The sequence below is a fragment of the Patagioenas fasciata genome, chromosome 2 (genome assembly GCF_037038585.1).
Source record: "Patagioenas fasciata isolate bPatFas1 chromosome 2, bPatFas1.hap1, whole genome shotgun sequence".
Taxonomy (NCBI): domain Eukaryota; kingdom Metazoa; phylum Chordata; class Aves; order Columbiformes; family Columbidae; genus Patagioenas; species Patagioenas fasciata.
The window spans coordinates 169,634,495-169,756,390 of NC_092521.1; the positions used below are offsets into that span (position 1 = coordinate 169,634,495).

At 61.6% G+C, this 121,896-nt stretch overlaps 6 protein-coding genes and 1 long non-coding RNA gene across 11 annotated transcripts in view; 2 read left to right on the forward strand and 5 right to left on the reverse strand.

Moving 5' to 3' along the window:
- Positions 1 to 46,536, forward strand: part of AGAP3 (ArfGAP with GTPase domain, ankyrin repeat and PH domain 3) — a 149,542-nt gene extending 103,006 nt beyond the window's left edge. For both annotated transcript variants that reach the window (XM_065831359.2, XM_065831358.2), the window contains exons 12-18: positions 20,328 to 20,501; positions 26,078 to 26,239; positions 42,433 to 42,587; positions 43,069 to 43,159; positions 43,455 to 43,677; positions 44,749 to 45,004; positions 45,296 to 46,536. In XM_065831359.2, coding sequence (XP_065687431.1) covers positions 20,328 to 20,501; positions 26,078 to 26,239; positions 42,433 to 42,587; positions 43,069 to 43,159; positions 43,455 to 43,677; positions 44,749 to 45,004; positions 45,296 to 45,523 — 1,289 coding nt within the window. In that variant the 3' untranslated portion in view covers positions 45,524 to 46,536. The remainder of the gene's footprint in view (positions 1 to 20,327; positions 20,502 to 26,077; positions 26,240 to 42,432; positions 42,588 to 43,068; positions 43,160 to 43,454; positions 43,678 to 44,748; positions 45,005 to 45,295) is intronic.
- A 6,940-nt stretch (positions 46,537 to 53,476) lies between these two features.
- GBX1 (gastrulation brain homeobox 1) lies at positions 53,477 to 60,269 on the reverse strand. The gene is made up of 2 exons (XM_065831367.2): positions 59,689 to 60,269; positions 53,477 to 54,263 (listed from the first exon to the last, which is right to left on the reverse strand). The coding sequence occupies exons 1-2, from the start codon at positions 60,146 to 60,148 to the stop codon at positions 53,743 to 53,745; spliced, it is 981 nt and encodes a 326-aa protein (XP_065687439.1). The 5' UTR covers positions 60,149 to 60,269; the 3' UTR covers positions 53,477 to 53,742.
- Positions 60,270 to 68,575: 8,306 nt separating this feature from the next.
- On the reverse strand, positions 68,576 to 80,584 carry ASB10 (ankyrin repeat and SOCS box containing 10). 2 transcript variants are annotated; one of them, XM_065832822.2, is made up of 5 exons: positions 80,133 to 80,584; positions 74,683 to 74,950; positions 73,651 to 74,155; positions 72,169 to 72,282; positions 68,576 to 71,950 (listed from the first exon to the last, which is right to left on the reverse strand). In XM_065832822.2, the coding sequence occupies exons 1-5, from the start codon at positions 80,443 to 80,445 to the stop codon at positions 71,765 to 71,767; spliced, it is 1,386 nt and encodes a 461-aa protein (XP_065688894.1). In that variant the 5' UTR covers positions 80,446 to 80,584; the 3' UTR covers positions 68,576 to 71,764. The 2 variants fall into 2 exon arrangements, with proteins under 2 accessions (XP_065688894.1, XP_065688896.1); XM_065832824.2 differs by lacking the exon at positions 80,133 to 80,584 and adding an exon at positions 76,968 to 77,328.
- A 4,685-nt stretch (positions 80,585 to 85,269) lies between these two features.
- LOC139827459 (uncharacterized) lies at positions 85,270 to 93,686 on the reverse strand. The gene is made up of 4 exons (XR_011738004.1): positions 93,556 to 93,686; positions 90,858 to 91,062; positions 86,371 to 86,469; positions 85,270 to 85,585 (listed from the first exon to the last, which is right to left on the reverse strand). It is a non-coding gene; the product is annotated as an uncharacterized lncRNA (long non-coding RNA).
- A 418-nt stretch (positions 93,687 to 94,104) lies between these two features.
- Positions 94,105 to 94,860, reverse strand: H2BK1 (H2B.K variant histone 1). The gene is made up of 2 exons (XM_065831265.1): positions 94,735 to 94,860; positions 94,105 to 94,341 (listed from the first exon to the last, which is right to left on the reverse strand). Exons 1-2 carry the CDS (start codon positions 94,858 to 94,860, stop codon positions 94,105 to 94,107), a joined length of 363 nt encoding a protein of 120 aa, XP_065687337.1.
- A 4,064-nt stretch (positions 94,861 to 98,924) lies between these two features.
- ABCF2 (ATP binding cassette subfamily F member 2) lies at positions 98,925 to 112,295 on the reverse strand. 3 transcript variants are annotated; one of them, XM_065830615.2, is made up of 15 exons: positions 112,208 to 112,295; positions 111,762 to 111,930; positions 109,247 to 109,459; positions 108,183 to 108,365; positions 106,416 to 106,587; positions 106,216 to 106,311; positions 105,081 to 105,183; positions 104,898 to 104,993; positions 104,671 to 104,790; positions 104,071 to 104,160; positions 103,732 to 103,842; positions 103,411 to 103,473; positions 102,843 to 102,971; positions 100,949 to 101,152; positions 98,925 to 99,483 (listed from the first exon to the last, which is right to left on the reverse strand). In XM_065830615.2, the coding sequence occupies exons 2-15, from the start codon at positions 111,913 to 111,915 to the stop codon at positions 99,346 to 99,348; spliced, it is 1,872 nt and encodes a 623-aa protein (XP_065686687.1). In that variant the 5' UTR covers positions 111,916 to 111,930; positions 112,208 to 112,295; the 3' UTR covers positions 98,925 to 99,345. The 3 variants fall into 3 exon arrangements, with proteins under 3 accessions (XP_065686687.1, XP_065686684.1, XP_065686685.1); XM_065830612.2 differs by having other exon boundaries at positions 112,190 to 112,294; XM_065830613.2 differs by having other exon boundaries at positions 112,172 to 112,268.
- Positions 112,296 to 112,543: 248 nt separating this feature from the next.
- On the forward strand, positions 112,544 to 116,632 carry CHPF2 (chondroitin polymerizing factor 2). The gene is made up of 4 exons (XM_065830611.2): positions 112,544 to 113,088; positions 113,710 to 114,274; positions 114,702 to 114,884; positions 115,158 to 116,632. Exons 1-4 carry the CDS (start codon positions 112,829 to 112,831, stop codon positions 116,418 to 116,420), a joined length of 2,271 nt encoding a protein of 756 aa, XP_065686683.1. The 5' UTR covers positions 112,544 to 112,828; the 3' UTR covers positions 116,421 to 116,632.
- Positions 116,633 to 121,896: the final 5,264 nt, after the last annotated feature.

Here is a 121,896-nt window from a genome sequence, read left to right on the forward strand (position 1 = left end):
AGCAATCTGGGTGACACAGGTCTGTCTGCAGCCGTCCGGGTGACACAGGTCTGTCTGCAGCAATCTGGGTGACACAGGTCTGTCTGCAGCCGTCCGGGTGACACAGGTCTGTCTGCAGCAGTCCGGCTGACACAGGTCTGTCTGCAGCAGTCCGGGTGACACAGGTCTGTCTGCAGCAGTCCAGGTGACACAGGTCTGTCTGCAGCAGTCCGGGTGACACAGGTCTGTCTGCAGCCGTCCCTCTGGGCTGTGGGTGCTGCCGTGGATCCGCGGTGCCAGCCCTCGCTGTGCCCCTGGGGTGTCACCTGTCCCTGGCCGCTGTGCCGGGACAGTGACGGGAGCCCGTGCTGGTCTCAGCCGCTCTGCACAGCGCCGGGGAGCCGAGCCGCTGGAGATGGGGCCGGGATACGGCAGCTGCCGCATTTTGCCGTGTTCCTGCTGACACCCGGCAGCAGCGCCGGTGTCACTGCCAGAACAGGGAGCTCAGGGACACATTTGCGCAGGCTGGAGGAAGGGGAGCCCCTTGCCATTGCCATTGCTGTCACCATTGCTGTTGCCTCACCATCGCCATTGCCATCACCTCGCCATTGCCGTCACCATTGCAGTCACCGTTGCCATCACCTCGCCATTGCCGTCACCATTGCAATCACCGTTGCCATCACCTCGCCATTGCCGTCACCATTGCAGTCACCGTTGCCATCACCTCGCCATTGCCGTCACCATTGCAGTCACCGTTGCCATCACCTCGCCATTGCCGTCACCATTGCAATCACCGTTGCCATCACCTCGCCATTGCCGTCACCATTGCAGTCACCGTTGCCATCACCTCGCCATTGCCGTCACCATTGCAGTCACCGTTGCCATCACCTCGCCATTGCCGTCACCATTGCAATCACCGTTGCCATCACCTCGCCATTGCCGTCACCATTGCAGTCACCGTTGCCATCACCTCGCCATTGCCGTCACCATTGCAGTCACCGTTGCCATCACCTCGCCATTGCCGTCACCATTGCAATCACCGTTGCCATCACCTCGCCATTGCCGTCACCATTGCAATCACCGTTGCCATCACCTCGCCATTGCCGTCACCATTGCAGTCACCGTTGCCATCACCTCGCCATTGCCGTCACCATTGCAGTCACCGTTGCCATCACCTCGCCATTGCCGTCACCATTGCAATCACCGTTGCCATCGCCGGCCTGGCTGCCGGCTGGGGGGCGCGGGGGTGGGGCTCAGCCCCCAGCCCGTGCCGGCCCCCCCGCTCTGCCTCTGCAGAGGGAGGGATTGGCTCCCCCAGGCCAGGGCTGCTGAGCCTGCTGTGATCATGTCACGTCGGGCTCCGTCGATGTTAACATCTCATTATCTTTGTTACTGTAATTACATTATCCGCTGCTTTATGCAGAATTATTCTCCGAGGACTAATTGATGGATCCATGTTTAATTCATTAATCATTAGCATCAAATTCGACAATTACAGTGCACACTGATTGTGGAATTTCAAATGTAATGAGGGAAGAATTAACAAAGAAAAGGGAAAACCTGTTTCCCTGGCATACCGCTGCTCGCCGTGGGGGACAATGACATTGAGGGGAGAAGAGGCGGCAGAGAGCAGGGTGGCGCAGGTCGCGCAGGCAGGAGCTGGGGGCAGCACCTCCTGCCCCTCCGTGGCTGCGCAGCGTGGACCGTCAGGGCAGAGCAGGGTGGTTAATGCACAGCGAGGAGCATCGGGGTGCTCAGCTCTCCCCGAGCAGCCGCGCTCACCCCGCACGCAGCCCGCGGTGCAGGAGCAGCACGGCTCGCCCCGCCGTGTCCAGGGACACCGGGAGCGCTCCACGTGTGCTCGCTGCTGGCTGCTCAAGTTGTCCCCGAAACGAGCTCGCTGTCCCCAGGGCCTGCCCGTAGCCCTGCGCCTGCTCTGTTCCCCGCTCGGTGCGTGGGACCTGCTCAGAACGCCTGTGCCACCCCTCGTCCTTTCGGTACCTCCGGCTGCGGGGCAGGAGTCCCGGGCACCGTTCTTGTTTGGTGCTCGAGCACAGGGCGGCAGCGAACGAGCTGGAGCAGCCGTTCCAGCCCTGCCCGCCCGGCGCTGGCTCTGCGGCCTGCGGGACCGGGGCTGTGTGCTGCCACGGGTCTGGCGCAGCGTCACCTGTCTGGCACAGCATCCAGGGCTGTGCGGTGTCCCGGGGCTGTGCAGTGTCCCATGCCTGGCACAGTGTCCATGGCTGTGCAGTGTCCATGGCTGTGCAGTGTCCCATGCCTGGCACAGTGTCCATGGCTGTGCAGTGTCCAGGGCTGTGCAGTGGTGTCCCAGGGCTGTGCAGTGGTGTCCCAGGACTGTGCAGTGTCCCAGGGCTGTGCAGTGGTGTCCCAGGGCTGTGCAGTGTCCCAGGGCTGTGCAGTGGTGTCCCAGGACTGTGCAGTGGTGTCCCAGGGCTGTACAGTGTCCCAGGGCTGTGCAGTGGTGTCCCAGGGCTGTGCAGTGGTGTCCCAGGGCTGTGCAGTGTCCCAGGGCTGTGCAGTGGTGTCCCAGGGCTGTGCAGTGTCCCAGGGCTGTGCAGTGGTGTCCCAGGGCTGTGCAGTGGTGTCCCAGGACTGTGCAGTGTCCCAGGGCTGTGCAGTGGTGTCCCAGGGCTGTGCAGTGGTGTCCCAGGGCTGTACAGTGTCCCAGGGCTGTGCAGTGGTGTCCCAGGGCTGTGCAGTGTCCCAGGGCTGTGCAGTGGTGTCCCAGGGCTGTGCGGTGGTGTCCCAGGGCTGTACAGTGTCCATGGCTGTGCAGTGTCCAGGGCTGTGCAGTGTCCATGGCTGTGCGGTGACCCAGGGCTGTGCAGTGGTGTTGCCCGGGTGGACACGCTCCTTCCCCTTCTGGATGTGGTGCCCCTGCAGTCCCTGCTCAGGGGCCTTGGGACGTGGGGACGCAGGAGCAGAAGGAACAGTGAGGGTCTGTCTGCGCTTGTCAGCCCGGGACCTTCGTCCTTCCCAGTCATACGTTCAGGGATTGTTTGCAGTCTGGAGATGAAGCCGAGATCAGGGATTTAGTAAAATTTATCTGTAATTAATACTTTGCATCATGAATCATGTATAAAATACTGCAAATTCGTATGTATATTATAAATATTATAAATTCCCTGTAACATTCATGTGGTGACATCTTAGGAATGTTTATCTGGCTGCCTGAAGTAGGAGGACGGATCCGACTGAGCCTGGAGCCGCGTGTGCAGGGTTGCACTGAGCCTGGAGCCGCGTGTGCAGGGTTACACTGAGCCTGGAGCCACGTGTGCAGGGGTTACACTGAGCCTGGAGCCGCGTGTGCAGGGTTGCACTGAGCCTGGAGCCGCGTGTGCAGGGTTACACTGAGCCTGGAGCCACGTGTGCAGGGTTGCACTGAGCCTGGAGCCACGTGTGCAGGGTTGCACTGAGCCTGGAGCCGCGTGTGCAGGGTTGCACTGAGCCTGGAGCCGTGTGTGCAGGGTTGCACTGAGCCTGGAGCCGTGTGTGCAGGGTTGCACTGAGCCTGGAGCCGCGTGTGCAGGGGTTGCACTGAGCCTGGAGCCGCGTGTGCAGGGTTGCACTGAGCCTGGAGCCGCGTGTGCAGGGGTTGCACTGAGCCTGGAGCCGCGTGTGCAGGGTTGCACTGAGCCTGGAGCCGCGTGTGCAGGGTTGCACTGAGCCTGGAGCCGCGTGTGCAGGGTTACACTGAGCCTGGAGCCGCGTGTGCAGGGTTGCACTGAGCCTGGAGCCGCGTGTGCAGGGTTACACTGAGCCTGGAGCCGCGTGTGCAGGGTTGCACTGAGCCTGGAGCCGCGTGTGCAGGGTTGCACTGAGCCTGGAGCCGCGTGTGCAGGGTTGCACTGAGCCTGGAGCCGCGTGTGCAGGGTTGCACTGAGCCTGGAGCCGCGTGTGCAGGGTTGCACTGAGCCTGGAGCCGCGTGTGCAGGGGTTGCACTGAGCCTGGAGCCGCGTGTGCAGGGTTGCACTGAGCCTGGAGCCGCGTGTGCAGGGTTGCACTGAGCCTGGAGCCGCGTGTGCAGGGGTTGCACTGAGCCTGGAGCCGCGTGTGCAGGGTTGCACTGAGCCTGGAGCCGCGTGTGCAGGGGTACACTGAGCCTGGAGCCGTGTGTGCAGGGTTGCACTGAGCCTGGAGCCGCGTGTGCAGGGTTGCACTGAGCCTGGAGCCGCGTGTGCAGGGGTTGCACTGAGCCTGGAGCCGCATGTGCAGGGTTGCACTGAGCCTGGAGCCGTGTGTGCAGGGGTTGCACTGAGCCTGGAGCCGCGTGTGCAGGGTTCCACTGAGCCTGGAGCCGCGTGTGCAGGGTTACACTGAGCCTGGAGCCGCGTGTGCAGGGGTTGCACTGAGCCTGGAGCCGCGTGTGCAGGGGTTGCACTGAGCCTGGAGCCGCGTGTGCAGGGGTTGTGTTCCTCCAGGTTCACACCAGAGTCACGCTGCGTGTCATCGTTCCAAGCGTTGTAGCTCTGGTCTCTCAGCCAGTATTATTTCTTTCTAAAGGATGGAAACTGAGGCAAAGAAGATAAAGCCAAAATTGTCGAAGCCTCCGCTGTGTGCCCCCAGTTTGGAGCCCAAGAATTGTGTTTTCTTTCCCAAGAGCTTTGCCTTTTTTAGCCCCTTGCAGCGTAGCTGTGAGCTCTGAGCTCCGGTGTCCCAGCCCTCAGCCTCCACCTGGGCACTCAGAGCAGGAGCACGTTATTAGTGGCTGTTCTTACAAGTGTTGGTATAAGTGACTCGAACGGTGGTTCTGGGAGATTCACAGCAGCGCGTGGATGGGATCCCGGGTCCCCACAGGAAATATTCAACTCCTTAACCTTGGGCTGCCCCTGCCTTGTTCTTCTGGGGACCCTGGCCCTGCAGGGAATCCGTCAGGGCTCCCGGAGGCACCAGAGCGCCGCGCTCCTCAGCCGTGTCATGGTGGCTTCAGCATTCATGGCATCGCAACCTGTGGCATCCGTAGGTGCTCCTGTGGTTCCGTGTCCCCGCAGAGGGCCGGCTGAGCAGGCAGCGCCGGCCGTTCCAGGATGAGTCTGCCCTTGTGCTTCCTGCGGGGGACGAAGTCAGAGGCACTGAGGTGTTTGAGGCTTATCCGGAGCACTGAAGGCGTTTCCAGCCCTGCGGGTCTCGCCGCACACGCTGCGGCACGCCGGCTGGAACCGCCGAGCGGCTGCGGCGCAGCGGGCGCTCAGCCGCGGTCCCGGGCTCTGCGGGAGCACACGGAGCGTCGCTGGCGTGTGCCGTTCGGTTGTGTTCGCACCAGCCAAGAGAGGAGGGACGGGGTATCCGTGAGGCAGAGCAGCCAGGAGCAGCTCAGATGGAATCCTGTACGAAACCCTGCGTACAGCCTGCGTACAGCCTCTGTACGGCCTGTGTACAGCCTGCGTACAGCCTCTGTATGGCCTGTATACAGCCTGTGTACAGCCTCTGTACAGCCTGTGCATGCCCTGTATACAGCCTGTAGATAGCCTCTGTACAGCCTGTGTACAGCCTGCATACAGCCTCTGTATGGCCTGTATACAGCCTGTGTACAGCCTCTGTACAGCCTGCGTACAGCCTCTGTATGGCCTGTATACAGCCTGTGTACAGCCTGCGTACAGCCTCTGTACAACCTCTGTACGGCCTGTATACAGCCTGTGTACAGTCTGTGTGCGGTCTGTGTACAGCCTGTGTGTAGTCTGTGTGTGGTCTGTACAGCGTGTGTACAGCCTGTGTATGGTCTGTACAGCCTGTGTGCGGTCTGCACAGTGTGTGTACAGCCTGTGTGTGGTCTGTACAGTGTGTGTACAGCCTGTGTGCGGTCTGTACAGTGTGTGTACAGCCTGTGTGTGGTCTGTACAGTGCCTGTACAGCCTGCATACAGCCTGCAGCAGCTCCTGCCCGCAGCCCACATTCCTCATTACAGCTGCAGGACCGTTCGATCTGCGCTGGAGCTGTTGTGTGAAAATCCCGGTCACCCGTTCGCTCAAACAGAAGCTCCATTTCTGACGTCTCATTTCCCAGCGCCACTGGTCGCTCGGCGGTGTTTGCGGAGACGCTGCCGTTCTCGGGAGCTGATGGTCCCACTGCTTGGGCACGCTGACTTCTCCTCGTGCTCGGTCTGCAGAGGGGCTGGTGCTCCCTCCGAGCCGGCTGTGCCGCGGGCCGGCGGGCAGGGTCGGTGCCGGGCAGAGCTGGGGCTGCGCCGCGCACGGGAGCCGCAGAACCTGCTGCCCAGCCCTGGCAACGGGGATGGGGCCGGGGCTCTCTGCAGGCAGGGGGAACGGCAGCCCCTTCTCGGTTCAGACCGCTCTTCTCCTTGCGCCATCCTTTGCCGGAGACCCGAGTGCCGCTCTCCGTTCCGAGCTGCCGAGTGCCGCGGGTTCCGTGCGCAGCTGCTCCGTCTCCGCCCGCGTTGCAGAGCTGCTCGCTGCCCTGCGCTGTGCGTGCTGCCGGGCCCCAGCGCACAGACCCCAGCGCCGGCGTCACAGACACGTTGTCCAGAGCTCTCGGAAGGCAGCTCTGCTGTGACACGCTGCCCCGGCCACTCCGCTTCCAGGTGTCGCCACCTGCACAGCTGCCCCGTGCCGCATCCGGCCCTGCTGCCCCTGACCAGTGGCCACCGCGCAGAGCCAGGCTGTGCCCAACAGCCACCGCACAGAGCCAGGCCGTGCCCAACAGCCACCGCACAGAGCCAGGCCGTGCCCAACAGCCACCGCACAGAGCCAGGCCGTGCCCAACAGCCACCGCACAGAGCCAGGCCGTGCCCAACAGCCACCGCGCAGAGCCAGGCTGTGCCCAACAGCCACCGCGCAGAGCCAGGCCGTGCCCAACAGCCACCGCGCAGAGCCAGGCTGTGCCCAACAGCCACCGCGCAGAGCCAGGCTGTGCCCAACAGCCACCGCGCAGAGCCAGGCCGTGCCCAACAGCCACCGCGCAGAGCCAGGCCGTGCCCAACATCCACCGCGCAGAGCCAGGCTGTGCCCAACAGCCACCGCGCAGAGCCAGGCCGTGCCCAACATCCACCGCGCAGAGCCAGGCCGTGCCCAACATCCACCGCGCAGAGCCAGGCCGTGCCCAACAGCCACCACACAGAGCCAGGCCGTGCCCAACATCCACCGCGCAGAGCCAGGCCGTGCCCAACAGCCACCGCACAGAGCCAGGCCGTGCCCAACAGCCACCACACAGAGCCAGGCTGTGCCCAACAGCCACCGCACAGAGCCAGGCTGTGCCCAGTGGCCACCGCGCAGGAGCCAGCACCCACGGAGCTGCTGGTGCTGGGGTGGGCAGCACCAACAGCAGTGCAGGCAGAACCAGGCAGCACAGACAGGGCACGGAGAAGCCAGCGGGAGAGTCACAGCACATGGGGGTCCCAGCAGAGGGTCACAGCACAGGATCACAGCACAGGGTCACAGCACAGGATCACAGCACAGGACGGTCACAGCACAGGTGGGTCACAGCACAGGGGGGTCACAGCACAGGGTCACAGCACAGGGGGGTCACAGCACAGGATCACAGCACAGGGTCACAGCACAGGGGGGTCACAGCACAGGATCACAGCACAGGGTCACAGCACAGGGGGGTCACAGCACAGGATCACAGCACAGGGTCACAGCACAGGGGGGTCACAGCACAGGGAGGTCACAGCACAGGATCACAGCACAGGGGGGTCACAGCACAGGGAGGTCACAGCACAGGATCACAGCACAGGATCACAGCACAGGGGGTGTCACAGCACAGGGTCACAGCACAGATGGGTCACAGCACAGGGGGGTCACAGCACAGGGGGGTCACAGCACAGGGAGGTCACAGCACAGGGGTGTCACAGCACAGGGTCACAGCACAGGGTCACAGCACAGGATCACAGCACAGGGTCACAGCACAGGGGGGTCACAGCACAGGATCACAGCACAGGGTCACAGCACAGGATGGTCACAGCACAGGATGGTCACAGCACAGGGGGGTCACAGCACAGGGAGGTCACAGCACAGGGGGGTCACAGCACAGGGGGGTCACAGCACAGGGGTGTCACAGCACAGGATCACAGCACAGGATCACAACACAGGGTCACAGCACAGGATCACAGCACAGGATCACAACACAGGGTCACAGCACAGGATCACAACACAGGGTCACAGCACAGGGGGAGCTGCCAGCGCCCGCTCTCCTCCCCACCCGACTCTCTCTGCCCTCCCTGATGGGAAACCAGAGATTGATTTTCTCCAACCCAACAGTATAATCACTAACCCTAATTAGAGATAATTACTGGGACTTGATACACTTATTACTTGCTAGAACACTAAAGGAGCTGTGCACTGCAGGGCTGAACAGGGAAAAAGGCCTCAGCGAGGGCGGAGAGGGGGAAGAGAGGAGGGGGAAGAACGGGGACGCGGCTCTGTCACACGGGCAGCGAGACGGAGCCATCGGCTGCCCATGAGCATCCTGCATTTCCCAGCGTCTGGCTCCGGGGGTCTTGCACAGGGCACCTGGAAGAACAGAGAGCGGATAATTAGTAGCCACCTGTGACAATAGCAGTGTAAAGAAACTGCCCCATGTTGCCAGGGAGGCCGTGGGGACAGGGTGGCCGGTGTTCTGCGCTGGACTGAGCACCTTTTCCAGAATTCGTGCCACACCAGGAGGGGGGCAGGGAAAGTGCTTGTACAGGACACACTCGCGTCCTTTCTGCCGTTCGCCCGCTCCCCTGCCAGCTCCCCCTTCCGGAGCGCCGAGTTCTGCTCCGCTCTCCGGCCGTGCCGCCCGGTGTGTCCTGGTGTGTCCTGGTGCTGCTCCGCGCTGTGTCCTGGTGCTGCTCCGCGCTCTGTCCTGGTGTGTCCTGGTGCTGCTCCGCGCTGTGTCCTGGTGCTGCTCCACGCTCTGTCCTGGTGTGTCCTGGTGCTGCTCCATGGTGTGTCCTGGTGCTGCTCCGCGCTGTGTCCTGGTGTGTCCTGGTGCTGTTCCCTGGTGTGTCCTGGTGCTGCTCCGCGCTGTGTCCTGGTGCTGCTCCACGCTCTGTCCTGGTGTGTCCTGGTGCTGCTCCATGGTGTGTCCTGGTGCTGCTCCGCGCTGTGTCCTGGTGTGTCCTGGTGCTGTTCCCTGGTGTGTCCTGGTGCTGCTCCGCGCTGTGTCCTGGTGCTGCTCCGCACTCTGTCCTGGTGTGTCCTGGTGCTGCTCCATGGTGTGTCCTGGTGCTGCTCCGCGCTGTGTCCTGGTGTGTCCTGGTGCTGTTCCCTGGTGTGTCCTGGTGCTGCTCCGTGCTGTGTCCTGGTGCTGCTCCATGCTGTATCCTGGTGCTGCTCCACGGTGTGTCCTGGTGCTGCTCCATGGTGTGTCCTGGTGTGTCCTGGTGCTGCTCCGTGCTGTATCCTGGTGCTGCTCCGTGGTGTGTCCTGGTGCTGTTCCATGGTGCTGCTCCATGGTGTGTCCTGGTGCTGCTCCATGGTGCTGCTCCATGGTGTGTCCTGGTGCTGTTCCATGGTGCTGCTCCATGGTGTGTCCTGGTGCTGCTCCACGGTGTGTCCTGGTGTGTCTTGGTGCTGCTCCGTGCTGTATCCTGGTGCTGCTCCATGGTGTGTCCTGGTGTGTCTTGGTGTGTCCTGGTGCTGCTTCATGGTGTGTCCTGGTGTGTCCTGGTGCTGCTCCGCGGTGTGTTCTGGTGTGTCCTGGTGTGTCCTGGTGCTGCTCCACAGTGTGTCCTGGTGTGTCCTGGTGCTGGTGCTGCTCTTGGCGTGTCCTTGCCCGTGGTTCTGTTGCGGTGAGCTGGGCACAGGCGAGCAGGGTGCGTGGAACACGGCGGTGATGAGCTGTAGGAGCGGGAGTTATGTGAGACGACAGCGCAGTTGCAGCGCCGGCCGAGGCGCCGTTGCCGCGTCCCGCGTTGGTGGGCTGTGCGAGCGCTGGGTTTCCGTCCCTCGCTGCAGTGCTGGTCCAGGGCTGCGCTCTGCAGCAAACCCACCGCTCCGGGGCTGCTCCCCCGCAGCTTAAACCGGCTCGCCCCCCGCTTCTGCCCGTGGGCGCGAGTGGGAGCCGATCGGTGCGGCCCGGTCGGTGCGGCCCGGTCGGTGCAGCCCAGTTGGTGCAGCCCGGTCGGTGCAGCCCGGTCGGTGCAGCCGGGTCAGTGAGGCCAGGTTGGTGCAGCCCGGTCGGTGCAGCCCGGTCGGTGCAGCCGGGTCAGTGAGGCCAGGTTGGTGCAGCCCGGTCGGTGCAGCCCGGTCAGTGCAGCCGGGTCAGTGAGGCCAGGTTGGTGCAGCCCGGTCGGTGCAGCCCGGTCGGTGCAGCCGGGTCAGTGAGGCCAGGTTGGTGCAGCCCGGTCGGTGCAGCCCGGTCAGTGCAGCCGGGTCGGTGAGGCCAGGTTGGTGCAGCCCGGTCGGTGCGGCCCGGTCGGTGCAGCCGGGTCAGTGAGGCCAGGTTGGTGCAGCCCGGTCGGTGCAGCCCGGTCGGTGCAGCCGGGTCAGTGAGGCCAGGTTGGTGCAGCCCGGTCGGTGCAGCCCGGTCGGTGCAGCCGGGTTGGTGCAGCCCGGTCGGTGCAGCCCGGTCGGTGCAGCCGGGTTGGTGCAGCCCGGTCGGTGCAGCCGGGTTGGTGAGGCCAGGTTGGTGCAGCCCGGTCGGTGCAGCCGGGTTGGTGAGGCCGGGTTGGTGCAGCCCGGTCGGTGCAGCCCATCCATCTCCTGCCGCCATCTCGGTGATTCTGGGACTTTCAGCTGCACAGTACCTGTTCTGGTTTGGATTTTGAACAGGATTACCTGCACCTTTTCTGCAGCTCATGATTTCAGGTGTCCGCAGGGGCTGAAGCGACACCCGCTCAGCGCAGGACAGAGATCCCGAACAGGGCGGTTTTCCTTCGTCCACTCCCCCGCTCACCCCCAGCACGTCGGTCCGTGTGTCTCAGAAACAGCTTCTGAACTGTTTCGCTGTGACCTGTTGGAGAGTAAATGACGTGACCGTGGTGACCGCCACGGGAGGACGTGGCCGAGTGGCGTTAGGGCTGCTCGGAGCGTCCGAGCCCGGCCGGTCCCGCGCGGCGGTGCGGCCCATGGCGAGCGCTGCGGCGCCCTCGGCTGAGCGCTGGGGACACCGAGTCACAGAGCTGCAGCTTAGGAGTGGCTTGGGTAGAAGTAACCTCGAGTCACTGTGCTGGCGCTCAGGCAGAGCCAGGGAGTGTTGAACACACACGCAGACACGTGCACACAAAAATACATCCGAGCCAATTTCACAAAGCTCAAAGCAATTATGAGCCAGATCATTTGGGAGAAAGAACTCAAACAGAAAAAAGATGTGAGGCATAATTAGGAGTTTTTAAAGAACATTTTACTGGATGCCGAAAAGTTAAGATCAGAGGGAAGACTGCACTGCTTAAAAAGGTGGGTGAAGAGGAGACGTGAACTACTCGTGCCCTCTCTGCCCAGGCAGCGGGGAGCGCGCGGGAGCAGAAGATGGAGGGGAGCGGGCGGTGCTGTGGCGCGTGGTTTGTGTCTGTGTGTGTCTGTGTGTGTGTAAGGAGCAGTGAGGACACAGCAACACACCGAAGCGAGGGACGGGTATGGCGCAGAAGGCTGCGGCAGGTGGACGGTGACCCCGGCACGGTGCTGCGGGCCAGCCGCGGCCACCAGCCCATGCCAGACCAGCGTCTGCCCGGTGACTCATGGCGAGCGGCCCTGCCGGTGACCCTGGGGCCTCTGGAGGCGTTCCCGCTCCCAGCGTTCCCAGGCTCGCACAGAGGGCCCGTTTCCCCATTTATCTGGGTCCAGCGCTGCTGCCAAGTCACACACCGTGTGCTCCGGCGTCCGGGCCGCGCTGCGGACCCACCAGGCCAGGGAAGAAGTGAAGTGCTTTGAGCTAATGATGCTGGTGATTCAGGAACTTAGAAGCAAAGTCACGGATGGGATAAGAGCCGCAGCACCCACGGCTGCCGGCACAGCCGCCCACCGGCCGTCCCCAGCGGCACCGCGCTGGCACACGGGGGCTGCCAGCGCAGCCAGAGCTGCCGCAGGCATCTGCCCCAGCCCGGCGCCCCCGCAGCCGCGCTCCTGCGGGAAACCTCGTTCCTCCCTCAAAAACAGACCCGTCCTGCCTGTGGGCTCGGAGCAGGTCCCATGCCCCCAGCGTTTGCCCCGCTCAGGACACAGCCCATCCCGATACCAATCCCGGTACCAATCCCCGGTACCCATCTCCGGTACCCGTCCCTGGTACCCATCCCCGGTACCCATCACGGTACCCATCGCGGTACCCATCCCAGTACCCGTCCTGGTACCCATCCCCGGTACCCATCCCTGGTACCCATCCCCGGTACCCATCCCCGGTACCCATCCGCGGTACCCATCCCTGGTACACATCCCCGGTACCCATCCCTGGTACACATCCCCGGTACCCGTCCCGGTACCCATCCCCGGTACCCATCCCGGTACCCGTCCCCACGCCCTGTCCCTGCGGAGCTGCTACAGCACCCGCCTCGGCCACGGCATCTCGGTCAGTGTAACAGGAACTTTGGACCCGTGCATCGTGAGAACAGTCACTGCTCATCCGTCCTGCCAAGCGCCTCATCTTGTGTTCCGGGAGACTGCACATCACATACCGATGACAGCGCTGGGTTAGTGTCTGCAGCTCATTTCCCTGCGTTCGGCTCGTTCCACGCACCGTGCTTGCACGAGGGGATGCAGAAGAGGTGACCAGCACGATTAAACACGGTGACAAGGTTTCTTCGAGTTTATTAGGAGCCCAAACCAGCATTTGTTCACTATGAGGTGTCAATAGTACAATGGTGAATAAAGAAGAAGAGAGAGGTGTTCAGGGGGCACCCTGTGCGGTGTCTGGGAAGAGGCAGAACGACGGATAAACGAGCAGCAGGCGGGGGAGATCCAGACGTGTTGGAATCAGCCAGTCTGATGTAGTTGAGCAGTTTAGAAGCTGTGGCTGTGGCCTTTGGGAAGGGCCGGTGGTGGCTGTTGGTCCTGGGGTGGACAGCACTGCTGGGGCTGGAGGTGGCTGTCGGTCCTGGGGTGGACAGCACTGCGGGGACTGGAGGTGGCTGTCGGTCCTGGGGGGGACAGCACTGCGGGGGCTGGAGGTGGCTGTCGGTCCTGGGGGGGACAGCACTGCTGGGACTGGAGGTGGCTGTCGGTCCTGGGGTGGACAGCACTGCGGGGGCTGGAGGTGGCTGTCGGTCCTGGGGTGGACAGCACTGCTGGGGCTGGAGGTGGCTGTCGGTCCTGGGGGGGACAGCACTGCGGGGGCTGGAGGTGGCTGTCGGTCCTGGGGTGGACAGCACTGCGGGGACTGGAGGTGGCTGTCGGTCCTGGGGTGGACAGCACTGCGGGGGCTGGAGGTGGCTGTCGGTCCTGGGGGGGACAGCACTGCGGGGACTGGAGGTGGCTGTCGGTCCTGGGGTGGACAGCACTGCGGGGACTGGAGGTGGCTGTCGGTCCTGGGGGGGACAGCACTGCGGGGACTGGAGGTGGCTGTCGGTCCTGGGGTGGACAGCACTGCGGGGGCTGGAGGTGGCTGTCGGTCCTGGGGGGGACAGCACTGCGGGGGCTGGAGGTGGCTGTCGGTCCTGGGGTGGACAGCACTGCGGGGACTGGAGGTGGCTGTCGGTCCTGGGGTGGACAGCACTGCGGGGACTGGAGGTGGCTGTCGGTCCTGGGGTGGACAGCACTGCGGGGACTGGAGGTGGCTGTCGGTCCTGGGGTGGACAGCACTGCGGGGGCTGGAGGTGGCTGTCGGTCCTGGGGGGGACAGCACTGCGGGGGCTGGAGGTGGCTGTCGGTCCTGGGGTGGACAGCACTGCGGGGGCTGGAGGTGGCTGTCGGTCCTGGGGGGGACAGCACTGCTGGGGCTGGAGGTGGCTGTCGGTCCTGGGGTGGACAGCACTGCTGGGGCTGGAGGTGGCTGTCGGTCCTGGGGGGGACAGCACTGCGGGGACTGGAGGTGGCTGTCGGTCCTGGGGTGGACAGCACTGCGGAGACTGGAGGTGGCTGTCGGTCCTGGGGTGGACAGCACTGCGGGGGCTGGAGGTGGCTGTCGGTCCTGGGGTGGACAGCACTGCTGGGGCTGGAGGTGGCTGTCGGTCCTGGGGGGGACAGCACTGCGGGGACTGGAGGTGGCTGTCGGTCCTGGGGGGGACAGCACTGCGGAGACTGGAGATCGCGGGTTCCGTGGCTCATTCCCATGGACTGGAGGCTCAGGGAACAGCTGTGAGAACAGTGACGTGCTGGCAAAATGCGTCTTGTAGCAAAAAATTCAAGGAGCTCTGTTTAGTTTGTCAAATAGAAGGTTAAGACATTATTTCAACACCATCTGTAAATACCTGTAGAGCAACAAAAACTTGGTAATAGAGAGCTCTTTATCAGATAAAAATATACCGAGCTCCAATGACAGGTTTCTGGAGCAAGACAATTCAGACTAGAAATAAGGTGCAAATTTCAACAGTGAGAGTAATTAAGCACTGGAACTACTTATCAAGAGTTGCTGTGATTTCTCTGTCACTGACAATATTCTAATCAGGATTAGAAGATTTTCTGAAAGATGCGTTGCAGTTCAGGCAGGAGTAAATTAGTGGAAGACCTGTGGTGTCGTTTTATGCTGTGCAGAAAAGCTCAGACAATCAGAGGGCTCCTTCTCCCTGTCCTGGGGCGCCGTCCCCTGCTGTGCTGCCGGGTCCCCCTGGGCCCCACAACCCGGGCACCCGAGCTCTGCGGGACTGGGGAGCTGGGACTGGGGAACTGGGGCTGCAGGATGGGGGAACTGGGGCTGTGGGACGGGGGAGCTGGGGCTGTGGGACTGGGGCTGGGGAACTGGGGAGCTGGGGCTGGGGAACTGGGGAGCTGGGGCTGCAGGACAGGGGAACTGGGGCTGCGGGACAGGGGAACTGGGGCTGCGGGACTGGGGAGCTGGGGCTGCAGGACTGGGGAAATGGAGCTGCGGGACTGGGGAACTGCAGCTCCTGCATCTCCCAGGCCGGTGACGTGGGCTGTGGAGCAGCTGTATCTGCAGAACCTGTTCGCAGGTGCCTCCAGTTTGCTGGGGTCCTGCTGGCTCTGACGTTGGGTCGACCACCGTCTGCACCAGCGGCGAGTCTGGCGCGTTGGCTTGGGGTGCCTCGGCTTGTCTCTGAGTTTCGGCCGGGAGGCGGGGGTGTTCAGCGCTGTCACGGTGGCTCTTCCCGCCCTGCTGCAGGCAGCTTGGTTTCTCAGTCCTCGCAGAGATGTGCAGACGGCGCGGAGCTGTTTCCCCTGGTGGGTCGTGCCCACCGTGATCAGCGTTGGCAGGAGCTGCGGTGTTACATCCTCACCACGTGCATGTGTCCAAAGCGGTGCTCTTGGAACGCCGTGCTGGGAAAGGGCTGATTCCCGTGTCAGAGCGCGGCTCCCACGCGCGCTGCTGGCCGGTCCCGGTGGCCCCGCGAAGGAGCGGGGCTGGGAATCTCAGCCGCCCGCGGCTTGGAGCGTGGTTTCAGAGCCATTGGCTGCCGGCGGGGCTGGGAAGGGCGCCTGTCGTCCCGGAGCACGCCCGCCGTGCTCGCGGGGCTGCGCCGTCTCCAGGGAGAACTTGGGAGCCGATGTCTCTCAAATGACACCTCTCCGTCCTGGTGCTTTGGCTGCTGAGTCCTAGCCTACAGGTTTTGGCCTCATTGCTGGTCGGGATTGTTCAAGAGGAAGGAAGCGAGTGTGACCAGCAAAACAGCGTGTGGTGCTTGGTTCAGAAAACCAGCGCGGCAGAGTCTGCTGGCTCCGGCGCCGCTCATGGTGCGGGAGCTCTGGGAGCGGCGCCGCGGTGCTGCCGGGGCAGCTGCATTCCTGCGCGGCAGCGCGGCCCCATTGGCGGGCCACGTGAGTTACGGCCGCGCCAGCAGGGATGCCGCCGGCAGGCGCTGCAGCAGGCTCCTCGGCTCCCAGCGCCGCGAGAACCAGCTGGTGTCTGGAGCCGAGGAGTTCCCACCAGCTGGAGGTGGGTCCCATCCAGCCCCGGGCACACCGTGGGTCCAGAGCGGCTGCCCCACGTACGTGGCTTTTGGGGACGCCGTGGGACCTGCTCCGGCTGCCAGACTGCGGGGTGCGTGGGAGCCAACACACCAAGCTGACGTGCAGTAATTCCCATTTTTGTTTGGAAGGAAGGATGGGCAGTTGGCAACAAGCACCTCTGAGTCTGGTTGCGGGGCAGTGGTAGCTGCCGGCTCTTTGGCGCAGTGGTAGCTGCCGGCTCCTTGGCAGTGGTTTGGCAGGCGGTGAATAGCGTTGGTCTGCAGTGCGCCGTTGGCTGCTGCAGTGCAGGAGAAAACAGGGTTTGCTTTGTGCCGGGCGTCCCCACGGGGGACGAGGACTGATCCCAGCGTGGTCCACACCGCTGGGCTGGCAGCCCGTGCCACAGCGCGGGGCAGTGTCCTCTGCCTGTGCCACAGCGCGGGGCAGTGTCCTCTGCCTGTGCCACATTGCAGAACAGTGTCCTCTGCCTGTGCCACAGCGCGGGGCAGTGTCCTCTGCCTGTGCCACAGTGCGGGGCAGTGTCCTCTGCCTGTGCCACGTTGCAGAACAGTGTCCTCTGCCTGTGCCACAGCGCGGGGCAGTGTCTGTTGAAAATACTGTTTGTCCGAAGATTTGTCAAGGATCCTGGAGTGACTCCTCGATCCATCTCCTTCCAACCGACAGTGCTCGTCGCCTTTCTCGCGTTCCCTGGGCACCCACACGTGGATGCAGAGTCTCCACTTTGCTTTGGTTCAGGTGTCTCACTGAAGTGCCCCGACAGCCGCGCTCGGAACAGTCACCGTCTGGCTTAGGTCACTTCCCGTTTGCTGTCATGAGGGGGCTTTACTTCAGAAGGCGCCTGGAAGCCCTGCCGGCTGCTGGGCGCGCACCGGCGTGTCTGCCTGGATCTCTGGGTGCTGAGGAAACAGCGATGGGAGAGCTCTGCTGGAGGGGCTGTGGGCAGGGTCAGGGACTGTTCCGTTCTGGAGGCTCTGGCTCACAGCAGCACTGTTTCACACGTAGCCTTTTATTCACCTGGCCCTTTGCTCGCCTCATTTAAAGAGACCACATCCAGCAAGTGGCGGTGCTGCCACTTCCAAAGCACCGCGATTCCCGAGAGCTCCAGCCTGGCTTGGACCACCTTGCAGCCCCCGGGACAAGCCAGAGTGGCGCAGCCCCCAGGTCCCCACGGGGCCGTGTCCCTGCAGCGGGGGTTCCTCCTGGAGGGACCGGGAGGCAGCAGAAGCTGCGCTGGAGACTGCGGCAGCACCATTTCATCTCAAAATGGAGTTCTCACATTGGCACCGCTTCCCCATGGCAAAGCAGAGGTGGACTGGGGAGGCTCGTGCTGGCGCCGGTTCCGGGGGGGCGCTGTGGTGTGTGGTGGGGGCTCTGAGCGTGCTGGTGGCCTCCTGAGCCTCGTGTCCTGCACTCGCTGGGCGTCCTGCCGAGCCGGCACAGGTCACCGCAGCCGGGGCAGCCTGGGCTGAGCCAGCGCGGGCCGGCAGAGCCGAGCGGGACAGCAGCGGGGCTTGGGGCATCTGGGGCTGCTGCTCGGCAAGGCTGAGCTCAGCAGCCTGCCTGCCCTGCTGTCTGCCCTGCTGCCTGCCCTGCTGTCTGTCCTGCTGTCTGTCCTGCTGTCCATCCTCCTGCCTGTCCTGCTGTCCGTCCTCCTGCCTGTGTGGCTGCCTGTCTGCTGTCTGTCCTGCCTGTCTGCTGTCTGTCCTGCCTGTCTACTGTCTGTCCTGCCTGTCCTGCAGCCAGCACCATTCCCATGGCCTGGCCGCACCCCGGCCGGTGCCGCAGAGCCGCGGTCGGTCCCTGCCAGTTTTGGAGGGTGGCTGGTCCCTGGCTCTGGTCGGGGCAGGGGCGCTGGCGGCTGTGGCAGCCCCGCTGCTTCTCGGGGGGCCGTGGGGGGACCTGTGCCCGCAGGCTGGGGGTGCAGGGGGCGGATCTGGGCAGCCCGGGGCCTGCAGCACCTTCCCTCTGCCCGGGAGCTCCTGCGCCGTGGCGATGGACACGTTCTGTGTGTGCAGCCTGGCACGGGGCGGCGGGCGCTGCCTGAGCTCGGGCAGCCTGGCCTGTCCCGTCCCGTCCCGTCCCGTCCCGTCCCGTCCCGTCCCATCCCATCCCATCCCATCCCATCTTATCCCATCCCATCCCATCCCATCCCATCCCATCCCATCCCATCCCATCTTATCCCATCCCATCCCATCCCATCCCATCCCATCCCATCCCATCCCATCCGCACAGTTCCCACCCCAGCCTGTCCCAGCCCCAGGTTCGGCCCCAGGTTCAGCCCCAGGTTCAGCCCCAGGTTCCGCCGGGCGCTGCTCCGGCAGCAGGCTCCCTCCCTCGAGGAGGTGAGAGGAGATGGATGCGGCAGTCAGGAGCAGAGCGCCAGCTAATTACCCTTCCGAGTGTGTCTTGTAAATTAAGGGCTAATTAGAGGCAAAGTCAGTGTCATGGTTTTACACGTGTTTCTGTGGCGCTCAGCAAGGCAGGGAGGGGGAGTGCGGCAGCGGGGCTGGAGCAGCGGGGCTGGGGCTGTGCCGGGCTGCGGGCACCACGGGGCTGCCAGCTCGGCACCGGCGCTGCCGCAGGGCCTGCCGCGGGGATCGCCCGCGCTCCGGGCACTGGGAAGGGGGTCTGGCCCAGGCTGGGTGTGCTGGGGAGGAGGGTGGGAGGCAGCTGCTCTGCCGGCGGTGAACAGGAGGTCCTGGGATGGACAGAAAGCTGGGACAGATGGACAGCGTGCCTGGGGCAGGGCTGGTGGCCCCGTCACCCTCCATCCGCACCCGCTGGGTCTGGGGTCGCGGGGGATCTGGGCGCTGCAGCCTGGGGCAGCACCCGGCACCAGCGGCGTTCCCGTCACGCTTCCCCGGTTTTCATGGAAACAGCAGGGACAGAACGGTCACTTTAGGTACAAAACTTGGGGCTCCACGCGGGGGTTTTACAGAACTCTGCTCTCTGGGGGCGGCTGGGTGCTGGTAGTTCCCCACAGGGCTGTGCAGCCCGTGTCCCTTCAGGCGCTCCGAGCCGTGCAGACACGGCTGGGGCAGCTGGCTCCGGGCCCTGCCCGGCGGGGCCTGGCCAGCGCCGTCCCCAGGGTCCCTGCGGCCTCAGCCGCACTGGGTGTCTGCGGGCGAGCCGAGTCTGTTTCACACGCTGCGGACCTGGGCAGGTGCGCTGGGCTGGCTGGAGCACATCGGGCTGGGGACCTGCCGGTGTCCGTCTGCGCTCCAGCCTGCTGCTCCGACACGGACGCGCTGCAGCCCATCCTGGGCCATACCGGCACCAGCCGCGTCTGCTGTGGACATGTCCCCGAGCCAGGTCAGCTGTGGATGTGTCCCCCCAGCTGGGACAGGTATGGACATGTCCCACTGGACAGGTCAGGTGTGGCCGTGTCCCCCAGCCGGGTCAGGCGTGGCTGTGTCCCCCAGCCGGGTCAGGTGTGGCCGTGTCCCCCGGCTGGTCACGCTGCTGCCGCGCTGTTCCACAGGCCCTGCTCTCCGTGGCCGAGGGCTGGTGTGGGGGTCCCAGCTCCGTGGCTTTGCCTCTGGCCATGGGAGGAGGACCCGCGTGTCCTTGGCTCCCCTGGCTCCGCCTGTGGTGCGGTGGCTGGGGCTGGAAGCCCTGGGGGGGCGCAGGCGCCCGTGGGGGCAGGTGTGCGGGACCGTCCCTCTGGACAGTGCCACCACCAACAGATTGCAGCCCCGAGCAGCAGGACCTTCGCTCCCTGTCAGAGCTGCTCTGTTTACTGTTCTGGAAATCCGGGATGATCTTGTAATCCAGAAGCACTTGACCCATTTTAAATCTCGGAGTGATCTTGTCTTCTATGATGGTCTCCGGTCACAAAAAACGCTCCTTTCATTTGGGGTTCAAGGTCTGGGCTCAGCTCAAGGGGTTTCCAGCTGGCGGGAAGAGGCTTTTCCACCCACAACCCCACCTTACAGAGGGGATTTCGTGTTTGTCCCCTGGACATCCCCGCGTGGTTTTCCGCCCTCCCCAGCGCACGGCGTGGCTGTGTCTCTCGCTGGGACCACACGTGGGGTGAAGCTGGAGTGCGGGTGGGCGCTGGCGAGGGCCAGGTCGTGTTTGTCCAGCTGCCTGCGGCCACGGTGCAGGTCCTGAGCAGGGTGCCTGGGCATGGACGCGGTTCTGCGCCGGGACCCCGCTCGTGTCCCTCTGGGAACGGGGGTGTGCGCCGGGCAGGGCTCTTTTCTCAGCACCATCAGGGTGATGGGCTGGCACCCCGCGGGAGAGCAGAGCCGAGCAGAGCCTGTCCTCACGCCGGGCGCCGGGGACACGTCGCTCAGGGACAGGGACCCTTCCTCCTTCCGCCGCGCTCGGGGCAGCAGCGGCTCCGCGCTGAGGCCGCGTCTCTCTTGCAGGGGCTCCGCACTCCACCAGCAGCACGTCCCTGCACTCGGAGCGCTCCATCAGCGGCATCAACCTGGTGGGCTTCAGCTCAAAGCCCGACGGCATGCACCAGCGCTCCTACTCCGTCTCCAGCGCGGACCAGTGGAACGAGGCCGTGGCCATCCCCAGCAGCTGCCCCAACCCCGGTAAGTGCCACCTGGAGCTGCTCCCCTCGGCTGCGCGGGCGCGGAGCAGGGTTTCGGTGCTGAGGGCAGCCCTGAGCTCAGCCAGCCCGAGTTTGCTCATGGGTGTGTGACACGGCCCTTGGGGCCTGGCCGGGGCCGTCACCTTTGCGAGGGTCAGCTGGCGGTGGCCACAGCAGGGGACGAGCTCTTCCTGGGCACAGTGCGGCCCAGGGACGCTGCTCCGTGGCACAGCTGCTCCGCGGCACAGCTGCTCTGTGGCACGGCTGCTCCATGGCACGGCTGCTCCGTGGCACGGCTGCTCCGTGGCACGGCTGCTCCATGGCACGACTGCTCCGCAGCACAGCCGCTCCGTGGCACGGCTGCTCCGTGGCACGGCTGCTCCGTGGCACGACTGCTCCGCAGCACGGCCGCTCCATGGCACGGCTGCTCCGTGGCACGGCTGCCGCGGCCTCTGTCCCCCGCCGGCCCCGCTCTCGGTGCACCGTGCGAGGAGCGGCCGCTGCTTCGCCCTGTCCCTGCTCCTCCTCGGCACCCCCGCTCCCCGGTTTCGGGGCGGCTGAAGGGACGGGAGCGGTTCCCGTCTCTGGAGCGCACACTGAGCGCGGCGGCGCCCTCCCCCCACGCTCACTCATTCTCTGTGATGTTTCAGGACAGTTGAGTGAATTAAAATAATTCATACATTTCCCAACGTAGCCACTTTGCCGAATTGGAAAATAAATGCTTTTGTGCTGCATTCATCACTCCTTCGTTCCTGGCTCTGCCGCCGCACTAAAAAAGCAGTTAAATGCACATCAAGAGTGGAGGAGCCATTTCCATGCCTGCTCGCCCCTTGTAGTTCTCATTAGCGCGGCAGCCGCCCCCCCGCTCGGTCCCAGGGGCTTTCGCAGTTTAAAGAGAGCCTCTTTATGATCATTACCGGAGTCCGACTGTGCGGGCGCCATTTGCAGCTGAGGAGGCTCCTCATTTGTAACTGTGAAAAACTATCAATTTCAGCGCGCCTGATGCAGCGGCTCCATCATTGGCCCCATCAGCTCCCTGCTGGAAGCGAATTAATCAGACTGTTACTGCTGATGGGGCAGCGCAGGCGACGGGAGCGGAAGGGCGCAGCTCTGAGCATTAATGTGCGCAGCCCCCCCGCTCCTGGCCGCGGACGCGGCTGCAGCGCCGGCGGCCTCCACCGCCGGCACTGGCTGCGAGGGCAACCGCGGCCCCGCGCCCGCTTCGGCACGGGCGCAGGGCTGGGGCTGCGGGGCAACCGCGCCAGGGAGGGTGTCCCTGCACCAGAGAGGGTGTCCCTGCACCAGAGAGGGTGTCCCTGCACCAGAGAGGGTGTCCCTGTGCCAGGGAGGGTGTCCCTGTGCCAGAGAGGGTGTCCCTGTGCCAGAGAGGGTGTCCCTGCACCAGAGAGGGTGTCCCTGTGCCAGAGAGCAGTGTCCCTGTGCCAGAGAGGGTGTCCCTGTGCCAGAGAGGGTGTCCCTGTGCCAGGGAGGGTGTCCCTGCACCAGAGAGCAGTGTCCCTGTGCCAGAGAGGGTGTCCCTGTGCCAGAGAGGGTGTCCCTGTGCCAGGGAGGGTGTCCCTGCACCAGAGAGGGTGTCCCTGTGCCAGAGAGGGTGTCCCTGCACTGAGAGCAGTGTCCGTGCACCGGAGAGGGTGTCCCTGCACCAGAGAGGGTGTCCCTGCACTGAGGGGGTGTCCCTGCACTGAGGGGGTGTCGCTGCACTGGACAGGGGTGTCCCCATCACAGGCAGCACCGTGCCCAGCCCACAGGAGCCGGGCGCAGCAGCAGGAGCATCCCGTGTCCCGGTGCAGGGAGCAGACAGCTGCGGTTGGCACCCCTGTTGCCTTTGCACGGGTGGGTGTTGTGTCCCGGTGCAGGGAGCAGACAGCTGCGGTTGGCACCCCTGTTGCCTTTGCACGGGTGGGTGTTGTGTCCCAGTGCAGGGAGCAGACAGCTGCGGTTGGCACCCCTGTTGCCTTTGCACGGGTGGGTGTTGTGTCCCAGTGCAGGGAGCAGACAGCTGCGGTTGGCACCCCTGTTGCCTTTGCACGGGTGGGTGTTGTGTCCCGGTGCAGGGAGCAGACAGCTGCGGTTGGCACCCCCGTTGCCTTTGCACGGGTGGGTGTTGTGTCCCGGTGCAGGGAGCAGACAGCTGCAGTTGGCACCCCTGTTGCCTTTGCACGGGTGGGTGTTGTGTCCCGGTGCAGGGAGCAGACAGCTGCAGTTGGCACCCCTGTTGCCTTTGCACGGGTGGGTGTTGTGTCCCAGCCGTGCCGGACAGCAGCTGCGGGCCTGGATGGGCTCCCAGCTCAGGGCCGTGGTGGCAGGTTCTGTCCCACTGCACAGCCCTGGTCTGGTGTGGCTGTGATGTGCGATTGTCCAGCTCTGGTCTGGTGTGGCTGTGATGTGCGTTTGTCCAGCTCTGGTCTGGTGTGGCTGTGATGTGCGTTTGTCCAGCCCTGGTCTGGTGTGGCTGTGATGTGCGATTGTCCAGCCCTGGTCTGGTGTGGCTGTGATGTGCGATTGTCCAGCCCTGGTCCAGCCGGGCTGCCACGGGAGCACGGGCCGGCCGCAGCTCCTTGCCCACGTGGAGCTGTGCTGTGGCCACCCAAACAATCTCCCTCTTTCATGCAAAGTAACCTGGAGACCACCACAGACAGGAGCTGAGATGCTGCTGCTTCTCCGTGTGGCAGGGAGAGCCGAGATGTCAGCCCGGTGCTAACTGTGCCTGGGCGCTGATGGCTGCTCGTCTGCTCTGCCAGGGTCCCGCTGCTCTGTGCTGGGCCCTGGGGTCAGTCCTGCCCCGGCTTAGTGCTGCAGAGACGTGTGGCTGGCCCCGCTGTGCTGAGGGGTCCGTGGCGTACGAGGGGCGACCAGCCCAGGTGTCCTGGGCGCTTCCTGGAGCAGCGCGACAGCCCGTGACCCAGCTCACGGCTCACGGTGCTGTCACCGCTGCGCCAGAGGGGAGAGCAGCAGTTTCGTTCCTCCAGCTCTTGTCTCACGTCTCAGAACTGCTCGGGGCTGTTGAGGAAGGGCTGGGACAGGTGGAGCCCCCACAGCACAGCTCTGGTCCAGGGTGGTGAGCAGCTCCTGGGCTCCTGTGGAGCACCCCGGGCCAGGCACCCACACAGCCAGGGGCTGACAGTGTCAGCCGGGAGAGGGGACAGGCAGCTCCTCCCATGTCACCAGCGTGCCGGACTGGGCGGCACGGCCGGCCCTGCGGTGCGGGGCTGAGCTCAGCCCTCAGCACCTCGCCGTGCCGCTGTCTGCAGCGCCGGCTCCGTTCTGCGCCGTGTGCAGGTGCGGGTGGCGGGGCAGGGTGCGCATGTCCCTCTGCCTGGGGCGGACCCACCGGCACGGCAGGGGTGCCCTCGGTTCCCAGGACGGGCTGACCCCCGGCTGCTGCCCTGGAGAGCGCACAGAGTGGTGGCACGGGCTGTGCGGGTCGAGCAAACATGCTCCAGCACATCCTGTGCTTGTCCTTTATAGACCTCTGCGGTCCCCCCGTGGGGATCCAGGGCTGAGGAGGAGTCACGAGGTCCCACGTGAGGTCCCGTGGTGAGACAGGGACCTGGAAGCTCCTGGATGGGAGTTGGGGACTGAGTCTCTGCATTGGGAAACCTCGGGAAAAGAAGCGCCCTTCACAGCGGGTCAGGGGAGTCGCTCCTGTGCTGCTGGGGAGGAAGAGGGAGAACCAGCAGTACGTGATCTCATGGAGGGAACGTGTTCCGCGGCTGCCCCTGCCCCGCTGCAGCCCCGTCCCCGTCCCACTGCTGCGCGGGAGCCCCAGCTCTGAGCCTTTAGCTGCCGGCGCTAGGAAGAGCAGGACACGCCGATCTCTGCTCCACGGAGCGGGAGGTGTCGGCTCAGCACCGCAGGATCCGCAGGATCCGCAGGACACGGCCCCTCGCCCTGCGCCGGAGCGGCGGGACGGCCGCGGTGCTGGCGGCCCGGGGGCGCCCTGGGGGGCAGGAGGGCAGCGGGGCGGGCGGGAGGCACCACATGCAGCCTCAGAAAGTTCACGTCCCCTGCGACAGCCAGGCTGGGAGGTGAGCGTGCCTCACACCTGCTCTGACGCAGTCCTGCTGAATAGTGTCAGTAATTTATATTTATAAAAGCGGAGTCTGATTTTATTAGCTTTATCTCTCTTAATTGTCAAGAGTGAACTATTTCCCTGTGGATAAATAGCAGCAGAAACACCCTACTGGTGTGTGGCAAACGCGGTAGAGAGCAGAGGCGGCAGAGCCCGGTGCGGCACCCTCTCCAGCCCGGCGCGGGGCCGCGGCTGCACGGACCCTGCACGGGGCACCCCGGCCGCTGCCCGGGTCCATCTGTCCTCAGTGGGACGTTCGTCCTGCCCCCAGACACAGCCCGAGCACCGAGAGCCCGTCTGACCGACCCGGGTGGAACGGGGGAGCAGAGCTGGCCGGGGCGGAGAGGGCCCGCGCCCGCAGTCCCCGCTGCTGGAGGGGCCGCCCTCAGTCCGGCCCCGATTGCGCTCTTAATTCCAGGCACCTCGGAGCCCGGCGATGGGGCTGGGACCTGCTGGAGACAGGCGGGAGGCTGGGACCTGCTGGAGACAGGGTCGTTGCGGAGGGCTCGGGAGCTGCCGCCCGTGCCGGGGCGCAGGAGAGGCAGGGGTGCATTTCGGAGAGGGTTAACCCTGCAGCGAGGGCTCCTGCGCCTCGCTGCCTTCCCCGGAGTCTGCATTTTTATGCTGATTGGAAGCCTGCGCTGTGTGTGCTGCTGAAATTGAATGTCAGGCTTTTGATTTTGTTGCTGGTCTCTAATGAAATTTGACATTTAATGGTGAGTGCAGCGGCAGCGTGTGTGTGTGTGATCGGAGCTTGATTAGCGCGCTCTAATTGACAGTAATTAGGCAGCTCCCTGATTGTTTCTAATTCTGCTATTAATTGTAAGGAACAGTATGATTGAGGATAAATTTGGTGCGTTGCTGCTGGGGATGCAGCTTCTTCAGCTCCGTATCGGAAGCCTATTGAGACCATCATGCTCAGGTTCCTGAGCGCGGCAGCCCCGTCACCCCGGCTGGCAGAGCGGTGCCGCGGGACCGGTGCTGCCGCAGCGCCGTGCCGGTGCCGGGACCGGCTCTGCACCCGGGGGCCCGCAGCACCTCCGGGACTGTCCCTTCCCGAAATGCATGTGTCACCACCAAGCAACACGCGCGGGGACACGAGCAGCACGCACAGGGACACGAGCAGCAGGAGCAGGGACACGAGCAGCACACACAGGGACACGAGCAGCAGGAGCAGGGACATGTGCTGAGGGCTCGGCGGGTCTGGCTGCCCCGGTGGTGCCGCTGTACTTGTCCCGGCCATGCAGACACCGGCACAGGCTGTGATCATCCCAGGGGAATCCTGGTGCCGAGCACGTCCCACCGGCCCTGCCCGAGGACCGGAGCTGCCCTGTGCGATGGGACCTGGTGCGGGCGCTCCCCTGTCTCCTGGGTTCTGCCTGTTGAGCCCAGTGGAGCTGTGGGGTGTCTCCAGGACGCTCGGGTGTCTCTGAAAGCAGACTGTCACTGTCGCCATACATTACTTTCTTTATCTTTGTTCCCAGCTAACGGTACCGCCGATTCTCTCAGCTCCAGCCCGAACATTTCCAGTGCTGCCAGCCCAAAGCTGGAGCCGCCTCCATCACCACACGCGAATAGGAAGAAGCATCGCAGGAAAAAGAGCACAGGGACGACCCGGCCCGACGGTCCCAGCGCAGCAGCAGAAGGTAGGACAGTCCTGCGGCCTGGGGCAGCTCTAGGGCACTGGCACGGGGCTCTGCCACGGCTCCTTGGGGCTGCTCGCCCGAAGCGCCGCGTGCCCGCTCTGCCCTGCGTCTCTGGGCCGCGCTGGGAGCAGCTCGGCCATCGTCCCCGCCACTGCACGTGCTGTTAGTGGTGATGGTTACCGCCTGGATTAGCGGAGCTGGAGCGCGCCGCGCGGTTAACGCGCGCTGAACTGTGCTGAGGTGTGCAGACACCTTCTGCCACAGGACAGGACGTGCTTCGGTTTGCTTGTAAATTCGCCAAAGTTTCATCATTTAAAAGGCCATCGGGGCCGTCTGCCTCAAGCTGAGGGCTTTTCGGAGCAGTTTATCTACTTCGGGAAACCCGTTGAAGATGTATGCCTAGTTTTACCTGTTCTAAAAGTACCGATGGCTTTTCTGTTGGGAAATCCTGGTGTCTCTGCAGGGTCCGGCGAGGCTCCCGAAGCCGGGCAGGGTGTGTTTGCTGTGTCAAACATCCAGGTTTGTCCGGCAGGGCCGGGCTGGGCAGCCGCGTCCTCCGAAGCCCGTGTCTGCGCTCAGCCGCCGGGAAGGTGACCCTCAGTGTTGAGAGCTGGCTTTGCCCTACGTCATCCCACCCCGCAGCGCTCAGTGCGCTTCCGTGGGAAACCAGGATAAAGGTTTCATTCAGACAGCTGAGAGGAGAGGGTGGTCAGTAGATCGAGAGAGGTCCTCCTTCCCCTCTACTCCACCCTGGTGAGACCCCATCTGGAATATTGTATCCAGTTCTGGGCCCCTCAGTTCCAGAAGGACAGGGAACTGCTGGAGAGGGTCCAGCGTAGGGCAACAAAGATGCTGAAGGGAGTGGAGCATCTCCCGTGTGAGGAAAGGCTGAGGGAGCTGGGGCTCTGGAGCTGGAGAAGAGGACACTGAGGGGTGACCTTATTAATGTTTATAAATATATGAAGGGTGAGTGCCATGAGAATGGAGCCAGGCTCTTCTCAGTGGCAAACAATGATAGGACAAGGGGCAATGGGATCAAGCTGGAACACAAGAGGTTCCACTTAAATTTGAGAAAGAACTTCTTCTCAGTGAGGGTGGCAGAGCCTGGCCCAGGCTGCCCAGGGAGGTTGTGGAGTCTCCTTCTCTGCAGACATTCAAACCCGCCTGGACCCCTTCCTGTGGAACCTCTCCTAGGCGTTCCTGCTCCATGGGGGATTGGACTGGATGAGCTTTTGAGGTCCCTTCCAATCCCAAACATACTGTGATACTGTGATACTGTGAGAGGAGAGAAGTACAGCTGTTTGAAACTAGTGGCTGCTGTAAGACAAACCAGAAGATTTCTAGCCCGTGCGTTTGTTAGCCTGTACCTGCCAAACCCGCGGGGGCTGCGGCGTCTCGCCCACCCCAGCTCAGCCTGCCGAGCAGCGGCTCCGCTCTCCGGGGCAGAGCGTCCCTTCCGGAGGCCTCCCACGCGTGCCGTGATGACCTGCAGTGGGAGCTCGGCAGCTCTGCCCGGAGCTCTTTTCTGTTCACGTTCTTCTGTTGTGGTTGTCTTCACCTGAACGCCGAGCTCAGGAAAGACCTCGCCTTTGTGGTGGTTGGTTCAGGGAGCTCGAGCATCTTTTAAGTCTGCACCGTACACCCGGTGTCTCGCGGAAAGCGAGCGGCGTTACCTGTACGATGTGGTGTTAAACTGGTGCGTTCTGAGCCGTGGGCACGGGCTGGCTCTTCCCACGTTCCTGCCCTTCCCCACATCAGCTCTCAGGCCAGCGCTCTGGAGAAAGGGAGAGGTGTTGTTTGTGTGCCTGAAAGGTGGGAGACCGGAGGGTAGAACGGCTTGGTACCTGCACGTGAGACAGAGAACGTGCTGGGCTACCACGCTGTAAGGAACCCTCCAAGAGAGCTGGGGGTGCTGGGGAGAGGGGTAACGAGGGTCTCAAAACTGACCTGGCTCTGATGAACGTGCTCAGGATGTGGACGCTAAGGTGTTCAGCTTGCCGGGGTGAAGGCTGACGCACAGGACCGGTGTTTCAGTGCTCGCAAAGCCCGGGCTGGAGGGCGGTTCTGCCGGGCAGGGGCGCGAGAGAAGGCGCAGAGGCCGCTGTCTCAACTTACACAAAACTGAGTACCGTTTCTGAGTGGAAAGGTGTTTAAACGTGGGAACACTTTATGGGGTAGTGGACTAACCACTGCTCAAAGGGTGATGCGGCCCCTCTGCACCCAGCTGGGCACCCCAGGTGGCTGTCGCCCCCCGAGGAGCCCCATCCCTGACCCTCTGAGCCATCCCAGTTCTCCTGTGCTTTCCTGGAGGGTGTTTGTCGAACACGTGCTCGCTCTGGCTGTTTTTCCGGTGGGAGGTGGGTGGCCAAGGACGCACGTTGTGAGGATGCGGTGCCACACGGCGCGTACGGGGGCAGCAGTGTGTTCTGATAGCGCTGCCCCGGTCCTGGGCTCCTGTGCTGGGCCGCGTGGGTGCGGGCAGGGCTCCTGTGCTGGGTGCGGGCAGGGCCCTGTGCTGGGTGCGGGCAGGGCCCCTGTGCTGGGTGCGGGCAGGGCCCCTGTGCTGGGTGCGGGCAGGGCTCCTGTGCTGGGTGCGGGCAGGGCTCCCGTGCTGGGTGCGGGCAGGGCTCCTGTGCTGGGTGCGGGCAGGGCCCCTGTGCTGGGTGCGGGCAGGGCCCCTGTGCTGGGTGCAGGCAGAGCTCCTGTGCTGGGTGCGGGCAGGGCTCCTGTGCTGAGCCGCGTGGGGGCAGGCAGGGCTCCTGTGCTGGGTGCGGGCAGGGCTCCTGTGCTGGGTGCGGGCAGGGCCCCTGTGCTGGGTGCGGGCAGGGCTCCTGTGCTGGGTGCGGGCAGGGCCCTGTGCTGGGTGCGGGCAGGGCCCCTGTGCTGGGTGCGGGCAGGGCCCCTGTGCTGGGTGCGGGCAGGGCTCCTGTGCTGGGTGCGGGCAGGGCTCCCGTGCTGGGTGCGGGCAGGGCTCCTGTGCTGGGTGCGGGCAGGGCCCCTGTGCTGGGTGCGGGCAGGGCCCCTGTGCTGGGTGCAGGCAGAGCTCCTGTGCTGGGTGCGGGCAGGGCTCCTGTGCTGAGCCGCGTGGGGGCAGGCAGGGCTCCTGTGCTGGGTGCGGGCAGGGCCCCTGTGCTGGGTGCGGGCAGGGCTCCTGTGCTGGGTGCGGGCAGGGCCCCTGTGCTGGGTGCGGGCAGGGCTCCTGTGCTGGGTGCGGGCAGGGCTCCTGTGCTGGGTGCGGGCAGGGCTCCTGTGCTGGGTGCGGGCAGGGCCCCTGTGCTGGGTGCGGGCAGGGCTCCTGTGCTGGGTGCGGGCAGGGTTCCTGTGCTGGGTGCGGGCAGGGCCCCTGTGCTGGGTGCGGGCAGGGCTCCTGTGCTGGGTGCGGGCAGGGCTCCTGTGCTGGGCTGCGTGGGGGCAGGCAGGGCTCCTGTGCTGGGTGCAGGCAGGGCTCCTGTGCTCGGTGCAGGCAGGGCTCCTGTGCTGGGTGCGGGCAGGGCCCCTGTGCTGGGTGCGGGCAGGGCTCCTGTGCTGGGTGCGGGCAGGGCTCCCGTGCTGGGTGCGGGCAGGGCCCCTGTGCTGGGTGCGGGCAGGGCTCCTGTGCTGGGTGCGGGCAGGGCCCCTGTGCTGGGTGCGGGCAGGGCCCCTGTGCTGGGTGCAGGCAGAGCTCCTGTGCTGGGTGCGGGCAGGGCTCCTGTGCTGAGCCGCGTGGGGGCAGGCAGGGCTCCTGTGCTGGGTGCGGGCAGGGCTCCTGTGCTGGGTGCGGGCAGGGCCCCTGTGCTGGGTGCGGGCAGGGCTCCTGTGCTGGGTGCGGGCAGGGCCCCTGTGCTGGGTGCGGGCAGGGCCCCTGTGCTGGGTGCGGGCAGGGCTCCTGTGCTGGGTGCAGGCAGGGCCCCTGTGCTGGGTGCGGGCAGGGCTCCTGTGCTGGGTGCGGGCAGGGTTCCTGTGCTGGGTGCGGGCAGGGCCCCTGTGCTGGGTGCGGGCAGGGCTCCTGTGCTGGGTGCGGGCAGGGCTCCTGTGCTGGGCTGCGTGGGGGCAGGCAGGGCTCCTGTGCTGGGTGCAGGCAGGGCTCCTGTGCTCGGTGCAGGCAGGGCTCCTGTGCTGGGTGCGGGCAGGGCTCCTGTGCTGGGTGCGGGCAGGGCCCTGTGCTGGGTGCGGGCAGGGCCCCTGTGCTGGGTGCGGGCAGGGCTCCTGTGCTGGGTGCGGGCAGGGCTCCTGTGCTGGGTGCGGGCAGGGCCCCTGTGCTGGGTGCGGGCAGGGCTCCTGTGCTGGGTGCGGGCAGGGTTCCTGTGCTGGGTGCGGGCAGGGCTCCTGTGCTGGGTGCGGGCAGGGCCCCTGTGCTGGGTGCGGGCAGGGCTCCTGTGCTGGGTGCGGGCAGGGCCCCTGTGCTGGGTGCGGGCAGGGTTCCTGTGCTGGGGGCGGGCAGGGCTCCTGTGCTGGGGGCGGGCAGGGCCCCTGTGCTGGGTGCGGGCAGGGCTCCTGTGCTGGGTGCGGGCAGGGCTCCTGTGCTGGGTGCGGGCAGGGCTCCTGTGCTGAGTGCGGGCAGGGCTCCTGTGCTGGGCCGCGTGGGGGCAGGCAGGGCTCCTGTGCTGGGTGCGGGCAGGGCTCCTGTGCTGGGCCGCGTGGGGGCAGGCAGGGCTCCTGTGCCGGCCGCAGGGCTGCCCGGGCCCCGCCTGGGGTTCGTACGGTTAATTTAGAGCCCTGTCAGCTGTTGGACTAATGTAATTTTTTCCTACCATGTGCATTACTTCGCATTTATCAACATGGAGCTTCACTTGCCAGTGAAGTGTCAGTTACCCAACGTCATTTGTCACCGCACCGACCTCGCACGTGGCTGCTCCTGCTGCCAACAGCCTCCGACACCAGAACCGGGAGCAGGAAAACGCCCCCCGGGGCCTGTGTCACCTTCCCTGGGTGACCCGTGTGGTCCCTGCCCTGCCCCAGCGCCGGCACTGCTCCTCCAGGACCAGCACAGCGCCGGGACCGGGGAGACGCCGGGGGCTGCCGGTGTCCCGGGCGCTCGGGGTGACGCCGCCTGGAGGCCCAACGGGTCCGTCCTGCGGGGCAGCCGCGTTACAGCTGGGGGTGATGATGAGGGTCCATCCTGGTGTCTGAACCGTCAGCGCCCGGTCCCCGTGTGGACCTGGGGCTGAACATCGCCCACATCGTGGCCATGACTGATGGCAGTGTCCTGGGCTGGTGTCCGTAAGTGTGTCTGATTCTTCTTTGGATTGTTTTTAGCCGTATTTGAACAGTCACAGCAGCTTTTTTCACAGCAGGGTAATCTGAGCTTTTTGCCTCTGCGCAGTGAACATGGCGAGGGCACCGGAATGGCGGTGCAGGAATGGCGGTGCAGGAACAGTGGTGCAGGAACAGTGGTGCAGGAACGGTGGTGCAGGAACAGTGGTGCAGGAACAATGCTGCAGGAACAGTGGTGCAGGAACAGTGGTGCAGGAACAGTGGTGCAGGAACAGTGCTGCAGGAACAGTGGTGCAGGAACGGCGGTGCAGGAACGGCAGTGCAGGAACAGCGCTGCAGGAACAGTGGTGCAGGAACAGTGGTGCAGGAACAGTGCTGCAGGAACAGTGGTGCTGCAGGAACAGTGGTGCAGGAACGGTGGTGCAGGAACAATGGTGCAGGAACAGTGGTGCAGGAACAGCGCTGCAGGAACAGTGGTGCAGGAACAGTGGTGCAGGAACAGTGGTGCAGGAACGGTGCTGCAGGAACAGTGGTGCAGGAACAGCGCTGCAGGAACAGTGGTGCAGGAACAGCGCTGCAGGAACGGCACTGCAGGAACGGCGCTGCAGGAACGGCGCTGCAGGAACGGTGCTGCAGGAACGGTGCTGCAGGAACGGCGGTGCAGGAACGGCGGTGCAGGAACGGTGCTGCAGGAGTGGTGCTGCAGGAACAGTGCTGCAGGAACAGTGGTGCAGGAACAGTGGTGCAGGAACGGTGCTGCAGGAACAGTGGTGCAGGAACAGTGCTGCAGGAACAGTGCTGCAGGAACAGTGCTGCAGGAACGGCACTGCAGGAACGGCGCTGCAGGAACGGCGCTGCAGGAACGGTGCTGCAGGAACGGCGGTGCAGGAACGGCGGTGCAGGAACGGCGGTGCAGGAACGGTGCTGCAGGAGTGGTGCTGCAGGAGTGGTGCTGCAGGAACAGTGCTGCAGGAACAGTGGTGCAGGAACGGTGCTGCAGGAACGGTGGTGCAGGAACGGTGCTGCAGGAACGGCGCTGCAGGAATGGCGCTGCAGGAACGGTGCTGCAGGAATGGCGCTGCAGGAACGGTGCTGCAGGAACGGCGGTGCAGGAACGGCGGTGCAGGAACGGCGGTGCAGGAACAGTGCTGCAGGAACGGTGGTGCAGAGCCGGGCCGCACACACGACAGAGCTGCCGTCCCCGTGGAGCCCCCCGGCCCGGGGACCACAGGACAACCAGCACCTGCTGTGCTCCCCATGGGCTCATGTGGGGATGTGACGGGACCCCCAGCGCCTGCGGCCAGGACACCCCGCAGCCGCGCTGGCCGGGACGGGCGCAGCCGCGCTCTGGGCCGGGGGATGCGGGGCAGCCGGGGCCGTGCCGGGCCCGCCGGGGCACCCAACGTGCGCAGGGCGCGAGCGGCTCAGGTAGCATCCTGGGAAAGTTGGTGAGGTCTGGGGATAAATTGCCATCAGTTTATCTCATTTAGGAGGTAATCAGAGCCAGGGACGTGCGGAGCAATTGAATCTTAGTTGTTCTGAAGTATCATAAATCAAACGAGCTGTTGCTTTTTTACATGGTCGCATGTTAAAGAGAGCGGGTGTCAGCCTGCTAGGGAGCATCAGCAAACTATGGCAAGCGTGGGATTGGGCTGCCGGGGATGTCACCAAGCCCGAGTGCGGCTCAGCTTGTCAGGGAGCACCCGCCGGCTGGCAGGCCTGGTGTCACTGTCAGGGGACGTCACAGCAGCCCCGGGAAGGGCTCCTAACCGCGGTGGGGCTGCAGCGTCAGCCTGCGGGGGCTGTGGGGACAGCCTGTGGGGACCATGGGGACAGCCTGCGGGGGCCATGGGGACAGCGTGCTGGAGAGCACAGCCCAGCAAAGCGTGGCGGGCAGGAGTGCCCCATCCTGCCCAGCACGCTCCTGCTCCCCGCCAGGGCTCTGGCTCCCGGTTCGGGGTCCCCGGAGCCGCCAGGCACGGCTGACGGCAGCAGCACCTTCACGACGCTCCCTGCGCCAGCATCCCCGTGGCTGCCAGAGCTCCGGGGATAATGAACTTCTCATGTGCTTAAAGAGTGATGCAGGGTGCATGGCGAGAAGCTGACAGCCCCTTAATGTGCTTCTCAGTGGCGGCCAAACCACGCGGTTTTGTCTTTGTTTTTTAGTTTTAAAACCCACGGGAAATTGATGGCCAGTAAAGAGTTGTGTTGGGGCGATGTGCGTGATTAATGCCAACTGTCAGGGGCTGTTGGAGGCCGATCTCGGTGAGCTGGGAGTGCGGCGCTGAGCCGCGCTTACCAGATTGCCAGGGATTCCAGCTGCTATTGCTCAGCGCCCGCCTGCCCCACGCAGCGTGTGTCACCGGGCGCTCCCTCCGCCAGCCTCTTCATTCAGTGCTAACGAGTCCCTCCTGCTCGTTACCGGCCCCGGGAGCTCCCTGCTCCGTCCTGGCTGGGAGAGAGCAGCCTGCGCCCCGGCACCCCCACCGCGGCTGGCCCCAGCACCCCCCCCATGGCTGTGCCCCGGCACCCCCCCCATGGCTGTGCCCCGGCATCCCCACCGCAGCTGGGCCCCGGCACCCCCCCATGGCTGTGCCCCGGCACCCCCACCGCGGCTGTGCCCCGGCACCCCCCCCATGGCTGGGTCCCGGCACCCCCACCGCGGCTGGGCCCGGCACCCCCACCATGGCTGGGCCCCGGCACCCCCACCGCGGCTGGGCCCCGGCACCCCCCCCATGGCTGAGCCCCGGCACCCCCACCGCAGCTGGGCCCCGGCACCCCCCCCATGGCTGGGCCCCGGCACCCCCACCGCGGCTGGGCCCCGTCCCCGCGGCTCCACACCCGCCTCGTGCTGTGGTTCCTGGGGTCCCTGTGCAGCTCCGGGCTGCCCCTCTGAGAGCCCCTCGTGCCCACCCGTGTCTTGCAGCCCGTGCGCTCCCTCCCTGCCTGCAGCAGGACCCCAGCCCAGCCCTGCTTGCCCGCACGGCCCTTCTGCCGCTTCCCAGCCCCGCTGCACACACAGCACCCCGTGTGGCATCTGCCCCTGCCCAAGAAGTGACACTCTGGTCCCTCTTGGTGACCCCTCTGTACATCGCAGCCCCCCTGTGCGTCCCGCAGCAGCGCCTTCCCTTCCTGACGCGCCGGCTCGGCTCCTTTGCCGCCCTGCCCCCCGTGTGCACGGTCACACGCGTGACGTTGTGCCCCGTGCCGTGCTCCGCGCTGCCCCCGTGCCCATCTCGGCTGGTGTCACCGGCAGGCCCTGCCCGCCCCGGCCCCGGCCCCGCGTGTCCCTGTGGGCAGCGCAGGCCCCGCGGGTGGAGGGGTCGTGCAGCTCAGCTTGGGGCGCTCTGGGAACAGGGGACACGGGGACAGAAGGCTCTGTGAGGTCTCCAGAGCAGCGTTCTTGCTGCAGCTCTCCTGGCGGCGTGTCGCTGCGGAGGGGGCCTGTCCCCGTTGCACTAATACAGGTTAGGAATATTGGGTTTAATGATCTGCAAAATGAGGAGGCAGCGAGCTGACATTTACGAATGGTGCTGCATCCTTCTCTTCCCAGACGCCTGCTAATTTGTTGATATCCCAAACACCTCGTAATGATGTGGTACAGTGGCAGCTTGCAAACAAGCGTCCCGAGGCTGGGGGCTGCTGGCTGCCCTGCTCCTGGACCCCCTCTGGGGCTCGGCGGGGGGAGCGGAGCTGTGGGCCAGGGCACCCCCGCTCCAGAGGCAGCACCAGCCCTCGGTTCCCTGCCCTGCACCCGCACGCGGGGGGTGTCCCCTGGCCCCCTCCCCTCGGTGGGGCATCCAGGGGCGCGTCTGCCGCGGGGAGCAGGGACGGGAGCCCAGCGGGGCAGTGCGATGGGGCAGACTGGTGTGGTGGGACTGGGCTCTGGGGGGAAGGGGAGACGTCTGATTCGGAGCGGGGCATGGCTGCTGTGAGCTCTGCAGGCGGAGCCCCGCTCCCCGTCCTGGGCCTGCCGGGCGCGGGGCAGCGTCTGCGCCATCCTGCCCACTGTGCTGCGCTCCCACCCGTCCGTGCTGAGCTCCCTCCTGTCCACCCGCTGTCCTGCGACGTGTGGGCTGGTGTGGGCAGCTCTGTCCAGTGCCTGGTGTGTGGGGAGAACCACAGCGCTGTGTGGTGCCGGGAGCACCACCACCCTGCCGCGCGGGGCGAGGAGCATCGCGCCACATCCCCGCACTGGAGCACTGCTCCATCTTCTGTGTCCTCCTCCAGAGCCGCCTTGTGTCCTGGTGCTGAGGGAGAGGGGAGCAGCACGGCCCGGATTGCAGCTCGTGCTGGGGGTGCTGCCCAGCCCGTGGGGGCACAGGGTGCGTGTGAGCGGTGTGGCCGTCCTGTCCCGCTGCAGCTCCCCGAGGACGCACCGGCCTGCGCTGTCCCCCACAGCCGGGAGAAGCAGCGTGTCCGTGGGATGGACGTGGGACGTGCCAGGCCCTTGGCTCCGGGTCGAGATCCCCGTGACTGGGTCTCTGTGGGCTGTGACACGGTGTCTGAGCCTTTCACGGAGCAGGACAGGTCCCTGGACCTGAGGTGCTTTTGGCCACTCAGGCGTCCCAGTTCTGCTCCAAGCTGTGCTCCCTCGCGCTGGAGCAGGGGGAAGGTGCTGGCGCGAGCCGCAGGGACAGCGCTCCTGGGACGCTGCTGCTGCCCGTCCTCCCCGTGCTCCTCCACCCCAGCGTCCCCTCTCGCCTCCGCAGGGGACACTGACACCCTCGCCACTCTGCTGGGCGTCTGGCTGCGGCCACCTCTGGGCGGCGGAGCTCTGTCCCCACTGGGCTGCTCGGTCAGGCCTCCCCTTCCCCCCCTCCCCTCGCCCTGTGCCGGTTCCTGCCAGGACACGCAGGATCCCAGTGTCCCCGTTTCTTCCCAGTCCCGTGGTGCTCATCTGCTGGTCCTGAGCACCTGTGTCCTCCGGGGCTGTCTCCGGGGCTGCTGGTGGCCCCTCCAGCGCAGCAGGGGGAGGGTGGCTCGGGGGGCGGTCGGTGGCCGCGGGAGCCCTCGCACCCACTCGGGCGGTGCCTCGGCTGCCGGCCGGGTCTGGGTGCCGCCCGCCCGGCCGCTCCGCGCTGCCCTCGCTGATTCTGCTCTCCTTTGGAGCTCTCATCGCGGGGCGGTGTTGGAGCTGGGTCACGGGGTTAACGCCCATTAGCACAGCCGGCTCGCACCAAACTCTGCTCAGCTGCTCTTCACGGAGCTCAGTCTTTAAAACATCATCAAAAAATCATCAAGAGAGAGCGAGACAAGCATGTTCGTTTCCACTGCCCACTAATTCTAATGGAGCTGGCGTAATGGACTCCCACCAGCACGCCTGCCGGTGGCTGCGGAGCCGGGGAGATGGGCCTGGGACAGCCCCTGTGCCCCGAGGAGCCGGAACGGGCTCCAGTCCTGCCGGAGCGGCCTCCGCTGGCCCTCGGCCCTGCCCGGCCAGAGCTGCCGGGCGCCGGGCTGTTCTGGGCCCCGGGATGGGGCTGTGCCCGGTGCGGGCAGGGACGGGCGCTCTGCCAGCTCCGTCCGCACAGGCACCGCAGCCCCTCCGCGCGGGTCAGCTGCTCTGTGCCGCCTGCTCGCCTGGCCGCAAATGCCCGTGCCACGCCAGACACTCTGCGTCTGCCCAGGGAATCTGAGAAAGCCCCAGGCTTTCCCTGAAGCTGTGGCTCGAGTCTGATTCGGCTTGCACGGACCCACCATGGAGCTCAGGCAGTTGCCCCAGGCTCTCCGAGAAGCGGGGTCTGGACACCGTTTGAAGCTGCTCTGAGTCCTCGTGCCCGCCCAGCTCTGCCAAGCCCTGTGTGCACAGCCAAGGGTGCGATCCCACAGCTCCCCATCCCCTGCACGGCCGCCCTGCCGGGCTGCAAGGGAGGAGAGGTGCTGGGTTTGCTTGTGAAAGAGGCCTTAGTGTGGCAGAAAAGCTGCCGGCCTTTGTTCGCTCTTCCCGGGCGCTGCTGAGAGCAACAGGCCCTTTGTTCCAAGGGAGGCTGGAATCCGTGAGGCACAAAGGAGGAAGGGGACGGTGGTCCCGCGGCCGGCACTGGGGCTCTGCTCTGACCGGGGCTCTGCCGGGCTGGACCGGGCAGCGTGGGCTCCGGGGTGTCCCGCGATGTGGGGGGAAGGTCTGTCTGAGTGTGGCTGGGGCCCCAGGGATCTCACTGCTTGCCCGTGGTCGGGAGCCGTCCGTCCCTCCCCTGCGCCCTGAGCAGAGGATGGGGACAGCAGCGTCCCCACGCACGCAGCAGCGGCGGCAGTGGTGCTGTGCTGGAGCAGAGCGAGCCCGCTGGGGGCCTGGGGCAGCTGGTGCGGGGTCTGGCTCTGCTGGAGGCCGAGCTTTGGGCACAGGTCCCTGTGAGTGTGTGCTGGGCGGGCACCGAGCCAGCGAGAGGAGGGAACGGGGTGGTGGAGCCGTGCGGGCCCATGGAGGGTCCCTCACCGCGTCCTGGGGACGGCACCGACCTGCTGGTTGCTGTGTCCGTGGTGGCTCAGTAGCTTGACGTGCACCAGCCAGCGCAGGGCTTGGGCTCTGCACCGCGCTCACAGCAGCCACAGGCGGCTCAGACCAAGAATGGGACAGATTGAAGGAGAATAAGGCCCATTCTGATAAGTCGGGGTGTCCTGGGAGTGACTTTGTTGATCGCTGCTCCAACAGTGTGGCCTGATCCCGGGTCTGAGACCTGCAGACGCTCCCTCAGGCACCCACGCAGGCACTGCCCCCAGGAAGAAATGCAAGAAATGTCACCCTGTCCTTCCCGGCAGCTCCTGCTGGTCCCTGGGCACCAGTCTGTCCTGGTCCCCGCGCCGTGTCGCTTCCCGCAGGGCAGCAGGAGCTGTCTCCCAGAACAGCTGGAGCCCTCGGGTCCCCGGCTGCAGGTCCCGGTCCCAGGTGGGGCTGTGGGGCAGCTGCTGGCCCTGGGGCAGCTGCGGCTGAGCGGGGCTGGGGGACCGGCTGAGTGGGGCTGGGGGACCAGCCGAGCGCTGGGCGGCGGTTCCCGCGTGGCCTGGGTGCTCCCTGCCCGTGCCCCGGGCATGCCGGCGTCACCGGGGATGTCACTGCCGAGGAGGCAGTGGCTGTCAGCCTGTCCGTTACCTGCTTATTTCTCCTCCCAGTATTCAGAAGTTACCAGCTCTGTGTTTTCCAAGACTCCGGTTTTGAGCTGGCATTCGGTGTCTCTGGAGCCTCCACGACAGTTTCCGTAGGAGGGGGCGGGTTCTCTGCAGGAGCAGGGACTGTGGTGTCCCTTCTGTGCTGGGGGCTGCAGGAAGGGGCCAGGTGCTGGGCAAGCGTGGTGTCCCGCTCAGGCAGGCGTCACAGAGCGGGGACGAGCCCGGCAGCGACTGCCAGCACCGCAGCCTCGCCCTGCGCCGCCCCGGGGTTTCTCGCTCCCGGCAGGAGAAAGGCCATTGCAGATGCCTTTCCCCAGAGGAAGACTCCCAGGTGATTCTAGGGTGAAATGAGTGAAACAGCCTCCCCTTCCTGTGTGGGAAAGGCAGGTCGTTTGGCACTTCAGCTGAGACCCCTTGGTGCCGGGGTCGTTCCATCGTCCCAAGGCTCTGCTGGTGTGCAGACCCGGCGTGCGTTCCTGCCCCAGCCCGGTTCATCAGCGCTGATGGTCTCCAGGCCCTGGCTGCTGCCGGGGTCTGTGCGGGACACACCGTGGAGGGCTCTCAGCGAAGAGCCCGCGTCTTTCCAGCCCCACGTCGCGCACGCTTTTAAGGCCCGTGGAGCGCGAGACTGTGAGCCTGGTGAGCAGCGTGAGGCTCCAGCGCGGCACAGCTGAGGGAGTGGCGCTTTGCCCTCAGTTGTCTGGACCAGGCAGCTGTGAGTGATGGGAGAGCCGGGTGCCGTGGCCAGTACTGGCACATGTGGGTGCTGGTGCCTGTGGGGGCAGCGAGGGTCTGGAGGAGCGCGTGGGGAGGGGAAGGGCCGTGGCGTGCGGTGTCGCCCCGCACCAGGGCTGCCGTCCCGCACAGACTCCCCGTGCCTGCACACGTTGTGTGTGTGGACACAGCCCCGCTCAGTCGGTGCCAGGGGCTGCTGAGGGTGGCTGTGGGACCTGCTGGTGGCCCCTGCACCCGTTCCTTGTCCCCGCTGGGTGCTGCGGCCTCGGCGGTTCCCCACTCGCTGCCCTCCTGCTGCTTTCCCACACCGAGGCTCTCGGGCTCAGCCTTCGGGGGTTTGGGCAGAGGAGGGGACAGGGGCCGGAGGAGGGGGCAGAGGCGCCCCCGCTCTCCTCTGTGTCCGCCCGCAGGCACCGACCCTGCCAGGCTGGGCCAGCGCGGCCTCCCGGTGCCTCTGGAGCTGCGCCGCTGACTCCCTGCTTTTAATAGAGAGCTGGGAAGGCACATTATGGAGATGAGGGTGTTATTTGCATAACGCTAATTAGGTAATTACAAATCATTTTGCTATGAGCTGAAGCGTGTGCTGTGACATAACGTTTATTAGTCATTCCATTCAGGCCCCGCTTAGTTAAGTCATTTACTGCACTAACTACTGAAGTTGGCAATAAAAGGTAAGTGCTGGTGCTTGGGTGCGGAGCAGAGGCAGGGCAGACGTGCGACCTGTGCGCCGGCCCGGCACGGCCCACGGCAGCCCGGCACAGCCCATGGCACCCCAGCACAGCCCATGGCACCCCGGCACAGCCCATGGCAGTACAGCACAGCCCATGGCAGTACAGCACAGCCCGGCACAGCCCATGGCACCCCAGCACAGCCCATGGCAGTACAGCACAGCCCGGCACAGCCCATGGCACCCCAGCACAGCCCATGGCAGTACAGCACAGCCCAGCACAGCCCATGGCAATACAGCACAGCCCATGGCAGTACAGCACAGCCCGGCACAGCCCATGGCAGTACAGCACAGCCCATGGCAGTACAGCACAGCCCATGGCAATACAGCACAGCCCATGGCAATACAGCACACCCTGGTACAGTCCAGCACAGCCCATGGCAGCACAGCCCGGCACAGCCCATGGCAGCACAGCACAGCCCATGGCACCCTGGCACAGCCCATGGCAGCACAGCACAGCCCTTGGCAGCACAGCACAGCCCGGCACAGCCCATGGCAGCACAACACAGCCCTTGGCACCCTGGCACAGCCCATGGCAGCACAGCACAGCCCATGGCAGCACAACACAGCCCTTGGCACCCTGGCACAGCCCGGCACAGCCTGGTCCCACAGCCCAACCGCGAGCGTCACAGCAGCAGAGTGGCAGCCAGAGTGGGACACCATGTTTTAAGCCTTGCTTTTCAGCAGGCTCTTGGTTGTTTGGGCCATCCCTGCTGCTGGTTTGCCCCCGCACACGGCGCCAGGGCTGACACCCAGCAGCAGCCTGCACTGCTGGGAATGCTGACGCTGCCGTTCGCACCCAGCCTGAGTGCCTGGCAGCCTCAGCAACCCTCGCACCTCACCCAAAATACCTTCCCTCAAGACAGAAAGTCGGGAACTTGTCCCCAGGTGTTTCACAACCACAGAAGTGCATGAACACAGAGGCCGTATCTGGTGGGGTTGCTTTGGGGCACAGGTGCTGGTGCTGGAGCACCCAGCCCTGCCCTCCCTGGCGCTCTGCTCCGCTTGGCCAGTTCAGGGACCCCTGTGGCCACCAGCCGCCCGAGTCTGGGAGCCAGAGACGGCACATCCAGCAGGGCACCGAGAGGTGCCAGAGCCGAGAATGGCGTCACTGCTGCCTCTCCATGACTGCTGCCCATGTCCTCGTGACTTAGTGTTTATAAGAAAACCGCGGCTGTGCCGTCCTGTGTGTCCGCAGAGCTCCCCGGGCGGATCCTGCTCCTCGTGGCCGTGGCCCCTTCCCCCTGCTCGGACTGCGAGGAGCTGCCATTGAGCCCTCACACAGCCCTTCCGTGCGTCCCGGTTCAGTGTGCGGGGCTCCGTCCCGCTCTGTGGGCCCTCGGGGTGTGATGGGGTGTTTGGGGGTGTTGGCTCTGCAGAGGAGCTGGTTCCACTGCTCAGGGGTCAGTGTGATGGGGTGTGTGGGGGCGCCAGCTCTGCAGAGGAGCTGGTTCCACTGCTCAGGGGTTGGTGTGATGGGCTGTTTGGGGGCACTGGCTCTGCAGAGGAGCTGGTTCCACTGCTCAGGGGTTGGTGTGATGGGCTGTTTGGGGGCACTGGCTCTGCAGAGGAGCTGGTTCCACTGCTCAGGGGTTGGTGTGATGGGGTGTGTGGGGGCACCGGCTCTGCAGAGGAGCTGGTTCCACTGCTCAGGGGTTGGTGTGATGGGCTGTTTGGGGGCACCGGCTCTGCAGAGGAGCTGGTTCCACTGCTCAGGGGTTGGTGTGATGGGGTGTGTGGGGGCGCCAGCTCTGCAGAGGAGCTGGTTCCACTGCTCAGGGGTTGGTGTGATGGGCTGTTTGGGGGCACCGGCTCTGCAGAGGAGCTGGTTCCACTGCTCAGGGGTCGGTGTGATGGGCTGTTTGGGGGTGCCGGTTCTGCAGAGGAGCTGGTTCCACTGCTCAGGGGTTGGTGTGATGGGGTGTTTGGGGGCACCGGCTCTGCAGAGGAGCTGGTTCCACTGCTCAGGGGTCGGTGTGATGGGCTGTTTGGGGGTGCTGGCTCTGCAGAGGAGCTGGTTCCACTGCTCAGGGGTCGGTGTGATGGGGTGTTTGGGGGTGCCGGCTCTGCAGAGGAGCTGGTTCCACTGCTCAGGGGTTGGTGTGATGGGCTGTTTGGGGGCACCGGCTCTGCAGAGGAGCTGGTTCCACTGCTCAGGGGTCAGTGTGATGGGGTGTTTGGGGGCACCGGCTCTGCAGAGGAGCTGGTTCCACTGCTCAGGGGTCAGTGTGATGGGCTGTTTGGGGGCACCGGCTCTGCAGAGGAGCTGGTTTCCCTGCTCGGGGTCAGCAGCTGTCCCAGGGCGGGCCGTTGGGCTGTGCGGAGCGGGGCCCTGGCAGCTCCCAGCGCTGCGGTGCTGCAGCTTCCCGGCTTTCTCGGCCGGGATCCCCTCCGCTCAGCCACGCCATGGCACACCTCTCTTTTCCAGAGCCAGATGAACCGTTTGAGTTCATTATCGTGTCCCTGACGGGTCAGACATGGCTCTTTGAGGCCTCAACGTCAGAGGAGCGAGAACTTTGGGTCCAGGCTATCGAGAGCCAGATCCTGGCCAGCCTGCAGGGCTGTGAGAGCAGCAAAAACAAGGTAAGAGGCTTTGACTGAGTTCTGCTTTGTTCCTTCCTCGCTGGCATCTGCTTTGCTGTGTCCATCCCTGTCCTGGGCTTCCCTCTGTCTGGGCTGGATCCCGTCCTGATCCCTCTGCTCCCAGCAGTTTTAATCCCATCCCGGGGACTGTGCTGCTCACCCCGGGTTTCCCGTCACCTCTCGGAGCTCCCTGTCCCCTCCCCGGCCTGGCTGCGGCCCCCAGAGCTCTCTGCATCCCCCAGAGCTGCGTCCTGCCCTGTCCACTCCCTCCTTGGGCAGCTCTGCCTTTTCGCACCCTCCAGCTGCGGATCAGCGGCCCCTGTGCCCTGTTCTCTGGCCCCGTGCCGGACACCCCTCCTGCAGCAGGGGCTGCGGGGTGCCCGATGGAGTGGGGTGCCGGGGGGGCCCCGATGGGCTTCTGAGGACACGTGGTGGGCCAGTTGGCCTTGAGTAAACAGGGTTCCCGTGCATTTTTGTTCAGGCTCGACTGGGCAGCCAGAGCGACGCGCAGGCCATGCAGGCCGTCCGCACCGCGCGGGGGAACAGCTTCTGCGTGGACTGCGATGCTCCCAGTAAGAAACGCTGCGCCGGGAGGGGGGACCCCTCCCCAGCCACTGCTTCTCCTACCCCCAGGAGCCTCCTCTGTGGGGCTCTCATCCCCTCCTAAACTGGACCTGTTCTTCGGGGCCAGGACTGACCCGCCAGCCGCTCTGGTCCATGGCCCCACACGGACCAGCTCCCTGTGCTGCTGGGCCTGGGGGCACCTGCGGGGCAGGTGTCTGCGGATGTGGCCTCCTGGATCACGGGAGCCGGGCTGCTGGGTCCGTCCTGGGGTTAACTCTCCCCCTTCGATCTTGCTGCCCGCAGATCCAGACTGGGCGAGTCTGAACCTGGGTTCCCTCATGTGCATCGAGTGCTCCGGGATCCATCGCAACCTGGGCACCCACCTGTCCCGCGTGCGCTCCCTGGACCTGGACGACTGGCCGAGCGAGCTGCTCATGGTCATGACGGCCATTGGCAACGCCCTGGCCAACGCCGTCTGGGAAGGAGCCGTGGAAGGCTACGCCAAGCCCACCCCAGAGAGCGGTCGGTAAGGAGGACGGGGAACTGCAGACGCTTCTCAGACAACCACGCTGTGGGGCTCGAGGGCACCACAGGAGGCTGGGAGCAGTGTCCGGTCACACGGAGATGGGCAGGAGCCCTGGATGTGCTGCGGTGTGCGGTCCTGCCCGCCCGTGGGGCTCCAGAGGTCTCTCCCACCGCCCCATGGGCCAGCGAGCCTTCCTGGTGGCCACGGCTGTGCGGTCACTGCTGGAGCCAGGGCTGCTGCACAGCAGAAGGGGTTAACAGAGATGGCTTGGCAGCGTCCTGCGGGTCTCAAGGGTGCGTCCTTTTCAGGCCCTTGTCTGTCCCTATCGGAGTGACTCTCCTGTCACTCATCCCAACAAGAGCCCATTCTGCAGCTTATCAACGGATAAGAGCAGGTCAGGGGGCGGCGGCAGTGAGCATGCTCCGCGCGGGGCATTGATGGCCGCCCGCCAGATGCAGATGGATAGAATGGCAGCAGATAGCGGCGGCACGGCACACATCGATCCGCCCGGCCCCGCAGCCCCAGGCGGGACGGACGCTGCCGCAGCCTTTGTTTGCGCCAGGCGAGACGGCAGCCGCGATAACGTGCCTCCCCTGGCACCGCTGTCGCCTGCAGCCGCCAACCTTTTCTTGCCGCTGGCCACGGCCCACACACGAGCGCGGGACAGAGCCGGTCCCTGTGCTGCCAGGTAGCGGGCACGCAGGACAGTGTGTGGGGCCACTAGCACGGAGGTGCAGGTGTCCCTTTGCACAGTGACAGGCGTGGGACACTGCTGCTCTGCATGTGTGGACGCGAGCACATTGTGTGCACAGGGGGCTCCAAGGAGGTGCCGTGAGACAAGTGTGTGTTGGGCGTGTGTCTGGAGCAGGTGACAGAGCCCTGGTGACAGAGCTCTGGTGACAGCCGTGGGCACAAGGGGCAGATGTCTGCAGCCGGGGCTGTGCCGGTGTGTGACAAACGCTGCCTGCTAACACAGCGGGTGGTCAGGGTGGCCGTGCTGTTCATGTCCCTCTGTACGTGGAGCCCAGGCGGGTTGGCCCACCTGTGACGGTGGCAGTGTCCCATCTGCAGGGAGGAGAAGGAGCGCTGGATCCGGGCCAAGTACGAGCAGAAGCTGTTCCTGGCGCCGCTGCCGCAGTCGGACATCCCGCTGGGGCAGCAGCTGCTGCGGGCCGTGGTGGAGGATGACCTGCGCCTCGTGGTGACGCTCCTGGCCCACGGCACCAAGGAGGAGGTGAATGAGACCTACGGGGATGGAGATGGGCGCACAGCTCTGCATCTGTCCTGCGCCATGGCCAACGTCGTCTTCACACAGCTGCTCATCTGGGTAAGATGGAACCCCACAGCCTCCACCGCGGCGCTTCTGGTCCTGTCCGGGCGCTTCCCCACTGCAGCACCCCACCCCAGGTCCTGGGACACCCGTTTGTACGTCCCCCTCCCACGGGTTTCCCTGCACGCCCACTGGTCCTGCCCTGCCCACCCTCCCATCTCCCTGTCCCTGCCCGCCCCCGTGCCACGGAGCTGCTCTGCCTCTGCCGCGGCTCTTGCCACACCAGCCCTGTGCCCGTGGCCCCATGGCGCCCGGCGCTGCTGACCGGCTGCTCTCTCTCCTGCGCAGTACGGGGTGGACGTGAAGAGCCGCGACGCTCGGGGCCTGACCCCGCTGGCCTACGCCCGGCGAGCCGGCAGCCAGGAGTGCATCGACATCCTGCTGCAGCACGGCTGCCCCAGCGACAGCGCCGGCGCCGCGCTGACCCCCAGCCTGCCCCGCCGCAACACCAACGCCAACAACAACGCCTGCGCCGCGGTGCCGGCCGAGCCGGGCTCCAGCCCCAGCGCTGTCTAGCTCCTCCGCGCCCTGCGCTCAGCCCAGCCCCGGCCAGCCCGGCCAGGGGACCGGGGCTGTGGGAGCGGGTCTGAGAGCAGCACGGCCGGGGCACCCGCTGCGCTCACCCCCCCGGGACCCCTGTTCTGGCTGGGGGAGGCCTGGGACCATCTGCTCCCCGCACCGGTGCCCGCGGGCTCTCCCCACCGGCTGCGGGAGCTGTGCTTGTGGAGTGGCTCCCGCAGTCCCGGGGACAGGGGCTCCAGCCCACCCCGTCCCCGTGGCCGGTACGGGGGAGGAGAGGCGGTTCCTCTGTGCCCCCAGCACACGTGTAGGTAACGGAGGGGCTGAGGCAGCCCGGGCTGCGGCCCTCCCTGCACAGCTGGTACTGGGGAGGGCGGTGGCTGCACCCGCCCCCCGGCCAGGGCAGGTTGGGCCCTTCCCTCCCGGCCTCCCCCGGCCCAGCCCCGCTGCAGGGAGGTGCATTCCCCCCCCGTGCTCCCCTCTGCTTCTGGCCAGTGCAGGGAGGGACCTGCTGTGGCTACCGCTCCCCAACACTGATGCACAGGGAGCTTTTGTCCCACGCAGCCCCTGGACAAAGGCCCCTCCAGCCTCCCTGGTGACCTAGAGGGGAAGAGGATGGTCACCCAGGGACCCCCAGCTGTGTCTGTCTGTCTGTAGAGTCACTGTCCTTCCAGGTTCAAGCCCCAAAGCCATACACAGTGTCTCCACCAGAGCATCCCCGCTGGCTCCGGCTGCTGCCCAGGCGGGGCTGGTCTCCGGCTGAGCGAGGGAGAGGAGAGGAGAGGGGAGCTGAGCGGCTCCCTTGGGTTTTGGGCCAAGCCTGCAGCTGAGCGCTGGAACCCTGAGGCTTTGGGCGCTGCTGTGGAATGTCTCTGTCACTCGTGTATAAAATGTACATTGGAAGTATTTATATGGACACTCTGTATATACTGGTTCTTTGCCATGAGTTGCCCTGTGTGTGTTACCTGCAGCCAAGGAGATAAAGGCCAATAAAGCAACCCACCTTCTGCCAGGCGCTTCTTCTGTGCTGCCCCTGGGCCCAGCACAGCCCCGTGTGCTTCCCGCTGCGCAGCAGGCTGGGCCGGGCTCCCCTCCCGGCGTCACAACGCTCGCCTCTTCTCCTCCAGCCGGGAGCTGGGTCGGCCGTCCTGTGCTGAACGGGGACCCGGCGGGGCGCTGGCACGGGGAGGGCAGCGGGTCGTCACAGCACCCGGCGCAGGGACGTGGCCTCGGAGCGCGGCACAGCGCGGACACGGGCACGGCACAGGGTGGCTGGGCAGGGACACGCGGGTCAGACGTGCTGGGCTCAGCTGGTTCCTGTGCACGACACTGTGGGTTTGGCGCTGGAGGAGGGGGCAGAAGGCATGGTTGGCTGTCCTGGCAGGCAAGGAGCCGGGGTGGTTTGCCATGGCCGAAGGATTGCTGCAAAGGCTGCGTGCCATGGAGTCCCGCGGCGCAGCTCCCTGGGCGCTGGAGGGAGCCGTGGGTCTCTGCGCTTGCCCTTCCTGACCCCACACACTTCTCACGGCTTTTGACCCCAGTGCTGCTGGTTCCGCTGGCTGAACGTAAGGCCACACCACAGGTGACACTCTGGAGCTCCAGGGTCCCCTCTTGCCTGGGGGGTCCAGGCTCTGCCCTGCACTGAGGCTGGGCATGGGTCTGGGTGTTGGACCATGGGCGGTGCCAGGGGAAGGGATGTGATGAGACACCCCGCTGTCCCCCCGGCACCCCGCCTGCCGCAGGAGCCCCCGGCAGCCCCGGTACCCGCGGTGGCAGAGCGGGGGCTGCCGCGCTGGGACTGCAGACGGCGGCCCCAGCCCCTCCGCTCATCCCTGTGCCGGCTGCGTGTGCTGGTGTCACAGCCCCCGTCCCAGCCCTGTGCCCGCGTCTGCCCCTCGCTCCCCGTCCCCTCTCCCTGGCAGTGACATCGGTGCCCCTGCACCAGCCCAGTGCCGGGTTTGGGTAATTTCCTGGCGACTGCATTAGCGGGAATGGAAGCCGAGGGACGGCAGCTCCTCTGGGGCCCATTAATCATCCCCCTCAGACAAGCTGCCTTGATTACAAGTGGCAAGAAATTCATTAGGGCTGCGGCTCTGACAACTTTTATCTGCGCGGCTGGATCTGACTCATTAGGCAGCCAAATTAAAGCCATGATGGGCCCTGATGAAATTCACTGCTTGTTTATCTTGTGCGATCTGATACATCTGCCCATACATCATCTCCCACGCGGGATCCCGCCCGGCCCAGCCCCGGCACCTCCCTTCCCATCCCAGCCCTGCCCCGACCCTCGGGGTGTCCCCGGAACCCGCGCCAGAGCCACCCTGCGCCAGGGTCCCCACTCGCCTGCCCCCGCTTCACCTTCGGGGCCGGGAGCAGCCGCTGTGCCCGTGGGAGCCGTGTGGGAGCAACCCCTGAGCAGCCCTTGGGGCACCCACGGCCACAGCCAGGTCCCGCTGCTGGTGGCACCGCCGCCGGCACACAGCACCGTGGGGACAGAGCCCACGGGGACAGAGCCCGGCTGCTGCTGCTGCCCGTGTCGTGCAGGGGGGGCAGGGGCTCCAGGGGCTGCCCCTCCGTTTGTGTCCGGGGAGAGCAGCGCCAGCAGCTTCCCGGGAGCGCTGACACGGTCCCCAAGAGCCAAAACAAAAGCCCTTTTCTCCGGCTCACACACGGGCAGGCGAGGCCTTTCCGAGCTGCTGGCACCGCGGTGCCCGCGGTTTCCTCAAGGGAGGCTGCAGTGCCCCCCACACCAGTGCTGCCCCCCCACCCAGTGCTCTCCCCCCACACCAGCGTGCTGCCCCACACCAGTGCTGCCCCCCCACACCAGTGTGCTGCCCCCCCACACCAGTGCTGCCCCCACACCAGTGTGCTGCCCCCCCACACCAGTGTGCTGCCCCCCCACACCAGTGTGCTGCCCCCCCACACCAGTGCTGCCCCCACACCAGTGTGCTGCCCCCCCACACCAGTGTGCTGCCCCCCCACACCAGTGCTGCCCCCACACCAGTGTGCTGCCCCCCCACACCAGTGCTACCCCCCGCACCAGTGTGCTGCCCCCCCACCAGTGCTGTCCCCACACCAGTGTGCTGCCCCCCCACACCAGTGTGCTGCCCCCCACACCAGTGCTGCCCCCCCACACCAGTGCTGCCCCCACACCAGTGTGCTGCCCCCCCACACCAGTGTGCTGCCCCCCCACACCAGTGCTGCCCCCCCACACCAGTGCTGCCCCCACACCAGTGTGCTGCCCTCCAACCAGTGCTGCCCCTTCATACCAGTGCTCTGTCCCCCCCACCAGTGTGCTGCCCCCCAACCAGTGCTCTGTCCCCCCCACCAGTGCAGTGCCCCAGTGCAGAACCTGCGTCGCCATGGGCAGCCCCGGCTGTGGCACTGTCCCCGCGCTGTCCCCAGCGAGAAGGGGTTCCCACTGAACCAGAGTCCCCGGAGAAGCCCCCGAGTGTGTGCTCTGCTGCTGCCGCCATTGCGACCGGAGCAGCTCCCAGATCCCTTTGCAGCTGCACCTGAGCTCTGTGCTGCTGCTGCCAAGCCAGGAGGGGCGGCTGGGGGAGCTCACGACCCTTCCCGGGTGCCAGGCCGGTGGGAAGGGGGAGCGTTTCCCTCCTGCCCATGAGCAGCCAGACCCGATCTCTACCCACGGGGTGCAGGCTCCTTGCATTGCAGGATCCCTGCGGTGATGACACCCACATTGCACAGGGCAATTGGCCTCAAAGGGTCTGCTCCCTCAAGTGTGGACCCTCAGACGGGGCTGGGCACCCTTGTTTCACAGCGGGCACAGGCAGCACCAGCCACGTCCCCAGCCCTTGGCCAGGAGGCGGTGAGCTGCTCCCTAAGGCAACCGCAGCAGCAGGGTCCCCGCGGGGCGGCGCAGCACAGCCCCTGCCCCTGCGGGCCCAGGGCCCATCGCAGCCACCGCTGAGCACCGGCCTTGGAAAGAGCCCTGTGTGCCCTCCTGGGCACCGCTCCCTGAGCCACCGCTGAGCACCGGCCTTGGAAAGAGCCCTGTGTGCCCTCCTGGGCACCGCTCCCTGAGCCACCGCTGAGCACCGGCCTTGGAAAGAGCCCTGTGTGCCCTCCTGGGCACCGCTCCCTGAGCCACCGCCGAGCTGAGCACCGCGTGCGGGAGACCGACCGGTGAACAGCAGCAGCACCAGCACCATGTCGCGGCTCATCAAACCGTCACACAAGCCCCTTGTTAGAGAAAGCCATGAGCCAGCTTTGTCCACCGAAGGCCTTTTCCCAAGAGGGGACCACTGCATGAATAAACACCCCACGGGTTCAATCACGGCTCCTTTCCTGGTTCTTTAAGAACCATTGTCCAGGTAAATGAGTGGGCGGGTCTGGGTAGAGAGAATTCCCTTGTAAATGATGACACTGTCTTCCTCAGGGCAAAATCAGTCTTGTTTGTAGGTATGTGTGCATATATATGTGCAAACACATGTATAAATAAGTGCATGCCCATGTATATACATAACTGTCTCCACCTGTTTCTGCCTTTTATTCTGTGTGTGCATTCATACATGTGCACGTGTGTGCATTTGGGTGTATCTGTGTGCATTTGGGCACCCACAGAAGAGTCCTTCCCCCCCAGTTCCTATTGCAGGACACAACCAGCAGGAATTGGTACACGGGGAAATGCAGCCAGATAAAAAGGAAAAAAAAAGCACTAGTAAGGTGGTCAGACACTGGAAGAGGGACCTGAAGAGGTGGGACCAGCATCCTTGGAGATACGTGTAGTCAGCTGGACAAGTTCCTCAGCATCCTGATCCAATGGGAGCAGCTTTGAGCAGGTGTTGGAGCAGGACCCATCTGCATGGCTCTGTTATCCCAGGGTCTGTCTCGACTGCTCCGTTTTTCATTGTTGCTCTCCTCCCACCCCCTGCAGCATCTCCAGAGCACGGGGCGTGCTGCAGCCTCTGCCCCAGCAGCTCCTGTGTTTGGGGAGGTGCTGCAGCCCCTGTGCCGCGCAGGCAGCTGCAGCGCTCTGCTCCGTGCCGTGCAGGAGACGGCAGACGGACTGCGACGCACGGGGTCCCGGGGAGCTGTGTTCTGCACAGCGCCGGGCGCGCTGCAGTCCCGCAGCCCTCTCCCGCGGCGCTGGGGACAGCAGGGACGCTGCCACCTCCCTCGGCACCGCCTGCACTTGCAGGTACATTGACACGGCTGTTTGCAGGGTTGCATTGGGCACTGGCTCTGGACTGATCTAACTCAACAACAAAAAGGCCGAAATCCAAGTAACTTTTAAGAAGCTGAAAGCTCCAGTTCTCCAGTCCAGCCTGCAGGCAGCTGATGAACCAGCGTGCAGCCGGAGCCGGGGCTGCTTTGCACAAGAGCTCAGGCTGGGAGCAGCATGCATGGCGGGGGTGATGAGAGCACAACAGACTGATGCTGTCACTGAGAGAGGACACGTCAAACAAACCACGGTGTCAGCTACAAAGGTCAAGGGAGAATAAAGGGGTTCTTGGACCCTGAAATAAAATCTCACTTCTTTCAGTGCCGCTGCCCCAACCCTGGAGCTGGGGGCGTTTTCCAGAGCGCTGTGCTTGGTCTTGCACTGCTGCACCGTGGCAGGGGGCAGCGGCACAGCCCTGTCGTTCGGACACGTTTATAGTGCCAGAGCACTGCCTACCGCTGCACAATTGCTTTACCCTGCCTGCCCCTGCCCTCCCCCCGCTGGCTCACATGGATGTGGATCAACTCATGTGCAGCAGCTATTGCAGTCACTGCAAATGGCATTTTATCCCCTTTGTGGGCAGGCAGCGTGGTGCGGGGACAGGGACGGAAACCATCCTGCTGCAGGACGCCAGCGGTGCTCTGCTGCCCCAGCGCCTGCTCCGGAGCCCAGGCCAGGGAAGGATCCTGCAGAACTGGCTCAGGACCTGCAGCAAATGTCTCCATGGAAAGAAGCCCTCACTTGGGACATCCAGGAGAGCAGCTTTGTCCTCACAGTTGCTCCGTGCTGAGCTGTGCATGTCCCCACACAGGCCAGGCAGAGCCGGCGGCCGTGGGGCAGGGAGAGCCACCCACCCGTGTTCTGAGGCTGCAGGGGGCTCAGCTGTGCAGGGTGAGCTCAGACCCACACTCCAGATGAAGAGAATGCACCTGCCGGAGCGGGTGATGGGGATGGAGCAGTGCCCCGCACGGCGACGGGCCAGCCACGCTGCGGCATCACGGAGGGCACCCAGGGGGCTGAAGTTGGCTCTGGGCTCAGCGATGTTGCCCACTCTCACAAGCTGTGTGTCCCACGGAACAGTGCCAAGAGCCAACCGGATCCTGTGAGGCTCAAACTCCACATGAAACCTCGGAGCAACGGGTGGCCCAGCAGCAGCATGTCCCACATCACTGCAGAGAGCCTTCTTGTCCAGGCGCCTCTGCTGGGATTGCGATGGGTGTTGCACAACTGGGTGAGCTCCCTCGCTCGGTGGGCTGGGCTGGCTGGTGTTCATCAAACCAGCAAGAGGCTTTCATGTCTGGACACCCAATTAGCAGTGAAATCACGTGGACCTCAGCACTGTTGATTGAGGACCGTGTATGCAGCTGTGCCCCATGCAAAACTGGATCTTTGTCAGGTTCTGGGGTTGGGCTTGATCATCTGAGATACCCCCTGGCTTCAGAAGCAGCATCCCATGCGACAGCTCTCACGAGCAAACTATTCCACTCAGCTGGCCTAGATGTGGGAACCCCTGCTCAGGAAGACTGAGCCTCCCCCTCCTGCATCAGTGCAGCAAGACCCAGCTGCTGCCCCGGGCTGAGGCGAGGAGACGCGGTGTCAGCGTCAGCAGCGCCCGCTGCACCCTGGCCCTGCTCACCGCTCCGGCGCTGCAGCAACGAGGGAACAGCAGCAGCTTCTGGTGAGACAGGCTGAGGCTTCCAAAAAGGACAAGACCCTCACCTTCCCCACAGCCCAGCCCTGGGACAGGCAGCCCTGGCAGCTGGCACTGCCCCAGGATTCAGTGGCAATAAGGCACATGAACTGCAGGAGGATTTCCCTGTTCATTGCCCATGCAGGAATGGGCTCGGGTGTGCTCCGAGAAGGAGGAGGAAAGGTTCCAGGTGGGACCCTTCCAGCAGGCAGAGCAGCCCTGAGGAGCTGGAGGGCATTGTGTATCCCCGCAGAGGTGTTGCTGGCGTGTGGGACTGAGCGTGCATAGAGCTGGCTCAGGGCACCGGGCAGCCCTGGGCAGGGCAGGCAGGACTCTGCCCGTGCGGGGCAGGGCAGGCAGGACTCTGCCCGTGCGGGGCAGGGGCCAAGGGGCTGCGGGCACAGACCTTCCTCGCACCGCGGCCAAACCGGCCGGGTCCTGGCACAGGGCCCGTGGGGCGGGCAGGGCTTAGGCCTGGGGCACTGGGGATGGCGGCTGTCCCGGGGAGCAGGGGACGCAGCCGTGGTGGGAATGCGGGGCCAGCGCTCACGGCCCGCCCACCCGCGGAGCGCTGCTGGCCTCGGGGGCTCCGGGGACGGTGTCAGACAGCCCCGGCCCCAGCCCCACACCCGGTCCCGGTCCCTGCCCGTGAACCTCCCCCCGCCGGCGGGAGGACGGACCCGGGGATGCTCCCGGGGGCTTCCCAGCCCCTTCCCTTCTCTGCCGCCTTCCGCGTCTCAGCAGCGGCACCTGACCGGGTCCGGTGGAGCCCGCAGGGCCACCGCTGCTCTCCGCACAGCCACCGGATCCGCGGACCCCGGTACCGGCACCGGCCGAGGGGCGGGCGGGTCCCGGAGCCTCCCGCGGTCCCCGGCTGCGCGCCCTCCCCGGCCGCCTCTCGGAGTCGGCGGCGCCGCCCGCTGTCCCTGTCCCGTCCCTGTCTCTGTCCCTGCTCTCGTCCCTGTCCCTGCCAGGCCGGGGGCCGCATGGCGCTGCTGGCCGCGGCCGCTCGTCCCTGCAGCGTGGCCTTGGGGGCAGCACCGCGGGAGAACGTCCCCTCGCTCCATAGAAAATAATTTATTGAAATCACGGCTATACATGGGTGGGCGTCGCGGGCAGCGCGGCCCAGGCCCGGCGCGGCTGGACGGCGGGACCCGCGGGGGCCAGGCAGCCCGCGCTCCCCGCGGCACGGACAGGCGGACGCGCTGCCCTATGTACAGAGTTTACACGGAATAAATAAGGGACATGTACAGAGGAGTGCGAGCGGGCGCTCGGGCCGCGCCGGCCCCCCCCCGCCGCCGGCCGCCCGCCCGCCCCAGGGTCCGAGAGCCCCGACGGCGCTCAGGGCCGGGCGCCCTGCTCGATCTGCTGGTGCTGGCTGCGCACGGCGAAGCGATTGACGTGCACCGGGATGGGCACCACGATCTTGGGGTTGCGGACGGGCTCGCCCGAGCGGTTGCTCACGTTGCCCGCCTTGATGCGTTTCCACTTGGCGCGGCGGTTCTGGAACCAGATCTTCACCTGCACCTCGCTCAGCTTCAGGGCGTGCGCGATCTGCGAGCGCTCCGTGAGGCTCAGGTACTTCTTGCAGTGGAATTCCTTCTCCAGCTCCAGCAGCTGCTCGCTGGTGAAGGCCGTGCGCCGCCGCCGGCTCTTGCCCGCCCCCGAGCCCGGCGGGGCCTGCTCGGCCGCGGGGCCGCCCTTGCCCTTGGCCTTGGCGCCCAGCGCGGCCGCGGCCGTCCCGTCCAGGAAAGGCTCCTCCTCGCTGTCCCCCGCCGAGCTCTCCTCCTCCCGCTCGCTGCACGGCGTCGCCGCCGACTTCACCTCCAGCTTCTCCTCGTCCGAGCTGTACGCCTTCCCATCTGCGGGGAAACAGCGTCAGCGCCCGCCAGCGCGGCCCGCCGCCCCCGCCCCCGAGGGTCCCCCAGCCCCACACCGCGGGGTCCCCCGGCCGCCCCTCCGCGCCAGCTGCCGCCCCCCCGCGGCGGCCGGGCCCTCCACCGCCGCCTCCCGCAGCCCCCCCGCCGCCTCCCACAGGAGAAGCAGCTTCCCCGGCGCTCGGCCCCGCTGTGGAGGCCCCAGCACAGTCCGCTCTGCGCTGCCCGCAGCCCGGCCGGCTCTCTGGGGCAGCACCCACAACCCCGCTGCACTCAGCCCGGCCGGCTCTCTGGGGCAGCACCCACAACCCCGCTGCACCCAGCCCGGCCGGCTCTCTGGGGCAGCACCCACAACCCCGCTGCACCCAGCCCGGCCGGCTCTGTGGGGCAGCACCCACAACCCTGGTGCACCCGCGGGCACCCTGGGCTATGAGCCACGGCAGCTGCCCCCCCCATCGCACGACCCAGCTGCAGCAGCATCACTGCTTCATTCCGGCAAAGCGGACTGCAGCCCTTCTAGGGCTTGTCTGCTTCTCTACATCCGGATGCCCCTTGGTTCAGGCCCCACTCTGTTCCATCCCAGTGCATCAGATCCATGCTGTTCACCCAGGAAGAAGTCAGCCAAGAGGAGCTGAAGGACCACCCTGGAAACAGCAGCCTGGGCCAGTTCCAGCCCAGTAAACCTCTCTGCAGGGCTCTACAGCACATGGGGCGTCCGCTGTCAGCTCTCCCTCCCTAACCTGGGGATGCACAACAGCAGAGTTGTGCAGCCAGGGAACAAGGTGCTCAGGCAGCTGATGTCACCACTTCACAGGACCTCACCATAGCCCACCCAGAGAGGAGGCAGCGCTTGCACCGCTGGAGACACCTCTGTTATGTTGCCTGCAAGGATATTGATAGGGTATAAGGGTATGAATCTTCTTCTTGCCAGCTTCTTGTGTCCCCAACTGCTGCCTGAATGATGACACAGACATGGAGCAAGGGAGAATATACGTGGGAGACAGTGGAGAGGAAAGAGGCCGGGAAGCCAGTCACCTTGTTGGTAGAAGGACTCCAACAAAGACCCCACAGTGATAAGATGCTCCCCACCATAGCCAGGGGTCGGAGAGAGAGGCCCACCGCTATGCACAAGCAGATGAAGAGGCTTTTCTGTCATGCTGAGACTAGAAGGGACCAGCAAAGCCTCCAAGCCTGGCCCAGCGGCAGGAATCGCTGCTGCAGGAGCTGGCTGTGCACCACTGCCACTCACACTCTAATCCCGCATGCAGGAGAAGCAGCAGGTCTCCGAGCTTCCAAGCAGTGTCCAGGTCCTCGCATGTGCGGCCACGGCCCCTGCATCCCCGGGCAGCTCAGCTCCCCTCAGCGGGGAAGGCACAACAGCCCCCAGGCGCCTGAAAGTGCAGGGGTGCAAATACACAAGCAGCAGCTGCAAGAAACCTCTTAAGCCCAGAAGACATTCTTGGGCATCCAGCTGCTGTGGAGCTCCCACAAGCCTTGCCAGTCCTGCAGCAAGTCTATGGCTTCCTGGGAGGGGGTGGATGCTTTGGAGACCATTTCCCTGCTCATCCTGCTTCATACAGCAGGAAAGAAACACCTTCATCTCTATTCTGCTGCAGAACAATAGACAGTAATGTTTTTCTTCTTGAGGGCCAGGGTTGGAAGAAGAAATCTCCCATATGCATAGGAGGTAAAGACCCAGAAAATCTGTGCTCATGGGGCTGAGGATTGGCAGCAGGTGGCATGGAGCACTTTGGCTGCCAATGCACAGTCTCATCAAGCACTTGCTGAAGAAAAGGAGAGCCTTCATTTCTGTGCACCAGCTCTGTCCATCGGAGCACAGGTCTGGCAAGCGAGAGCTGTGACGAGGATGTCGGCATCCTCACCAACAGCCCTGCTGGTCCTGCCCCGGCTTTGCCTTCCCCGCGCCAGAGGACTGCGCCACAGCCTCACCATCAAACACACCGAGCGGTGCTGAGCGGGCAGTTTGGTCTTGTAGGCTCAGACCGTGCCCAGGAGACTGGAAGAAGGCTGAGCCTCCACCTGCAACCCGTCCCTCCGTGAAACAGGTACCACCTGGAAACACTCCTCTTACACAGACCCCAAATTTCAAATGGTCTTCAGCAGACTAACATGTCTCGCCTTTGTGTCTTATAAAAGGGCTGTGTTTGCAGTAAAGAACTCAGAACTATACAAGTATAGAGTCTAAACCAGAGATTTTCACAAAGAAAGTTGATGAATAGGTCTGTCAGTCCCCAATGAGGAAGCGATGGCAGCAGGGGAACCCATCCATCCGGTGGAAAAGTGTGCTGAGAGCTCCAGAGGCCTTTGAGCAGGGAGTGAAACTGCCATGAAGTCCCTGTGACTTTGAAAAATCAATCAGTAGATGAAGAACAGGATTGACCCATTGCTTTGTTCTTCATGGTCTCAGCTGTTCATGGATCTCACTATGGATGTGGTGAGCATGGTGAGAACTGGGTGTCACAGGTGACACGGTTATTCAAGCAGGCCTGGGAGACCAAGACCACGAGTGGGTGCCGTGACAGCCAGAAGAGCCCAAGCACACAAGTGCTCTCCTTATGCTCATAGGGAACGACACAGAACTCCCCCTGTCCGTGATGGAACGTGCAGTTACTGCATCTGCCCAGGAGGGTCTCAGGGCACTGCCTGGGTCTCGGTGGGGCCTCCGAGAGCGTTGGGGAGATGGGGGCGTTGAGCGTCTCTGTCCTGGGGTCATACTCTTTGTTGCAGCTGGAGTAACAAACCAGACTCCAAGCTTTGCTGCTTCTTACAACCAGTTTCCCACGTGCCTCTCCCCTCTCAAGAAGTGTGACAACAGCTGGAAGCAAGTTTAAAACATATTAGATACAGACAGACACCCTAAAATAGAGCATTGAGTCCCTTGGCTGATCCAGCAAGCAACTGATCTCGTCTCCATAGACACCTGCATGATGGAGATACTAATGAAGCCCAGGGACAGAAATAGTCACTTTAGGGTATAATTCACTTGATATCAGCAAAACAGACACGAGGAGACGTTTCCTCTTCTCATGGTTCTTCTACACGTAAGAGATCTCTGGAATACCTTGGCCCAGGATGTGGCCGATGCCAGGTTTCTCTCTCCTTTCTGGTGGGCTCTCTCCAAAAGAGGACAGATAGAGCCACAGAAGAGGAGCTGGTCAAAGGTCACTAAATACAGAAAAACACCACCTGGCTCAGGAAGCCCCTGAAGTGCAGGTGGTTGGGTGTTAAGGAAGGGTCATTTTAGGAAGTGTTGCACAGGTTGTGCTCTCTTTCTCCTCACTGGACAACTGCTTTTGGCCAGGGCCACAGATAGGATGCCAGCACAAACTGCATTATAGTCAATTTTTGATGCCTCCTTTTGACACAAATCATCTTTCTCTTCCTCAATTGTGGAACCATCCTGGCTTTCATCTAGGATGGTTGGTAAAAACCCCTGCTGTCCATCTGCAGGGGCGCTGGCTGGTACCGTCAGGAGAACCATTAGGTAAAGCACAAGGTGGGTACATCTGGCCTAACAAATCCTCTTGGACCCGGGCAGAGCAGCCCAGTCAGGTCCACGTGGGCAGAAGTACGAGCATCCTTCCTGGCTCCAGAGCAAGCACAGTGCTAAGAGACAGCAGCGAACGAACAGAGGCAGTGCGATACATTTCCTTCCATCGCACGAGCCAGTCACAACAGGGCAAGTCTTGGAGATACAATTTCTCGGTATCAGAAATGGCCACAGCCTGGGACAGTACATCTGAGCGCCTCGGGAGGAGAGACCGTGGGTTCGCTGTGGAGGAGCCACGGGGGGAGATCAAGCACAATGCAGGTCACCCTCACGTGGACTGGGAAGACGCGGCCATGCAGACAGCTGGCTTTGGCCGGGGCAGATCTGTCCCTAAGGAGATTTGCACAACACAAGTGAGATCGCACTGTGCTTTTGACTGGACACGGAGGCCTGGGAGCACCATCGGAGCACCAGGCTCCAATAACCCACAAAGGCAGTGGGGAGGCAAAATGCCCTGGTTGTCCTGGTGAGGGATGAGGTTCAAGGGGTACCTGAGTGAGGGAAACAGTCTTCAGAGGGAAGAACAAGGCAGGGCAAGAAAAAGACCGAGGCTTAACCAGGAGAGGCTAACAGGAGGATAGAGAACAAACAGCAAGGCACTGCAAGAAGCAGCAGAGACTTCTCCGCACGCATCCATGCCAGGAAGCCTGTGAGACAAAGGTGGATCTCACAGGTGACCAGGGAAGGCAGTTGCAGGACAGGTCGTGTCAGAGAAAGCTAGCGGCTGGTTTGGCTCCATCTCGCCAAAGAAGAGACACCCCAAGCCTCATGCTGCGGGAGCTGGGGTGTAAGAGAGCAAGAGCAGGGGCTGGCCGGGAAACACAGAGCAACAAGTCAGCGAAGCTGATGCTGCGCGCTCGGGAAGCGGCTGCGGCTCACAAAGGCGAGGGCCCCACCACGGCAGCGGGAGCCGCCCCCGGGCAGCGCCGAGCGGGGTCCCGGGAGCGGAGCCGCCGCTGCCCGCGCCGTCGGGCAAAGCCGGTGCCGAGCCCGCGGGCACAGCGGGGCGGCAGCGCGGGCGGCGGACACAGACGAAGGCGAGCGGGGCTCCGGGCGGCGCGGGGAGCGGGGCGGCCGCCTGGGACGGGAGCGGCCCCGCGCGGTCTCCCCGCGGCGCGGGCTCGGAGCGCCGGTATCCGCAGCACGGCGACCCTGAGAGGGCAGCGGAGCCCAGCCCGGGGCGGGCTACGGGCGAACAAGAGCCCCCAGCTCCGCGGTCCGGTCCGCGCGGGACGCGGCATCGTGCCGGGGACAAGGAGCAGCCCCGCGCCGCTGCCGCACCGACCGGGACGGGACCGGGCTGGAACGGGAGGGCTGCGCGCAATCCGGCGGCGCCCGCTGCCCTCCGCCTCGCCCGCCCCGGGCCGGGTGCCAGGACCTCGGAGAGCTCCGTGTCGCCGGGCCAACCTCGGCTCCGGGGTCCGCGGCGCTCCGGTACCGCCGGCAGCTCGTGTCCCGCCGGGGCGGTCGCCCCGACCAGCGGCCCGGAGTTGGTCTTCCACCCGCGAAAGTTGCGGGTGCTGCGGAGCCGGGTCGGAACAGAGGGGAACCGGCTCGGTCCCCCCGGCTCGGCCCGACGGCACAGACCAGGAGCTCAACCGCGAGCAAGTCCCGCCGTCCTGGCCGCCCCAGCATCCCCGGCTCCGGTCCTGGAGAGCTCGGGGGCCCGCGGTGCCGCCCGCAGCCACCACTGGGGCGGCGAGGAGAGCCCGGACAGGGGTCGGGTGAGCGGGGCTGCCCGCCGCGGGGCCCCTCGGGGCTGCGGGAGTGCCGGGCGAGGCGGGCCGGCTCTCGCCGCAGAAGAGTTGCTCTCCGCGGGCTGGCCCGCGCCGCTCTTACCTGCCAGGCCGGGGAAGGGGTCCGGGAAGTGCAGCGGCGGCTCGGGCGGCCCCTTGTCGCGCCCCGGGGGCAGCTCCTCCGCCTCCAGGCCCTCGGCGCCCCGCCGGCAGCCGGCGTCGGGGGTGGTGCGCGGTGGGGGCAGCTCCTGCGGTGGGTAGAAGCCGTCGGGGGGCTCGGAGAAGCTGGGCAGGGCCGTGGTGAGGGCCACCATGGAGGGCACGGCCTGGCCCAGGCTGGCGCAGAAGGTGTTGGTGAGGCGGCCGGCGAAGGAGGCGAGCGGGGCCAGCGGCGGCAGCCCCGACTGCAGCGGCGCGTGGGACAGCGCCTGCGGCAGCACCAGCGGCCGGTACGGCATGAACATGGGGTACCCTGTGTAGAGCAGGTGCCCGGAGCGCGGCGGCGGAGTCCCGATGAGCGAGTCGATGGAGAAGGCGGTCCCCTGGCCGCTGGGTCTCTGCATGGCGAGCGGGCGCCGCTGGCTCAGCCGGCACCAACTTTCCGGCGAGCTCGGGCCGCCGCCAACTCGCCGCGCCGCCTCCGCCGCCGCCGGGCCCCGCCGCGGCCCCGGCCCGCGCCCGCCGCCTCCCGTGGGCTCCGGCGCCCGGCGAGAGCTGCCGCCCGCCCGCCCGCTCGCTGGCTCGGCGCGGCGGAGTGGAGGCGCGCTCGGAGCCGCCCGCCCGCCCCGCCGCGGGGGGGCCGAGCCGGGCCGCGGAGGGGAGGGGTGGGGAGGCGGGCGGGGGTGTCGCCCTCTGCTCTCATCCATCTTCTGCACATCACGGTCGAGTTCCTCCTTCAGCGCCCGCTCCGGCGGGGCAAGGCTCCCCGCTCCCCCCGGCGCGGCCGGCCCCTGGGAAGGCGCCTCCCCCTCCCGCCTCATCAGCTGTTATTAATGGTGATTGATGATTAGCAATTATGGGGCCAGCACAAGGGTGCTTTTGTGGGGACGGGACGGGGCTGTGCCACTCGGCACATCCTTCCTCGGTCTGCCCCCGAGCCCGGGACAACGGTCGGGGCGAGCCGAGCGCGCTCCGCCCCGGTCCCACCGCCTCCTGGAGCCGGCGGGGGTCGACGCTCCTGACGGCTCCTGAGGGCCGAGCCCGGCGGGGAGCGGTCCGGGAACGCTGACGCCCGGTGGGCTCGAGTGCCCCGACGGACCGGCCCTCGGCGGGCACCGGCCAGGTCCAGCAGCCGGGCGCGGCCCCGCCGCTCCGGGGCTGCCGCGCTGAGCCGAAGACCGTCCGCTCCCGGCCCGGGCCCCGGGGACGGGCTCGGAGCGGGGTTTCCGCGGGACGGGCGGGCGTGGGCGCCGCGGGGCTGGGGTTGCCCGGAGACGTGCTGTGGCCGGAGCGGGAACGGGGCGCTGGAGCCCGGGAGCGGAATGGGGCTTCCCCGGCCCCGGGCACCGCGGGGGTCTCCCGGTGCCCGGCTCCATCGGGGCAGGATCGGGCAGGCGGCGCGGCGCCCCGTCTGAGCGGGCCCGCAGCCCGGGGGGCTCCTGCCCAGGCTGCCGCCCCCTGCCCGGACCCGCCCGCTCCCCCCGCCCCAGGCCGGCCGCGCCGGGGCTGGCGAACCTGCCCGCGCTGCGCTCAGCGGCACAAAGCCCCGCGCTCCGCCCCTCCCACCCGCGCACTCGTGTCACGCACGTACCCGGGCTGGCTGTCCATGGGCCCCTCCGCACACCGCTCAGCCCGCGGCGCGAGTGACACCAGGGCCAGCCGAACGGGATCGCTCCGCGGCTCTGCCTCGCCCTGCGTGTCCCGGAGAGCCTGGCCCGGCCCCGCGCTAAGATGGGGTTCTAATCCTGGAGCTGTAATGTGCTGAACACAGAGCAAGCCAAAGCTCTGCTTCAGAAAAGCATCAGCATCAGGATTTCCACGTAAGATGCTCGGAAGCTGAGAAGTGCCAGATCTGAAGTCGTGTTTAAACTCACTCTGATTTCAGCGGCACAGCTACACACCAGACCTCCAGCTCTCTCCTAGGGTAGTCCTGCTCTCAGGACTCCTGCAAGTTCCTGTCTGCGATCACGCTTTTACCGGGGATGCAGTATGTCTGGCTGCTTAGCTACCCCGGCTCCTACTGGCACCGACACCTACGTGAATACGTGGATTTCTGCACCACCATCCTCTCCCACTCTGTCCCCAAGCAGGTTTGAGCACCACTTTGCCGCAGCCTTGAATCATGGTTTGTGTGGGACCTGACAGTTCAGCCGTGGAGCTGGACACTTGAATCCCACGCAGAGCATGTAAATGAGGCCGAATGTGTCCTCAGGCTGACGGTGTGGTACGCAGCCTTTCTGCACTGAACAGGCACAATCTGAATCCCCAAGGGCCAGCCAGGAGATCAGTACCAACGGCCTGCACAGAGCAGCCTCTTTCTTTTGTGTTTTATGCCTTTCTCTGTGGTACATCCTTGCAGTCCCAAGGAAATATCCCTCTGTGGCGGAAGGTGCCCTGCTCCCTGCCAAGGAAACAGGTGTGGAGAGGTCCATGTCAAAATAATCATCTAGACACAAATATTGAGTCATAAAACTGAGGCCTTGCTAGAAGAATCCCTCTCACCACTCTGATGCAAACACCCCACACCAAACAGTGGCCCTGGGACGGCTGAGGAAGAGATTTGTGAGTCTGCAGGGCAGAGGCCGTCTGGCCACTGGGCTGGGAACAGGGCTCAGGCTTCAGGCTGGGAAGGAGGTTGGCAGTGACAGCATTTGGGTGAATCCCACCTTAGGAATCAGCTGTGACATGATAAGGGACACAGTCAAGGTCTGCAGGTCAGCATCCCTGTTCTATCCATGCTTGTCCCCGTTCTTCTGCCTCATCCACCAAATGTCTCTGTGGGGAAGCAACCTTCAGGCTGGCGTCACCTTCTTCACAGTTCTTGAGTTCATTCCAGTGCTATCAAAGCACATTAGACCATGGAGAAAATGAAAGCACATCCATGTGTAAGTTACTGGGTCTCAAGATCTGTACACAAAAGGGTCCAAATCGAGGGTATGGGAGCAACTTCCTAACTCCTGAGCAGTTGTTCAATGAACCTTCAACCCACACCTCACACCCTCACGTAAGTTAGCAAGATATTTGAGAGCAACAGGAAACTGCTGTCTTCAGTGACCTTGGTGGGGAAACGGAGGAAGCTGGGGAATGACCTCCAGCTCCCACGAGGAGGGATGATGCCCGTGCCCAAAGCAGCAGGTCCCCCCTGAAGCCAACACCACAAGCTCACACACTGACCTTGCAAACCAATGGCTTGTGCCCTGCAAGTCCCTGCAGATGTCTCCAGGATTAAGGTTCTGCTCACACAACCAGACCCGTGCATCCCGTGCGGCCCTGTCTCGCTTCGGCGCCGGGAGCAGCAGGGGCGGCTGGGGCGGGGGAGCCGGGAAGCGAGAGCTGCAGCGGGGGGCAGGGACCTCCCTGACAAGGGACCAGTCCCACGGGACCCCAGCAACGTGAGCAGAGCAGATCTGGTGACAGTAACCAGGGTCACCAGTAGTCCAGTGATCACCCAGTAAGTCCCACTCTCCAAGTGGTGAGGCAGGTACAAGGCCAAGTCAGAAAGTCAAGTCAGTGGGATGGGATCATTGTCAGCATCAGGGAGCATCTCCAGCTTAGGTCAGGCAGAGACTAAGGGTGAGAACCTGAGCTTAAAAGGGGCAGGTTCTTGCTGAGGTTCCCCAAGGACAGCCAGCTGCATCATCGGAGCCGGCCCCGACCCCAGAGAGCCAAACCCCAGGAGGAGGGGAATGTGCTCGGGGCCCTGACTACTTACTCCATTCAAGTTTACTTTGTCTCATAAGACTTTGCAGTAAAACAAGGTAGAAATTCGTTTGCTAAATTTTAAAGCAAAGATCCAGAGAAGAAAATGTTGAAGGACTGGTAATAAAAAAAAGGTCCCAAGGAAAATAAAGCAAATGCTGTACTCCTGTACCCCAGTGTGCACGCTGAACGAGACACAGGTGAAGAGCTCCCACATCCATCATCCCCGCAGGGCGAGCCCGACTGGAAGGGTGAGGGTCCAGGTTGCACACAGTAACTCCACCACCCCCAGACCTCCGGGGCCTTTCCCATTTTCCATACCCGATTTCTGATCTCCCACCGTTTCTCGCTGTCTGGTGGAAATGCAGTTTCCATGGCTTCCACTTGAGGCTCAGACCTCGGTGCTCCGTGCTCCCCGGCGCTTCCTCCTCCCACTCGCGATCCAGCAGGGAGCCCCTCCATTCCGTTCTTCAGGCTCCATCCCCCCGCACTGGCAGCTGGTGTGTTCCCGTTACATGCCCGTTACACACCATCCAACACACCAGATACATGAGAAATGTCAATTGTGTGTGCAGTTTGTGAAGGCCCTGGTCTCATGGCAGTCTCAGCTGTTGACAGAGACCGCTCAAGACCTTGCAGGATCCATTATCAGACACTGAGCTAAAGAAGAGACTTGGGAGGAGACCAAAGGCTCTCTGCCTTTGTTTTGGGCTTGCTGGGTCACAGCTCCATGCTCATCAGCCCCAAGTCTCCGGGCTGGGCCCCACGTGCTGAACTCAAGCCCACTCTCTGTGAGCCGTGCTCTCAAGTCCAGTCAGTGTCTGTGAGCCAAGCCCTCAAGTCCAGTCTCTGTAAGCCGAGCCCTCAAGCACTCCAGCCCAGCCAGTGCCATCTCCAGCACGTCCCTGCCTGAGCTGCCCTTCCTCAGCCCGCCTTGGCTTCCCACCACTCTTTTTGGCTCTTTGCTGCGCTAGAACTGCTGGAGCTTCCTCCTCCTCCTCCTCTGTCCCTTGCTGCCGACACATGAGCACAGGAAAGTCAGTTTGCCTGATTTCTGGAGCCAGTGGACAGGACTGGGAAGTGTCCTGCTCAGTACTCGACCCTGGGCACAGTGTCAGTGCTGCAGGTGGTACATGGCCTGTCTGCCCCGCACAGACCATCTGCCAGGACTTCAAACTGCTCGGCATAGACGGAGGCTTCCTGGAAGAGAAGTAGTGGCCTCTCAAAATGTCCTTGCTTGGTCCATGCAAAGCAGAGTCCTCAGGGGTGATTCGGGAAAAGCTGATCCCGAGCTACTGGACAGAAGCAAGAGCCGGGCCAGGTCTCCTTCCTGCACCGTAACTGCTGCCCCAAGGCGGGGAGTCCAGAGCGTACTCCGGGTGCACAGACTCTTGGCTAAGTAGAGGCCAATTAATTTCTGCTGTAGCTGTAATGGGAGAAGTTCGGTCTGAGACAAGCACAGAGCATGGCAAACCACAACTGCGACAGCTAGAGTCTGATAACCGACTGGCAAATGAAAGCAGGTCTTTCTAATGGAAACTGCTATGCAATCTTAACTTTATGCCTCTACCTGCTCCACTTACAATCTCTACACGGAATCTAGCACAACAGGACTAAATCTAGTCACGGCCTCTAGGTATTCCTGCAATATCGCTACTAAACGTATTACAAGCAAGGGTAACGTTGCCAAACTATTTACTCAAAGTTGGGAAAGTCTAGAGAATGGGCTGGCTGCAATGTTGTGCTAATAGACACTATGTTCCTATCAGGCACATACTCTGCTGTTGGCCCAGACCCACGAAGAGCTCCAGACAGGCAAACCGGCGTGAGCCGTGGGGCTCTGCAGGCCATGTGCAGGTCCTGCCCCACACAGGGCACCCCGCCGGTCCCAGCTGCGCTCTGCAAACACGGCCCCTCGGGTTTCGCCCACTGCCCACGTACTCCTGTCTTCAGCAAAACCCGTCTGCAGCAGCACCCTCTCGTGTCCGGGGAACACGCGGCAGATCCAGCCCGGGCAGAGCCGCGGCTGGAGCAACAGGAATTCAGGATCCTGGTTAACAGCGTTCCCAGGTGCAGTTTTGCTGCCGGCAGGACCTCGGAGCAGAAGAAGGGCTGTTTCCAAGGACCTGTCCCAAGGCAGGGTGTCCTGTGTGCCGTGACAGCTGAGCCTTCTCCATGCAGCACGTGGCTGCCCATGGCAGCATGTGGCGTGCTGGCTCCTGCGCAGCTCAGCTTGCACCGTCTCTGGCAGGTCAGGCTTTACTAAGGCTCCTGCAGCTGGGCTGCACTGATTCTGGGGAGACCTTGGTACTGGTCCTGCTGCCTAAGCTGGGGCCGCAACCCCAGCCAGCACAGTGTCTTCTGCAGATTAAAAAAGCCTTACGTCTATTTCTTCATGCAAGTCTTTAACAACTCTGGAGGAGTGCCAGAGGCAGGACAGACCTCCAGGTTACAGCCTTTATGTATCACTGCAGTTTCATTACTGATAACTGACTCTGAATAAGATTTTCTGACTAGTCATGGTCTCACATTGTCTTTCCTTAATTTCATTCAGACAAACTTATGTGAAAGAGCATGAAATGAAGATGTTTAAGACACACAACATCTGTTCCTTCCGTCCCTCTCCCGCAGGCCCTTTGGTCTGATACAGAACGGAGTAGGATTGGTCTGACCAGCTTTGTGTGTGTCCCAGCACAGGTACTTGCTGTGGTATTTTCCAGGAATCGCAGTAAGGCTGACCAGGCACAGGGCTGGACTGAAGAAGTCACAGGCTGCCATCAAACGCGCGCTTGCGCGTGGTCCGAGCGGCCCCGGAGCCCAGGGCAGAGCCGTGCGGCCGGGGGTGCGGGATGGCACAGGTGTGCGCGGCGGTGCTGGCAGCTGGAGCGGAGCCAGGGGAGCGGAGCGCGGTGGCGGCCCCAGAGCGCCCGTAAACACCGGGGCGGGTGTCCCCGGCCCCCCCTGCAGAGCCGGGTACCGCGGGAGCCTTGGCAGCTGCTGCAGAGGAGCTGGGTGGGAACGGGAGCGCGGGGGCGTTCGGAGCCCTGCTCCCAACAGCGAAGCACCAGCCGCCGAGGTCCCCCGTGCTGGCCCAGCCCCGAGCTCCTTCGGGAACCCCCAGCACGCCCAGCCGCTCCAGCTGGAACCTGCCTGGTGCTTCCCGGGGCTGAAGTCTCAGAGCTACAGCTTGTGACAGAAACTCAGTAAGAGCAAATATTGAAACACAATCATAAAGCAGCATCACCGTTTCTTTCAGAATGTATTTTTCAGAAACAACCACAGGCAGCAAATTCAGGGCAAGGAAGCTGATAGCGCCAGAAACCCACTCGTTTCAAAATGAAGGGAACTAAGGGAAGTCAGGACACCAATAAGTGAGCAGCACTGCTCAGGGAAACACGAAGTGCTCCTTTACCCCGAGGCCAAGCAGCCCAGCAGTGGCAGAGGCGGTGCAGAGCAGTGGGCAGGGTGACAGGAGGATGGGTCAGAGAGCTGGAGTTAAACCATCCCATCTCTCTGGGACGTGGGCTGAGCACCGTGCAGGATGAATCCCGGTCTGGGGCAGGGCAGATCTCCCGGGGATCTTAAAAAAGCCAAAGGCGAGAAATATACATCCACCGCGACAAACTCACCTGAGGTGCAACTAAGCAGCGGACTAATTACCCTTGCTATTAAAAATACCTCTCTTTTCCAATATGTGTTTGCCCAGCTTCAGTTTCCAGCCACTGGATCCAATTTTGCCTCTCAGTGCCACCCAGAACAACTGGAGCTGCTGAACAAGCTCTGCGGCTGTCGGCAGGGACACTGTCACCAGTGGGGCTCGGGGTTCACCCTGTGCCACAGCTGCCGCAGGCACACTGACACCGGGGGGTTTGGGGTCACACTGACACCGGGGGGTTTGGGGTCACACTGACACCGGGGGGGTTGGAGTTCACCCCGTGCCACAGCTGCCGCACACACACTGACACCGGGGGTTTGGGGTTCACCCCGTGCCACAGCTGCCGCACACACACTGACACCGGGGGTTTGGGGTTCACCCCGTGCCACAGCTGCCGCACACACACTGACACCGGGGGTTTGGGGTTCACCCCGTGCCACAGCTGCCGCACACACACTGACACCGGGGGTTTGGGGTTCACCCCGTGCCACAGCTGCCGCACACACACTGACACCGGGGGGTTTGGGGTTCACCCCGTGCCACAGCTGCCGCACACACACTGACACCGGGGGTTTGGGGTTCACCCTGTGCCACAGCTGCCGCACACACACTGACACCGGGGGTTTGGGGTTCACCCCGTGCCACAGCTGCCGCACACACACTGACACCGGGGGTTTGGGGTTCACCCCGTGCCACAGCTGCCGCACACACACTGACACCGGGGGGTTTGGGGTTCACCCCGTGCCACAGCTGCCGCACACACACTGACACCGGGGGTTTGGGGTTCACCCCGTGCCACAGCTGCCGCACACACACTGACACCGGGGGTTTGGGGTTCACCCCGTGCCACAGCTGCCGCACACACACTGACACCGGGGGTTTGGGGTTCACCCCGTGCCACAGCTGCCACACACACACTGACTCCGGGGGGTTTGGGGTTCACCCCGTGCCCCCGGCAGTGGGAAGGAGCCGTCAGCCCCTCCTGCCTGTATCCCGGGAGAGAAGAACAGGCGGCCAGGGCTGCACAGGCTCCCGGACCGGCCGTGTGTCCAACCGCCCACCAGCGTTCTCAGGAGCCACTGGCCACCCACAGCCCACCCGTGGCTCCTCTCTGAACCCTCGCTAGCTCTGTGTGGCCCAAGAGCAGGATCCCCGCAGCAGGAACCCGGGGAACTGCAGGGCCCCGGCCCCGGTGTCCGCGTGATGGCAGCGCTGGGGTAACCGTGGACCTGGGGCTCCTAAAGGTCTTTTCCAGCACTAATGATCCCGTGATTCTATGAAAACCAGGACCTCAATAAATATTTCTGCTCCGTGTTTGAAACAACAATGGATAATACGAATATTTTATAGCGGTAATGACATACTTACTGTTCCACTGGTAACTAAGGAAGATGCTGAAGAGAAGCTGTTTAGGTTACCTTTTTTACAATCTTCAGGAGCACAACTTACATCCAAGAGTATTTAGTTGACTAATGAGTTCACGGAACCATTGATTGTTTTATTTCTAACGAATCACGGCACACTGGGAACTTAACGGGGAGAAAGAACATCCGATGTCTTGCTAGTATTTAAACGCGTTCACAAGGCACTGCAGAGCCGTTAGTTCAGCACACATCTCACAACCACGCACCGGCAGAGGATGTCCTGGGGAAATTAGTAAAAGCTGGAACCCCCATCAATGTCGTTCAGATTCTTGTCATTTGGAAAAGGTACTTTCAACTAATTTTATGTAAATGTTTGTAAGGCGACAAGTTTGTCAGCGCTAACCGGACGGACATGGCATGGCTCTGCGACAGCTGACGCGGTTCTGTGTGGCTGTCTCATAAGAACAGTGAGCTGGGTGCTACAGTGTGATCAGCGGTAACAGACTGGAAAGAACTGGGTAACTGAAAGACTTATTCTATATAGCCATTTGACAGATGTATTATAGTCATATATAGATGCTATATGTTAATAGCAATCAGAGAGAAAATAAAAAACCCTTGCTGGTAAAATTGTTGAGGTGGATAACAATTAACTGTTGGGAGGGGGAAAGTCACAGCTGGCACTTGCGCCAGACAACCCGATCTGGATTGCTCGAAACACCGCTTCAGTGAGAAAACTGGTTTGTTACAGCTCAGTATACGGTGCAACATATTGGAAAGGAGCATGTGGGCTCGACTTTAAAACAGCGGTGGCATTCTGGACAGTAATGAGTCTGAAAAACATTCAGCCGTGGCAACACGCGCCATCTGAGCAGCCAAGCTGCTGGGTGGGAGGGCAGCGCTGGCGAGGCCGCCCTCCCGGGCCCTGTGAGCACTCAGGTGCGGGGAACACGAGCCTAAGGGTTGCGGGCGTTGGTGTAGATCCCACACCCGCATGGCCGAGAGCAGCTCCCACAGGATCACAGCCACACGTGCAATGCCGTGTGTAGTCCCTCATCCCACAGTGATGCACTGGGATCACTGGGGAGACGGGGAAGCTCGTGCTCATGGTTAAGGGCTGGGTGACAGATCCCACGCGGGGAATGACAGTTCAACACAGTTCCAGCCTGAGTAAGGAGACAAATGACGAGCATAGTTTTGAATAATACGATGAAGAGGAACAGACCAGAGTTGCCCACGTATTCTTAGAATACAAGAGTTAAAGAGCATCAAATGAAACAAGAAGGTGACCATGTAAAGGCCAATAAAAGGAGGTGATCCACACAACACGTGATTAAGTTATCCTTGCCGTGACGATATCAGGATGCTCAAACACACATGGGGCCAAAAAGTGACACCATACTTATGGAAGAAAAAAATATTCTCTCTATGACTGCTAAATACAAAGATGCCCTTTTGACTCAAAAGTATCTCAGATGTGACTTGGAGAGCTCAGGGATGGGGATGGACATCACAGGAAAGGGCTTTGCTACACTTGCTTTGTTCTTGTGCCCTTCGACAAGTTCCACTGCGGTTTCCTGGTCCGCCCGCTGTGTCACATCGCGCTCTGACTGAGGAACGAGAAAGGCCGGGAGAAGCTGGGCAGACACTGAGCCGGGCAGCACACAGGAGATGCCGGTGCCGTTAAGGGAAGGGGCGACTGGGAGCAGCAAATGCTTCGGCTGCACAGGGAGGCCCAGAGTGAGGCCTGGTGCCTGCAGCAGGGATGGAAATGTCTGTCCAGAAGCGGGACGTTTTAATCCCTGAGCATCGCTCGGGCAGCTGCGCCGACGCGCGGCAGTGGACTCGCGTTACTGCGGTGGAGGGTGAGGGCGTCTCCTGCTCACCGCTCTGCCAAAAGACCCCGGGAGCTGTTGAAGTGGGAACAGCAGCCCGTGCCCGAGACGTTCCAGTGAACCTGGGACACGGGACCGCCAGCGCCGCCTGCGGCAGTCGGTACAAACCGCTCAGAACCGCGTGTCCCCGTGCTGGTGCCGCCCCACAGCCCGCGCTCAGCACAGCCCGGCGCCCGGCATGGCGCCCGGCCCAGCAACTGCCTTCAATGCTGCATTCAGTTCTGCCCTTCGGAAACCCGAGAAAAAGTAGCGCAGCTTGTTATATTGCCAAAATGTGCTCTGGAACATAAAACCTTTAAAAACACTTACAATAACAGAATTAAAAAGATCAGTTACTCATCGATTAGCATAACTGACTGAAGCTCAGAGCATTTGTTCTCAGCCCGTACTTAGTTTGAAAGTTTCTGATTGTTTCTGTTCTGGAAAAGGGCTTGGATGCCCCAAAGCTTTTCTGGTGGATGGGTTTGGTTTGTTTCCCTCCAGCTAAATCAGCCTGTGAAAGGCACTCCCCTTCTCCTGCTCGAAAACGGTTACTCAGCGGTATCCTTATTCACAGTGAAATCGCCCTTTTAATTTCAGTGGGAACACGGGTGAAATCCAGCCCACGAAGACTGGTGGCCGGGGATGGTTTGTCCCCCTGAGCCACTCCCGGAGCTCAGGCCCCGCTCCCGCCGGGACCCTCGGGCACGCTGCCTCCTCACCCCGCACCAGAGCCCAGTGCTGCACCAGCCCTGTTCTCCCGCCCCAAGCTGCAATTCCAGGCACCCCAGACGTTGTCCCTGCGTGGGACGTGTTTGTCTGGGAGGCCCAGCCCCGCACCCACCACAAACGGATGCACAGCTCCGAGGCGCACACGGTACAACGTGTGGCACGGCACAGGGACGAGCTCTGCCAGGACCGTCCTCAAGGCGAGGCAGGAGCTGCATTCTGGTGCGTGCAGACAAAGACCAGGGCTTGTTCTGAACGCCTTTGGGTACAAACTGTAAGCCACTTGACTAAATGCAGGATCCCAACAGATGTCCAGGGCACCAGAGCTGCCTGGTTCAGGTTAGTTTGCAGATTTGGAATACAGAGATTGATATTGTACAACTAAACCTGTGATCGGTGCAGTGTGTTTGCTCCATGTCCCACAAAATACCCTAGTCCGCATATCTTGCTTTTCCTAGTGAATGTGGAGTTAGTCCTGACTAGTACGGGTAAAGGGAAGGCTCCAAAACAGGTGCACAAGGCAGAGCACCCAGCTGGCTGGACAGGACACAGCGGAGGTTTGGCACGGGGCCGACGTGGTCTGGCACGGGGCCTGGCAGGAGATGTGTGACAGAAGGGGGTTAGCGAGGGAGGCACAGGCTGCGCCGGCAGAGACGGAACATCTGCACAGAAAGGCGCAGCAGGGCTGAACTGCACCCCCTAGTAGAGAACATCCTCAAAGCTGAGCAGCAGGAACCGGTGCAAGGCGCTTGGCAGGTGCAGCTGAGACAGGACCAGGAGCAACCGGCCCTCCAGGAAGGTCCTGAGCGTGTGGCGAGCCAGGTGCTGCAGGGAGCGAGGTCTTTGCCCCAGAGAGAAAAGTGACTGGTAGAAACGTGGGTATTTCTACAGAGAGAGGAGAGAAGACAGAGGCAGATAACGCTGATATCGCCCCGGGAGCAGAGGCAGAACCAGACGTCCCCTTACCTTGGTCACTACGGTGCACCCTCCCTGTCCCCCCGCAGCACCACCCCTGCGCCCCGCACACCTGCGCCCGCCCGGCCCCAGCGCGCTCAGCCTCCCGGGCCCCCGACAGCCGCTCCGGCTGCGGCGCGCTCCCTCACCTGCACAACGGCCGCAGGCACCGCGTCCGCCCAGTCCTCGGAGACGCGCACGTGTGCGTAGCTGTTGATCAGGGCCTCGACGGCCCGCGGGCACGCGTGGCAGTACCGCAGCACCTGCGGGGGGAGCACACACCGCCAGGTGAGGGCCTGCAAGCCCCACCTCTGCTTCCCAAGGGCTGCGCGTCCTCAGAACCGGCCCTGGTAAAGCTGCAGAACCCACGTCCTTCCCTCGCGCTGTCCGGGACGTCAAACCCACCGGCGCTGGGAAATGGCAGAGCATCACTCCAGCACAGAGGGCGGCTGAGCACGCAGCTGGGTCCCCACAGCCTCTCCTCAGGGACGGCACGGCTGGGGTGCAGATCTCCTTCAGCTGCCTCGGGGCTCAAGTACCTCATGAGCAACCCACACTCTGCTCCACACCAGGCCGCTTTCCTCACGTGTTTCTAGTCGGAGCATGAGCCGTTCTGGGGCAGGTACCAACCCCTGTTTTGGTGAGCAGCACCGGGGCACGGCACGGCTCTGGTGAGGGCTGCACAAGGGTCTCAGCACACACGTGCCCGTTGGGCACGGCGCTGCAGACCCCCTGTGCCTGTGCTGCGTGCACCGGGTGTCCTTACAAGCGCGGTCCCCATGGCAGCCGCTACGCAAAGCCCCAGGAAGACACCACACGTACTTAGTGAAACGCATCTCTGGTGTGCACCACATCCCGCAGGTGCAAGCGTGGCACTGGCGTGTGCCCCTTACACCAGCACGGCCTCTGGAGCCCTCCCACCCGTCCCAGCGCCACGGGCAGATCCCCTGGCTCGCGGCTCCCACTCCCCGCGGCCCAGGCCAGCAGTAGCTGTCAGAGTCTATTCCAGCTGTACCAGTGATCCTCATTATCTGGCGTTAATAGGAGATTAATTAGTGTTAATTGTTGATTTTCCTGTATTTTCCCAAAGGGGAGAGCAATCTGCTGATCTCCGGGCTGGGTAATTATTGCACTGCTCAGGAATTAAGACAGGAAATTAACCCTTTGTTTGCCAGTGTCTGGCAGAGACAGCAAGAGCTGGAGGGCACGTCCCAAAGAGGAAACACAGCCCCTGAGAAGAAACAGCCAACACTTCGCAGGCAAGGGGATATGGAAACTGCGTAAGTACTGTCCACCCAGCCTAGCGGACAGAAGCAGGAGAGTCCTGCGGGAGAACGTACCCCAGGAGAACACTTCAAGGAATCCCTTGCCAGTAACGCCAGTTTCCCTCCCACAGCCCCTGGGAAGAGATGGACAGGACAGTGAGCGGGCTGGTGCGGACCAGCCCTGCCCTGACCCAGCCAGCCCAGCCCTGCCCTGCCCTGCCCTGACCCAGCCAGCCCTGCCCTGACCCAGCCAGCCCTGCCCTGACCCAGCCAGCCCTGCCCTGACCCAGCCAGCCCTGCTGTCTCGGCCCGATGCTCGCAGCCTTCCCTCCGCGCACGCTGCCGGCGCTGCGGGGAGCCCCGCACCTTGAGCAGGGAGCCAGGCCAGATGCGGACGGCACCGTAGTTGAGCAGTGTTCGCACCACAAGCTCCGGGTGATGCTCCAGCTTGTAGGCAGCCGCTTGCAGGATATTGTGCAGCGCCGTGTTGCCGCTGTAGTTCATGATGTTGACGTTTGCACCCCGGGCCAGCAGTAGCTCTGCCACTTGAGCGTTGGCGTTCTTGCAGGCCAGGTGAAGCGGGTGCTGGCGGTCCCTGTCTGCAGCGTTGATGCTGGCTCCGCTCTCCACCAGCAGCTGGCAGACCCGGTGGTAACGGTCCATGTCCTGGGGCTGATGGGGCTGGGCACAGGCAGCGTTCAGCGGCGTCTGCCCCTCCTCGTTCTTCGCCTCCAGCTCCGCCCCGTGGCGCAGCAGCAGCTGCACGTGGTCTGTCAGGCCATGCCGTGCTGCTACGTGCAGCGCTGTGTCCTCTTCCTCCTCTGTCCGACTGTTGACGCTGGCACCGTGCTGCAGCAGCTGCTGGGCACACCTGTGCGGGACAGGATGACAGTGACAGGGCCCCTCTCCAGCTCCCAGCCTACCTCCCACCCCCCATGTCTGTCCTGTCCCACATCTTTCGCTTTTCCCAACAGTCCAAAAACTCCTGCTCCTCATGCCCTGGAGCAGTGGCTCTAAGCCAGGCTGACTGGTCAGCAGAGATACTGTCATCCTGATTCCAGCTAACTCTCCACAGCTCTTCAATAAAGTGTTGTCACACCCAGAGATGGCTCCCGCACCCCCCTGGGGGCCTGTCTGCACAGCCCTGAGCGTCACGGTGTGAACCGTCGGCTCTGCAGTGCTGGTGGGCAGCAGGACAGCGGCACAAAGCTCAGCGTGAGCTGAGACTGGAGCCTGCAGTCATCTGTTGGACTTCAGAGGTGGTCCTGGCCCAGGAACAGGCAGCGAGGCCACCAGTGCAGCCATTGCTGCAGCCACCAGCCCACCCCAGGGATGAGCAGGAGCCCCTTCAGCAGAGGATGAGGCTGGAGGGGAGGGAACCCGCTGGGCAGTACTCACTGGATGGAGTCCGGGCTCTTGCAGAGGTGCAGGGGCCTGTAGCCATCCTCAGAGACGGCCTCGGGGTCGGCGCCGGAGCCGAGCAGCAGGCGCACGCAGTCTGTCCGGGCTGCCGCGCAGGCCTCGTGCAGGGCGGTCTTGCCCCCCGGGGCGAAGTTGACGTTGGCGCCGCGGAGCAGCAGCAGCCGCAGGCAGTCCGTGTAGCCCCGGCTGGCTGTGATGTGCAGCGGCGCCGTGAGCTCCTCCTCGTAGCTCAGAGACCACAGTCCTGCAGGGAAAGAGAGGTCAGGGAGCCACGGCCAGCACCAGGCCCACACCTGCCCTTTCCCCCAGGTTCCTGATGTACAGCCCCCCGGAGACACTTGAGGTTCCCCACAAGGGTCCACCTCTCCCCGCCAGCCCCTGCTCTGCCAGGGCCGGTCAAAGCGAAGCTCTGGGGATGCTGCACGGGGGGCTGACCAGGAGCACACAGAGCAGGAGCCGCGGGGCAGACGCTGCCCGCAGCCGTGTGCTCGTCACCCAGCTCGGCCCTGCAGGGCTCTGCCGACAGGATGCAGAGGACGGAGGGCCCGGGGCACAGGCTGGGAGCAGCAAGTGGCTGGAAGGGCACCGTGCATGAAGCACAAATAGACAGAACCTGGCAGTAGAACGCAGGTGCTGGAGCAGGCTGCCATGCACACAGGAGACTCAGACAGGGCCTGGGCACGGGGCAGATGAGGAAGCCTCAGCAGACATGGACATTTAGCAGAGAGCAAGGGGCTGAAACCTGCCATCTCTCAAAGATGCTGACCCAGCTGGAACCATTGCTGAGCTGGTGCAGTCTGCTGGCAAACAGCCTGCAGCTGTTACAGGAAAAGGGTTCCTTAAATCGTGCTTCTCGCTGCCCTTCCAGGCTGGGCTGGGGAACCACATCCCAGACTGGGTGACACGTTCAGCACTACACCCCTCTCACCCCTTTCTCACAGAAGCAGCATGTGGTCAACTGCGTTTCCCAGGGCCAGGTTCAAACCGAACCATCTCGAGGACCTAATGCAGGGCTGTGACAGTTCCTTGCCCAGCGCAGGCTGCAGGGAGCACCAGCGGCGCAGGCTGCAGGGAGCACCAGCGGCGCAGGCTGCAGGGAGCACCAGCGGCGCAGGCTGCAGGGAGCACCAGCGGCGCAGGCTGCAGGGAGCACCAGCGGCGCAGGCTGCAGGGAGCACCAGCGGCGCAGGCTGCAGGGAGCACCAGCGGCGCAGGCTGCAGGGAGCACCAGCGGCGCAGGCTGCAGGGAGCACCAGCGGCGCAGGCTGCAGGGAGCACCAGCGGCGCAGGCTGCAGGGAGCACCAGCGGCGCAGGCTGCAGGGAGCACCAGCGGCGCAGGCTGCAGGGAGCACCAGCGGCGCAGGCTGCAGGGAGCACCAGCGGCGCAGGCTGCAGGGAGCACCAGCGGCGCAGGCTGCAGGGAGCACCAGCGGCGCAGGCTGCACGGAGCACCAGCGGCGCAGGCTGCACGGAGCACCAGCGGCGCAGTGTAGGCTGCAGGGAGCACCAGCGGCGCAGTGTAGGCTGCAGGGAGCACCAGCGGCGCGGGCTGCAGGGAGCACCAGCGGCGCGGGCTGCAGGGAGCACCAGCGGCGCGGGCTGCAGGGAGCACCAGCGGCGCGGGCTGCAGGGAGCACCAGCGGCGCGGGCTGCAGGGAGCACCAGCGGCGCGGGCTGCAGGGAGCACCAGCGGCGCGGGCTGCAGGGAGCACCAGCGGCGCGGGCTGCAGGGAGCACCAGCGGCGCGGGCTGCAGGGAGCACCAGCGGCGCGGGCTGCAGGGAGCACCAGCGGCGCGGGCTGCAGGGAGCACCAGCGGCGCGGGCTGCAGGGAGCACCAGCGGCGCGGGCTGCAGGGAGCACCAGCGGCGCGGGCTGCAGGGAGCACCAGCGGCGCAGGCTGCAGGGAGCACCAGCGGCGCAGGCTGCAGGGAGCACCAGCGGCGCAGCACAGCAGTGCAGCAGGCTGCACGCAGGCAGAGCCGGCACACGGAGCCCGGCTGGCCGAGGAGCACGACCGGAGCTCAAGTCCTGTTTGCCTGGCAGGGAACCCGAGCAGTTCCCAAGCACTTGCACAAGTCCTGCGAGAAGGGCCAGGTACCCCAGACACCCCCATGCTCCCAGACATGTGCAGGGGAACCCACCCCCACGTCAGTGCTCTGTAACCCAACAGCACCATAAGACGCGATCCCAACGACAGGCGTGCCTGGCAGCACAAGGCTTGGAGCCCTGTTCGGCTGCCGCCCGCTGCCCCCGCATACTCAGCCGGCGGATGTTGAAGCGGTAGTTTTTCCACTCTTCCAGGTCACTGGTGTCAAACACAGCGTTGGGACCCAGGTTGTTCTGAGTGTCGCTGAGGATCTCGGCCACAACCGCCCGGTCCCCGGTCAGCAGGGCCTGCCAGTAGACCTGGGCAGGGCCGTCCGCCTTCCGCGTGCAGATGGGCCCCCGGCTCCCGGCTCCTCTGCCCGTGATGCTGCCCATGATGCAGCACCCAGACCCTCCGCAGGAACCAGGACCCGCTGCTGCCTCCCGGCCGGGCCGTGAGCCCGCGGGCGCAGCCCCACCAGTGCCACCGGCGCTCCGCAGGGAGCGGGGACATGTCAGATTGGCCCGGGTTGGGCACAGCTCAGGTCTCAGCTGTTCTATTCTGGGAAACCTTGTGACCAACAGCCTGGGCCAAGAGGCTGATTCAGACTCAGCCCAGCAGCCCCCGCCCCCCGGACCCTCGCACACCTCCGGCACTGCTCCCCCCATTGGCAGCTCCAGCCGAGACCTGGCTGCGGGACGGCTTTTTGAACAATGCACGGGAAAGTCCTTTTTAATCAAAGCTTGAAGCCAAAGGACAGGTAGAAAGAGGTGGGGATGGGAAACAGTGCATTATAAGTTATGTAAAACCACAAAAGGTAATTATCCTTTAGACTCCTGCCTGCTGCTCCTTGAAACGCCGCTGCGCAGGCTGCTCCTGCACGGCTTCAGCCCTCCCTTTGCACCCCCGCAGCCCTCACTCGGGGCTCCCCACCCCCTCCTTTCACCGGGGCGGCGCTTGCCCGTCCTCACCCCAGCTCTGCTCACAGCACAGCACGCTTCGCTCACAGTTCAGCAGCACTGCGTGCGTCTGGTTCAGGCCATATGTTCTAAACACGTCAAACCGCATGGCAGGCTAGGAGCAGTTGGTTTTGTTTTGTGTCGTGGAACTATGCACATCGTGCAGCTAAAAACAAGTCAAGTGACCCCAATGGACCACCAAGCAACAACTACCTGGGCGACCAGAGAGGAGTGTAAGATAGGGAACCTGACTCTTCTTGGTAATGAAAATAAATGACCAAGTTTTACACTGACGGTGTCCAGCATCCTCCGTGCAGCCTTCACCACCCTGTCTACCAAATGGAGCGCTTGAAAGGGCGGAAAGAGGGAAGCACCGGCAGGCTCTCACCTGACAGCATCCTCTGTTTCCCCAAGGACACAAGCAGGGTCCCCAGTCACAGCAGCATCACCAGGCGGGTAACAGGCCCTGTTAGTGTCAGTGACACCAACCTACACCTCTCTGGGCTTCCTGAAACACCGACGGGTGCCTTGGGAAAGACCAGGTCACGAGAATCTACTGTTGCAGCTGCTGGCTGGGGAAGTTCTAAGAAGCTGTTCTGCCGGACAGGGAGATACAGAAGCAAAGCCTTTGGTAGCACAAAAGTTGGCTTTTGGTTTTTGTTCTGTACCCTTATATGATAAATTTCACCGCACATTTTCAGTTTGTGCTGACGAATGATCTCATTTGGTTGGCTTTTTCACACTGGAAACTTTGGTGAGCAGAGCCGTTTCTGTGTGAAGCTGTCTTACAGGAGCTGTCCTGCTTCCCTTAGGACGCAGGTCTTCACCAGCAGACTGAGCTGCTGCTGCAGTGCCTGTCAGCCCAGCGCGACACGGGGTCACAACGCGCATCTGACATTCTTCTGACAAGTGGTCTCGGTTACACAAAGGGTAACACCTTTTGTATTTTTAGTCCTAAGTAGACTGTAACAATTCACAACCTGGGTTGTACAAGTCTTGGAACTCAGTAAATAATCTTGACCACCCCCAAGCAGCAGCACTTGCATCTGCAAGCCCACCCGTTGGTGTCTCGCAAGCGTGGATCCCCAAAACCACTCAGTCAAAGTCGAGGTTCGTCGGTGTTCTCCAGAGCTTTGTGCCAGGCCACCCGAAAAGGCGCCGCGCCCCTGGGAAAGCGGCCCTCACCAAGGGCTCTTCCAGCTGGCACTGGGGCTTTTGTCACCGACCTCTGCAGGAAGGAGCGGGCAGTGACGGCCCCTCCATGTCTGATACTCCCCATCTCAAACTCCGGCAGTCTGTCCACACCACACGACCGACAGACAGCAGCACAGACAAAGGCACATCCAGGCCGCTGAGCGCATCTCCCTTCACCACATGTAAGCTGTGCCGCTTACTGAAACGCTCATAGATGACACGGATGAGAAGGTCAGCAACAAGGACCAGAGCGCGCAGAGGAGCACGTGCGGCAGCCACAGGTTGTACCTGGGCCGGGCACAGCGAGGTGTACGGGCAGCAGGAAACACCACGGACCAGCTCCCACCTCCCGCCCCGCAGGACACGCTTGCCCCCCCAGCCGCTCGGCAGAGCAGACCGGCTCCCAGCCCACCCCGCAGAACAGGAGAGCTCGCGGGGTGCATACCCCACACGACAAAGAAACCAAAAAACAACTGCTTTGTTCTGTAGCACAATACCCCCCGCCTGATCACTGTCACCTCCCACATCAGCGCCCCCAGCTTCCCAAGGTCCCTGTTTGGAGCAGGGACCGCAGTAGCTCTGGGTCTCACCACGGCAGCAGGAATAGGGAGATAGGGAGCAGCTGTGGCCTGGGCCCCAGGCAGCTGCACACGAGGCTGAAGCACAGCCATGACTCTTCCTCAGGACACGAGCCAACCTCTGCCCAAAGGGCTCCGCTAAGTCCTCTCTGTTGTTCCCAAAGCACGTCACAGCCTCCGGTTCATAACGAACTGAAGTGACAGACCCAACCTAAGACACACGGCAGGAAAAGCATCCTTATGGCACCCGATACTTTCTCACCCAAGCACTGCCTCCACCTCACACGTACCTCATATCCATCCCAGCAGTCTCTAACAGGACAGCCCTGATGGCATTCCTCTCCACCACCCCTTCCAAGCTCCCTGTTCTCACCATTTCCCAGCACATCTGCCTCTGGCCACCTTCAACAAGGCCACTGCCATTGGTTCTACAGCCTTGGAATCCTCCTTCCTCACCCAAAAGCCTTTCTTCCCAAGTGCTTCTCCCACCGCCCTGTCTCCAGCACCGGGGATTCCTCTCAACACTGTTCTCAGGTGTCCGTGTTCTTTCTCTGGTCCCCATCCTGGGCACTTCCCACCCGCCATGTCCCAGCCCTGCACACCCACCACGTTTCCTGCTGATCCAGTGCAGCTCGTCACCTCTGATCTCAATGACGAGGTTGACGGCTGCGCTCCTGGTGAAGTACTTCTGCACCATCTCCAGGTCCCCGGTGAAGAGCGCGTTCTGGACCAGCAGGTCCCGGCACTCCAGTGGCTCCAAGCGGCTGTCCCGGCATCCCTGGCGAACCGGGCTCAGGTTGTGCTCGCCGCGGTGGTACCGGGACCTTGGACGCCGAGAGTCCTTCCGTGGATCCAGCTGCTCCTCATCCAGCTGCCGCAAGCGTTGTGCGGTGGAGCTGAAGGGAAAGCTGCCGTCCATCGCGGGGAACAAGCAGCACAAGCCTGATCGCCGCAGCAAACAAGCTGCTGCAGGCCAGGGTCTCCTATCCAAGGCTGTGTCCTCTGCAGGTTGCTCCTGGGTTCCAGCTGCCCAGCGTCTGCCTGGATTCAAGCACAACCTGACTCACCAAGTATAAATAGTCCTGCTTGGCAGCTCCCCTTCACCTCCCCTCCTTCCCAGAGCTTATTTTCAGCTGCTGGATGCAAGCACCAGCACCGATTAGGGCAGCAGGCAGCCCTGCAGCACCTCTGTGCCCTCGCTAGCTTGCTCTGCAGAGCCTCTGCTCTGCGCTCCCGCTGGGAAAGGCTGAGCGAGGTGGGGGCGATCGCGGGAGGGCGTCAGGGAAAGGCCCCCAGAGAAGGTGTCAGAGCCACAGGGGACTGAGCACAGAGCTGTCCCCACGGGGACCAGCACATCCAAACCCCACACTGCTCAGTGGGGCCGGTGCCTGGCACCGGTGGGCAGAGCCCTGGAACAGCAACTGCGCAGCGTGAACCACGATTCCTGGCTACGAGGAAGACGGCCTCCCGCGCCAGCCTCAACAACCCGGCAAGGGTCTTCAGTGTTCCGGGGGGTGTGCCCAGCTCTGCCAGCCCCCTCGGCCCCAGCAGGTCACATCTGGAGGGGCAAGATGCTGAAGCCCCTGCCCCAGCGACCACAGCTCGCTCTGCAGGACGCAGGGTGGATCCCACCAGCTGGAACGTTGTGGTGGCTCAGGACCTGCTAAACTTCGTTTACCCTCAGATGGCTCTCCTGTAACTAACCTGTTAATTGCTGCGTCCCTGCCAGCATGAGAACCTCCCAGCTGGGCAGGCTGCGCGTGCCAGCAGCAACAGGGACTCGGCTGGTGTTCCCTCCCCAGTCCCGCAGCCGGGAGTGACTGGGGTCACTGGGGTGACTGGGCAGAGAGCTGCAAGAGTGCCCGAGGGTGACGGGGGTGGCCGTGCACCCAGACCGCACACCTCTACCTGCAGCTGCTGCGCCGACCAGGGGCTTTCTCCTGGAGCACACTGTCCCATGGGACAAAGAGGTTTGGAAGCCATCGTGTTGGCCCTTACCTCCTGGACTGCACCATCTATCCTGCAAAACAGGCAAGTTGTGTCACTTCTTAATATTAAATATGTATGGGACTAAAAGGTTTTTTGGGGTTGGAAGGGTTGTTTGGTTTGGGGGCTTTTTTGGGGGGGGTGGGGGAGGCGGGGTGTTGATGGGGTATAGAGAAGGCTGGATTCTCTCTAAGATGAGGAAAAGATCTCCCAGTTTCTCTCCAGCTGGTCTTTCCACCTCCCGCTGCTCCTGCTGCTGGAACCGATGGCTCCATGTTCCCCAGCCCTGGGCTCGGGCACAAATCCAAGCCTAGTCCTTCATGCACAGCACTATTCACACACCCCACAGCCACCCAGGAGGAACGGCCATGTCCCCAGGCACCACCCGGGACACAGGGACAGGCACTGCTGTCACGCTGTTCCACAGACCCTGGGCTGAGTGGGGCTGCAGTTCCGCCTACACCAACTACCCTGGAGATTCGCTGCCATTCCCATGGCCAACGCCACCACCAACCAAAACGCGCCAACCGCCAACCAAAACGCACCAACCGCCAAATCGGCACAAGACACAGCCAGCACACACAGCCCCTCCCAGCAGAGCCCTCCCTCGTGTCCAGCGGCTCTGGCACCTGCCCTGGCCCCGCCACGCAGAGCGGCTGTGCTGGCTCTGGCAGCTCGCAGCAGGGAGCGGGGACCATCTGTCCCCTCAGCGCTGTCACCTGCCAGGATTTGTCCAGCCACGGGCACAAGGTTTTACCTTCAACACCAGTTTACTGAGCCCCGCCACTGCACACAGCACCACGGGCTGCACAGTCCGGGTGGGAACAGGCAGGCTCCTCCTCACTGGTGCTGCAGAATTCCTCCCTACCGGGGCACAGCGCCTGTCTGACGGACAGGTCGGCAGCCCCAAGTCTTCCAGCCCCAGCGATTTCAGGCCTTTAACAAGTCCTTTCTCAAATTCTTTGGATCTGTTTGTGAGGAAGAAGAGGGCCTTCAAAGCGAAGGGGATCATGTACAATCACACGACTCAGTGTTGACCAGAGGGAAGAAGATGCACACCCTTGGGGAAGAGAAAAAATAAGAGTGCTGCAATCTGTCCACTTCTAAACATTGCAAGAGATTTACTTTTATCTCCTATTAAATCACCCGCTTGTTTTACATTTACACTTGCCTTATGTGGGGGGCTGAGATGAACGAGTTGAATCAGAAAGGTTACAGCGTGTTTCCTGTGTAACAGAGCACAAGAGATGCCGGCACGTCTCACACCTGGAGGTGTCGGAGGAGTCCAGAGGGGCCGGTCCCGCCTGCAGGGGCGCACGGGGTCAGAGGCCGAGTCTCTGCTCGGGGAAGGCACATCCGGAGCGAGCAGCCGGGGCCGGGCGCGGGCGCCGCCGGGGCTGGGACCGCCGGGGCTGGGACCGCCGGGGCCGGGAGCGCCGGGGCCGGGGCTGGGACCGCCGGGGCTGGGACCGCCGGGGCCGGGACCGCCGGGGCTGGGCATGGGGACCGCCGGGGCCGGGACCGCCGGGGCCGGGACCGCCGGGGCCGGGACGTCCCCAGACACCGCACGCTCCCCGCAAGGAGCAGTAACTGAGGACACAGCGAGGACAGTGCAGCTGGGTGCATCCCTCCATCTACCTCCCCACGAGACACCAGAACACAGCAGCGACCCAGACTGGTATAAAGAGATACGGTGGGAACCTGCCCGTGACATGGGACAGAGCAAAAGCATTGAAAATGGAAACCTTAGCCCAACACCCTGCCCCTCCTCCTCTGATTTCGCAATCTCTGCCCCTACTCCAGGTTCTCTTTTGCCCTCGTATCTGCTCAGTCTTTTCTGAGACAAGGATGCTAGAGCCGTCCATTTCCTGCTGAGGAAAGCAGGCAGCAAGGTCACTGTGCAAGGGGAACAGATGTCAGAACCCAACGTGCCATTAAGTAATGAACATGTGTAAATGGACACACTTGCAAGTACAAGATAAAATATGTTGCCCCCGAAAAACAGATTCAGGGAGAGCACCTTGTTACTGGCAGAGTCATCTGTATAAACTACAGGCCTAAAGATGTAGTGTACAGCCCTACCGGGCCAGACACTACCCACGAAACCACAATTCTATGCAGCTATTAGCTGGTCATATTCACTAACATGATGTATTAAATGCTGCCAACTTCAAAAGGTCCTGATGACACATAGAAAGATACTGGAGCTGATACTGTGCATTTTGTTTTCAAGTCTTGAACTACCAGCTCTTCATTTTTTACCTTAAGCATTAATAAACCCTGTTTCTGTTTTACTGTTAAGCCTGCTGGAAAGCCAAGCAACTATGCGTGTGCAAACCCAAACGCCTGCATTTGGCACTGCCCACCATCCACAGCAGGACGTGTTAATAAGCGAGCAACGGGAAACCCAGATGTGCTCACACCTCTTGCACTGCAGCTGTGGCCACAAGAAGCAGCAAGTGGAGAGCAGATACCCGAAACCTTTGTATAGAAGGTGAAATGTAGTGTCCTGCGAAATAAAATAAAATTGATAGGACAAGGAGTAACAGTCTTGAACTAAAGGAGGGAGATTCAGGCCGGACATGAGGCAGGAATTGTTGCCCTGAGGGTGGTGAGAGCCTGGCCCAGGTACCCAGAGAGGTGGTGGCTGAACCGTCCCTGGAGACATCCCAGGCCAGGCTGGACGGGCTCTGAGCAACCTGAGCTGGTGAAGATGTCCCTGTCATGGCAGGGGGGGCACTGGGGGCTGGGAAGGGCGCTCCCACACAACCTGTTCTGTGATTCTGTGAAACCCACCCCAGACAGTCCTTTTCTCCGAAAGCAAGGTCAAGGTTTCAGCTGAAGCCTTGCTGCTCCTGTGGACCTCACCTGGGTGTTCCTGCTCCGGCGGGGTTTGGACTGGATGAGCTTTTGAGGTCGCATCCAATCCCTGACATTCCGTGATTCTGTGACACTCACAGGTGTGTGCAGAGGGAGGGAACAACCAGGGCAACGTGCCACGTAAAACCATCTACAAACACGCACATATAAGCCCTGCAAAATTCCAGTGATTAAGAATCAGTTTGTTTCCTGGCCCTGTGCTGCACTTACAGCAGCTCCAGTCCCCTCCCCAGCGCAGCGGGCAGCCCCTGGCTTGGGCAGCCCATCGTGGATGCTCCATCGGTCGCTGGCAGGAACACAGATGAAGGCAGCACATCCCAGCTCAATGCAAAGCGCCTCCTTGCCCCAGATTACACAGTTAGCACCCCTCGGTGTGAGGCTGAGGGACCCGGCCCCCCATCCTGAGCCATTCCAGCCCATGCATTTCCCAGGCACGCCGGCACTCCCGGCTCACCAGCCCTCGGGTGGGACGGGGAGAACTTCACCGCTGGGAACATCTGCGCCACAATCACAGGTGGGCCTCGTGTTTCACACCCTGCCCTTCCTCCCCCGATTTCACAATCTCTGCCCCTACTCCAGGTTCGCTTTTGCCCTCGTATTGCTCAGTCTTTTCTGAGACAAGGATGCTAGAGCCGTCCATTTCCTGCTGAGGAAAGCAGGCAGCAAGGTCACTGTGCAAGGGGAACAGATGTCAGAATCCAACGTGCCATTAAGTACACGTGGGGGCTTGATCCTCAGCCCACCAACAGCTGGTCACAGGTGGCACCAAGCAAAACCACAGCTGGGACTCTGGCTGGAAGGGGCTGAACATGATCAGGAGGGAGAGGACGAGGGGAGAACAGGGAACTCTGCTCACACCACCAAGGCCAACAGGACAATGATGAAGCGGTATCAGGAGCTTTGTGACACACAGTTTTCTATTCTGCACAGGCTGGGAGGACAGCGGTGGGTGCCCATGCAGCAGAGGGGATGGGGACAGCGGGACAGCAACAAGGCCACCCCGCCCCTCAGCCACTAACCAGCACCTGGGGAACCGCTGCTGAACTGCTCCATCTGCTCCATCGCCTCGTCCTCCAGCTCGTGCAGCTTGCTGGGGACACTCAGGAGCACATGCTGGTGCTCAGCTCCGCAGTCAGCCCGGCGCAGGAGCCGCAGCTCTTCTCCGGAAGCCTCGGGGCTGCAGGGTCTGGAGCCTGCAATGACACAAGTGCGAGGGCTGGTCAGCAATAAGCACAGTCCTGCCCTGAGCATGGAGCACAGGTGGAGGACGGGCCATCTGAGAGACGGTCCCATCGCCAAGCGCGCCCCACACATCCCATTCGAAGGGCAGCACCCAGCTGCTGTGGCCATGCCCGCTGCTCCTCGGTGACACCGGGCCTGCCTTACCGAGTACATTTCTCCTGAGTACCACGCAGAAGCAGCCATGGTGGGGAAGAAACATTAGGAGCATCAGAAAGAGGTTGTGTGGGGAGTAGCAGCGCGCGTGTAAACGAGCCTGTAACGAGTTTGTAATATGCATGTGTGGCGCGGCCCGCGCAGCGTCATCACAATGGCACAGGCACTTTCCCGCCTCATTGCCTCCCAAATGGATTTTAAATATCATTCTGAGGACACAATTATTTAAAACGCTGAACTAAACACTCGCTAATGGGAAAACGGCGTGTGGCCTGCAGCAGCCATTCCTCATGGGGCCACTCTGCCCACGTCATCCTCTTCTCCAGCCCCACGCCCTGCATGGGGCCGCACGGAAGCGTCCTCTCCCGCCCGGGGACCGCGCAGGGTACCACTGGGTAACTGTCCCGAGCCCAACGCATGGCGCTCCAGTGAGAACACACTTTGTCCCCATCCCGCTTCTGTCCCCAGGCCCCAGGGAAGCGCTCTGTCCTGTCCCAAGCTCGTCGGCGTTGGTGACACCACGAGTCGGTCACTGGGGCTCCCCGGCTGCACCTCCGGGCACGGGGACCAGAGAGGAGCTTACCGGGCAGGTCTTTCAGTCTCCCCACGCGTTCAGCAGCAGGTAACACAAGGAGAGGGCACTGGAACAAGGATGGCTTCTCACCCCCATTGGTATATGGCCCTGAAAATTACAGATATCAAATAAGACGTGCTTTTTCACCCAATTAACTTGTGAATATCTTCCCCACCCCTACCGCACAATCACAAGGAGGGAGATGGAGCGAACAGAGTTATTTTTGGTTACGCTCAGGACTCAGAACAGAGTATGAAGAACAAACAAGGAAACAAACTATTTGCAACAATCCTTACTGGCAAAACCAGAGACGGAGAGCAGCTCCCCGGTGCCATCACAGAGCTGTCAGCGTCAGGGAGAGCGGAGCCCCAGACACGACGTGTGTGTCACAGGGAGTGCCTGCCCAGACTTCACCATCACCACGTCCCGTGCTGCAGGCAGGGACTCCGGTCTGCCCTGAGTTACAGACCCGGAGCTACCATTGCACGGAGACGGAACAGGGACAGAGAGCAGCGCTGTCCCCACACAGCAGCAGCTGAGCGCAGAGGATGAGACGGGATGAGCGTCCCTCACCGGAACCCGGGCTGCACTTCAGAGGTTCACATGCTAACAGCTTTGGCATCACCAGAGCCATCCATCAGCAGCTCATTTACCTCCGAGTGCTGAACCGTTCCTGCCCACGCTATTTGGAGCCGTGTCTAACGATGCGCCAGGGCAGCCACCTGGCAGCACCGCTGCCGAGGGACACGGCACGGGACGCAAACGCACACGGGGCTGCGCTGGTGCCAGCGCCACCCCCGACGAGCCGCCTCCCCTCGAACCTCACCGCTCATCACACACCAGGGAGATGCTCTGGCCCGTGGTCCCCTGCCCTGTGACTGAAAACAGCACATCCTCTTAATTCAGAAGGAAACAGAACACAGCCTCTACTGGTATTTTTATGAACACTTTGTCACACTGTAGTGTTCGTTTTGAGGGCTTTGAAGAGCAAACTGATGCAGACAAAGACAAAAAAATGAGATTGTTTCTAGCCAATGGGCATGTGTAACTTGGTAAGAACACATCTATGGACATAGACACGGGGTGAGGGACATGTAATGTGACAGCGCTGCAGTACTGAGAACTCCCTGGGAGACTCGCAAGGACATGGACCTGGAAAAAGCCTCACACACACCAAGGCTGTCCCAAGACACTTAGGAAGAGCGCCTGGGTGGGCTGAGTTCAGATCGGCTTTTTACTGTGATCTGAGTCCTTTCGGTCATTCTCACAGTGACCCGTTCCCTGTGAATCCCTGCTCGCAGCGCGCTCTGCCCTCCTCCCGAGCACCACCGCTCGCACCCCAGCCGAGCCACCGGAGCAGCGCCACAGGCGGGCACAGAGCTGGGCCCGGGCTGGGGGAACCCGGCCCGCGGAGCCATCCACACAAAACACAGCCCGAGATCGGCGTGCAGAGCGACCCCTCAGGACAGGACAACTGCGTGTGACGACCTGTGCAGCAGTGCCAGGGCAGCTCCGTGAGGAGACCCAGGGAGGTGGTAAGAGGGACACGAGGCCAGTGACTAACTCCAGCCTTTAAAGTGAGGGGAGAAAACTGTGTGGGGATGGGGCAGACATGAGGCAGGGTGCACAAAACGCAGCGCTGGAGACTCAAGCCTTGCTCCTCTCGGGCTCACCCAGAGCTGGATGCTCTGCCAGACACACTTAGGAGCCAGCGGCTCACCACGCCGTAAATCGGCCCCTCTGCTGCTCAGACGGCGGTCACTGCTCAGCCAGGTGCCCCGGGGGACGGTGCGTGGTCCACAGGCAGCCTGCTGGAGCTGGGCAGCCCCGGCCCACGGCAGAAGTGCACCCGACATCAGGCAGTCAGAGAGAACCACCTGCAGGGCACAGGCAGAACTGCAGGTCCAAGCTCTCCACCAGCACTCCATCCCACAAACGGCCCAACTGCGTATCCCAGGACTGGGGACACGGGAGCGCTGCTGGGAAGGGGCAGCGAAGGCAGACGCTGTGGCCTAGGGAGCAACGGAACAGACCTGGCAGGAGACGGGCAGCTCGCCTTGGAGATGCAAACGGCAGCCTGCTCGCAGCCCCGCTCTCCGCTGGACTCCCCCAGGCCTTTCTCCGACGTTCCACATGCAGCCAGGTCTCCGGATGAACCTGGCTCACCGGCAGTGCTGACGCAGCTGCTCAGCACCAGCTGCAGCCGCTCCCCACGGCACAGCCGGCTGCGAGGGCCACAGCAAATGGAAGCACAGCCCTGTTGGGCGAGCTGCTGCTCCAACACCTGCGCTCAGGACCAGGTCCAGCTGGCAGGCAGGCACTACAAAGAAGAGAGCAGAATTCAGTGTCCTGCGGTCCAAAGGAAACAGAGCACCTGGTACAACCTCGTCCTCCCCAGCTGGAGCAGCAGGGCTGGGACCGCAGGCGACACTCAGCCCCAGCTCCGCTGCCTCCACTGCTTCTCCAGGAGCATCACATACGTCTCATCTGGCCCACACCACCAACCCGGGCTGAGCTGGACCCGAGACAAGCCCCTGTAACAGCTCCATAGCTTCAGAGACCCAGCGCCACCTCACCAGCCTTGTGGAGTCCAGATCACCCCACATACTGTCACCCGGGACCTACCACAGCTCCGGTTCCGCCCAACACTCCCACCCCGATCTCTGCTGTCACCAAACCTCAGAACCAGGCACCCAGTCCCGATGTGAAGCTGGCAAAGGGTGTTTGCCCCACGTCCACCCCGAACATCACCCTCGTCTTCCCTCCTCTCCACCACAGGCCTGAGGTGGCAGCCCTGGCGGGAACAGCCCTGCACCCGGGGAGCCAGGCTGAGCTGCCACCGCCTGCGGGTCACACCTGCTGTCACCCCGGTCACAGCGCTCGGGCCTCGGGCTGCGCAGGCTCCGTGGGACAGACGGGACGCTCAGTCCCAGCCCTGTTCACAGCCCCGCAGGACAAAGGTGTCTCTTCAAAGCCACCAGAAGAAAGAAGAGATGAGGTCCACCCATCCTAAAAAAGAAAACTCCCTTTGTTGCTCCTGTCAGTCCAGCTCCTTTTGAGCTGTTTCTTCCTCCCCCACCTGAAACTGAAACCCCCAACAAAAACCAAACCCCACAACCCACCAGAAACACCAAAACATCTTTGAAAACAGTTTATAAACATAAGGCAGAAAACCCCTCTACCCACTGCCAACTGTGCCACACGGACACGGGGATTCAGGCTCTGCTCCGCTGGTACGAACTGGTAACCAGCACCGATAACCGGGCTGGCGCAGCGCACAGGGGAGAAGCGCCTGGGGAAGAACAGCAGGACATTCAAGGACAGCAGCAGCTTTTAGCAACCGGGGACCTGAAAACTGAAATAAGGAGTCTGGAGACCCGCGGGAGAACCCGCCGTCCTTCCCAGAGCCACCCCGGCTCTCCGCAAGCGTGCCCCGCAGCCTTTGCTCCTGGTTGTGTTTGGTGCAGCCGCGCATCCTGTCCTGCCAAACAAGCCAGCTGGCCGCAGTTCAAACAGCCCCACAACTTCTGGCGCGGAGGTTAAAGACACGTTGTGTGCCCTCTGCAGGCAGCCAACGGGGGGTGTTGCTCCCCCAGCTGCACAGCAGCTCCGGCCGGCTCAGGACCGGCCCCGTTGTCTGTTCACAGCTTGCTGAGCGCTCAACAGCCCAGGGAAATCAACCTGTTGGGTGCTCTATACCCCACACATAGAGCTCATTACAGCCAACGTGAATCTTTCTAAAAACTACAAATGAGAAGTCTGTGGCACTATCAGTCAAACCTGTTATTTAGTAAAATAAGGTAACTCTACATAAACCACTTCAATTACTGATGTTCCAACCCCTTAGTTTGTTATCAGGTCTCAGAGCAGGTTTCCTTCATTTTGCCCAGACCTACAGCCAACCAAGCCATCCTCCTTCTGTCCTCCTTCCTCCCAATCCGTTACCATGTCCTGCTGCTTTACTTGCTCTTTTTTAAATTTTAATAAACGCCGGCAGAGCAGAGAACTCCGGCCCTGGTAAGAGTTACAGATGTACTGATCTTGAAGCACTTGTCCCATTTAGCTGCTACTTAACAGAGTTTGGTTTGTTTTGTCTTGGTTTCTTGCCTATAAATGAACAAAGAAGTGGCTTTTTGTTTGTTTCAATATTTTTTTTAATCAAACAGAAGAAAAGTTTTAGAAGCAGATTGTATTTCTGCACTTACTGTGTACATCATTCCAAGATTTTGTTGTTGCTGTTCTTTCTATGTAGAATCTTGTATTCACTTCTCTACTATCCACAGATGCTTTTAACCTCCCTTAACGCTTGCAGCCAAGGGTTTTCCACGTACCACCTACGCTAGGTCTGTCACACCACCCTCCGACACCCCTGCTGCAGCGTTCTATGAACCAGGTTTGGTTTTCAGTCCAACTTTGAGCTCACTTCATCAACAGGTCCTAACCTACAAACACCTGAAAAGGGTTAAGAACACATAACATTTTACCTTGCCCCTCACCTTCTTGAAGTTACTTGGACAGAAGACTTCAGTTTACTTCCTTTGAAGTGTGACAAACACAGAGGTTTTCCATCTGCTCATCATATTTGTGATGAGGACAAGGCCTCAAAGGCAACCAACTTGCAAGTCCAGTGGCTGGGTCACCCTTATTCATTGTAAACGGGCAAAACTGCAGATTTGAGCTGCAAAGGGCTGTGCTGGAAAACTGCAGAATATTTGCGTGATAAATGCAACAGATTGGTGCTCAGTCCTGTTCTGGATCCCCAGCACATGCTGGTGGGCCAGGCCCTGCACAGCAGCATGGGGAGAGCACCCTCTCCTCCAGACCCCCGGCGCCCTCCCTGCCCCAGTTCAGACGGCAACTCACACACCGCTCCCCCAGACCCCCGGCACCCTCCCTGCCCCAGTTCAGACAGCAACTCACACACCGCTCCCCCAGACCCCCGGCATCCTCCCTGCCCCAGTTCAGACGGCAACTCACACACCGCTCCCCCAGACCCCCGGCGCCCTCCCTGCCCCAGTTCAGACGGCAACTCACACACCGCTCCCCCAGACCCCCGGCACCCTCCCTGCCCCAGTTCAGACGGCAACTCACACACCGCTCCCCCAGACCCCCGGCGCCCTCCCTGCCCCAGTTCAGACGGCAACTCACACACCGCTCCCCCGGACCCCCGGCATCCTCCCTGCCCCAGTTCAGACGGCAACTCACACACCGCTACCCCGGACCCCCGGCATCCTCCCTGCCCCAGTTCAGACGGCAACTCACACACCACTCCCCCGGACCCCCGGCGCCCTCCCTGCCCCAGTTCAGACGGCAACTCACACACCGCTCCCCCGGACCCCCGGCATCCTCCCTGCCCCAGTTCAGACGGCAACTCACACACCACTCCCCCGGACCCCCGGCGCCCTCCCTGCCCCAGTTCAGACAGCAACTCACACACCGCTACCCCAGACCCCCGGCATCCTCCCTGCCCCAGTTCAGACGGCAACTCACACACCGCTCCCCCGACCCCCGGCATCCTCCCTGCCCCAGTTCAGACAGCAACTCACACACCGCTCCCCCAGACCCCCGGCGCCCTCCCTGCCCCAGTTCAGACGGCAACTCACACACCGCTCCCCCAGACCCCCGGCATCCTCCCTGCCCCAGTTCAGACGGCAACTCACACACCGCTCCCCCAGACCCCCGGCACCCTCCCTGCCCCAGTTCAGACGGCAACTCACACACCGCTCCCCCAGACCCCCGGCATCCTCCCTGCCCCAGTTCAGACGGCAACTCACACACCGCTCCCCCGGACCCCCGGCATCCTCCCTGCCCCAGTTCAGACGGCAACTCACACACCGCTCCCCCGGACCCCCGGCATCCTCCCTGCCTCAGTTCAGACGGCAACTCACACACCGCTCCCCCGGACCCCCGGCATCCTCCCTGCCCCAGTTCAGACGGCAACTCACACACCACTCCCCCGGACCCCCGGCGCCCTCCCTGCCCCAGTTCAGACAGCAACTCACACACCGCTACCCCAGACCCCCGGCATCCTCCCTGCCCCAGTTCAGACGGCAACTCACACACCGCTCCCCCGACCCCCGGCATCCTCCCTGCCCCAGTTCAGACAGCAACTCACACACCGCTCCCCCAGACCCCCGGCGCCCTCCCTGCCCCAGTTCAGACGGCAACTCACACACCGCTCCCCCAGACCCCCGGCATCCTCCCTGCCCCAGTTCAGACGGCAACTCACACACCGCTCCCCCAGACCCCCGGCACCCTCCCTGCCCCAGTTCAGACGGCAACTCACACACCGCTCCCCCAGACCCCCGGCATCCTCCCTGCCCCAGTTCAGACGGCAACTCACACACCGCTCCCCCGGACCCCCGGCATCCTCCCTGCCCCAGTTCAGACGGCAACTCACACACCGCTCCCCCGGACCCCCGGCATCCTCCCTGCCTCAGTTCAGACGGCAACTCACACACCGCTCCCCCAGACCCCCGGCACCCTCCCTGCCCCAGTTCAGACGGCAACTCACACACCGCTCCCCCGGACCCCCGGCATCCTCCCTGCCTCAGTTCAGACGGCAACTCACACACCGCTCCCCCGGACCCCCGGCATCCTCCCTGCCTCAGTTCAGACGGCAACTCACACACCGCTCCCCCAGACCCCCGGCACCCTCCCTGCCCCAGTTCAGACGGCAACTCACACACCGCTCCCCCAGACCCCCGGCATCCTCCCTGCCCCAGTTCAGACGGCAACTCACACACCGCTCCCCCAGACCCCCGGCGCCCTCCCTGCCCCAGTTCAGACGGCAACTCACACACCGCTCCCCCAGACCCCCGGCATCCTCCCCGCCCCAGTTCAGACGGCAACTCACACACCGCTCCCCCGACCCCCGGCATCCTCCCTGCCCCAGTTCAGACGGCAACTCACACACCGCTCCCCCAGACCCCCGGCATCCTCCCTGCCCCAGTTCAGACGGCAACTCACACACCGCTCCCCGGACCCCCGGCGCCCTCCCTGCCCCAGTTCAGACGGCAACTCACACACCGCTCCCCCAGACCCCCGGCATCCTCCCTGCCCCAGTTCAGACGGCAACTCACACACCGCTCCCCGGACCCCCGGCGCCCTCCCTGCCCCAGTTCAGACGGCAACTCACACACCGCTCCCCGGACCCCCGGCATCCTCCCTGCCCCAGTTCAGACGGCAACTCACACACCGCTACCCCGGACCCCCGGCCGGCTCCGCGGCGCCGGAGCGTTGTCTCCTCCCGCCCCTTGCCCAGGCTGAGCCGCTGGAGCCGGGCCCGGCGGGAAGGGAGCGGAGGGGAGCCCGGCCGCTCTCTCCCTGCGCTGCAGCAGCAGCCGGGGCGGCCGCTCCGCCCCGAGTCAGCGGGAGGGACGGGCAGGATGGCGCGGAGCCGCCCCGCCCCGCCCGGCCCCGCCAGCCCAGGCACCCGCCGCGGGGCTGCCCCGGTAGAGGCGGCGGCTGCCCCCAGGAGCTGAGCGCCCGCCCGCGGCGGAGCCACCCGTGCCCTCACCCCGTGTCCCGGGCCGTGCTGAGGTGGCCCCGGCGGGCGGAGGGGTCCCAGCGGAGCGTGGGCAGCGGGCGCGGAGCCGGCGGAGCGCTCCCCACCGGCCGGGCCCCGCTCCGGTCCGCCCCGCCGGGCCCCCCGCCGCCCCCATGGCAACCGCGCCCCTCCCCGCGGCGCCATGACAGACGGGGCGCGGGCGCTGCTGTGGGACTTTATTGGGGCGCGGGCGGTCACTTGCTGCTCGTGTACTTGGTGACAGCCTTGGTGCCCTCGGACACCGCGTGCTTGGCCAGCTCGCCGGGCAGCAGCAGCCTCACGGCCGTCTGCACCTCGCGGCTGGTGATGGTGGAGCGCTGGCTGTACTGGGCCAGGTGCGAGGCCTCCAGCGCCAGCCGCTCAAAGATGTCGTTGATGAAGGAGTTCATGATGCTCATGGCCTTGGAGGAGATGCCAATGTCCGGATGCACCTGTCAGAGGAGAACCAAGCACCGTCTCACATGCCGGTCACCCCGGGGGGGCACGGGCCCCAGTTATCTCACAGCAGAAATCACCAGAAAGTCCTAGGGCCAAGAGCAGCTGTTCTTGCTCTGTTGACTTCTGCTCAGTTATTTATTCAGGCAGAATCACACACTGCAGCTTATTCTACCTAGGAAAGCATTTCTGATGCAGATCCTCCTCTTCCCTCCTGCCCCAAGCTCCCCACACAGACACCTCTGACTCTCAGCTGGGGCTCTCTGTGCCCACACACTTTTTATCTCACTGACAAGCAGGTTTTCCTTCCTTTATAAGGTTAAGATGCGATGGGCAGAAGTAACTTTACATATGAAGCAGTTTCTAGCAGAAGATTAACATTTACTCACCTGCTTCAGCACTTTGTAGATGTAGATTGAGTAGGTTTCCTTTCTCTTGGGCTTCTTCTTAGGCTTCCCATCCCCAGAGGCAGGGACAGGGCCACGGCCACGCTTCTTCTCAGCATCCGCACTCATCCCAGCCATGCAGAGCCAGCCCCAACACAGCACACAGGCAGGGACAGGGCTGCTTATGTAGCGGGGCAGCGGCCCCAGGACGGGACACACACACCTGCGACAGGTGATTCCACTTGGCGCTGAGTGAGGGGCAGCTGGCCTGGGAGCAGCCTGGAGTCACTGATTCAGTTACCGTTTGAGGGTGACCCGAGCAAAGGGGTGGGCAGGAGCAGCAGCGCCTCGGTCACACGGGGCAGAAGTGCCAGAGAAGGGCTGTGCCCAGGCCCACCCAGGGGCTGCTGAAAGGAAGGCTCCTGCTTCGCTAGAAGGATGCAAACCAGAGCACTTGAGCCAATATATCTAGAATGAAATGGTGGAACCAGTCTGTGCTATGGAGGAGATAATGCGGCCTGGGGAGGCTCAGTAACCGGGGCGAGCATTGGTCTGGTGACCGAGCATTGGACACATCCCAACATGCGAGGGCGAAAACTCATGGACTCCACACAATTCAATATGAACTCAAGCGAAGCCATTTATTACAGAGACAAGCCTCCTTATACACGCAGTTATTCCTGATCACGCGTCCACGCCCCAAGCGTGCGTTGGCTGATCGGATACTGTCCGCGTCCACGGGCTGTCCACGCGCCCCAGCCTCGCTGCTGATAGCTCCGTTGATTTACACCACGTTGGGGCCTTGTTATTTCGGAGTTGCTTCTCTCCCACGGCAGGTCCTGTTCCCAGCCTTGGAATTCCTGCTGGTTCAGTAACAAATCTCCATCTAACAGCAACCCCTCCACAACTCAGCCTCAGGAAAATCCCTCAAGTCTCCCACACCAACAGGCGGTGTCCCCCCCCCGTCCCAGCTCACCTGCTCCTGGGGGTCCTGCTCGCTGCACACAACAGGGCCCCAAGGACAGGAGGGGTGATGGGAGGGGTGGCCAACACCCTGAGTGTGTGTTCAATCTGTCCTGGAGACCAGCGACCACACTAGTGATGGTGATTATGGTGCCGGAATTACGCTAAGCCAGGAAAAAAACGAGCGGCAACATGGTAGAGAAGTGAACAAAGCAGAGAAAGTTTTGTCCCTTCAGTAGAAAAGGAGGGTTTCCCTCAGCAGGCACCACAGCGATTTTCCGTAACAGGGTGACACTGGCATGTGCCTTTGGTCCGGGGACGCTGGCGTCTGCGCTGCTGTGCGCAGTCTCCTGTGCTACACTGGCACGTCCCCAGCACATCACACCTCCCAAGGACCCACCCGCCCGTCACCGCCAGCGCTTGTACAGCCAGCAGCATTTCACCGAATTGGGTTTATTCCAGGCCTGTCTTTATGGGGAGGCACCTGCCCACCCACCTCTACTGCACATGGTGACAAGCAGGGTCTGAGTACCCCAGAAAGGCACCCGAGACCTGGAACATCAGTGATCGGGTGGGACAGGCTGGAACGGTCACGTCAGCACAGCGGTGAGAGGGAACGGGCTCGGGCATTGAACACACGGGCAGCGGGGTCTCCCTGGGAACAGGAGTGGCGCGTTCTGTGACACAAACAGCGCCGGGAGATGCCGGCGGGTGACTCAGATCACGAGTAAGGAGCGGGTGACATCACCACTTCTGTTCTGTGAGGCCGTGTGCTGATGAGGAGCGGCACGGGGCTCCCCGCGGACGGACGTTCCCCGCAGCACGACGGCCGCGGGGTTGTGCTGGGGAGACTCCGCTGCGCTGGAGCGGCGGCCGCTTCCGCCGGGCGCAGCACGGAGCGGCTCTGGCGGTGAAGGAGCCCTGGGCCCTCGTTCTGCAGAGGCTGGACACACGGCTGGTTTTCTGACAGCGTTTAGCTGGAGTGAGGCCCTTCGGGGACAAGAGCAGCGAGGGGTCACTCAGCGTTAAGCACAGGGAGCCGTGACAGAGCAAGGGCAGAGGCTCTTCCACCGAGCAGTGCAGCCAGCTTCGAACTCCCAGATCTGGGCGTTTACCCCCCTGTGCTCCAGGCTGCCCACTCTGGAAGCTGTGCGCGCCCTGACTCATCCTCCTGCTGGTTTTGCGGCGCGTGGGTCGACTCACAACGCAGACGGGTATCCCCAGCCCTGCGGCTGATGTAACACTGACACGTCTGGCTGTAGCTGTGTTAGATCCAACCTCACTTTTATTATGAGTAACAGTGTAGAGGCTCTAGGCCACTTCTTTCACAGAAATGACCACCTTAGCAACTAAGGAGCAACTCTCATAACTTCTCTTGATAGAGTTTTGCCTTCTGCATGACCAGACCACCCCCAGCTGAAACGGCTGAGCTGCTGCTGCCCGGCTCCGGCTGCTGTGTCTGAGCCCAGTGCCGCCGGACGCGCTCCTGCCGCGGCTGCCGCGTGCACCGTAACGAGCCGTCCCCGCAGGGCAGCTCTAATCGAGGCCGAAATGCCGGAGTGGTAAAGCACGTGCGTATATTCCATTTTACAAGGCGTGGCCCAGTAACCGTGACCTCTAGTGCAGTTAGAGCTGTTTGCTTTGGACGTGTACCTGTTTGCTAACGCAGGGACCTGCCGCGGCCCAGGAGCAGCGCTCGCCGCACCGCAGACCCGGCTCCTCCCGCGCTGCAGCCACCGGGATCCTGCGGCTGCTGCTCCCGTCCTGGCCGCCAGCCCGACCACCCGTGCCCTCCTCAGGACTCACCATTCCCAAAGAGCTCCGTGTAAGGTTATACCCTGCAGTTATTGCCACCGTGGCCCTCGGCTCACAGACCTGAAACGCGGTGGTCGGAGCTGTTGCCCTTTTTCTCAAGAGCAGGGTGACCAGCTCCAGCCCCAGGCGGGACTCGTGGCCTCGCCTCTGCGGTTCTGCAGCCCTTCCCGGCCCACCAGCAGCGTTTTACAGCCCAGAGAGCACGAGCAGACGTGCGCTCTTCTGTTGTTTGACTGCTGCGACACCAACCCCCTTCACAGAGTTATTCATCTGTGGGCTCCTCTCACTCCGTCACTGCCTGTCTGCTAACTTCTAAGTGCTTTATAATGACACATGCATTTAAGTGACTTTTCAGTGCAATTGAGACGTTTCTGCAGAACTAGCTTGGCCAGCATTCATACCAAACTGCATTCTTTTCTCAGAAAGTATTTTTCTTTTGTTTTTTTTTTTCCTCTCAGACCAGGAACCACCGGGAAATCCGGGTGCTTTGCTCAGTGACTGGAAGCAGCGCTCATCCTGACGTTTGTCCTGCAGACACACGGTGCTGCTACAGCAGTGGGTACGACCCACACGGTCCCTTTGGAAGGAAACCGAACAAGGAAAGACTCCAGAAGCCAGAGCCACAGTGGGCACCCGAGCAAGCGCTCCAGGAGAGCGGGACTGCTCCGGTCTGTCGTGTTCTTCACTCTGCTTGTCGACCGCGCTGTCAGAACCGTTACTGGGCTACAGGAACCCTTTGCACGACCGGTGCAGCCGTTCTCACGTGTCACAAGTGAGTAAAATGATAACTCGTGATCATAAGAAGCTCTTTGGTTTGATTTGCTACCTTTTCCTTAGGTACCTTCTAATTGTTTAAAAAATACATAAAAAGTGTATTTCATTCAGGGTTCTGTGGCACAGGGTGATGCTCAAACACCAACCAATTTGTTAAGGAAAAAAGGTTTAACTATCTTTAGTTGATTAGTCTTGTTTAGTTAAACCTGTGAGAAACAAGTAACTAGCTCATAGTCCAGAGGTCCTAAATTAGAGTCACATTGTTAGACCCACACAATTCAAGGTGAATGAAAAGTGCACAGCTAAGCCATCGTGCGGTGGAGAACACACTGGTGTTCCACAGAGCTGCGTTCTCTAACTTCCAGCCTTGGGTGGCTCCGTACCCGCGCTCAACGAACGCACGAGTGCGTTGCTCCCCCTCCTGCTGGCTCCGGGCTGCCGGGGGTTTCCGGGGCGAGGATCCCGCTCGCCGCTCTGCGCCCCCGCTCAGAACTCCCCGCGCTTCCCACGGTGCCGCTCACGGCGCTGGCGGCCCCGAGGAACCGAACGTCCTCCAGGAGAAAGGGCCGTGCCCCCACCCGGAGCTCCACGAGCTGACCTGCCCCCGCGCGCCCCAAACACCGCAGCTCACAAACAACACACACTGTTCTTCCCTCTTTATTGACTGATGGGTTCTCAGGCAGATCTGTTAATTACACTGTTAAATAATAGTTAAAAACAAACCAAGGCCAGAGGAGTTTGACGTGAAGTATCTAAACTGAAGCAGAAATTGGGAAGGAAGAGGTGGGAGAAGCTGGGCTGGGGTCTCCATTTCCGTGTCACTGCAGCTCAGACACCCTCACTGCCGCTGCCGTGACCCCAGACCATCAGATTCCAAGGCCTGGCTCAGATGGGACATCACCTAAGTATGGAAACGGTTGCCCAAACGTAGGCAGATCAGGAGAGATCTGTCCGGAGACAGAGGTGCAAGGCAAGCCTCGGGGAAGCAGCATTGCAGCGATCCTAGGACACAGCGGGGTGGCAGCCGTCGGTCTGCAGAGCGCCCGCCCGCGGCCCCCGCGCTCACACGTTGTGGGTCTTCTTGGTGAGCTGCGGGTCCTCATCCACCAGCTTGGACTTGAGATGCTCCTTGTAGGCGAGGATGTCGCCTTGCCACTTGGTGATTGTCTGCTTCTCACAGACCCAGATCTCCTGTGCAACCTGAAAGCAAGCGCCAAGGAGAGGGTTACGGTACAGCACTTTATCATCTTACAAAACTAACCCAAACCTATCAATGACCACAACGAGGGGACCGAGTGCCCCCCCAGTGAGTTTGCAGACAACACCCAGCAGGTGGAGTGTTGATGTGCTGAGGGCAGAGGCCGTACAGAGAGATCTGGCCCTGCTGGATCGATGGTCGAGGCCAATTGTCTGAGGGTCACCAAGGCCAACGCCGGGTCCTGCACTGGGGTCACAACAACCCCACGGACGCTGCAGCTGGGGAAGAGCGGCTGGAAAAGGGCCTGGGGTGTTGGTGCCAGCGGCTGAACACGAGCCAGCGGGTGCCCAGTGGCCAAGAGGCCACAGCATCCTGGCTGGGACCAGCACTGGTGTGGCCAGCAGCCCAGGGCAGTGACCGTCCCTGTGCTGGACCTGGGGAGGACAAACTGCCAATCCTGGGGCAGTTTTGGCCCCTCACACCAAGAAAGGGCTTGAGGTGCTGGAGTGAGCGGAGAGAAGGGAACGGAGCTGGTGAGGGGCTGGAGCACAAGTGTGATGGGAGCGGCTGAGGGACCTGGGGGGTTCAGCTGGAGAACAGGAGCTGAGGGGAGACAGGGACACAAAGAAACGGCCTCAAGTTGCCCAGGGGAGGTTGAGGTTGGATCTGGGAACAATTTCTTCCCCAAAGGGCTGTGGGGCATTGGAACAGGCTGCCCAGGGCAGTGCTGGAGTCACCATCCCTGGAGGGCTGGACAGACGGACAGGAGGTTCTCAGGACATGGGGCAGTGCTGGGGTGGGTTATGGTTGGACGCCATGATCTTGAGAGGCTCTTCCAACCAAAATGATTCTGTGGTTCTACTCTCTAAAGTCTGGTAAGAAGAAAGTTTAATAAGTTTCACATGTCAACTACCAAATAAAAGCATCTGCAGGGAAATATCTTACCTGATGTTTCCTGCATTATTTAGACAAGATTTTAGAACTAAAAATTCTCGGCCTGTCAACATTTCCTTATTTGTTCCTGGACTAAGGAGGAAAGCCTTTCCTGCTAGACTGGGAATTGAAATAAACAGTAGTTCTTGAAATGAACTACTTGGATATAACACACAGAATTATACCTGAATTTACCAAGCTCTAGCTGATAAATCAGCACTTGACGCTCTGTGTACGTGGTGCAGCTTCCTTCACCTGTGCAGATAAACCGTGCTGGAACTACTCCTGTATCCTTTTTAAAAAGTCTAGAGAAGAGCTCCAGAGTGTGTCATGGTTTCCATTTGACCGATCTTCATTCCTAGGGCTTTGGCTAGCTCACTAATTGTTTCGCGTTAGTGTGGCAAGAGAATCATGTCCAGTGATGTTTTCACTCATATTTTTCGGGATGAGTACGAGCCGGCCAGTTGAAAACACCCTGTTTCGATTACTTAAACTGCCAGAAGCTGCTCTGACAGAATTCACTTCTTTTCTTACCTGCTGGATGAGTCTGAAGTCGTGGCTGACGAGCATCATCCCTCCTTCGAATTCATTAATAGCATCGGCCAGCGCGTCGATGGTTTCTATGTCCAGGTGGTTGGTGGGCTCGTCCAGGAAGAGCATGTGAGGGTTCTGCCAGGCCAGCCAGGCGAAGCACACGCGGCACTTCTGCCCGTCCGAGAGGTTCCTGATGGGGCTCACCTGGCAAACACAGACACCTGCAGCTCTGCGGGGACAGACCGCCACCCTCACCACAGGACACCACACCCCGCACTGTCGCCAGCAGCCACACCACACAGGAGGACAAAGTCCGGTCAGTCATACCCAGACTAAGCTTCTCTCACCAGCAGAACCACAGAATCCGGTTCTGAAGGAGCGTCCCCAGCAAGACCCAGCGTGCTAGAGGTTCCAAAGGACAGTTAATCGTGGGCTGACCACTGCTCATTGAATCTTGACACAGACATAAAACTACTCTCAACTTCTGGCATGACAAATCAGGAAGAACAATGTAAAAATCAATGCTGAACTGCAGTGATGACAGCTCCTGTCACACTTGTGACATTTGACATACAGGAGCATGCCAAGTTTAGATTTATAGCACCACTGGTGATCACAGAATCCCAGGATGTCAGGGGTTGAAGGGCCCTGGAAAGCTCATCCAGTGCAATCCCCCCATGGAGCAGGAACACCCAGCTGAGGTTCCACAGGAAGGTGTCCAGGCGGGTTTGAATGTCTGCAGAGAAGGAGACTCCACAACCTCCCTGGGCAGCCTGGGCCAGGCTCTGCCACCCTCACCAGGAACAAGTTGCTTCTCCTCTTGCAGTGGAACCTCCTGTGTTCCAGTTTGCACCCATTGCCCCTTGTCCTGTCACTGGGTGTCACCCAGAAGAGCCTGGCTCCATCCTCCTGACACTGCCCCTTTCCATATTGATCCCCAGGAATGAGTCCCCCCTCAGTCTCCTCTTCTCCAGCTCCAGAGCCCCAGCTCCCTCAGCCTTTCCTCACACGGGAGATGCTCCACTCCCTTCAGCATCTTGGTGGCTGCGCTGGACTCTCTCCAGCAGTTCCCTGTCCTTCTGGAGCTGAGGGGCCACAACTGGACACAATATTCCAGGGGTGGTCTCCCCAGGGCAGAGCAGAGGGGCAGAAGAACCTCTCTGACCTACTGACCACCCCCTTCTAACCCACCCCAGGTACCATTGGCCTTCCTGGCCACAAGGGCCCAGTGCTGGCTCATGCTCACCCTGCTGTCCCCAAGACCCCCAGCTCCCTTTCCCCTACACTGCTCTCTAATAGCTCATTCCCCAACTTACACTGGAACCTGGGGTTGTTCCTGCCCAGATTCAAGGCTCTACCATTGCCCTTGTTCTATTTCATTAAATTTTCCCCTGCCCAGCTCTCCAGCCTGCCCAGGTCTCTGGACGGCAGCACAGCTTCCAGTGTCACCACTCCTCCCAGCTTGGTGTCACCAGCAAACTCTGTTCCCTCATCCAAGTCACTGAGGAATATATTCTACGCTCTTGTTTGAACCAAGTGGATCCGACTCCCAGTTAAGAGTGAGTTTAGCATTTCTGCCTGGTATTCATCTCAGAAATAAGAGACAAACAAACTAGTTCAGGTTACAGTTAAAATGCCCTTGAGTCTAGCACTGTGACACAACTTGTCTGGTCATCCATTCCAACCCTTATATTGCTGCAATGCAAAGAAAGTTCCTACGAGCCATCAGGTTTTCCTCTCCAAATTCAGAGGCAGAGATGGAAAAGGCGTTTTGATGGTGCGGTGCATCACGCTGCAGACGGCACCACACTGTCAGACGTCAGGAGAGCAACAGAAAAAGCAGCAGCTCCAGCTCCCTAACGAGCAAAGGGCAAACTCAACAGCTCACACTCACCTGCTGCTTCCCCGTCAGACCGTATCTGCCTATGATTTTTCTCATCTCCTCCTTCTCCTTGATCTCCGGGTAGCATTTCATCATGTACTCCAGGGGCGAGAGGTCTAAGTCCAACTGCTCTTGCAAGTGCTGACAGAGAAGGAAAGTCACCCTCAGGCTGTGCGGGCCACGCACTGCACGGCCAGAACGCGTCCCCCCTCGCACCCCCGGCACCGCCGAGCAGCAAGCGCCAGAGCCAATGACCCCAATACAGCCGCTGTGCTGGACTGGTACGGAAGGAACCTCCGCTCAGGAGCAGCGCTGCTCCGCAGCCGCCTGGTCCACCCGCCAGCGCAGGCCAAGCGCCTCGCCACGGAAGCTGAGAGCTGCGCAGGCAGCACCACAGCGCGCCCCTGGGGACAGGGACTGGGGACAGGGACGGCCACCGGCACCGCTCCCTCCCCCTCCTCGGGCACAGAGGGCAGCCCTGGGAGAGGCCTCAGAAGCACAACTAGAGGGGCAAGATTCCTCACTCCCGACAGCCTTTTTCCTCAGCATTTCACCTCCCCAGTGGTGCTGCACAAAGTACCTGGTGGTATCTACCGATCTTCACGTGTGAGTGCTTGCGGATCATCCCATCTGTGGGCAGCAGCTAGAAAGGGAACATAAAAGCATTTCAGCAGGAAATCCCTCCTTTTGCTGTGTGCCAGGAATACTGAATCCAGCCATCTCCGCTCTGGCACAGAGGAGGAGCCTGAACAGACAGTACGAGAGAAAAGGGCCTATCCTGCAGCAAGACCTTACGATTTCCAAGGTCCGACTGGGGTGCTCAGGCAAGTAAGTGCAGCCTCGTTGAAGACTGCCCCATGAATAAAGGTGCAGAGCGGGGCAGACAGTGCGGGCAGCCTACCTCTCCTGTGAGCAGCTTCAGCAGCGTTGACTTTCCAGCTCCATTGGGTCCAACAAGAGCCACACGGGTATCCAGGTCAATCCCAAACTCCAGGTTATTATAGATCCATGGCTGCAAACCACAAAAATCATGACACATATTATGCCTTTCCACTACTGTGCAGACTCCTCACGCTGCACCCGCAACGCTGCGTCCTGAGCAGACTCAACGCTGCCAAGCAGTTTGATCACTGGTCACACGCCGCAGCCTCACCAGACGGCTTAGCCAAACACCTCACGCTCACGAACACGGCCCGATAGCGGTGAACTCCGCACGACTCAGCACACGCCCCACACTCACCCCGTCCTTGCTGTATTTGAAGCTGACATTCTGCACCATGATGACAGGAGGGGGGATTTTCCCACAGGGCGGGAAATAGAACGACAAAGTCTGTTAACAGAGAATATGCACTGGTTAGACACCCTGGATCACAAGACACCCCGTTATGCTGGTAGAGTCATGGCCCAATACAGACATCATCTGCAGACCAAGGCACCACACTGCGACTTCTATCAACCACAGATTTATCCTCATTAGATGTTTGCAGGTTCATCTGCTGGCTAATGAGTCCTATTTCTTTCCCCTTGAAGCAAATGTGGGTTCATACTCCTCAAACAAGGAAGAGTTGCTCTGAGCACCCTCCCCCATCTTCTCCAGCCCTCAGCAGACATCCATTTCTGATTTCTGTGTCTGCAAAATAGCCTTACTGATATGATAAATCCCCTTCTCTCCCCTAGAGAATGACTCCTCTTGACACTCCCCAGCAATACTCTATCCTCAGTACCTCAGGAAGGGTGTCCCATCCTTGGTCCAAGCTGCTGCCAGCTAAAGATCATTCTGCTTTATCTAGCCTGTGTTTCCAATACTGATCTCCAGATGCAACCCCACGTCTGATCCTACCTTGTCATTCACAACTCTCTCTGTCAAGCCAGACGCCATCATTTTCTGAAGGGTCTTCTCCTTGCTCTGAGCTTGCCTGGCCAGCTTGGCGCTGCCGTGGCCAAATCGTGCAATGTAATTCTGCAACAGAACACAGAGCTAGCCAAAAGCCAGACTAACGAGGCAGAGGAGGTGCAGGGATGCCCACCTGCACGGGCAGGAAGACGTTCATGCAGCTAGGCAGATACCTTCATATGGGCAATCTGGTCTTGCTCCCAGTGGAATCGCTTCATTTGATTTTCTTCTAGTTCCAAGCGAGTCTTTACATACTGATCATAATTCCCCTAGAAAGAGACCAGAGAACGTCAGACGTGCCGCAGAGAACAGCTCCTCTGGTTTTTAGCCTGTTGTGCAGGGCACCATTTACTCACCGTGTAGTATTTCAGTTTGCGGTTGTGCATGTGAATTATGTTGGTGCAGACACCGTTCAAGAAGTCCTGGGAGTGGGATATGAGCACAAGGATCCGCTTGAACCTGCGGCACCACATAAGTTATCAGAGACTACGCTAGGAAAAGAACTCTTGCTCCTTGGCCCTGATGGTGCCAAAGGATTTACAGGCACCAGATCTCTCCTGCCTGCAATCAGAATAAGAACAAAAAGATAACAGCCTTGGAGATGCTTAGGGAAATCCGGATTAAAGCAGCTCCAATCAGCTGCAGTAAACAGATAATGCAAACATTTCGTTGTGTTAGGACACTCTTCACAAAGCCAAGAGCCGGCTGCCCTTGCGGGAGAAGGCCAGCGGCTGCACTGGCATCGCACTTCTGGGAACTTCCAACCTTTCCTGCTCACTGTTGCCTTGGTGCGCAGCACCGGCTGCCAGGTACTCTGCCCTTCCGCTCCAAACCTGGAACGTGACCGGTTAAACCCTCACAAAGAGAGACTCAGATTACTTTCCCAAACACCTGACTTCTGAAGCAAGCGTGCAAAACGTTCAACAGATAAAGCTGACAGAAAAACCTCTGCAAGTGAAAAGGCCTTCTCATAATACAGCCCTTTTAATGCGCAACCCAGATAATCTAAGTTTCATTACTATTCCTAAGCTTTTTTGCCTTACGCCTTAACATTTTGCCTTTGTTTACGAAAAACACTCATCGGACAAAACCGACACGCTGAGACACCCCAGTTGTGTGAAAACAGAGGACCCAATCCGGGAAGAGCAGCTGGAAGCCAGGTCTGGAACGTTCACACAGCCGGCGCAGCACCCAGTGCCAGCACCCAGGCTGCCAGGGCTGCTCCTGGCTCTCGGGAAGCAGCTTTAACCACAGTTCCTCATTTCTGCTGTGAGGGACAGACGGGTGCTTGTCTCGAACTCCCACCCTTGCATCAAGAACCCTTCTGTAGACACACGCGGCAGGAGCATGAGAAGGTGTCACTGGTACGGGGATAGTTATGTAGCCACAGGAACTACAGACAGCTATTCCGGTAGTGCTTGCTCATGTGCTGAGAAGACGCCCCTGCAGAAAAGCAGAACCCATAGAAGCAGCAAACTCCTTCATGCTTACGTTTTCAGCTCTTCCTCCAGCCACACACAGGCATCCAAGTCCAGGTGGTTGGTGGGCTCATCTAGCAGCAGCATGAACGGCCGAATGAAGAGCGCTCTGGAAGGAGAGCGGACAGGTAAACACAAAGCACCTCAGCTCTGCTCCGAGCTGTCAGGCTGAGCGCGGCTCTGCAGAGCCCGGCGCAGACACACACCACTCACCGAGCCAGGGCCACCCTCATGCGCCAGCCACCACTGAAGTCCTTCAGCTTCTTCCTCTGCATGGCCGGTGTGAAACCCAAGCCGTGAAGGATACGTGAGGCCCGTGCTTCTGCCTTGTCAGCGTCCAGCTCCTCCAGGCGTTCATATAACTCCAGGAGTTTCTCGCACTCCGCTGAAAGAGAGCCTGCCTGTCAGCAGTTGTGCCGATAAAAGGCTCTCGGCTGCACATCTGTACAGCTGGGAAAGCTCACGGTCCATCTGCTTTACCACCACTCAGCCCCCTCCATCCTCAAGCCCGAGACACTTCTTCTGAAGCTGCGCGGAATAATTTCATCCAAGTAAATGTAATCACAGTATCACAGTATGTTTGGGATTGGAAGGGACCTGGAAAGCTCATCCAGTGCAATCCCCCCGGAGCAGGAACACCCAGCTGAGGTTCCACAGGAAGGTGTCCAGGCGGGTTTGAATGTCTGCAGAGAAGGAGACTCCACAACCTCCCTGGGCAGCCTGGGCCAGGCTCTGCCACCCTCACCCCCAACAAGTTGCTTCTCCTCTTTCAGTGGAACCTCCTGTGTTCCAGTTTGTATCCATTGCCCCTTGTCCTGTCACTGGGTGTCACTGAGAAGAGCCTGGCTCCATTCTCGTGGCACTCACCCTTTATATATTTATAAACATTAATAAGGTCACCCCTCAGTCTCCTCTTCTCCAAACTAAAGAGACGCAGCTCCCTCAGCCTTTCTTCATAAGGGAGGTGCTCCACTCCCTTAATCATCTTTGTTGCCCTACGCTGGACCCTCTCCAGCAGTTCCCTGTCCTTCTTGAACTGAGGGGCCCAGAACTGGACACAATATTCCAGATGGGGTCTCACCAGGGCGGGGTAGAGGGGAAGGAGAACCTCTCTCAATCTACTGACCACCCGCCTTGTAATACACCCGAGGATGCCATTGGCCTTCCTGGCCACAAGGGCACAGTGCTGGCTCATGGTCACCCTGCTGTCCACCAGGACCCCCAGCTCCCTTTCCCCTACACTGCTCTCTAATATGTAATTTCCCAACCTATACTGGAACCTGGGGTTGTTCCTGCCCAGATGCAGGACTCTACACTTGCCCTTGTTAAATTCCATCAGGTTACTCCTCACCCAACTCTCCAGCCTGTCCAGGTCTCTGATGGCAGCACAGCTTCCAGTGTCAGCCACTCCTCCCAGCTTGGTGTCATCAGCAAACTGGCTGACAGTCACTCTATTCCCTCGTCTAAATCGTTAATGAATATATTGAATAATATTGCCCCAGTACTGACCCCTGAGGCACTCCACTAGATACTGGCCTCCAACTGGACTCCGCACCATTGACCACCACTCTCTGGCTTCTCTCCTTAAGCCAGTTTGCAACCCACCTCACTACCCTATTGTCCAGACCACACCTCCTCAACTTAGCTGTGAGGATGCTGTGCAGACTGTGTCAAAGGCTTTACTGCAGTCAAGGTAGAGCACATCCACCGCTCTGCCACCATCCATCCATCCTGTTACATTCTCATAAAAGGCTATGAGGTTGGTCAAGCATGACTTACCCTTGGTAAAGCCATGCTGACTGCCCCTAATAACCCTCTTATCCTTGATGTGCCACAGGACTTTTCAACTAGTACAGCGCAGCTGGGGGAAATAGGTACCACAACACATAATAACTGCCAAGGAACCCAAATAAGAGCTTCTCTTCGGTGGGAAGGGAAATGGAGGAAATGTCCCTTGTGCACAGGCACTCCAGGTTTTACCATCCTCATGAGCCAGACGTTCCGCCTCTCGTTCTAACATGGCCCTCTCTGTATCCACCTCCATCACACACTGGAGAGGGGTCTTGTCACTGGGAGGCATCTCTCGCGTCAGGTGATAGATGTCGATATGCTCTGGGATGGGAACTTCTCGTTTCCCAATAGCTGACAGAAGCATGGATTTCCCTGTGTGCACACAGACACTCCACAGTTAACAATTAGATTCAGTGACATACAATATCACAAAGAAACAAATGAGATGCAGTCAGATCCCCTTGGTTCCGTCTCCTTCCAGTCACAGAAAATCCTCGGGAATCTGCCCCAGAGGCCGGAACTGGAGACACGGCAGAGCGCTCGGCCGCAGCGTGCCAGGCTGCCCCAGCTCCGCACCACGCCGAGGACAGCCCTGGGACACGAGGAGCTCTAGGAAACCACTGCAGCTCAGCCCTTGCCCGGATTCAGGGAACTTTGCTGTTTTCTTCCTGCTGTCTAACCAGGTCTGACCTCTGTTACCAGGACCCCGGGCTTTAAAGACTTCTAACATAAAGGAAAGTAATGCGCCCATCACTAGAGAACCTGAGTGTTTTTCTGAGAGTTAAACCAGCTGGTTGCTCTTACTCTATTTCAATTACACCCATACTCTGCATCTCTCCATGTGGAGCGTCACCTTCTCCAGGGACTGTACAGTTGTTTGCCCATTCAGGACAAACCACACACTCCCTGCTCCTCCATACTGTGCAAGTTCTTTGACCAATAGCACCAACACTGGGTTTATTGACACTGCTAAACAAATCCTGCAAACAGGAATCAGACAGATTCAGATCCCAGACATCTCGCCCAGCTCGTCACAGAAACAAGTTCAAATGCACAGTCCAAAGCCAGAACGCAACTTCATACTCCTGGCAGCAATCTTAACAATTCCTCTTCCTCGGTGAGGAGATGGGAGAACGGGAACTGCCATGTCTGTCTAACAGCCTCCAGTTTGCAGCATTTACCACCTGCGTCTGCCCAGCTCCTCGGCAACACCGAATCACCGCGCTCCAGACACCCCCGCCACCGCCGCTTACCGATGCCATTGAGCCCAATGAGGCCGTAACGGCGCCCGGAGTTCAGCTCCAGTTTGGTGTCGCTCAGCAGCTCCTGGCCGTGGAAGGTCAGCGAGAGGTTAATGATGTGCACGTCGGTACTGTTGGGGTGGGAGGCCAGCACTCCTGTCACAGCTCGGGCAGCAGCTTTCTTTAACTCAAAGTCCTCCAGCTCCTTTGTAAGAGCATCCACCTCTGTACAAAGACAGACCAGAAGCGTTACCGATTTACAAACACAAGGAAGCCATGAGGCCCTGTACCAATAGGCCCAGGACCACAAGAACAACTCCCATGTCCCCATTCCTACAGAAATGTTGAGGAAACCCAGATGCAACGACACTCAGCCTTTCATCTTAGCAGATGGATATACATGCTGTAACAAGAACTTCCACCTGCTGTCTGAATAAAATCAGACCACTAGGACTAAGTGAGCAGCCAGAACAGCTATTGTGTTATCCCAGCATGACGGGACTAACACTCACTGCAGGAAGAACTGGGGTGGGAAGAGAACTTACAAAGTATTGCTTGCAAGCTTAAGGAAAGGGCTGGCCAAAGGAGAACTTGGCTACAAAATAAATGAAGGGAAAGCTGAGAGGAGGAAAGAAGCAGCATTGGAATAGACACTAACAACTTTTCGAGAAGCTAATACGTCCACATGCATGCCCCCCTCTTCCTTTCCTCCTACAGTACAAGCAAATCTCTCCTGCCATGCCGATCTGCTGTTGCACCCCTGAGTTACAGCCCAGCTTTCCCTTCTGGGTGAGACACGGCCATTGAAGAGGAGGGCACTGAGGATCCCAGCAACGCGCAGCAGCTCAGAGCACAGCCCGGGTGCTCAGACTGTCCCTGTTCAGGCCAGCCACGGATGTCACCCCGCCTGTCACCCCCAGCACTCCTGGAGGGTGTCACCCTGCCTGTCACCCCAGGACTCCTGGGGGATGTCACCCCACCTGTCACCCCCAGCACTCCTGGAGGGTGTCACCCCAGGACTCCTGGGGGATGTCACCCCACCTGTCACCCCCAGCACTCCTGGGGGATGTCACCCCAGCACTCCTGGTAGAGTCACTAGTGCCACCAAGGCAATGCGTCCTAGCGAAGAAGGAGCAAAAAGCACCACCTGCACTGACAGAGGCCCCTTCAAAAGCACGGGCAGCCCAGACCAGTTACACAAACGAGCAGCCAGATCAGCGAATAGAGTGGCAAGGCAGTTTTATCCTGGACATGCAACGATTTATCAGGGAACTGCCGATAGAAATACGCACGTCCTGACCCACATTACCTGCCCTCTGACGTGTGCACCGGTCTGCCAGCCTCCTCTGGACCCGCCGCCGCCGCCACTGCCCCTCACGGCCCGAGGTCCCGGTGCCGCTCCAGCCGCGTCGCCGCGGGCCGGCGCTAGGGCCCGGCACGGCCGGTCCGGCGGAGAGCGCGCGGGAACGCCGAGCGCCCCGGCCCCGCCGCGGCTCCCCCGGATCCACCAATAGCAAGGCAGTATGCAAATGAGCCACGGGAGGGGACGGCGATTGGCCCGCCCGGAGCGCGGGGCCGCCCGCGGGGACCGGCTGATCCGCGCTGGGCGCCGGCGGGGCCTGAGCGCCGGCACCGCGGGGTTCGCGCCCGGCAACCCGGCCGCCAGCACCAGCGCTCCCGAGCGCGGCTGGGGACGAGCAGGGTCCCGGGTCTGTGCCACACACCGAGTGCCTCTTAACACAACGCACTGCGTGCAGAGTCTGGAAAACGCTTGTGTGCCCAACAGCCTGTGGGTTACCAGGCGGGCTGAAATAAGAACCAAAAATCAATCCTCTCTCTGTGAGCTTCAGCCCGCCTGTTTCCTTTAGGGAGGTCAACAGCTCTTTGCTGACAAAGTCTCAGTCTTTAAGATAGAAAGGCTCTTAGTTTCTGCAAACAAGGTACATCCCAGAGAAACACACGAACAGAGGGTAACAACAGTAAGAATTCAGACATTGCAGTGGCTTCTGCAGCAGCAGGAAGAAAAAAGACAAAAACACACGCAACAAAACAACCAAACAAAAAAACCAAACCAAAACAACACATACAAAACAAAACAAAAAACCAAGCAGGTCTGGGTATGAAGTGCCAGAAGATCGGGACAGTATCTTTGAGAGGAAAAAGACACCATCAGCACCCTCTGTTTTCACCCTGCAAGTCCTAAGTGGGGAAACCTTCACCCACAGTTTATGGAGAGCCACACACGCCGCCCTGAGTGCCCCGCCAGCTCTAAGGAGAGCGGCCGCGATGGCAAACACTGCAGCGGGTCCAGCCCAGAGCCAGCCCTGCCCACGAGGTGTTCCAGCTGACGGGGAACAGCCGCCCCAGTCCACCGAGCCGCGGGTGTAACCGAGCGCGTCCAGCCCGGCGGGGACGTTCACGGACAGTCGGCTGCCAGGATGACCCCGCGGGGCTCTGCCGGGGCACGGACACCGGTCAGCCACCCGCTGGCGCAGCGGGACCGGCATTTCGGCGAGGCCGCTCTCACCTGGCAGGGCCGTTCCGTTGGCCTCCGGGGGCCGGGGTTCCTGCGGCTCGGGTCCGGCATCGCCGTTCTCCTCCGGGGCCCGGCGCGGGCGCTGCCGGGCCTTGGCCGCCTCCTTCTTCTTGGCCGCCTTCTTCTTAGCCAGGTCCGAGGGCATGGCGCGGCGCTGGGGCTGCGGCGGAGAAGCGACAGGCGCCGTTAGACCGCGCCGATCCGGCCCGCAACGGGTCGCCCCGCCCCAGTCCCCCGCCCCGGCGGCCCCGCGGACCGCCCGACCCAGAGCACGCGGCGCCGCCGGGCCCGGGCCCGGCCCTGGGCTGCCCGCCCGCTGGGCTGCCCGCGCCGCGCGGCCCGACCCGGCCCGGCCGCCCCTCGTCCCCCCGCCGGGCCGGGCCCGGCCGCGCCGCCCGCACCCGCCGTGCCGCCCGCACCGGCTGCTCCGCCCGCACCGGCCGCTCCGCGCTTTCCTTCTGTCGCAACGGGACAGCTGCTACCGCGTGCGCACGCCCCGCCCCCCCGGCGCAGCGACCAATCGCAGCGCGGAGCGTCACCCGCGCCGGGCGGCCGCGCGGCTCTGGGAAGCGGAGTCCGCGCTCGCGAGGCCGGCTGGGCCGGCGCGCGCCGCCAGCGCCCGAGCACTGCGCGTCCCGGCATGCACCGCGCGTCCCGCGCCAGGCCCGGCCCCAGGCCCCGCCCCCGCTCCCGCGAGGGCAGACGTGAGCGCGTGGGGGCGGTGGCTCGAGGTACCATAGAGGCGCCGGCGTCAGCTGGCAGAGCGGCCGCCGGGGCACCACAGAGACGGAAGGGGAAGCGGAAGCGCCGGGGTCGCGATGCGGCGGCTGAGGTGGCAGCGGCGGGAGCGCGGCCGGGCGGGACCCGCGGCCTCCGCCGGGCTCGGAGCTCCGGGCCGGCCCGCCCGCAGCTGAGGGACCCGCTGACCCGCGCGGGCCAGAGCCTCCGCGTCCTCAGCGCCCCGCAGGTCCCGCCGCTGCCCGAGGGCCCCGCGCCGGCGATGTCCCGCGGAGCAGCCCCGTGAGCCCGTCCCGGCGCGGCGGTCGGGCTGCCCCGCCATGCGGGCGGCCGCGCTGCTGGCCGCGCTGCGGCCCGTGCTGCCGCTGGTGCTGGGCCTGTCCCTGGGCTGCAGCCTCAGCCTCCTGCGCGCCGCCTGGGGCCGGCCCGGCGCGGAGCCGTGCGCGGGGGCCCGGCCCGGGGCGCTCCCCGGCGGAGCGCGGCCCGAGGCGCCGGGGCCGGGCCCGGGACACGAGGAGTTCAGACCCAGGATCGTCCCGTACTACCGGGACCCCAACAAGCCGTACAAAAAAGTGCTCAGGTAAAGGCTGTTCCTCGAGGACAACGACCGCGCACCGCTGTGTTTGGGGTTTCTGTCTTACAGGGGATCAGCAGGTTGAAGGTGGAACGTGCCATTTGAAATACTTTGTGTAGGAACTGCAGGAGGCAACGCGGAAATGGCTGAGCTTGCTGCCTTAGAAGGGTGCAAGAGAAGTGTCTGACATGTTCATTTAAGAAGAAAACACAACGAAAATGCTCAGGAAGACTGAGAATATTTGTTCCTTTTATAACTTGTTGAATTACATATTAAACTATTCCTCAAAACCTTTTTAACCAGTCCGTTGGGAAAACTTTGAGCATGTAACGACACTGTATGTAATTTGCAAGTGGTTGGCTCTCGTTTTTGTTTACTTGCACTAGCACAGTTTCCTAGCTCACACAAATGGTGTGAGGTTGTAGTTTCCTTGAAGGAAGTGTTTCCTTGAAGTGTTTTTACAAGATGGGACTCTTACTGAAGAGCCTTTTCTTAAAGCTCTGCTTCTAGGCTTAACTGTTTCACCGTTGGTAGACTCTACCAGATAAAGGCTTGTCCCGCGTTGCCGTAATCCCTTGATTTTTGTCGTCCAGCTGTCTGCCATTTGCGTGTGTCTTTCCTTGACAGAACTCGCTACATCCAGACAGAACTGGGGTTCCACGAGAGGCTGTTTGTGGCCGTGCTGACCTCCAAGGCCACGCTGAACACGCTGGCGGTGGCCGTGAACAAGACGGTGGCCCATCACTTCCCACGCCTGCTGTACTTCACGGGGCTGCGCGGCGCCAAGGTGCCCCACGGGATGGTGCTGGTGGCGCACGGCGACGAGCGGCCCATCTGGCTCATGTACCAGACCGTGCGCTACATCCACCAGCACTTCGGCTCCGACTATGACTGGTTCTACATCATGCAGGATGACACCTATGCCCAGGCTGAACAGGTCAAGGCTCTGGTGACACACCTCAGTATTAACCAAGACGTGTACCTGGGACGGGCGGAGGAGTTTATTGGGGGAGACGAGCAGGCCCGCTATTGCCACGGCGGCTTTGGGTACCTGATCTCGCGCAGCCTGCTGCTGAAGCTGCACCCGCACCTGGACAGCTGCCGCAACGAGATCCTCAGCGTGCGGCCGGATGAGTGGCTGGGACGTTGCATCATCGACTTCCTTGGCATCACTTGTGTCTCCCAGCTCCAGGTACTGCTCCCTTCCCGTGGTTTGGTGTTAGCTGAGCCTGACCAAACCTGTGTGCTTACCAGTTCCCTGCTGCATAGCAGGGGGGCTGCTCTGTGAGCCTCCCTGAGTTACAGAGGGAGAAAGGGCTGCATGACAGCATGGGGGAGAAGCCCGCAATCAAAGCTGAGATGTTGGGGGAGAGGGCACATACAGTATTTAATTTTCAGCCTACTGGCAGATGCTGATTCACAGGCTTCTACAGGTCAGATGAAGGGCACGCTGGTACCAAGAAGCGAGTGAGCACATAGTACAGGGAGTAGTGTTGGAGGGGAAACTCTTATATTTTGTCTCTGGGGGCTGCAGGTAGCATGTAAAGAGGGGCAGAGGCGTGTCTGGGCTGAGGGAAGGCTGCTCTGTGACCAGTCTTTCCGGCTCTTGTCCACTTCAGGGCCAACATTATCACACCTACGAATTGGCCAAAAATACAGAGCCAGAGAAGGAAGAAGAGGAGGAGTTCCAAGCAGCTCTTGCTGTGCACCCTGTTTCCGACATGACCCTGATGTACCGGCTGCATAAGCACTTCAGCAGGATCCAGCTGGACAGAACCTACCAGGAGATCCAGGACCTCCAGGTATGTGGGGAGGGGTGTCTGCAAAAGCTCCTTGGCCAAGCAGGTTTCCCTTTCTTTGAGCACAGTCAAGGAAGGTTATTACTGCTGTTTGTAGGTGACTGTCGGCCAGACACAGGATATAGTCCTGTGTCTCAGAAGTAGCACTTCTGGCACCGTGTTACCCAGAACTGCTGATGTGATGTGGTTTTGGGTGGTGAGGCAGGCAGGGTGGGAGATGGAGCGGACCTCTTGGGAAAGGCGCTGGGGATCAGTGTGCCTTCTCTCTTTGCACAGATGCAGATCAGGAACCTGACGGCATTGACCCCTGCAGGTGAGGCAGGCTTGACCTGGCCTGTGGGCATTAATGCCCCGTTCCTTCCAAAATCGCGTTTTGAGGTAATCAGCTGGGACTACTTCACTGAGCAGCACCTCTTCTCCTGCCCTGACGGCTCCCCCAAGTGCGAGCTCTCTGGAGCCAGCAAGGCAGATGTCAGTGAAATCATTGAGTCTGCACTTGAGCAGCTTAACAGCCGCTACCAGCCTCTGCTGCGCTTCAGCAAGCGGCAGCTGCTGAACGGCTATCGGCGTTTCGACCCCACGCGGGGCATGGAGTACATGCTGGACCTGCTGCTGGAGGCTGTGACCCAGAAGGGACACAGTCACATCCTGGCAAAACGAGTGAGCTTGGTGCGGCCCCTAAGTAAGGTGGAAATTATTCCCATGCCATATGTGACAGAGGCCACGCAGGTGCAACTGGTGCTTCCCTTGACAGTGCAGGACCTGGATTTTGTGGGAAACTTCCTGGATATGTTTGCCATGAACACGCTGGACACACATGATAACGCCTTGCTGACCTTGCTGTTCATCTACCATCCCTATGACGCCCAGCGAGTCAGTCAGGTGGATGTTTTTGCTGGAGTCAAAGCCATGGTAGGAGAGCTGGAGAAACGCTATGCGGAAGTTAAAATCCCCTGGATTAGTGTTAAAACAGAGGTACCATCGCAAGTGAAGCTCATGGATATAGTCTCCAAGAAGCACCCTGTGGATACGCTGTTCTTCTTGGCCAGCGTCTGGACAGAAATCAACATGGAGTTCCTGAACCGCTGCCGTATGAATACCATCAGCAACTGGCAGGTGTTCTTCCCAGTGCATTTCCAGGAGTTCAACCCTGCGCTGGTGTACCGTGGGGAGCAGACGGCGTCCTCCGGCACAGACTTCCTGCGGGACGGCCATTTCGACAGACATTCCTTTGCCGAGGCCTGCTTCTATAACTCGGACTACATGACAGCGCGTACCAAGCTAGCAGCTGACATCCTGGACCGCGATGAGGTGCTGGAGAGCATGGAGGTGTTCGATGTCTTCCTGCACTACTCGGGTCTGCATCTGTTCAGGGCCGTGGAGCCCGGGTTAGTGCAGAAATACGCACTGAGGAGCTGCAACCCCCGGCTCAGCGAGGAGTTATACCACCGCTGCATGCTCAGCAACCTGGAGGGGCTCGCGTCCCGCTCGCATTTAGCCATGGCCCTCTTCGAGCAGGAACAGGCCAACAGCACCTGAGAGACAAGAACCATCAGGAGCTTCTCAGCACCTTAACACTTGGCACTTTCCATCCCCTTCCCAGCGCTGCCACGGGCGGGGGGCGTGAGATCCCGGGGGAGAAAACCTTCGCGCCCCACTGAGGCCCAGGCTGGGCTGTGGAGAGAGGCTGTTTCTGTGGGGTCTGTGGGTCTGGTTTGTTTGCTTTTTAAATAAAGGTTTCTTTCCAGGCAGATTGATGTGGTTGCTTGTAAACTTCGTAGCTCTGGGATAAGGAATGTAAAACATGCTGTAGAGTTGACCTTACTTTAAGCCATGCAGCTCTGCGGTGTGGAGGGTGAGTATGAGCTGTGTGCTGGAACAGTTAGCTCAGCTGTGCTGTTGTTGCACCCCCTGGGTGTTTGTCTTCATGCCTCTTTTTTTTAACTTTTACAGCTACAAAGTCCTTTCTCATGTTTAAGTGGAATTTCTTGCATTTCAGTCTGTACCCATTGCCTCCTGTTATGTCACTGGACACCAGTGAGAAGCATCTGTTTGTCTTCCTGACACAGCAGTGACTGACCTACCCGGGTAAGAGCCACGCGGAGCCTGTTCTCCAGCCAACCTGTCCCAGCTCTCGGTGTCCCCTGTTGTGACAGACACTGCGATTACTGAGCCATTTTCACAGCTGGACTGGCTCAGTCCGTCCCCATGGGCCTGGTGCTGCACGGAGGGCCGGTCACCGCTCCAGCGCTCCTCTGCAGCGCAGGCTGTGCCCGTGCTCCCAGGAGCGCCGCTGGCTCCTGTTTAACCTGTCCACCAGGACCCCGCTGTGTTTTTATTGCAGAGCTTTCAGCTCCCAGCATCTTCCCAGCCAATACCTTGGAAATCACGGGCCTGGGCCCTGAGGTGAACCTGGGGATTCAACGTGAGAGCGGTGAGCGTGACTCACCCGGTCCAAGGCTGCACGAGCGCTCTTTAAGGATGGTGTTTGCTGTACTCCTGAGGTCTGGTGTCAGCAAAAGAGATACTGGAAGATTAGAAAGGCTTCAAAAGAAGTATTCTAGGTTGGGACCATTGCTTCAAATTGGATAGAAATCTCAGATTTCTTTATTTTGAAATGGACGTCTTGATTATGTTTACATAGGAAGAAGTCAAATCTCTGCTGAGTGTCTTGCTGGGATGTGTGTTTGTTGCTAAGAAAACCTTCCAAGAGTGAGAAAAAGAAAAGCTGGCTGGGAAACCCTAATTAGGAGTGGTTGTTTTGCATGAGGAGGTGCTGATCTGCTGTGATCCCAGCAGGAAAGACACTGCGACTGTGTAAGGTATCGCTTAAAATACGATTTATTAGAGCTAACGCTATAAAGAGAGAATAAAACAAATAATCTTACGTCCCTGAGATGCGGGGAGCCCAGGTGGTGTAGCATTGAATGGGCCTCTGATGCACACGCCACGCAGAGCCCGTCTGTGGAGCAGAGCCTCCCACTTGGCCGTTGGAGCTGTTGATTACAGGAAGACAGCTCTGTTCACCGTTTCTGCTGTCAGGCAGAACGGACGCTTCATGGAACTTTGTGCCTCGCTTGCAGATGAAGGTGAGAACGCAGCGGCGGCAGAACCGCGGCAGCGCTGGGACACCGCGGTGGCCGAGGGTTTGTGCAGAGACGTGTGCCCTGGCGTCACCCTGTGCCCTGGCGTCACCCTGTGCCCTGGCGTCACCCTGTGCCCTGGCGTCACCCTGTGCCCTGGTCACCTGCTCCTCTGTGCACAGCGACTGCACAGGCAGGCTCACAATGGCAGAGAGGACGACACAGGAGCCGTTGCTGCTTGCCTGGCTGTTGGGGAGTTTGTCTCCTTGAAGACAGAAAAGACTCTGATGCATGAACCACAACCTTCTGGTGCCAGAGAGGATGTGGTTTGTAAACGCAGGTTTTAATGTGGTGTAATTCCCAAGGAGAACTCCCCGGATCGTTGTTCCAGATCACACAAGTGCAAGGGCTGGCAGTGGGCATGGGGTGCTGTGGAAAACTCAGTGAACAAGGTGAGCAGTCTGTGATGCAGCCAGGTCCAGAGAATAAACACTGATAAAGATGCGTAAGTGAACGGTCAGGAAACCTCCACCTGTGGTGATGGAACTGCAAGGGATGTAGCACTTGGGGATATCTGATGTAGAACAATCTGCTGCAGAGAAAGTTGTGAAATGACATAGGGCAAGCTGGAATTATTAGAGAGTCCTCGTTAGAGAAGAAAGAGAACCATGGGAAACGGGATAGTGAGATTTGATGGGCTGTGACATACACAAAACAAACACGTAAACCGAAAAAATGCAATGGTGGTTGTTTGGTAAGTCACCGCCCCCTCAGTGCATATGAAACAGTGATGTGGTGCTGCACAGAACATGAACTCATAAAGGTGTCTGGTGTCTCGGGAGAACACCGAGGGAAGCTGGTTTTGTTGTCTGAAAGGCAGGAAGTGCTGCCAGCAAACGGCCGAGTCCGTGACCAAGGATTCTGGTTTACTGATGGTAACTGCGTTCCCGGGTGAGGTTGGGCTGGGTGAAAGGACGGCTCACGTTTTACAGGCACACAGGTCAGTTTGCACAGTTACGCTGGAGCTGGAATGGCCTGGGGACAGGAAACTGAAAATGCAACAAGGAAATGCTGCGAAGAGGAAAGAAAAACATCAAGTGTTGAACAAATTGACTCAGTGTTACGTCAAACAAGAAGAATGTTAACTGCTCTTCACAAATGCCTCAGAGGAGACTATGAGCAACTGAAACCTGAAACGCTAACTGATAAGGAAATCGGTGTGCTTGGCATCACTGTATTACCAGTACTAGTCAAGTTACACAGCGAGTGAGACCGGGCAAACGACTTAAGCCTTTGAAGTTACGTGCTGGGTTAAAGATGATCTGACAGCCCTGGAAATCCTTCTGATTTAATACAAGGGTTTAAGTATTGAACGGAAACTGACAGAGCAGCGAGCGAATCGTGTGAGTGAAGGACTGGGGTGTCAAACCGGAGCCAGCTGTGGCATTTGGGTCCTGGGGACAGCGTCGTTTGACACCTAATGGGTGATTTGGAAACAAAGGTAAGATCTGCACCGATAAAATCTGCGGTTATGTAAAAAATAGGCACAGCGAAACCCCGTCATAAACAAAGGGTAACAGTGGAGAAGAGGGTGAAGTGGAGTAAGGCTGTTCAAACAGATTTTGTCTCAAAGCAGTCAGGTGCAAACTCGTGCTTGGGGAAGTGAAGGCAGAGCGCTCCCCAAAGAGGGGTATCGACAGAACCCCACACAAACAGAAGAGGCGAGTCCGGGCTGCACTAATGCACAAGCAGCTTGATTTGCCTAGGACCCGCTATTTTAGACACTAAAATACAGAGCTGTCCCCGTGCTGTGGAGTTCACATTTTAGGATTAAGACACGATAGAACAACTTTATATGGGTAGACGGTCTAGGGGAAGCAGGTCCTGTCGATGGCCGTGCCACCCGGGCGTTATTGCTGTCCCGCCGGTTTTGTAAGGCCTGAAGGGAACAGAGAGGAAAAGAAAAAGAATGTGTGAGAGGTTCATGGAATTTATCTAAAGATTGGAAGGAGTATTTTACAATGATACAGAGCTTGTGTAGCGATAAGGTAATGGGTAATGGCGTTAATCTGGGTTTAGTGGTTTTAAGCCAAAAGAGCGTAGGTTCAGACTTGGTGTAAGGAAGAGCCCTTTACCTTGAGGGTGGTGAGAGCCTGGGCAGGTACCCAGAGAGGTGGTGGATGAACCATCCCTGGAGACATCCCAGGCCAGGCTGGACGGGCTCTGAGCAACCTGAGCTGGTGGAGATGTCCCTGTCATGGCAGGGGGGAACTGGGGGCTAGGAAGGGCCCTCCAACCCAAACGGGCTGTGAGTGAACTCTGATCAGTTGGGGGGTTGTGAGGTGATCTGATGAGTGTAGGCACATTCACTGAGTGGGAGGGCTGGGTACCAGAGACATTTTTAACTGTCCAGGGGTAAGGGACAACAACAGCAAAACTAACAGCTTTAAACTGCAGCAGTAATTCCAACTGAAAACACGCATATGCTTTTAGTTCTGCAGGGGATTAGTGAAACAGAGTGGTAGCTTTTCCGGTACGTCACCAGTTACTTGGTGTGTGTAACAGAGATCGTTGGAGGCCCCTATGGAATTACTTGCCACGTGTAAGTGGGCAGAATTAATGGTCCTGCATGGCCTCAGATGTCATGACTGTGGATATATAGTGGATGGAAGTCGCAGAAGAGCAATCTGTCAAGGGCCGTGAAACACGAAGCCAACGCCTCTGTCACAGCAGCTCTGAACCACAAATCACCGGGAGGGCGTGCGGGGCCCGTCGCTGTGTGTCTCGCTGTTGTCGTGGTCTTCTACGGGCACTGAGTGCTGGCCACTGCCAGGAGCAGGGTGAGTGAGTCAGGGTACTTATGATTTGACTCTGTACCACCATTTCTGGGTTATTATCTGCAAAAAAGGACTGCATCTTTTTCAAGGACACACTTTAGCTCAGCCACACGTTATAAACTGCATGAGGATCATGATACAGAATTAATAGACTATGATGGGGTCATGGGTTGGCCAGGAAGACAAATCACCACGACTGTCATCTTTGACTTCGCAGGACTGAGAAAGCGCGCACCCTGGCTGGCTGCCTGTTGTGCGCCAGCTGCTCTTTGCCTGTCCTGCTCTGCTGCCTGTACTTCTGTGCTGACTTTGCTCTCTTTGGGCTCCATCTCCTTGGAGGTTTTCCTTCCTTGGTTTGGGTAACGTGCTCTGTTGGGTGTCCCAGACAGGCTGCTTACCCTGCTGGAACAGATGTTGTGAACTCAGATTCTGTGGCTGCTCGTGGTGTCCATCAGTGTCCCAGACCAGGCTATAAATGCTGTGGCTGCCACGTGGGGGCTGTGTACCCTGTCTCACCGGGGAACTTGCAGGGGTGGGCTCCCCTCCCTCGCCAGCCTGCCCGCCCGGTTGCCTGCCCGCCCGGTTGCCTGCCCGCCCGGTTGCCTGCCCGCCCGGTTGCCTGCCCGCCCGGTTGCCTGCCCGCCTGCCTGTCTGTCTGCCCGGTCCCAGCGTGGCCGCCACCGACCCACCGCGGCGTTTCCTCGCTCCAGCGCGGGTCTCAGCCGCCGTGGACGCCCAGGAGCGCGAGCCCATCACGTGCAGGTGGCCCAGGCTGGGGTTCCTCAGGCCGGTTTTGGAGCTGCTGTTGGTCAGACCAGCTGATCAGACACAGAGAACGATACAAGGTGCACATTGCCCCAGCAAAAGTGAAGTATTCCTGCTTAAATCCACCTCATAATCTTTACAAGGTTTTCTTCCAGCTTTCAGATTTACAGTGTTTCTGAACACTTGAAGTCTGCAGAATCGCTTGGCTTCTGCTCACCTGATACTCTTCTTAGACTGAGTTGTTTCCTTCCACCCCTTTCTCACAGATCCTTAGAGCATCGCGCAAAAATATTCACTTTCAGTGCTTGTCCTATAAAACTCCCCTCCTAA

Excerpts from the sequence above, each read along its gene's own strand:
- GBX1 (XM_065831367.2), bottom strand. The coding sequence starts at position 60,148 with ATGCAGAGACCCAGCGGCCAGGGGACCGCCTTCTCCATCGACTCGCTC. Across the intron at positions 54,264-59,688 it reads CCCCTTCCCCGGCCTGGCAG|ATGGGAAGGCGTACAGCTCG; the intron begins GTAAGAGCGGCG and ends GTTTCCCCGCAG.
- ASB10 (XM_065832822.2), bottom strand. The coding sequence starts at position 80,445 with ATGGACGGCAGCTTTCCCTTCAGCTCCACCGCACAACGCTTGCGGCAG. Across the intron at positions 74,951-80,132 it reads CTGGATCAGCAGGAAACGTG|GACTGTGGTCTCTGAGCTAC; the intron begins GTGGGTGTGCAG and ends CTTTCCCTGCAG. Across the intron at positions 74,156-74,682 it reads AAGAGCCCGGACTCCATCCA|GTGTGCCCAGCAGCTGCTGC; the intron begins GTGAGTACTGCC and ends TGTCCCGCACAG.
- H2BK1 (XM_065831265.1), bottom strand. The coding sequence starts at position 94,860 with ATGAGTGCGGATGCTGAGAAGAAGCGTGGCCGTGGCCCTGTCCCTGCC. Across the intron at positions 94,342-94,734 it reads TCTACAAAGTGCTGAAGCAG|GTGCATCCGGACATTGGCAT; the intron begins GTGAGTAAATGT and ends CTCCTCTGACAG.
- ABCF2 (XM_065830615.2), bottom strand. The coding sequence starts at position 111,915 with ATGCCCTCGGACCTGGCTAAGAAGAAGGCGGCCAAGAAGAAGGAGGCG. Across the intron at positions 104,791-104,897 it reads ACCAGATTGCCCATATGAAG|AATTACATTGCACGATTTGG; the intron begins GTATCTGCCTAG and ends GTTCTGTTGCAG. Across the intron at positions 103,474-103,731 it reads TGAAGCTGCTCACAGGAGAG|CTGCTGCCCACAGATGGGAT; the intron begins GTAGGCTGCCCG and ends TTCCCTTTCTAG.
- CHPF2 (XM_065830611.2), top strand. The coding sequence starts at position 112,829 with ATGCGGGCGGCCGCGCTGCTGGCCGCGCTGCGGCCCGTGCTGCCGCTG. Across the intron at positions 114,275-114,701 it reads CTTGTGTCTCCCAGCTCCAG|GGCCAACATTATCACACCTA; the intron begins GTACTGCTCCCT and ends TGTCCACTTCAG. Across the intron at positions 114,885-115,157 it reads AGGAGATCCAGGACCTCCAG|ATGCAGATCAGGAACCTGAC; the intron begins GTATGTGGGGAG and ends CTCTTTGCACAG.